The 144,179-nt window shown below is 45.3% G+C and overlaps 1 protein-coding gene and 3 long non-coding RNA genes across 6 annotated transcripts; 3 read left to right on the top strand and 1 right to left on the bottom strand.

Annotated features, from left to right (window-relative positions):
- Window positions 1-82,629: 82,629 nt before the first annotated feature.
- On the bottom strand, window positions 82,630-85,876 carry IRX5 (iroquois homeobox 5). Its single transcript, XM_082676703.1, has 3 exons — window positions 85,554-85,876; window positions 84,093-84,498; window positions 82,630-83,932 (listed from the first exon to the last, which is right to left on the bottom strand). Exons 1-3 carry the CDS (start codon window positions 85,800-85,802, stop codon window positions 83,136-83,138), a joined length of 1,452 nt encoding a protein of 483 aa, XP_082532829.1. The 5' UTR covers window positions 85,803-85,876; the 3' UTR covers window positions 82,630-83,135.
- Window positions 85,877-88,048: 2,172 nt separating this feature from the next.
- Window positions 88,049-102,574, top strand: LOC309837467. Of its 3 annotated transcripts, none has more exons than XR_014298252.1 (5): window positions 88,049-88,219; window positions 91,810-91,932; window positions 93,323-93,388; window positions 96,359-96,413; window positions 98,028-99,079. It is a non-coding gene; the product is annotated as an uncharacterized lncRNA (long non-coding RNA). The 3 variants fall into 3 exon arrangements; XR_014298253.1 differs by lacking the exon at window positions 88,049-88,219 and adding an exon at window positions 90,520-90,570; XR_014298251.1 differs by lacking the exons at window positions 96,359-96,413; window positions 98,028-99,079 and adding an exon at window positions 102,295-102,574.
- A 7,489-nt stretch (window positions 102,575-110,063) lies between these two features.
- On the top strand, window positions 110,064-123,335 carry LOC309837470. Its single transcript, XR_014298255.1, has 3 exons — window positions 110,064-110,430; window positions 119,056-119,356; window positions 123,222-123,335. It is a non-coding gene; the product is annotated as an uncharacterized lncRNA (long non-coding RNA).
- A 3,677-nt stretch (window positions 123,336-127,012) lies between these two features.
- LOC309837469 lies at window positions 127,013-131,523 on the top strand. Its single transcript, XR_014298254.1, has 3 exons — window positions 127,013-127,158; window positions 129,990-130,079; window positions 130,324-131,523. It is a non-coding gene; the product is annotated as an uncharacterized lncRNA (long non-coding RNA).
- Window positions 131,524-144,179: the final 12,656 nt, after the last annotated feature.

The raw sequence follows: 144,179 nt of genomic DNA, 5'->3' as shown, positions 1-144,179 counted from the left end.
GGTAGTTCAGAGAGATTTTATGACATACCGTACAGGCTCCTCTTCGAGAGACTTATTTAATTACTGCGGTCGGGAGGGCTGGGGGCAGCAGAAATGCTGACAGAGAGTGGCTGGGCCTCCGTGTCATCTGCTGCCCACCAGCGGCACTGCCCGGCTCCGCTCCCACGGTCCCTGCCATTGGAGGGACCGTCTGTGTTGGCCTCTTCACCAGGGGTGCCCAGGAAAGGCCTAGGCTGGGGAAGCAGGCAGGGCCCTGCTACCTGCTGTTTAATCCGGGGCATTGGAAGAGGAACCAGGTGGGAGATGCGGGATGCGGGGCAGTGCTGCCCGATGGTCATTGCTTGTCACAGTGAGACCTAGCTTCGAACGAATGCAAGCTCTGCCAGCGAGTCACCTGGGGCAAGGGCCACTCTCAGAGCCTCAGTTTTCTCATTTGTAAAGTGGGAACAAAAGCAGTGCCCACGTCCTAGGGTGGGTGTGAGGGGTTACAGTCATCATGGCAAGGGAGAGACTGACAGTGCTGAGCACACTGTAAGCAGAAAACCCAGCTCCACTGGGACCCAGACCGTGCCCTTTGATGGACCCCGGGCACAGCGTCACTCCTTCCAGGCTGTAGAAGGAGATGCTGTGCTGCTGAGGATCCTGTCCTGAGGGCTCTGATCCCTCCTCTGTCTGGGAGACTTCCCCACCCACACTGGTCCTGCAACACAGGACTACAGAACAAGCAGGACCTGTGTGGGGTAGTAAGTACCCATGGCTAGAGAAGTAAAAAGAGGCCGGGGAGGGAGTCCCGGGCTGCAAGGAGAATAGACTGGAACAGTGTGCTTCTCACGCTTAATTTCTCAAAATGCAGATTCTGATTCCGCCGATGGGGGGTGGCCAGATTCTGCATTTCTGCAGCATTTCCAAAGCTGCTGGTTGCCAGTCTACTCTGAGAATTGAGGGCCTGGGTGATCCCTGGGGCTTTCTCACCATGCCTTTGCCCCAAAGCACGTTCTTGTTTGGGTCACTCATGGGGTGCTCAATCCAGAATAATTCCCATTCTGTCAAGTGTTCCAGGATTTGCATCATCCAGAGAGGTGACACATGTAGAGAACTTAAAATAGTATTGAAATTTTAGTAAGCGCTCAGTGATGACAATTGAAACTGTTATTCTATTCTGAGGAGAGAGACTCAACATATTAGTATCTCAAAAGCTTCTATGTATTGACCATTTCTGTGTATTGGACCCTCTAGGAAAAATCATGAGGATAATAAGGTGTCGGTATAAAATCTCACAAGAAATGGCTATCATCAGCACCATTTTATGGATGGGAAAACTGAAACTCAGAGAGACGAGGGGATACATGCAAAGTCCCAGAGCTGATCAGTGACTAGGCAAGGATTGGAAATCAGTCAAGAATGTCAAACCCAAGTATCTTCTGCTACAGCCCCGCCTCAGTGATTTCTCCCATCTGCTATACACACATACACATACACACACACACACATACACACGCACACATGCACGCGCACACACTTTGGGCCTGCCACTGCACTAGGCACATAGAACTCACGCATCCTTCATTACCTCGTAGAGTTGTTATTTTGTTTTCATGCCAAATGTCCCATTAGCTATGCACTCTTGACAGGCAAGAGTCACGTCTTCCGCATGGTTGACTGTCCAGGGTCTAGCGCAGGTGCTGGTATACAGTGGGTGCTCCGCACGTGCCTGCTAAATGAAAGAATGCCCAAGACATGAAATGAGCAAATTTACTAACCGTCCTTTGAGAGGGCCAGTGAGTTTGTTGCTTTTCCTGGTAACCAGCTGAATAAGCTCTCCCATCCTTCTTCTTGTATCTGTAGAAACACTGCCAGGTGACAGACAATGAATCCATCACAGAAAAATGGTGGTTTCGATCTAGAAAATACCGCCTTTTGCTATCATGGCCTGCTAACTAATCCCCTGTTCTCTCCAAACTGCAATCAAAGAAGGATTAGATAAAAACAAGATGTCAAAGCAGAGTAGGCTCCAGGATGGAGGACGAGAGGCCTTCCTCATTCCAGGGGCCCTCAGTGCCCTGGCAAAGACCTTACACGTAGTAGGTGCTTAGATGCTCGTGGAATGAATGAGTCAGTGCTGGCTATTTCAAGCAAGAGAATGGAATAACTGTCCCCAGGTCTCTTCACCCCAGTCACACACGCATACACACACACTCACACACACATGTATACGCACACATTCACGAGCCCTTTCGGCATGGGGGAAGGAACCTGCTTGGAGGTTTAAGGGACCCTGGCATCCATCAGTCTGGGGACAGGAGCCCTTTGCTCTGTTTTTCTCTCCTTCTTCTTCACTCACTCCTCGCCTTGCCCTGGAGCTGAGGCAGTAACTAATATTGTTTCCTGGCCTAAATAGATAATTGCCCTTCTGGCTGGATGAAAGATGTCTCGCGGAGCAGAGTGAAATATCATTAATAAAAGAGACTGATTTACTCAGGAATTCCTCCAGAAGTGAGATTAATAAGCCATCCCCTGGTGTTAGATATAATCTTCAGTTCTCTCCTCACTGCATGACTTATTTTTGCAACAACTGCACTATTCTGTCATTAATCATTAGAGGAGGCCCACAGTTTATCTAGGCTAATGGGCCTGATACACAAACACAACAACTTTTTCCTCCCATTTGACAAGGGAGAAATTCAGGGGGAAAATTAATCAACTGTGTGTTTCTTGTTAAGGAAAGACTCTACCACCTGACCCAGGATTCAAAGCATATACACACCGTGGTGTGAATGAATATGCCGTATGACTACAGATGGGTGCATATATATGGAGTATGACTGTGAATAGATAGATATGGGGCCTGGCCATGTGATTCTGTGTGTGCTTAAAATTGTATAAGCTGTGTTTGTGTGTGAATGTATATAGGGCACAAATAAATATGTAAGATATCAGAACCTGTGAATATATTGTATGGGATTATGCGCTCAGCTTTACGTGTAAACAGGTGACATGAACCTATGTATGTGGAAAGGTGCATGGCATATGCTTGTCTGTGTAAATGTATATGCCCATCTATGATGTCGTGTATGTAACTAACTTATGATGGATAATTTTTAGCATGTGTATCCCAGCTAATGAATGTATGCTTAATAAATGTTTCCTATACTAAATTGAAAGACAAAAGTCTGTTCAGTGTGAAAAAAAAAATCAACAAACTTTTAACTTACCCATTCCTGCTCCTTGGGATTTTCTGTCTGGCTGGCTATCTATCTGTCTACCTATCTATCTATATCTATCTATCTATCTATCTATCTATTCATCCATCCATCCATCTATCTATTTGCTGTCTTAGGCTGGGCACCCTAGAAGCAGAATCAAGACAGGGGTTCCCATCAAGTGATTTATGGGGTGGAGGAGAGGCTGACTTCCTGGCATTGAGGCAGAGGGTAGTCTCTATAGAAAGTCGCAGCCGCGAGCCGTTAGCATCCAACACTCCCAGCAGCTGGGGATGGGCACAGCTGCCCAGAACAGGGGATCTGGGAGCGGCACCTTAGCATATAAGGTACCTACCTGGTCTAGATTGGAGCTGGACTGGAAGAGTTCTTGACAACCAGGCTCTGGAATTTCTTAGACTCGATTTTGTGGGGAAGGAGGTACTGGTAGGCTTCAGAAGCTCCAAGATCAGACTGGGCTTCAGGACAACAGCCCTGGGGACACTCAGAGGCAGGGCTGTGGTGCTCCACGAGAGACCTGGGGCATTAATGGAGGCACTGGACCCCCAGGCCTTGCTGCCTCCACCCTGGTCCTTCAGGGGCCTACAGGGCCACAGCGCCCAGTGGGGTCCCAAGCCCATAGGCACAGAGACCACGGCTGCCCTGCCATCCCCTCCCCGAGCACGCGGGCAGTTCTAGCCACTGTCAATGACAGCATTCAGCCAGATGGGTTCCTGTCCCTTGGCCAGAGAAATGTCTGATCCCGGTGGGAAGGTGAGAGGCCGCTGGGTGCTTGTTTATAAACCAAGCTCCCTGTCCTTGTGGCAGGCAGTGAGGCAGCGCCCACATGGGCAGCCAGCCCTGAGCCTGAGCTCTGACAGAGCCCACGCTTGTCTGGGCGGCGGAGAGCCGCCAGCCTGGCCCCCGTCTCGGGCGGAACCGGGCAGCAGCCCACAGCTTGGGTTCCATCCTTGCCCCCTCCCCGGGCCACGGAGGAGTCGGGTGGTTACACAGGCATTTCTGATGTTGTCTCATGAAACCCGAGTGCTGAATCCTGAATTATAGCCACGCTCCACTTGGTGACTCGAAGGAATGTGAAATGGGGCAATTCTGGCCGCCCTTGCCAATTGTAGTTCAGAGAATGTGGCATTTGTAGATGGAATTAGAGGCGGCTTTCATGTTAACAAACTGAAATGAGCAGGGTTTGGTTTTGCAAAATAAACTCCTCTCGGCCTGAGCTGCCTGGTGGTGGCCCAGGCTGTAGACACCCCATCTGACTCACGCGGGCCCTGACACCCAGGCACACACTCTCACAGCCACGCCATGTACGCCACGGCCACACAGGCGTGCATCGGGAGAGAGGCAGCTCTGTCCCAGCGGTTTAGAGCTCAGAGCCAGGCTGGGTTCAAAGCCCAGCTCCACCACTTAATGAATGAGCCGAATGACCTTGGCCAAGTCCATGGCACGAAAATGTCTTGACACTTCCCTAAAATTTGCTTACATTCCTTTTCAACAAAGGGCGAGTCCCGCCTTGAACTTGGACCTTGAACAGCCACGGTAGCTAGAATGGAAAACTGCCTTCTCTGTTCACTGTGCTCGTTTTCTTCATTATCTACTTTTTATGCCAAATGACCTTGATTTTTCCATTTCTGGTAGCAATCAAAGGTTTCTTTTAAAAGTAAACTTAAGTTCACAAATGAGTCAATTTAATGAAAAAAATATTATAACAAGGGATGGTCAAAGGAGTCTGTGGACTGGGGGAGCACGAGTGAAAGAGCTCTTCCAATGACTGCAGTGTGGAAAAGGCTTCATTTAGCTTTACTGCTTCTGCAGACCTGGGCGACCTGACCCCCTAGCCCTGTCTATGGGAGTCTGGGCGCTGGGGCAGGCTTAAAAGGATCCTGCCAGGAGAGTCAGTGAGGCCGGGACCTGCCCGTGGCCTTTGCAGGGTGGGGAGCCCCTTCCCTGCACACTCCGGATTGGAGTCGCTCTCTAAACGGCCATCATAGTCTCCAGCCCTCAGCTGGAGCTCTAGAAATTCAATAAGACAGCTAGCTGGACGGGAGCGCTGTTTCAAGGGTCCAAATGGATACAGGGTGCTATAGTACCTTCCTCAAGTGAGACTCCAAATGTGGAAGGAGAGAAAGGGAAACACAGAGGGAGGGACCCTGTACACACACACACACACGCATACATGCACACACATGCATGCACGAGCAACACACACACGTACATGCAAACACACACGACACATACATACAAGACATATTCATGCTAACACACATGCCTGCGAGCACAAATATACACATGAACATGCATGTGCAAACACACACAAACCACTCACACAACTGCTTCCTCCCGCTGAGGACAAGATCCTGGGGGAGGCCAGTGCAGTGAAGAGACCAGCTCTTCCGGAGGCCTGCTCGCCTCTGGCCCCAGGTGCTCTTCCCTCCTCTCAGAATGGAAGTCATGAGTAACTCCACACAGCGCCTGACAGAAAAGGTATTTGCTCCATCCTGACCTAATTACGAGGGCCATCCTGGGCCTGGCCTGGCCAGCTCAGCCTCTCCCTGCTCCCCTGCCCGTCTACTTTCCTGTGTGCTGGGGAATCTCTGGCCAGCCCGTTTCCCGGACATGGTGTCCATTAGGCCTCAATTACCTGGCAGGGCCATGGCCTTTGAAGTGGTTGCAGAGACCGCTGGGAGGCCATTTTTCTCTCACCTGTCACCACTTATTTTCCTGGGCTCCTGGCCTGTGGCCTGCCATTTTTAACTAATGGGGATTAAATAATCCAGCTGTAATACAAATGCCCACTCCTGGCCCCTGGGTCCACCTTGGAGTCATTAAGACCTCAGATGGAGCTGGCAGGCGCTCCCTCTGGAAGGGGTAAGGAGAGGCCGGGCAGCACATTCTGGATTTTTTTATTGCCTCCTCCTTATAGCTATTATCCACAAACACAACCGCTAATGAGAGGGCTGAGGAATTTGGGAGAGGAAAGGTTTCATTTGGGCTAGAGAAGGAAGCCATCGTCTGCCCTGAAATAGCAATGCCATGTCTGAGAGCGCCTCTCCCGCAGCACCCCACAACCCAGGGCATGAGCCGTGAAACTGTGGGCAGAAGGGGGCGGGAAAGAGACCTGCAAGCTGGGTTTCTAGTACCTGAAAAGAAAGGGATGCCCACGTCTCACTCGTGGGCTTGGCAATATTTACCGCACACAGCCAAGTGCCTGGGTCTGCATCAGGGCTGTGGAGGGACTGTGTAATTTATCACACAAACCAAGACAGCTCGGAGAGCGAAAGGGAGAAGCTGTAACAGTTTCTCCAGGACAACAGGCATAAACCAGGAATGTCCTAGGCCGGGACTAGGGTGAAACATGCGAGGCACTCATCTCGGCTGCAAAATTTAAGGCTATGCCCAAATACTCAGTCCTCAAGATAAATATTTTAACAAGCTGTTTTTAAAAAATCGAACTCAAGTCCAAAAAAAATTCTAGGCACATGAACAGTTGCTCAACATTGCTAATTATTAGAGAAATGCACATTAAAACCACAATGAGATTACACCTCACATCTGTCAGAACAACTATCATCAAAAAGAACACAAATAACAAATGTTGGTGAGGATGTGAAGAAAAGGGAACCCTCGTACAGCCTTGGTGGAAAGATAAATTGGTGAAGCCACTGTGCAAAACAGTATGGAGGTTTCTTAAAATCTAAAACTAGAACTACCATATGACCCAGCAATTCTACTCCTGGATATATATCAGGAAAAAAGGTGAAAACACTAATTTGAAAAGATACTCACACACCAATGTTCACAGCAGCATTATTTACAATAGCCAAGATATGGAAGCAACTTAAGTGTCCATCAACAGATGAATGGATAAAGAAGATGTGGTATACACACACAATGGAATATTACTCAGCCATGAAAAAGAATGAAATTTTGCCATTTGCAACAACATGGGTGGACTTGAAGGGCATTATGCTAAGTGAAATAAGTCAGACAGGGAAAGACAAATACTGTATGATATCACATGTGGAATCTAAAAAATAAAACAAACTAGTAAATATAACAAAAAAGAAACAGGCTCACATATATAGAGAACATTAACTAGTGGTTACCAGTGGGGAGGGCGGTGGGGAAAAGGGCAAGATAGGGGTAGGGGATAAAGAGGTACAAAGTACAATGTACAAAATAAATAAACTGCAAGGATATATTGTACAACACAGGGAATACAGCCAATATTTTGTAATAACTGTAAATGGAATATAACCTTTAAATCTGTGAATCACTATGTTGTACACCTGAAACTTATATAATAGTGTACATCAACTATACCTCAAATAATAAATAAATAGAAGAATTTAATTCCAAGCAACTTAAAAAAGAAAGAAAAGAAAAGAAAAGAAAAAAAGTTAATAGGCTAAACACTCTAATTAAAAGGCAGCGATTGTTAATGAGAATAAAGGTCATTGTAAGACCAGAGAAGCCATACGGTTGAATGTAGGCCCGATGTTTACCTCGTAGGGGCTGATGCAGCTTACTGGTGGTTAGAAATACTTCCATACCAGTTGCTAACTAGGCCTGAGTGCTCACTTCATCCTAAACCCTAGCACTTCCCTATGAAGCCCCACCTCTACCACCCAGCATCTCAATGCTACATGCCTAGCACAGGACAAGGATCCTGGGACCCTGCTCCAGCACGGAGGCCATGGTCCATTCTATTTTGACGTTTCCACTGCTGCACCAGTTGGCAATCTTTTGAATATCACCCCTGGCTGAATGTCAGAATTTGAAATCAGGGGTTACAAATGCCTCACCCCTGGTCTTGCCAGCCTCAGCATGTGATTCATTTCAGTATTTTGTTTCTTGCGCGCATTAAAAAGAGTATCCTGATTCGCACCGAAAAATAGTTTCAAACGATAAGAGTTTTATTTATTTTGTGTCCACAATCCAACTTGCAATCTCAGAATATACTTCACTTTAACAAAGGCATGCGGAGAGATTTTATTCCAAGGTGTTCCCCCCCACCAAATATTAAATTGGCCATATACAGTAATGTAGCAATGATCTCCAGCAGATTCAAATTGGGGAACAGACCTTGACATGTCTTTTGATGTTTTAAGTTTTCTGTAATATTGTTTTTATTATAGCTTTTTAGATACTTAAATCTATATAAAAATTTAAAACTGTCATTAAACGTTTGAAACGCTAAGGGCTGTATAGAATTTACTTTAAACTCCGCCTGCCTGTCCTCGCTCTATGTGTGGGTGCGTCTGTGTGTGTGTACACATGTGGGTGTACACGTGTGAGTGTGCTGTAGGTGTGTGTACGTGTGTGTGCTGTGTGTGAACCAGCACTCTTTCACAAGCATTATCTCCTGGGTGTTCACTAGTATCTGATGGAGGAAGGAGAGAGGACGGCTCTGTTTCCCGGCCTCTGCCTCTGCCTGGGGGCTTCATCTGCTCAGCCTGGAGGATGGCCTGTCCCCCGCCACGCCCACCAGTCGCACCCAATTCCCATCCCGCCTGGCGACGCTGGTGGCTCCCTGTGTCTGAGTGCAGAAAGGTCAGTGATGGGGTTTTAGAGACACTCATGATTACATCCTGGATGACCTCGGAGACGGGCCATTTGGGGGCTGACACCTTTCTAAACATAGCACGGGGGAAGGGCTGACATCCCGTTCGTCACCAAAGCCACTTACCCACCCAGACAGGCCCACACGCCAACAGGAGCCACTTATAGACACCTTCAAAAGGGCCCAGAGTGGGTGCAGTGCCCAGGGGAAGGGAGGGTGTGACGCTGTGGCCTGAGGCCTCTTGACCAGAGAGGAATCTCTGGAGCGTGACATTTAGAGAGGCCGAGGGACCTGCGTTCAAATTCTACCTCTGCCCCTGCCCGTGTGGGATCTCGTCACTGCTCTGAGCTTCCTTTGTCCCATTGGCAAGACGGGGATATCGTTGCCCTGACTGTTCCTAAGAAGCAGAGCTCGCTGCTGGGGCTGAGGCCTGGAACTGACCCCCGCCCCACCTTTGGCCTCTCCGGCTCAGAAGCTGGGGAGAGGGTCTTGGCTGGGGCAGGGGTAGATGTGTGCATAGATGTCCCGATTCAACGCCATACGCGCTGTGTGTCTTTGGGTGAACCGCTCTCCCTTTCTGAGCCTAATTTCTCTGAGCTGCCCCCTGTCCTTCCAGACCTATTGTCAGTCCTTCTTGAGCCACTGGTCTTTAACATCTGCATAAAACAGACTTCATCGCAAGTTGGGCTGGTCTTCATTGTGGTCTAATTGCCCCAGAGCCGGCCCAGCCCTGGGTCCCCACGAGGGCTTGGGAGCCTCCAGTAATGCAGAAAAGGCCCGGTTCCCTTCCTCTTGGCACACAATCTCATTTTTACCAGGGGCCCAGTAGCTTCCATGCTGCCCTCAGGCTTCTGTCAATGCAAATTAATTCACTCCAAGGTGGCAGAGACTAAATCTGTCTCCAGACTCATGGCTTTTTCAAAGAGGGGCTGAAAAGGGCCGTGCTTAACCCAGCAGCATGACTGGGTGTGAGTGGCACCTTAGAGGTCCACGGGGAGGATGTCTAAAAGCAGAAGCTCCTAAAGTCATAGGTCAGCGCTAACAGCCGTGTCCCCCACGGGCCCAGATCAATAGGATTCTTCAGGCCTTCCTGTCTTGTTTGTCCCGGAACCACTGGGTGGCAGGAGAGATGGGTTCCAGGGGATTGGATGCAGGCGGACCTCCATCCTCAGGCAAGTCCTTCTGGGGTGGGGGTGCTGCTCTGGGTGAGCGCTGGAACTTCATGGGAGATTTGGTCGTGAGCAGCCCCTCTACCCATGGGCTCAACTTCCCAGGACATTGTGCCCTGTGGCAAAGGGCACCCCAGGGGGTGATGCGCCCGGCTTTGAAGTCAGAGAGGCCTGCGCTTGCATTCTGTCTCTGCCCCGAGTGAGTGTGCAACCTTGGGTAAGCATTCCCCTTTCTGGGCCTCAGTTTCCTCATCTGGAAAATGAAGCCCATGTGTCCTCCTGCATGGGCTTGTGTGGAGGCTTCCAGGAGCTGAGCCACGGCAGGCTCCAAGCGCAGAGCCTGGGGCAGGATCCAGCTCTCCACAGACGGAGGCGTCGGAGGTGCTGGTGACCGTGGGGAAGAGGAGGAAAAGGAAAAGGACCACGTTAGAGATGGTGATGGCTCGGGAAGCAGGCCGTAGCTCTGACAGCGGGAGCTAGGGGTGCTGCAAGCTCCTCTCGCTGCCAGCGACGCTCTTTGCCATCAGCGACATCTGGCTCTCTGCCCTGGATGTGTATTAGGAGTGATTACGTGTCCCTTTAAATTCTGGGAGCTGTCGCTAACGGGTGCCGAGGTTTATCTGCACAGTTTATTTCAGCTCCCTTGCAGCCCCTGCCCTTCTCTCCTGAGAGGGGCAGGGGAGGAGAGACACCTGCTCAGTGTGTTTAATTTCCATGAAAAGCGTGCTTCCTGAGAAGGAAGCCCTTTGAAGTGCTCCGGGTTGCCTGGAAATGAGTCCCGAGTGACAGCCCCGACCCCAGACATGGGGCTCCCCCTTTCTGGAGATGGAGAGGAAGAGGAGTCCTTTCTAAAGGGGGATTCAAATTGGTTAGAAATTAAGGTGGAGGAGAAAAATGATGATGAGCCCGACCTGGGGGTGAGGACAGAGTGGGGCTTTGGGCGGGGTCTGGCCGGCCTGGGCTCCTGTCACATGATAGTCACATTCTGGTTGAGTTTCGGGAAACATTTCCTAACCTCTGGATAAAAAGGAAGAGCTGAGCCCCATCCCCGAAACACACACACACACACACACACACACACACACACACACACACACACACACAGCCAGGAGGATGAAATGTCCTAGAAAATGTTGGATTCGAATTGCAGAGGTTGATATAATCACAACCACCCAGAACATTTGTGGAGCCAGGGCCAAGAAGCCCCCCTTTTAATATTCCTCCCCCAACTGCATGGCTCACTGTGTGGGCCCCTCACAGAGGTGTGTGGACCCTCCAGCCCAGCCACCCAGCTCTGTCCACACACTGCCACCCCTCGGAATCAGGGACATACACATCGGCTGCGTAGCTCAGTTTTGGGGGATTGGACTCACTGAAAAGACCCACAGAGCCCCTGGAAGGACGATTTGGGCAAGAATTCACAAGTCCCAGGTACCCAGAGCATCACCTAGAAACAGGACTGCAGGCTCTGAGCGGGCAGCCCCCTTTAACCCTTGACCCTTGCCTCTGAAGACACCTCACCTTGTGGGGTGAGGCGTAGCTGCAGGAGGGACAGAGCTGGGCTTCTCCTGCCAGGTCTCCACGGAGTACTGACATCAGAAGCTGGGGAGGATGGGAATAAACAGCGGCCGTCAGCCACTACCCGTGGGGGCAGAAGTGGGCACAGCTATTTTGGAGGGCAATTTGGTGGTGGCTGCTGAAATTTCAAATGCACGTAGATCCTATGACCCAGAAATTACACCTCTTCATGGCGACCCCAGGAAAAAACACCACTGCGTCCAAAGAGGTGTGTGCAGAGGTCACAACATGACGTATAAAAGTCACACTAGGTGAAGTAAGTCAGAGAGAGAAAGACAACTAGCATATGATATCGCTTATATGCAGAATCTTACAAAATGATAGAAATGAACTTATTTACAAAACAGAAACAGACTCACAGACTTAGAGAACAAACTTATGGCTACCAGGGGGAAGGGGGGGGAGGGACAGATTGGGAGTTTGACATGTACACGCTGCTATATTTAAAATAAAATGCTTTTCCATGAAAAAAAAGAAAAGAAAAAAATAAAAATAGGTATAAGGATTCTTTTGGGGAGCATAAAAATGTTCTAAAGTTGGTTGTGGTGTTGGTTGCACAACTCAGTGAATATTCTAAAAGACATTCAACAGTACACTTTAAATGTATGAATTGTACAATATGTGTTGTACCTCAATGAAGTTTTTTAAAAGAACTATAAAAAAAAGTTGAAAAACTGGAAACAACCTAAATGTCCATCAGGAGGGGAATGTTTAATTAAACCACAGAGTGGCCACACAAGGAACACTGTGCAGCCATTAAAAAGAATAATGCTAAGTCTGTACGTTCTCACAAGGGACAGTCGTGAAGGTGTGTTCTTGGTCAGAAAGAAGCATGGTATTTTGAGCCGATTTATAGCAAATCAAAACATAACACCACCATATATGTCTACGAGTATATGCACATGTATGTAAACACACAGAAACACGTCTGGAAAAATTCACAACGTGATACCAGAGATTATCTCTGGGGAATGGATTAGGGGACTAGGACAGGATTAAGTTCAAAGGAAATTTAATCTGTAATGTGTGAATATCTGCATATAGTTATGTGTTCCTTGTGTCACTAAAATTTAATCTACATTTTAGCTGAGTGGACACTCGATTGAAATCCATCTATGTTTCCTTTCCTTTCATCTTTAGGGCACGTGACAGTCTCCAAAGCATTTCTCACCCAGAGTTTGTAAATCAGCAGAGCCAAGAGAACCCCGTTTTACAGATGGGAAAAACAAGGTTCGTTACAGGGACTAATCAAAAATCTCCAAACCCCTCCTAGTGAGGACTCTACCTAGGAGCATTAAGAGGGTGGCACATAAGGAAAATGTCTAATTTCTTTAATGAGATAGAAAAAAAAAAGAAACCCGTATTCCCCTTATCATTATTCCTTAGCTGATGAAATGTGGTCATCTGAGTGTCCTGCTTCTGCTATGGCCTCTGCCTGGAACCCCTGCCTCACTCTACTTGTGTTCATCCTTCCCAGCATAGCTGCATCTCACCTCTTCCAGGAAGCCATCCCTGACTGCCCCAGCCCTATCTACCTCTCCTTCCTCTGCTTCTGCGTCTGCGAGAATAGCTATGTATCCACAGGAATACTTATTGTGCACCTTCTATATGCTAGCGGCATAAAACATTTTTTAAATGCACACGAAATATTAAGGAAACAACTAAATGTTAAATCGTATGGCACCGGGAGTAAATTATTCAAAGTTTAATTATTTGGAAACCTCATTAGTCCAAAATACAACTCTAGAATATTGTTGCTTTATCCATACATTTTTACGTAAAGAAGAGTCCCACGAGGTCCTACTGAGGGCTTAATTACTCTTACGTGACAAATTATTCTAACAATCACAGTGATGTGGTTTCCAAATCTGAGGAAGGAACACAAATTAGAACGGGGAGAGAAATGGCGTTTCAGCGGTTGTACATCAGGAAACAGGAATGACATCCCCACATCCCGACAGGAAAATGAGAGAGAAACGCTAAAAAGCAGACAGGAGACTTGAAAAACCAGAGCCCCTTGGGACATTCAGTGCAAGGGCAAACAGTCCTCCACACTTGGGTGGGTCTCGAGCACATTCTCGATGTATTAAAACACAGAAAAATAATGACATAGTTTAAGTCATCCATAAAAGTTAAATAATGTTCAGAGCTCTCTAAGAAAATAGGGATATACATGATTTATTTTAGAAAATTTTCCCCTGGAAAAAATTTAAATAAGAAAAAGTTGTATCTAGAAAGGGCAGCCTTCAATTGTCTAAAAATTCAAATATGTGAAAAAGCTTTGTTGCCTCATGATTCTGGGTAGCTGAGGCGGGACAGGTTACAGCTGATTGTCCCGTGAGTGCTAGTCTCAGTTTCCTTGACCCACGGAAGATGCGTGTTCTGTGACCACACCAATGTGGCCCTGGCATGAGGCTTGGCTCGGCAGAGGAACATGCCCACCGGATCACAGGCTTACAACTCAGAACTGGCTTTGCACTCCAGACTCCTGCCCAGCTCTGTACCTGGCATGCAGCTCTGGCTCTAAGACTCTGGTGGCATAAGAGTGAGCTGGAAAAAAGCATCTGAAACAGATGACGATAAACCAGAGGGGTGGGCATCTGTGGTCTAAATTAAACAACGCCTGAGAGGAGGTGGGAGGCGGATACATAGACATGAAAGAGACGGAGTGGCTGATTTATGGATAAAGCAACAATGTTCTAGAGTTGTATTTTGGACTAATGAGGTTTCCAAATAATTAAACTTTGAATCACTTACTCTCAGTGCCTTACAATTTAACATTTAGTTGTTTCCAGGACTTTGTGTGTCAGAAAGCCTCAAGCTCACTGAGTAAATCAAGAGGTTCAACGTGGTGAAGAGGGTTCATTTGATTTGCAGACTGCAATCATCTGCTAATGTCTGTTGGGGTAAGAAGATTCAGAAGCCAGGTCCAGACTCAGTGAGAAAGACTGCTGTGAGTGATTGGCTTTCCATCATCGATGTCTGCCACAAGCAGAAGGAGAGAGGGGCAGCGAGCATGATAAAGATTTGCTATCCTTGATCTAGTCTAATGCCTTTATTAAACAAATGGGATGGTGGGTGGTCTAGAGAAAAGAGTGATTTGCCTGGAGTCACCCAGCAAGAAGCAAGGAGATGGTTTAGAACTGTGCTGTCCAATATAGTGGCCACTAGCCACATGTGGCTACTTAGAACTTGGGATGCAATTGGTCCGAGTTAAGCCGTATAATTACAAAATACACATCGCATTTTGAAGACTTAATAGGAAATATCTCATTAACATTTTTATATTGATTGCATGCTGAAATGATAACGTTTTGGACATACTGAGTTGAATAAACTCTATTAATAAATTAATGTCACCTGTTTCATTTTACTTTCTTAAAATGTGGCTACTAGAGAATTGTAAATTCGTGGCTCCCATTACATTTCTATTAAACAGCGCTGTTTTAGAACAAAGCGGAGGCTGTCTGCCAGGCAGAGGGGAGTCAGCTATGGGGGACTAATTATCCTAATCTAGGAGGTCGTCCTGGGGGCAGGTAAGATCCAGAAATGTTTTGGTAAGTCCTGGTATGCAGTCCAATTTTATCTTCTTAAGATTATTAAAATATTGGAACAAATTGATACACCACCTTAGAAGTTAGTCACTTCCGTGTCCCTACCCCATACTGTCCCACCTTTTATGGTACCTTCCATGTCCCGGACATATGTGCTTACCTACCTCCATATCATCTCATCTCACCCAAAGGAGGATGGCATCTCACTAGCTCCATCCTACAGCTGCAGCAGTTGGGGCTTCAAGATGCCAGGGACCTTGCCCAAGCTAACAAAAGCTAGGCAGTGACAGAGAGTCCGTGCTCTTTCCTCCATGGGGGTGCGAGGGAGAGGGAACTCCTCAGCTGGTGCCTATTTTTAGGGCCAGGCGAAGCCAAAGAATTGCATTCGTTCTCCTGAAAAGCTCTAAATGGAATGCAGCCTCGCAATAAACCATAATCAAAACCTGACTTTGCAAAGCAGGGAGGGAAAGAGCCCCCTCCTGTTAGTCCTTCATTCAAATTTCCCTCGGGAGGAAGCTGGGGCATGGCTGGGCTCACATCTGGTGGGTGACGCTGCAGGGCACAAGCCCTGGGTGGCCATCCATGGGCAGATCGTGACTCTCTCCAGGACTCAGTGTCCCTGTCTCCGCCATAAGGAGGGTTGGGGTGATTTCATTTAACCCCTCCAGCCTCTCCAATTCCAGAAAATCTGCTCTGCTTCAAGGCTGGTGACTCAGGGACACTTGATGGGCTCAGCTCTAAGGAGAGTGGAATGGAGACAGAAGAAATCTAAGGATAGGGTTAGTGACAAGGCTTAGCTTTCCCAGCTCTGGGGCAGCATGGTTCTCAGGACTGTTGTGCAGGTTGTTCACTGCACCAGAGCATCCCTAAACAAAGCAAACAGGAGAAGAACTCTACTCCATCCTCCGAGCCGAGTTCCTGGTGCGGGAACCACATCTGCCCTGACGAAGTTGCACCCATACTAATGAGCACAAAATCACTGTATGGGCAAGCGAGGGGTCCTGGTGTTGCCCTCCCACTGCGCACTCACTCCCAAAATGACTCCACCCACCTTTTCTTGTCAATACCTTAACGATCAACACGGAGGTAGTGCCCACTCATGAAATTGGTACATCTTATGGCCTGAGGCTGGAGAGAGTGTAAGCGCCAGCCATGATCTTGGAGTCAAACACAGACAAGGGTACAGGGGCTGGGTGCAAAGGGCGCATTCAGGTGGGTGCATGGAAGCCAAGAGACCAGGCCAGCGACCCAGGGACCATCTCTGGCCCTGGGCTTGGACAGCCTCACGGTCCAGGAGCCACTCCACCACCAGCTCCTCATATAGCTTTAGGCAAGTCACTTTCTCTTCCTGAGCCTCAGTTTTCTCATCTATCAAATGGGGGTGATTCTCCCAGGACCCCACTGAGGGTCGGTGGAAAGGTGGATATGGAAGCACCTGGTGGGCCACAGGATCCAGCCATGGCCGACTGACAGGTGCAGTTCAGTGCGTGCAGGACCTCAGCTTCCCCTGGGGCCTCCCTGGGTGACTCAGCCCACACTGTCCCTGGCCTTGCACACACAGGCTACCCTATTCTTCGTCCTCAGGACCTTCCCAGTCCACATAAGCCCGGCAGAGATGCCCACCTGCAAAGCTCATCTTGAGGATGATGGACGATGGGGCGCAGGGCTGGGGTAAGGAGACACACTCCTCAAATAGTCACAGAAATTGTCAGCCCCGTCTTCAGAGAACCTGAGGGCCTCTCTCCCCACCCGCTGAGGTCCAGCTGCAGGGGGGCAGTTTGAGAAGGCTGAGACTTGGTCCTTGCTGTGTGGGAGCTGTTCCAGCTGAGGGGACAGAGAACAGGCCCCCAAACCCTGATGCAAACTCACGGACACATCCACAGAACTGGGGCATGACTTTCACGGGTGCCGAGCCCTTGGTCCACTCCAGGGATGCCTCCGTCTGCACTGCTGGGGCTGACGAGAGGTAATATACCCACCCAACCCCAACTCTGAGGCCCAGGAGGGCCTCAGCTCCCAAATTCAAGGCCAAGACCGGGCAAGTGCTGTCCTGGGTATTAATCAGCTACCATCTGAGGCGTTCGGATCATTCAAGGTGACGGCTGACCCAGCCACTTTCTGTAATTGGGATCAAGTGCCCTCTTGGTGTCTGAAGAGGAGGCTCTGGGGCATAAAAGGCCCTCCAAGGTCTGGCCTCTCAACTCTCCAGGAGGATAGGGGGGCCTAGGCCATCCCCACTTACCAGCCCCCTTCCCCACTGCAGCCCACTGTGGTCTCCCTGCCCTTGCTGCCAGCCCACAGGCTGAGGAGGCGGGAGCTAGGAGCCCACTTCTCCCCGGCACAAGTACAAAGCAGTCCTTTCGCTTCCTCAGGCCTCCCCTTCTGCCTCTGGCACCCTTGGCCCAGATACCGGCTTGAGTCAGACAGATGCGGAGTCCTATCCTAGCTCTGCCACTTATTGGCTAGAAGCAAGTCCCAAGGCTTCCTGAGCCTCGGTTTTCATGTCTACAACACGGGCATCTTCTTATCACCCAGCCAGTGTAGCGAAGAGGGTTAAAAGAGATGATGCGTATCTGTTGTATGTCTGCCATTAATGCGCAATACTATTGCCCCACCCCACATCCCTTCCCTGCATAAAATGGGGGAGAAGAATGCCAACATGCCCAACTCACTAATTTAGCAATGAGTGTTCAAGTTCTTTGTTAGCTCTAAAGTGCTATGCAAATATTTATTGTTATTACATCGGTAATGAAAATTGACATTAATAACAATAGCCAACAACCTATGAGAGTTTAACTATGTGTGTCCAGCTAAACAGACACCTGTGCTAAATAGATTCCTTTCCTTTCATTGTCTACTTGAATCCTAACATCAACTCAACCCAGTGGGTACAACTGCCATCCCACTTTACAGATGGGAAAACTGAGCCACAGACAGGTTGAGGAGCCTGTTCAAGATCACGGAGGACGGATCAGCCCAGATTTGAAGTCGAGTCTGACTCCCTCCAGAGCCTGCATTCTTGAAGGCTGAACCCTGCTGCCCTCATTAGCAGTGCACTGTCTTTTACTGAGGCCCCCAGGACCCAGCCCCCTGCTAAGGGCTCCCACCTAGATAAAGACAGGCTCTGCCCCTAAGGCCCTGGTTTAGCCCAGCTGCCATCTACTGTCCGCCCCACGATGTCTATCTCGGAGCCTGTGCACGAAGGTGTTGGCAGAGGGCGAGAGGGCCAGTCCTGGGAGGGCTGCTGCGATCCTGGCTCCCTTCCTTCCCCCACCGCATCCATTGATCTCAGCAAGGACTCTGGCAGCCCATCCTTAGGCCGAGAAGCCAAGCATGGCCCCTGCCTCCCACCCTCCCACCATCCCATTAGGTTGTGTCGAGTCACACTGTATAGAGAGAAGTTTGGGGGAACCTGTCTTTTTCCCATGAGTACCACTCCACCTCTGCCTAGCATCTGCTGTGCCTGGAAGGACTCAGAGACTTTTAGCATTTTACAGAAGCGGAAAACTTTGTGGAAAAAAAAAAAAGTCATGTGGGTGAGAAAGCCCAGGGCATTTTTGGGAACTGGTGAAGACTGGAGGGGGATGTGAGAGGAGCTGAGGCTGGGACCTAACAGCTCAGAATGCTAAAAGCCTCGCAGGCTGTACGAAGCCATCTAGACCTCATTCCATACAGGAGGCACGGAAAGTTGGGGATCAGGAGACTGAGACACTCGGCGGTAACTTAGGAAAACAACTTGGACTGCGGGAATGAGGATTCACTCATTCGTTGCACAAACACTTACTGAGCACCTACTATGTTCCAGATACTGTTCCAGGCTCTGGGGACTGATTGGTGAATAGGATTGACAAGGTCCTTGCCCTGGGGGGCTTACACTCTAGGGGAAAACACAGCCAGCACTGGAAAAGCTGGGAGAGTGGGGAAGGGGGCTCTTGGAGGATTTCAATTCTCTTTCGGATCCCCTTGTTCCTCGTCTCCGGATCAAGCAAGGCCACCCTCCATCAGGTTCTATGGATCGCAGACATGGCCCCTGAAAGAGGTTCTTCTGCCTAAGCACCTCCCAGAGACTCTGAGCCGTAGTCAATGCCCAGCCCCTCTGTAGGAACTCTGATCCCTTTCCTATGCTCCCAGGCTCCCCTGCTAATCTGCTAGGCCCTTGCTTGTCTGTGCTTGGCTCCTACTTGCCAGCGTCTTTTTTTAATTGTGGTAAACACACAGAACGTAAAATTTACCGTTGTAACCATTCGTAAGTGTACAATTCAGTAGTGTTAAGTATATTCACATTGTCTCCAGAACATCTTCACACTCTTTCAAAAACCACTCTCCATTTCTCCCTCCCCCCACCCCCAGCTCCTGGAAACCACGATTCTACTGTCCCTAGGAATTTGACTACTCTCGATATCTCATATAAGTGAAATCATACGGCATTTGTCTTTTTGTGACGGGCTTATTTCGCTTAGCATAATGTCCTCAAGGTTCATCCATGTTGTAGCAGGTGTCAGAATTGCCTTCCTTTTTAAGGATGGATTTTGTCATCCATACATCAACAGTTGGGTTGTTTCCACATTTTGGCTATTGTGAATAATGCTGCTTTGAACACGGTGTACCTATATCTCTTTGGGCCCCTGTGATTCTTTTGGATATATATCCAGAAGTGGAATTACTGGACCATATGGTAATGCCATTTTTAATTTTTTGAGGAATCCTTGCCAGCATCCGAAGTTATTAATCAGTATAAAAGCGTAGGCACTTTACCATCTTCAAGCACAGGTAACAGGTTAAAAATCTGCCTTTCCTATGGACTATTCAGACGGGTCAGACACATCTCAGGAGACAGCTTTCTAGGCCAAAGCCCACAGGAATAGCTGGTGTACAAATGGTTATGATCTAGGCTTACTGACCAGTGACAAACTAATCACTTGTCTGTTGCTTTAGGCAGCATTGATTGGCGATGTCAGTATCTGAAGACTGCGAGGAAGCTTCCCATGGAATTCAAATACAGTAGGATGAGCTTACACACCTCTTCAGTGGCATTAAGAACCCACTAAAAGGAAAATGGTTTTAATGAGGAGCAAACAAATAACACACGATTAGCCTTGTCAATATCATGGTAGCCAATGTTTCTCCACCTTGGCACTACTGACATTTGGGGCCAGATAATTCTCTACTGGGGCTGCCCTCTGCTTTGGAGGATGGATAACAGCATCCCTGGCCTCTACCCACTAGATCCCTGCAGTACCTTCCTTTCATTGCGACAGCCAAAAATGTCTCCCATCATCTCAAATGTCCCCTGGGTGGTGGTGGGGGGGTGGGATGCAGAATCGCCCCTTGTTGAGAACCACTGGTGTAGCCAGAGCGCCACTCGTCGTGTGTCGCAGTGGCCACTGCTGTTATTTAGACTGTGATGGTCTGGTGACAGTAAAACCGTATACATTTGAACTAAAGCCAACTTGGGCTCACGGGGTCAAGAATGTTTACGGAAAGAAGGGCTCAGAGAGGACTGCTTGGTCCGGGGCGTCCTCTGCTGAAGTTTCCTCTTGTGCTGCATTTGGAAATGAACTTGTAGACCAGAGCCTGCACACAAGACTGCAGGGGGCAGATGTGGCCTTCTGAACAAAACCAGCTTTCCAGGGGCTCTGCACGCAGATTGCCGCTGCCGTGTGCTAATTATAAATAATTATGAATTATTCTTTGATGCTCATGAAAGCGGGTCTTAGGTACAGCCTGTGTTGCTCCCTATGGCATTTGAGAGGAGTGAGCCTGGATTTGGGGGCCATTTTAAAGAAGGAGGGCCATTTCCATACCCATGACAGAGTCGACTGCATCTCGGGGCGGGGGCTGTCTTGGAGGAGGGATGCAGAGAGGTGTGGCATTGCTCCATCCGTGCTGGACTGCCGACCCGGGGCAGGAAGCTCCAGGTGAGGTGGGCAAGGAGACCCTCTCGACTCCCCCATGGATCCATCCTCCACCTGCCAAGTCAGGCTTCAGCACTTGTGCTAGGTGGAGAGGGGCAGAGTTCTCAGAGGATCCGGGGTATCCCCATCGCTGGCCTCTGTTTTTCAGCATTAAGAAGTCCATACAGCTGTTCAAACGAATTCCCTGAGGTTTCCCTCCATCAGGTTCCAGGTTTGCCGTTAGGCCCAGACTGTCCGTACTGTGCAGCCCACTGCGGTGTCCACACCTTCGCCTGGGCCCTGTACCACAGAATCATCGCCAGAGTCAGGTGCTCAGGGCTGGACCACCACCCCCTGAGGGTAGCACTGCCTCGGGCATTTGTCACATAACAGACACGTTCCCAGCTGGGGGAGTGCATGCAGAGTCCTTTTCACATTCACTTCAGCAACCAGCTGGATGGGCCAGAAATAGGTTTCCAGTCAGATTAAGCCGCTATTTATGAAGTTATCGGGAGAGGCTGGGCACTCTCCCCCATGGACACGGAACAGAGGAGAAGGGGCATTGGAGCTGGGAAGGCCTGAGTTGAACTCCAAGAAGCCATTTGTTAAGGTTCTACATAGCATAAGTTTCTACATAGCATAGTCTGTGGAGAGCACAGGCTCTGTCCCCTTGGGGCCTGTGTTCGAAACTCAGCACAGACACTGTGTGATGTTGGGCAGGTCACTTCACCCTCTACAACTCAGAATCTTCACCTATCCAGGGGGCTGATAATAGACCCTATCCCAGAGCATCCTTGTGCCGAGTGAGTTTACGCATGGAAAGCACTAGAACACTCCCTGGCATTTGAGAAGCCCAGCGTGAGCCTTTCTCATTGCAGTGTAGTCTCCAGCAAGTCACTTGAAATCTTTCTGAGCCTCAGTTTCCCACTGCATAAGAGAGAAACCATAATGCCTCCTGAAGAGGGAAAACTAAACAAGAACGCACATCTGACATGCCGGGCACAGAGCAGGTGTACCATAATTGGTAGCAGTTATCTTTATGTGATGGACAAAACCATGTCCCTAGCCTCTAATTCCTCTGCCTTCTCGCTGTATTGTTTTCTCTCCCTCTTCTGTGTTGGAGGAGCTGAGGGATGTTCTCAGCTCATAATTACTCCTTTCAATAAAAGGGTCTGTGCGTAGAAAGGCTATTTGTCAGATCAGAACATTGAGTGAGCTCAGAGGTGGTGGCCACTTCCCATCCTCTCCTTGGCATTTACCTATCTGGCGACAATTTCCGCTGAAAGTAATTATGGCCACTGAGCGGATAATTAGAGAAGGGCTCCATCTTCCTCTCCCAGCTATGAAAATGTCACAGCTGGTTTCTCATCTCTGAGTGCAGTGAATTCTCAGGAGGCAATCAAGCCCACTGCTGGGGTAGAGATAATGCCTTCTCATCAATGCCCAGCTACTCCCCCTGGCGGCATGGCTCTGTCCCCAACTTGCTGGGTGACCCTGGGCCAGTGCTTAACCCCCCTGGGATTCAGCTTCCTTAGAGGAGGACTGAGATCCCCAACACCATGTTAGGACCTGTAGAAGCCAAAACAAAGCACAGGGCATGGCCCTTCCGGTATCATTCAGAAGAGGGTGAACTGGCCTGCAATTCAAGGGATGTGGGTTCTCATCCAGGCCGTGTGACCTCAGACAAGCCACCCCACCTGCCCAGCACTTGTATTGCACGTCTGTAAAATAGGCATTACACACATGAATCAGTTGTTTGTGTTCCTAGTTATTTATACTCTGCCTGCTTCCAAAAAGGATTTGAGACAGCTTGTAATCAGATGCTGTGAAAATAGACACGGAAAATCAAAGACCTTGAGGAAGGTGGGGGAAGAGGCAAATAGACCAGCCACATGGACCAACATAGCTTCTGTGGTTAATCTGACCCTTTTTGCCTTGGATCCCAGGAAGCTCAGGACTAAATTTGTTATTCCGGAGTTACACAATCCACTGTTCAAAGAAAATCCACTGTTACCAGTTGTTGAAGGGAGACAACCTTTTTCCAGAAGTAAATTCTGAAAATAATCAACAAAGATACCAAACCTCAGAAAACTCTCTATAAATATTAGTCTTTACATTGATTCACTCAGTAACTTTATTGAACAAGATGCCAGGTGTGGAGAATGTTGGGGATACGAGATGAACAAAGCTAACAAAGTCGCTGCCCTCGTGAAGTATATTTTAGTGAAGGAAAACACACAACATATAATAAACAACACCAAGTGCATAAACAAGAAGAGAGGAGATAATAAATGCAACTCCAAAAAATGATAGGGTGAGGGCTGGTGACCTTGGAAAGTCAAGAAAGCATCTTTGTGGAAATAACATTTGAGCTAAGAGCTCAATGGCAAGAAAACAGAAGCTTTGACAACATTTGAGGAGAGACAATATTCCAAGCAGAGGGAATAGCATGTGCAAATGTCCTGGGGGCAGGGGGGGAGAACTCAGCACTTGGAGGAAATGAAAGAAGAGGGGCAAAGCATAAGATGAGGAAGAGAGGGATAGGAGATGAGAGACGAAAAGTTAGATCATGGAAGTTGGAGGTTCTCACGCGGAGCTAAGCCTTAGAATCACCTGGGGAGCTCTTGCAAATACACTACACTCTGGTCCCATCCCTCAGGATTCTAATATAATTGGTCTAGGGTGGGCCCCACACCATAATTTGTTTCAAAGCTCCCCAAGTGATTCTACAGAACACCAGCGTGAGAACCAGTGGTGTGGGGCCTCGTGGACTGTCTTAAGAAGTCTACTCACTATGATGGGAATCCACAGGAGGATTTAAAAGTCTTCTCTGCTGTTGGGTGGAGTATGAATCTAAATAGAGTAAGAGTGGAAGGAGGGAGCCTAGGCTATGTTGGGCCCTGGGAAAATATTTTTTCAGGGCCTCTGTCTATATAAATAATTTGAGTCACCCTGAATCAGTGAGTCAGCACCATTCAGGTGACCAGAACTCATAGGATCCTGTGAAAGAAATAGTACACGGTCTAGTGTGAAGGACCTGCTTGCCAGACTGCCCTCCTGGAACTATGGTGAGGCCACAGGCCCTGGGATGACCCCACAGGTATGTGTTCTGGAGCTCCTTGGGGCATCTGGTCTACCCAACGTATGTGTTGGGTTGGGATAGGGGGTTAGAGAGCACAGAGAAGGAGAGGGTTGGGGACCATAGCCTAAACAAGTCCCCGTCTGGACTGGGGGTGCCCAGTGGCACTGCTGGCCCCAACTGGCTCCAGGCATTAGAAGGGGACTAAGACTTACAAACTTTCAAGAAAATGACTCCAAAGCCCAGGACCCACTGAGGTCCAGCCCCCAGACCAAATCTAAGGATGGCACTGGGAGAGAACACAGGTAGTGGAGGTGACAGGTGATGGCAGCCTGGGCAAAAGTAGTAGCAGAGTACAGGGAAAAGTGGACTGCTCCAGGAATCCAGTATACACTGACTGGGAGGCAGAGCTGTTCTTATGAACAGAATTTATGACAATGATACTCATCAAGGCAGCTGACAAATATTGGGTCTTCTTGTTTGAAGGCACATGTTAGAATCACACTTCTTTGCCCACCTGAACTTTTGTGTGGTCATGTGAGTCTCTCCGGCCAATGAAGTGTGAGAGGAAGTGACATGGCGCTTTGACAGAAGTTCTGAGATAGCTCACAGCCCACCACGCTTTCCTCTCTACCTCTGCAAGACGGAGTCTCCACAACCAAGTCCCCAGGGTGGCTGTGCTGAACAGACATCCCCCACCCCACAGTGGGCATGCCACACGAGTGAACATGTGGCTTTGCTGTTGGAAGCCTCTGAGATGAGGCGCTGGGGAGGTATTTGTTATGGCAGCAAAACCAAGCTTGTCCTGACTGATGCAGTGGCTCTTGATTGGCCAAGGCTGAGGTTTCACCCACACTTTCCTCTTGTCCTTGGCCCACTGGGAGGGGGGCCCTTCCCAGCCTTATCCACTTGGCAGGACCCTAGGCAGCCATTTTCTGGGCCTTTGGAAGCCTCTGGAATAAAAACAGGCTGAAAGAGAATGTATGCGTGGCCCCTACCCCGCAGGCTGTCCAGCCGGGGCTCTGGCGCCTCCACCCCGGCTGTGGGCTCATTAGATGAAAGTACTATCACCTGTCAGACAAACTGCTAGAACTGTGATAAATTAATGATCAAATGATACAGTCAGCGCAGCTACTATACGGCCTTGGCTAGTTACAAGCCGGCCGGGTGCTTAAAAAATGCAGCCGGCATTAAAAAAAAATCAGGCATTAAAGGAAAATGTCACCTGGCTTTTCAAAAAGGATCTGTTTTAAAATGACCACAGACGGCTTGGTTTCAGGGTCTTTATTTGATTCCTGTTCTTTGTATTTTGTTTTATTGCTCACAAGGAAGGAAGGGGGTGGTGGTGGAGTGGGGAGAGGGCAGAAGGAAGGTTGGAATTTCTGACAATTTTCACCAGCCTCCAGCCCTTTGGAGCATCTGACATGGGACTCGGCCCCTCTTGACAAACACAGGGAGGTTCTTCCCAGGGCCTGGCTGGATTGAGTATCTGAGCAGTAATTACTATACAAATACAATAGTTACACGTCTTTTGTTCTAGGAGCTTTGCTTTCTTATTTCATTTACTCATCCTGATAGCTCTACTAAGTCCCCATTTGTCAGATAAAAAAACTGATACTCAAGAAGTTACCGTGGTTAACAGTCTTCTGAGTGCTAACCATGTATCCTCAATGCACGTTCCACCTCTTGTTTTATGAGCTTAATTTATTCTTTTTAATATAAAATCTCATTGCCTGAACATGATACCACCACTTCCACTTTACACGCACCATCTCATTCAACTGCCATCGTGGACCTGGGTGGATACTAACATGACCTCCACTTTAAAGAAGGAAGAGAGGATCAGAGAGGTTAAGCCACTCGCTCATAGTCACACAGCCAATAAGTGGTAAAGGGAGGACCTCCACAGTTGCTTCTGGCTCCTGGGACACTGAAATCTCATCTCTGGGGGCTTATGGGAGCAATTTCCAAAAAGAAACAGGAAAAAGAGTTCTCTTGACTTAAAACCCAGGCCCAAACCTGGACTCCTAATCATGGCGGATACACATTCTGTAAATGTATAGGTTTCCTCTGTGTGTCAGCCCCGCCTGGTCCTTCCACCTCCCGTTTCATGAGCTTAATTTATTCTTTTTAATATAAAATCTCATTACCTGAACATGATACCACCACTTCCACTTTATCTTTGATATAAGAACAGAGAGAAACCTAAATCAAACCTTTAAATAAAGTCTATAATCATGCAGCACTTTCACTTGCTTTTCAAATTTCTAAACAAAATTAAGTCGAAATAGTTCAAGGAGAGGAGTGTGGAAAGGGAAGGGGAACTAGGGAGGGGAAGACCCCCACACATGGCTTTGCTGGGCAGCCACCAGGGACGTGATTACTCAGAGAAGGAGAACAGCTTCTGCTTGATGCTTGGTTCCTGCTGTTCTTTGGCTCCCCGGCCCAGGTTTGGAGAAGGAATCAAATGAAGTCTGCCCAAACCTGTGTTTGCCAGGGATTGATCTCAAAAAGCCATTTGCCTCACCTTGATATATATTTCAAGGCATTTGCTATCCGGCGTTAATTTTCATAAAGTGAAAATTGATGAGCAGTTTAAAGAAATATAGTCAAGGGCTTTTATTCCCCAGGAGCCAGGGGTGGGCAAGTTGAGGCCACGGGGGATCTTGGCAGCGGAGGGTGGCACCGGTTGCTGGGAGAAGAAGCTCTTTCTTGGCCTTCAGAAGCATGGGTTCAGACCAGGAGCTTGGCTGGATACCAGCAGAGAAAGAGAACCGTGGGCAAGGCATGTCATTACTCTAGGCTCCCCTCAGTTTCCCCATCTGTGAAATGGGGATGAACACTCCCCACTTCACAGAGCTGTGCACATAAAATTAAAATAAACTATGGGAAAGTGTCCAGCTTTGTGTCCACAGACAGGGTAAGTGATACCCATTGTCAAATCTGAGCATGAAGAGCTGGACCCCTTCTTTCCTTTCTTCAACACATCACTTATCTTGGGATCTGGCCAACGTCTCTCCTCTTCCAGGAAGACTTCCTTGATTTTTGATAATGGATCTGAAGTATCCATGGTTTCACTTTCTTTAGACCTCAGGTAAATAGCACACATCATTGCAGCGTGAAGGGAGCAAGCAGGCTCTGGTGTCAGCCTTGCCTGAGTCCAAACTCTGGATCGCACATCCTCACCTGTGACCTTGAGAAAGTCACTTGACCTCTGGGACCTCCGTTTGTTTTCTGTAAAGTGAAAAAATTCCCCAGAATCCTGCTTCATCGTTGTTGCTTACATTCAACGTATTAATTGCTGTTAAGGAGCTTAGAAAAATGCCTGATACATAACAAATCTCAATAAGGGGTAACTAATATTATCAATATTATTGCTGTCATCTCTCAAAGCAGCTTAGATGTCTATGGCTCTGTGTGTGTGTGTGTGTGTGTGTGTGTGTGAATCTTATGTAGGTGATGTTTTTATTGAAGTTTATTCTACAAACAGAAATACGAACATACCAGAAATCCAAAAATTTTCACAAAGCAAACACACTTGGTAACCAGCTTCTAGATCACGTTGCAGAATACCACCAGCCCCTTGGAAGAGCCCCTTGTGCCTCTCCTGGGAAGCAGCAGTCTCCTGGAGGAAGAGCTGGAATAGATAGAATCCCAGTAGATGCCAGTAGTATAGCCAATCTTAGAACAAATTCTTGAACCCGTGGGGTAGATGGACAAGGGAGAGAGTGGCTGCGATGAAAGCCCTCACCGCTATTCTATTTGGAACAGACCCCCACCCCTATCTCCAACTAGCTGTGAGACTAATCCTTTCCTCCCTCCAGGCCTCAATTTCCCCTTCTACACAAAGAGGCATTTGGTTGAGATAACCTCTTAGAGCTCTAAGGATGAATTCAGTCATCTATTGACTTAAATATTTGAGCACCTACTAGGTGCCAGGCTCTGTCCTAGGTACTTGAGATCCAGCAGTAAACAAAATAGATACCCATCCCTGTCCACAAGAATTCTACATTGTAGCAGGATGGAGTGAACCATAAATACCAGACATCATAAGTAATTACACGTGATTCTAGGAGAGTGCCCCAGCTAGAAGATAAAGGGTAGCCACCTGCCACAATTGTCTTGCCTCTCCAGTCCCCCTGGGTCTGTGTCAGAGCCAGGCCACAAGTGGCTACAAGATGGACTTTTCTGAACTGTGCTCCCTGAAGTGTGAGCCTATCCCTAAGGGGATGAAGGGACCGGGACATCATTTTTTCCAATTTGTCCAAATTAGGACAAAAGATTTCAGACACACAAAAGGATCGTAATAGAAATGAACAACCCCCAGCTTATGAGATGGAGTTGGAGCTCTTTGTACCCCTCTCTGATTGCATGGAGGTATGAATTCTCCTCATAAGGAGCTCTGCCCCACCACTTATGCTCTGTGGATTTGAAGGAACCAGTCCCCACACACCTGCCATTTTCCCGAAAATGAGCACATTGCCTTAGGGATCCCCTGCTTTCTGCCCAGAGAAAGATCTCATCAAATGCACTGAGACCTTGGAGAACATTCTCTCTGCAGAATGAACCTCCCGCTGCCTCTCTCTCCCTAGGTAGGAAGTGAAAACAGGCTGAGCTGGGCAGATGCAGGCCTTCGCTGGAACTCAGTCTGGGTGGAAGAGGCGATGAGAGGCTGGTGGGTGGTGGTGGAAGTGAGTCAGGAGGGACCAGGAAAAGGCTGATCTTAAATACCTGCAGGAGGGGGCAGCAGAGAGAAATGGTCCTTGAGGAATAGGATCAGGGGTGATATTTCAATTATTTAACTTGAGTGCGTTGCATGGGTCCCAACAGGCCTTCTGGAGCACATCCTGGGTGGCCCATACTGGGTCAGGTTTTTCCCTTTACCTGCTGGATTGTGGGAAATCCAGGCATTGTAAGGAGGGCCTGGAGCCGCAGGGTGGGAAGGCACTCAGGGACTTGCTATAGCAGTTATTTGACAACAGGTTGAATATATTTTAATATTTTTACAGCCAATGTGACTTGTCCTAGAACGGCAGAGATGTGGGCTTTGATTGTAAAGAGCCTTGGGAAAGAATGCTAATGTAGGGCTCATACTCAAGTGCAGAAATGTCTATTCCATCTTGAGTTTTGAGGGTCCAGCTTTATCCTGAGCACAGGAAAAAGACAGTTTTCTGACATCAGTAGCCATTTCAGGGGTCCAACGGGCATGGGTTATACCAGCTAGCTGCCTATAATCTACAAACTGATTTGCTGGAAACATAGAATGTTTTCTTTAAAAATTGTCCCTAGTTGTCCACATTTCCAAATGGGGAAATTTCACGTAAAAATCTGAACTTCCAGTTTCTCTTAACAGATCAGAAGAGGGGGCCATTGTCGGCCCAGCACCAGCTCTACATAGTGCCTGGAGCAGGGTGGGGCTGCTCTCCCAGATGGTATGTGCCCTCCAGGTTGCCCAAGTCCCTCTATAGCCCACTTCACTTGCTTATGTCTCCTTCCTGGCCCTGAGTTTGTCATCCCTGAGAAAATGGAAAAAGCAGAGGATTTGAAGCCAGAAGACCTGGGTTAATGTCTTACTCCTGTCTTCTCGAGCTCATCTAAACTCTTGGAACCTCAGTTACTCCATCTGTCAAATATGGGTCATAATAATTTCTTCTTCACAAGCTTTTGTGAGGATCAGATAAACTGTACAAATCACTGAGAGGCAGGACCACACAGAGATAAAGGGCAGAGGCATCTGAATCCAACTGTGTTTAAATGCTGGATTTGTCGCTGCCAGGCTGTATGACCCTGGACCTACCCTTTAACCTTCCTGTTCCTCATTTTTCTCATCTGTAAAATGGATACGATAAGAAGTCAGCCTGACAGGCTGTTGTGAGGATTCTGTGGATTGACACACGTGGAGGGCTTAGTCTGCTGCCACAACATACGTGTTCAATAAATGTACATTTATTACATTTATTTACATTTATTACAATTACTCGTACTATTATATGACTTGTTCTTTTTGTGCAGCTAAAACTTACACCCCTGGATCCGGGAAGGTGCTCTGTCTGCAGAATACCACAAGAGCAATCTCCTTTCACCCAGAATATTACCCCAAGGGAGGATAAATTGTAAGTTGGAAAATTATTACTTAAAATAATTTTGATATCAGTAAAATAAAAAACCAGTCAATGATAATTATTGTGTTCAATGGGACTCTTTGAGGGTACTTTTTATACACTTCCCGAAATGCTTCAGGAATCAGAAAACCCAATGGTATAATTGCTCTCCACTCATCCTTTAAGCATCTTCCTAGTATATCTTTCTGTTGTGAGCAGACCACAGAGCTATATATTGGCGACAAAAGAAAAAGCTTGAACCATCAACTTTGGTGGGTGCAGAGCTGTGCTGGAAAGCTCTTAGACTGTGCTCAGAACCACTCTTTTGTCCTGAGGCAGTAACACGACCATGTTCCTTGATTTTGCAACAAAAGCGGGCTCCCTCCCCTGTCCAGAAGCAATCTGGGAAGAAGTCATCTTTTTTTTTTTTTAAATAAATACATTTATTTATTTTTGGCTGCTCTGGGTCTTCGTTGCGGTGCACGGGTTTTTCTCTAGTTGCGGCGAGCAGGGGCTACTATTCGTTGTGGTGCGCGGGCTTCTCATTGCTGTGGCTTCTCTTGTTGTGGAGCATGGGCTCTAGGCGCGCAGGCTTCAGTAGCTGTGACACATGGACTTCAGTAGTTGTGGCTCACGGGCTCTAGAGCTCAGGCTCAGTAGTTGGGGCGCACGGGATTAGTTGCCCCGCGGCATGTGGGATCTTCCCCGCCCAGGGCTTGAACCCGTGACTCCTGCATTGTCAGGTGAGTTCTTAACCACTGTGCCACCAGGGAAGTCCTGGGGAGAAGTCATCTTAATGGCCCATCTCCGACGGGAATAAAACGAACAGGATGACAAATGCAGGTCAGGCAGCCTAGGAATTTGCCAAGGATGGAAACCAGTCAAATGCTTCCCTCCGTGATGAAAGTCTGTTCCCCCAATGTATCATGCCTCCTCCCTCGCCTGTGCCCCTTTTCCTAGCAGGCTGCGCCCACGGTGGGTGCTTTTGAAGTCCAGCCAGCGGCCTCCTGTCTCCGCGCTTACAGCTAAACACGCCAGCCCCGGAAGCATGAGCCATTATCATTTTTGCCCTGGGAGAGAAAAGCAAAGATCTAAAACGGCTCTAGGAGATCCAAACAGGGAATATTTAAAATACCAAAGGAACGGGAAATGGGGTCGGGGGTATTTCTTTACTTTTGCCTCCTTTGCGCCAGCAGCAAGAAGACTGTTCTGAGCGCTCCGGGGGGAAGGAAGGGTCGAGGAAGCAAGGACGGTGTTGGGAACCAAGGTGCTGCTGGCAGGAAGCAGGATTTAGAAGGTGAACCAAAATCACTGAGGTCACATGCACAGACTCATGTGTATGCACTGGGCATCTTGTTACAACTCAGATTCTGATTCAGTAGGTCAGGGGTAGGGCCCAAGTCTCTGCATCTCCAACAAACTCCCAGGTGCTGCTGGCCTGAGGACCACACTCTGAGTGACAAGGGTTAGAGGGCTGGTTTTGAAGCTGGAGTTGCACAATTTTTACTTCGACTGTGCCTGTATTTGGAGAGATCTTGGGGTATCTGATTATCAAGGGGCTACAATCCATCATGACTTCCCTTTGCTTTCAGAATCAAGTTCAAGCTTCTTCCCAAGACTTGCAGAGCCTGCAGCATCCATCCCAGACCCATCCATGACTTACTGCCCCCAGGCCCATGTCCTGTTCATCTCAACCCTACAGTCCAGAAACCAACCATCTGAACTGCTTGGAACGTCTGAACACCCCCATGCTCTGGCACTTCCGGGTCTTTGCACATGCTGTTCCCCCTGCATGGAACCTCAATGCCCATCTCTCTGTATGGTAAACCTCCCTGCATCCAGGTTTCAATTCAGATGACTCTTCCTCCAGGAAGCCTTCCCTGACTGTAGTGGTTAATTTTACATGTCAACTGGACTGGACCATGGAGGGTCCAGATATTTGGTCAAGTATTACAGTATTCTGGGTATGTCCATGAGGGTGTTTCTGGATGAGATTAACATTTGAATCGGTGGGATCAAGCAGATTGCCCTCCTCAATGTGTGTGGGCCTCACCCTATCTGTAGAAGGCCTGAATAGAACAAAAAGGCTGACACTGCTGAGAGTAAGGGACAACTACCCCTGCCTGACTGCATTCCAGCTAGAACAGCGATTTTGTTTCCTGCATCTGAACTTGAACTGAAACATTTTTCTTCCTGGGTCTGTAGCCTGTCAGCTTTCAGACTGGAGCTATACCATAGGCTCTCCTGGGTTTTTAGCTTGCTGACTGCAGATCTTGGAACTTGTTAGACCCCATAATCACATGAGCCAGTTTCATATTATAATAATAATAATAGTAATAATAATAATAAATTCCATTGGTTTCTATTGGTTCTGTTTCTCTGGAGAGACTTGACTAATGCACTGACCCACCCAGGATTCTCTCTCTCATTTCTGCTGTTCTTGTATTTCATCTTATACCAGTAAAAATACCATAGCTGTACTTTAGAGCTGTACCATCCAATAAGATAGTCACTAGCCCTATGAGGCTGTTGAGAACTTGCAATAAGGAAGTGTGAACTGAGATCTGCTGTAAGTGTAAAATACACACCGGAATTTGAAGACAGTATGAAAAAAGAATTTAAAATCTTATTAGTGATTTATTGTACCCATTATCTGTTGAAATCATAATTGTGATACATTAGATTAAATAAAATATATTATTAAAATTAATTTGCCCTGCTTTTTTCCTCTCTAATGTAAAAATAGAAAAAAATATTAATATTTTAATGTAAAAATACATAAAGTTGTGTCTACACCTTATGTTTATATTTCTATTAGATTGTGCTGCTCCAGAGCAAGGCCCAGTCAAAAGTCTAGATCCAACCAAGCTAGAAATGCTGAAAGTTACCAGAGCCTTCCAGGCTCCAGAATTCAAATTCCCACAAGATGGTTTCATAAGAAAATATATGTTAGGGCACTAGAGCAGAAATGAGTAAATTACAACCAAGGGGCCAAATCCAGCCTGCCACTGGCTTTTGTAAATAAAGTTTTATTGGAACAGAACCATGCTTCTTCATTCACATATCGTCTAAGGTTGCTTTCATGCTACAATGGTAGAGTCGAGTAGTTGCAACAGAGACTGTCTGGCCTGCACAGCTTAAAATATTTACCATCTGGCCCTTTATAAGAAAGTTTGCCAAGCCCTGGTCTAAGGCAAGAAGGTGGATACTGTAGCTCCGGCGGACAGAGAGGCCAGTGATTGGGTGCCGGCTCCACGGCTCATTAGCTGGACGTTCTGGGCATGTTACTGCGGACCTCTGAGCCTCAGTGTAGTCTGTAAAATGGGAGAGTTATAATAGTTACTTCATGGGTTGCTCTGAGAAGTGAGAGGATGCAGCTAAAGGGGCTGGTACCTAAATCATAATAGTAATTTATATGTCTATATGTCTCTGTTTGTTTGTTTTGCTGAGTTAGGGGCCCTGCTCTGTGCCTCCACAGGCCCCTGCAATGCTCTCTCTATATAAGACATTTTTCTGCTCCCCGGGTGTCTCCTTACCTGGACCATGACTTCTCTAAGGGAAGAGGAGTCTTTTTCTTGCTTTTGGTAGTTGCAAAACCAGTGCCAGGAAGTGCTGGCTGGCTCCCTCTGGTCTGGCCCTCACTCCTCTTGGCTCTATGGACAGCTGAGGGGACACTTCTCTGAGGAAACTGAGTGAGAATGTGGCCTTCCCACACTGAATTCTCCTCAGTGCTCTCCCCATTTGGGTCTGGGGGCTATGGAACCCTGAGGGGCTGGAGGCGGCAGCCTCTCCTTGCAGTGTTTCGCCCGACCCGTCTTGTCCAGTAGTTTCCACCCTGGTTCCTTATGGGGTGCCTCTGAATCATTGAGGGACCCAGAGAGGGCGTCCAGATGGGATGGAAGCCTATTTTTATCCCCTATTGATCTCTCTTGCTCAGAAACCATCATTATCCTGGTGTAAAGTGGCCGCTCCCAATGCAGGAGACTCTTGGTGTCTCTGGCCAATGGACACCCGGCAAATTGCTCCAAGCCACACCGGCCAGGGAAACCAAAATAACGTCATGAGACAGCCGTCCAGCCAGGCCCTGCTGGGGCTCTCGGAAAACGGCTAACTTTGACCCTTTCTAACATTATCCACAGCTTGTCTTGTCTTTTCGGAAACAAAGATGAAGCTAGTCTCTAATTGACCTGCTGTCTGCAGTTCTTGACTGTGCCTGCCAGCTGGGCAGAGGTGAGGGGCCTTTGCCAGGGTCCAGCCCGGCAGTGACCATCCTCATGGAGCCATTGGTGGCCCAGGGCTCCGGGCTCACAGAGGAGTCACAGGGACCTCGTACACCGAAGGGCAGCTGCGGCCGAGGAAGAGGGTGATGTCTGGTCCTCATCCAAGGTAAAGCCAAACTCCCATCCAATAGCCCAGAAATCAGTCCCTGCTCCTCTAAGGGCAAGACGAACAAGCTTACCCCTTACGCACCCAGAACTGCCCTGTGGTATAGGAGTCAGCAAGGGGGATACAGTGATGCAGGGGGCACGGTCTTGGTAGCTGGACCCAGTGAGTCCTTTCCCATGGTTTGCCGGGAAATGTTTGACAACCGACTTCCGGGGGAAGGGCAGTAACCTTTATCTATGGCCTTATTTGCTGATTCCCACAGTGTGAATATTACTCGCATGGCCGATTTCAAGGCACCAACGTGACTAAACGCAGAGTTGGGAAAAGACGCACACGATCGGCTCTCCCGAGCCATTCCACACCAGCTCCAGCTCACCAAGGGCTCCAGCTCTACCCCTGGTTGCTCTGTGGCCTCAGACAAGTTACTTAACCCCACAGTTTAACTGTGCCTCAGTTTCCTCAAGTGTAAAACAGGACTCATAATAGTGCCTACTTCTTAAGATGATCGTAAGATGCAAATGATAAATGACTGGAAAACATTCCACGCTGGGCCTGGTGCATCGTAAGCACTCAGTAAATGCTGGAAGTAATTACGACCCCTGGGATTATTGCTATTAAGTTCATAACTGAGTTGGCAGGGAAGCGCTCACGTACATACACGCCCTGTCACTTAGAGATGGGTGTAAGATAGTGCATCATGGAGTTTCCCTAATGGCGCAGTGGTTACGAATCTGCCTGCCAGTGCAGGGGACACGGGTTCAAGCCCTGGTCCAGGAAGATCCCACATGCCGCGGAGCAACTAAGCCCATGCACCACAACTACCACGCCTGCACCCTAGAGCCTGTGAGCCACAACTTCTGAAGCCCACGCACCTAGAGCCCGTGCTCCGCAACAAGAGAAGCCACCGCAATGAGAAACCCGCGCACCACAATGAAGAGTAGCCCCCGCTCACCACAACTAGAGAAAAACCTGTGCACAGCAACAAAGACCCAACGCAGCCAAAAAAAAAAAAAAAAAAAAAAGATAGTGCACCACTAACTTGTGAAGGGCCAGGCAAGGAGAGATGAGCCTCGCGCGGAGCAGTCCCAGCAGGCTTCCTGGGGAGGCAAGATCCGGATCCGCAGGAGGTGAGCGAAGAGGAGAGCAGTGAGTGGAAGATTGGGGGCCAGAGACAGGACACACAGAGAGAGGAACACGTGAGGGCTCAGTCAAGGGGACGACAGTTCACTTAGAGAGTGGGCCCAAACCCACTTAGTGTGGGCCGGCTGGCGCATGCGGGCTGAACCTCCCGGGGCTCCCAACAACCGGGGCCCAGAGCGGAAGTCCAGGCCACGGGGATTCTGGAGCAGGGCACCTGGACCCCGCTGGGTTCCCCTGGCAGGCCGTGACCTAGAGAATTGGCCTGAGCAGCGGGTCCCGTACCCCCGGACGCGCAGAGTTTGCAGCTGTGCCTCCCTCCACGCCCGCCGCCCGCTCCCAGCCCGGCGGCCCCGACGCCGGTAAGGGCGGGTAATAATCAGCCAGTGTGTACAAAGGCCGGGCTTGTTTTCTCGTTCGGGTGGGGTGGCTGGGTAGCTGTGTTTGCGCCGGGAACTGGCGTAGGGCCTCTGTCCAGCCAGCGCTGTCTCTGCTTTGTTAACATTCCTCACTAACTGCGGCTCCTCCGGGGCTGGAGCCCGGGGCAGAAGGCGGCACCTCGGCCCGCGGGCCTCCGCGGCCCCGCTCCCGGCGCCGCAGACCCCTGGGAAACCTTGGCCCGGCTTCCTTCTCGCCACGGCCCCCAGGGACAGGCCCAGAACTAGCCCAGCTCACCTGGCAGGTGCAAGACCCACATCTCAGGCAATTGCCTTACACACGGGGCCTCCCCCGCCACCCCAGGTGGGTTGAGAACACTCCTTAGGTGTTCCTTTCTATGGCGGCCTTCTCTCTCTTCAGGGCCCCAGGGGCTAATTACACAGCTGGGCCCTCCCCACCTTGCACAGCCCCCAGGACAAATGCTACCTGGGTCCTCCCTCGGTTCTTCAAGCCCACTCCCACCCAGCACTTACACGGCCGACAAATGAATGTTTTGGCCTGTCCTCGGTTCACATAAATAGCCACAAATTCCTATAATTAACTACAGTAAGCTAGGCTGGGATTAAAACAAAGATGGGCTTGTTTACTGGGATGTCCTGAAACAAGCAATTTTCAACATTACAGTGACAACTACTGTCTCTGTCTTTGTTAAGCAAGGCATGGGGTAAGGAGGCGGGGGCGGGCATGAATGGTGAGGGGCCCCAGATGGGAGCGGGAAGGCGTAGGGATGATCGCTTCTCATGTTTCAGCCAAAACTCCTTTGTCCATGGGTCATCGGACCCCCGAGGCCCCAAGACCCACTCAGCGTCTAGTGGAGACAGTGGAGTCAGGCATAGCCAAAGAGACACCCTCTCCTCTTCCCAGACGTTGGGGTTCGAGTGTTCCCCGAAGAGCTCCCTCCCTCACTCCTGGCAAAAGTGTCTCCCACTTACCCAGTAAAATTCCCGAAATTTCCACCGTTAGGTGTTAAAGTGGGATAGGACTCTGGAAACTGTCTGGCCCAAGCCCGCCTCTTCCAGGTAGGGAAAATGAGCCCCAGGAGGCTGTCGTAGCTAGCCGCTCATGGTAATGGTCTAGCAGGACTTGGCCCCAACTTTTCTTGTCGTAATCTACAAGGGTCAGCAAACTGGGGCCCACGGGCCAGTCCTACTCAATGTCTGTTTTGTTTTGTTTTGTTTTTTAACAGCCTGAGAGCTAAGAAGAGTTTTTACATTTTCCAATAGTTGAAAAAAATTAAAAGAAGAAAACGACAAAGCATGTGAATATTCCATGAAATCTAAGTGTCTATGAAAAAGAAGTTTTACTGGAACACAACCTCTCATCCATTTATAGGTTGTCTATGGCCTCTCTCAAGGTACATGAGGTGAGTAGTTGCCCTCGACTCTATGGCCTGCAAAGCTGAAAAGATTTCCTATCAGACCCCTCACAGGAGAAGTTTGCTGGTCCCTGTGCTAGTATATTACATGCTACTCTATTGCTTTAGTTAAAATAAAAAGGCAGAATTTTTTTTCCAAAAGTTTGTCTTCTACTCGGGACTCTTTTTTCAAACAAAATCTTGGGCACACCTTTGGTGTAGAATGCTTATCTCAAAAGGGGGTCTGTTCTGTTTAGTTGGGTGGGAGTGGGGTAAAAGCCCTGAGGAGAATTTGTGGGCTCCCCGAGCAGGTGGAAGAGTGTCTGAGCCCCCAAGTAAAAATAGCATCTCTTGCTAAGGCCTCCCTGTCACCCCGGAGCTGCAGGGGTGTCCACATGTTACAGTCATCAGCGGACAAGCCAGGTCTCTGGGCAGATCCACTCTAAGAGAGGAATTTTAAGGAGACTTTTCTGATGGGATTGCCTTACTCGGCATAGGTTGGGCAAATGAATTGAACATTCAGTGACTATTTCCTGAGCTCCTCCTCTGTACCAGGCACTGTGCTAAACTCTGAGAAGCCCGAGGTGAACATCAGGCAAAGTCCCTGCCCTCCCAGAGCTGACATTCTAGTAGGAAAGACAGAGCGTGAAGACATTAATTAATTAATGCCAAGTAGTTACTCACTATAAGGAAGAAAAATCGAGTAAGGGCTTAGAGAGAGATGAGATAGTAATACGAAATAAAGGAAAGAAGGAAGGACTCTGACAGGGTAAATTTGAGCAGGGAATGAATGACTGAATGATAAAAAAAAAAAAAAAGAAGAAGAAGAAGAAAGAAAGGGTAGAGAAAAATCCAGACTTTGGAGAAGGCTGGGGCAGGCTGGCCTGCATAGGTCACTAGAGCGAAACCTCAGGGACCCTTAGAGAGCGGCAGGTTGGACATTGAAAGATGACCTTGTAAACTTGGAGATTTGAGCTGGGAGAGGGGTTGCGGCAGGGGGTGGTCCCCCTGCAGACACAACCTTAAAACCCTGTGTCCCATCACTTGTGATCCTAGTTAGACCACTGCAAAAGAACCCAAACCACTGGCAAGACCAGGTATCAAAGGCACAAAGCAATCAATGGAGAATACCCTGGAATCCAGGTCCCTTGACCCCCAGAGAGGTCTTTCTGGGAAGGGTGGGCTGCTGGGGGTCACGGGCAGTGATTCCAGTTCACGCCCTGCTCACAATGTCACGTGTCTGCAGGCTGTGCTCTTGAACTCCCCAGTGTCCAACCATTTATACGTGAATTTGTTGATCCTGATGGGCTGCCATAAAGGCAGCTCGGTGCGTGGCACGGTGACAAAGCTCTTAAAAGAGTCAAGAGTGTGTTTACTGGCCACCCAGCGGTGATGAGGGCTCCTGCCAGCTCTGTCTCTGGGCCAAGGGGCCAAGTAGCTGCAAACACATTAGTCTGAGCCCGAGTCTGGGCTGAGAGGGCAGAGCACTGTGAAAGCAGAGGAAGCCAGGCGATTCTACCCACGGTGACCTTCTGCAAGTCACTCACCCTCTCAGGGGCTCTGCTGGCGCTTCTGAAAAGTGGAGGGAAATGAACAATGCAATCTCTTGGGTATGCTTTGGAGCGCCAATGAAGTGACACGTACGAAGCCCTTTAAAAAGCGCTAAAGGGAAGTGCAGGCACCGCCGATGATATTACTAACAGAGGCAGAGCAATGGGTGTCCGGTCTGGCCAAGGAAAGGTCATGACCTCTCTGAACATCAGGAGTCTCATTAGACAACAGGCTGTAGGTGCAGAAATTAAGACGGGGCCTCTGGGGTCAGGCTGCCTGGGTTCAGATCTCAACACTGATACTTGGGGGTCGTGCAGTTTGGGTCAAGTTGCTTTGTTTCTTGGGATTTCAGTTTCATCATCTATAACGTGGAGATAATAATGGGTCTGACTTGACTTAGGGTTACTGCCAGAACTGCCTGTGTTAGTAACATAAATAAAGCAGTTAGAAGGAGCTTAGGGAATTCCCTGGAGGTGTAATGGTTAGGACTTCGAGCTCTCACTGCTGAGGGCCCAGTTCAATCCCTGGTCGGGGAACTAAGGTCCCACCCACAAGCCACGCAGGGTGGCCCGCAAAAAAAAAAGAAAAGGAGCATAGTTCATTGTTATTAACCAGGACCTTCTCTGCCACCCAGGGCTGCAGGGCTGTTGCGAGGACAGAGAGTGAGCTCTGAGATCAGTAGATAGCTGGGTACACGGGGAGGATTGTCTTACTGGTGTCTGGGGGCTGGTTGGGGGAATTTGGTGCTGATGGGGCCTTGCTTCTTGCTTCTCCCTCTTCTTAGGGCTTGTCACTGCGTGGCAGAAGTCGGGAACTGGCCAGAGCTCTTGTTTTCTCTTCATCAAATTATTTGCTAATGTTGAATTTACTGAACGCCAGGCATTAGTCTAGGTGCTGAAGACACTATGGGGAACCAACAGAGCCCAGTACCCTGCCTTGGGGAGCTGGTATTCTAGTGGAAGAGGCAAGAGATGCGAACGCAAACAGATGCACCATATCGTGCCGGGGAGTGAGTGGTGCTGTAAAGGAAACTAAAGCAGGTAAGGGGCTAGTGCCTGGGCCCTGCTTCAGCAGGGAGGGGTGAAGATCTCTGTGAGGAGGTGACGGCCGAGCACACAGTCCTCTCTGACCCGCGGTCTCTTCATCTGGATGACTTGTGGGACAGGAAGAACTGAGCAAGATGTTCACTCTGGTCACCTTGCCCACCTTGCTGCTGCCTTCCTGGTGCCATTGTGCTGCAGACCCCGAGGCGTCCACCCTGAGCGAGCCCAGGGGCTGGCACGAGGCAGTACCTGGCTCCTCAGGCCCAGTGCTGCCATCAGCCCTGAGCAGAGCTATTTTTTTAATTCGGACCAAAGGTACAATTAACGGCCTCCGCTTGGGCCTCGCCCAGTCCCAGGGCCTCTGCTCAGCCTGACTGACCGGCAGGAGGGAGGAGACCCTCCCAGTGCCCCTCAGTCCAGTGCCAGGGCTATTTTGGTGACTGTTATTTGGGCAAGGAGTGGGCTAGTGGCTTGTGGGAAGGAGGGAAGATGCTAAAAATACGGAGGCCAGACTGAGGTGACCGGCCTCTACCCTCTCACGGGCCGGGCCTCCCTTCCTGGGTGAGGAGGGCCTGGTCCTTGGTCTCTCCTGGGGGATGGGCTGCTGAGGGCTCAAACCCACTCAGGAGCCCTTTGGTTTTGGATCATGTTAGTTGTGGTTTCCATTAGTAGGGAGGCTGGGGGGGAGGCGGTTAAGTGACCTGCAGAGGTCACGCAGCTGGTAGGTGGAGGACAGATGTCTGAAAAGTTGAGAAACAGCTGTAATTGGAGCAAAGGCCAGCCGGTCAGAGTGGCGTCCTGCAGAGGAGACGGTTTGGGAGAAATCTGCATGATGGCATCATCTCCCCAGGCCCTGCCAGTCCTTCCCTTGTTACAGGAAGACCCCAGCCGTCACCCCCCAACCACCAGTGCCCCTTCTCCACACATCAAATCCCACAGGCCAGGGCCACCTCCTCCAGGACGGCTGAAGCGAGGACCCAGTCAGCTGCGTTCTCACTCTGCTCTCTGCTTTCTCATCTGCTGAACTGGTGGGCCCAGGGGACCAGGAGGGAGAAAACTCTTCTGCATCCTGGTTTGGTCACACCTTGCTCTTGGGTGACCTTGGACACAACACCCAACTTCCCAGGCCTCAGATCTTGGCTCTGACCACCTTGTAAACAGATATTTGGGTGACTTGCCATGACTTCTACCAGATGGGGGCCCCAGCTGAACTGTGGGTTCTTCAGCTTGAAGGTCAAGGTCTAGTGCATGAGTGAGCCCACCTCTACCTGGGGAGATAGGATCCACTGGGGGAAGGAACCTAAGAGGCCCTTGATGTTGGGATCTAATCATTCATTCATTCACTCATATGTTCCTTTCTTCAGTTATTCCTTCAAGATTTTTTGAGTAAGCACCACCTACATTTAGGCATTCTTCTAGACGATAGGAATCCAGTGGGAAGCAAGTCCAAGCCCTACATCCTTGTGGAACTTGCTTTGTAGAAGGAATGAACAGCCAGTGCACCAAGGAATGAAGCAATGTGCTCGGAGGTGATGGGGCCATGAAGAAGAAAAAGCAGATTAAAGAAATAGGGAGTGTGTGTGTGTGCATATGTGTGTGTGTGTGTGTGAGTGTTTCTATGTGTCTATGTATGTGTGTGCATGCATGTATATATGTGTGTGCATGTGTGTATATGTGTGTATGCATGTGTATACGTTTGTATGTATATGTATGCATGAGGGTTTCTCTGTGCATGTGTGTACGTGTGTTATGTGTATGTATGCATGTATGTGAGTGTGCATGTGTGTGTGTGTGTGTGTGTGATGTGTAGGGGGCTGGGAATGGCGGTCAGGAAAGGTCATGTTTGAAGCAGGACTTGAAGAACGTGAGTGTATGAGCCATTCAGATACCTGGGGGAAGAGCATTCAGGGAGAGGCTGTGAAGCACAAGGGCGCTGAGGCACGGCACGCTCGGAGGAGACAGAAGGAAAGACCTCTGCGCCCTTGGTCCACCTTCTGCCACGGGTCCTGGGGGCAGAGGCAGTCCCTACACTCCCTCGCCCATCACAGCACCCTCTCCCCAGGGCGGGCCTCGCTCCCCTCTGCAGCCCCTGGTGAACCTTCACCCTACAATTACCATCCTCTGCCCAGGGCTATTTCCTGCAGACTTGTAAATAGAACCTCTTTCAGCTCCACACACATTATGGTTTGTCTAAAACGGTGTCAAAGGAGCCAATTTTCCTGAACGGGGACCATTGACTAGAGGTGAAGTTTACAGAGGGTCCCCGCAGGACCTGGGTCTGCGGAGTCGAAAACAAGGACCCAGGGGTGACGCAACCACCTGGCAAAGCCAGCTTGAATGCTTGAACAGAGGGGCAGACCTCAGGCATCTCTAGGGTGGATTTCCTTGGGGACGTGGAAATAAATAAGATGGCTAGGGCACAACCTGACTAGCTTTATCAGGGAGGGGCCCCAGCTCGGGCTCCGGGAGCAGGAGGGCCTGGGTGCTGGGCCTGGCCTCTCTGCTATCTTTCCCTCTCCATGAATCTGCTTACGTCTTGTGAGCAGACGCCAATGAACTTGACTAGCCAGCTGAGACGAGTTGCAGCCATCTTGCAGAAGGGAAGGAGGTTTATGATTGAGAGAGGGAAGAAGTATGAGTAACGGGGAGATGGTTCTAAGGACTCTCCCCCACTCTCACGTAGCCCTTAGTGACTTCCCAGGAGGCTGCAGGTCCACGTGATGGCTGCACGTTGAGAAACAGCACCCGCTCTGGGCACAAGCAGTCCACAGGCACGGGGCTTGGTTGAGTAGAAGGCAGCTGGACTGGGGTCCTCCTGTGAAGTGAGGGTGATGATCTCCATCCTATACGTGAAGAAACCGAAGCCCAGAGATGTCACACATTTAATGCTCAAAGTCACACATTTGATAAGTGGCAGAAGCAGGGTTTGAGCCCAAGCCCGTGTCATCCCAAAGCCTGTGAGTCTTCCACACTTCTGGACGTCTCCCCGTCCTGACCCTGCTCTGCCTTAGCAAGTCCTGGGCACAGCCCTCTGAGCAGGAACCTCTACCGACCGTGACCTTCCCGCGGCCCCAGAGGAGTGTCCCGTGCCAGCTCTGCAGCTGCCGGCCCTTTCCAGGGGCCAGGCCTGAACCCTACAAGGCTGGTGCTGCCCGTTTTGGCCCAGGTTCCTGTCTTACTTAGGCTTCTATGAATAAAGGTTCAGAGAGCATTTTAGGAACCAAAACCACCTAGTAATCTTCCCTGACTTTAAAACAAAACAAAACAAAAAGAACAGATGTGCAAGGAATATCCTAGCTAGAAAAGTACACTCACTTGAATTATATAAAGATGACCCAGGAAACAGAGGTCCGGGATAGGGTTCTGGACCCAGATTTACCTCTAAGTCATTCGACTTCGCTGAGCCTCAGTTTCCTCATTTACCAAATGAGAAAGGTGTTAATATCTACCCTGTTCACATCCCACTTGAGAAACAGGGTAAAGTGGTTAAGAACACAGGTTTTAGGATCAAACACACCTGGATCTGAACTCTCAGCCTCACCGTTTCTAGCTGTGTGATCTCTGACATCTGTTAGTCTCCTCTCTGAGTCTTAGTTTCCTTAGCTGCAAAACGGAATTAACAATCCTTGCCCTGCCTCTCTTTCAGAATGAGTGTGAGGATACTGAGAAAGCAGGGGGGTATAATGTATCAGAGGGTTTCTTTCTCTCCCTGGGGATTTTTAGTTGTTAAAAGATATATATATATATATTCACACACACATATATATGTATATATATGTTAAAATCATGATTTACATACAAAAAAAGGGAACACGTATCAAAGATTTTATTTAACTCATTAATTAATGAGGCAACAAGCAAGATGTTACAACTGTTCAAAGGAGAATCAAAAGAACCCACATATATAGGCAATCGAGAAAGCAGGAAATGAATTTACAAATAGATGCAAAAATAATCCATCCACATGGCATTAATCAATTGCATTCCAACCAAACAAAATTCATTTGCATTCCTACGAACGAGAAGCGTTTGAATTATTATTAGTTCTCTACAACTGCAGAGATGTAAAATACCTTAAAGACTAAGAAATGCGGAAATAATCCAGAAGGGTGGACTATACAGAAGACACAACAATTTTTTTTCTGCTCATTTCAAAGCATTTCACAAATTTTCCTGACACGGTTCTGGTGCCCTCCCCACCTCCCTCCAAAATAGAGAGCAAAAAAACATGTGTTGCTTGAGCCACTGGAATCATGGTGGCAGAAAAGTTTCATGTTAGGTATCAACTTCAATTAATCAGTAGCAACTGCCTAGAGAGCTCTTTGGAGGAGATTTGAAGGCTGCTCACCATGGGAGAGAATGGGTCTGGCCTGAGGGTGAGTGGTGCTCAGAACTCTCCCACAAACTCCCCTCTGTGGACCTGCTCTTCTCTTTCTCCTTCCAGCTGGCTGGACAAAAAAGGTCCCTGGCGTGACATTGAGAGTCAATTACTGCAAAGGACAGAGCCACGAGAAGGAAGGTGCCTGAGTCTCTGGACTGCAGGAGAACCTCCCAGTCAGGATACCGGACACAAGTGAGAAATAGAACTCTTTCTTCATTAAACCACTGAGATTCTGTGGTTTCTTTGCCTGTCTGGATTTGAAATCTTACTTACTTGCTGTGCGATCTTGGAAAAGTGACTTCATTTCTCTGAACCCTGGATTCCTCAAATGCACAAAATGGGGATTATGATATAACCATCACAAGTGAGGCGGGAGAAGCAAATAAGAAAATGTATATGGCAAGAGCCCATGCCCCCTTTCAGGCAGACACTTAAAATCAAAAGCATCTTTTCTCCTGGACTGCACGGACAGACCTCTTTACAGTCGATATGATATTCTCTATAAGAGAAGCCAGGGCCAAGCAGGAGCAGAAAGAGAGAAATGAAATGCTTCTTAGCACAATAAGGGTGGAGGGTAAGAATGGCAATAGTTCCCAGTGGGCAGCAGCAAAGCCACGCTAATGGGAGAAATGGCCCCTCCTCCGCTTAGGAGCAAACTGAACCAACTCCAAAGGAGATGAATGCCCGCTGTGATGGTTTGTATCATTCTCGCAGGTGATCTAGAAAGAGCATTGGTACATGTCTTTTGGATGCAGAGACTGAAGTGGAATCCACCCTCACTCATGGAACTTGACTGCATCCCTAGCTCCCTTTTGGGGTTTGCAATGGCTGAGCTGAGAGAGTCCTCAAAAGGGTTCTGTTAGGGACACAGAAAGCATGGAGCCTCTTTCCCTTTGTTTGTAGGAAGCAGAGTGTCTTGAGGACAGACAAGAAAATGCCCCCATATGGAGAGATGTGGAATGTTAGGAAATGTTTTTTAAAGAGAGAAAGTAATCAGGGGGAGAAAGATTATCCACGGTGTGGGGTGGGAGAAGAAGTAGGGGAGCATCCCAGTGAAGTCTGAGTTTGCAAGGATCTTCACAGGACAAGGGAATGACCCTGAGAGTTACCATTCCCACCCTTTATTTCTGCCACCTTGTCCTTTCTGAGAAGTAGCTGACCCTTCATTAAGAAACTCCACTGTTAATGACTAATAAGTGAATTTAATAAAGTTGCAGGGTACAGAATCAATATACAAAAATCAGTTGTATTTCTATACATTAATAACTAGCAGAAAAAGAAATTAACAAAATGATCCTGCTTACAATTGCATCAAAAAGAATAAAATACATAGGAATAAATCTAACCAAGAAGCTAAAAGATTTGTATACTGAACACTATAAGACATTGATGAAAGAAATTGAAGAAGACACAAATAAATGAATCCATGCTCGTGGATTGGAAGAATTAATATTGTTAAAATATCCATACTACTCAAAGCCATCTACAGAATCAGCACAACCCTCATTAAGATTCCAACAGCATTTTTCACAGAAATAGAACAAACAGTCCTAACATGTATATGGAACCACGGAAAACCCCAAATAGCCAAAGCAATCTGGAGAAAGAAGAACAGAGGCATCACACATCCTGATTTCCAACTATATTACAAAGCTATATTAATCAAAACCATATGGTATTGGCATAAAAACAAACACATAGATCAATGGAACAGAATGGAGAGCCCCAAATAAACCCATGCATGTATGGTCAACTAATTTATGACAAAGGAGCCAAGAAAAGAAAAAAAAAAAGAAACTCCAGGTGTTTGCACTGTAGTCTCAAGCCCTTGGTTTGGCAGAGACTGATGAGGCAGTGGTGGCCAGTGGAAGTGGCCGCCATCTCTGCTTCTCTTCTTTTGGGGGCGCTTGCAGAGATGATGCTGGGGAGGAATCCACCCCTCCTGGATGAAAATGTGTAGTCACCACTTGTTGTCAGCAGCCAAGTGAGACCCATGCCCCAACAGCAGGCACACAAGACCTTGAGGTGTGGGAGAGCAAGACCAAATTTCCTGATCTCCACCCTGACATTGCTCAGAACCCTGCCCCCCACCCCGGCCTCTTCTGAGTTACGACATGAATGGACCTGATACATGATGGTGGGTGATGGCACATGTATGCAGTTGTATATTCCCACGGGCTGGCACAGCCGTGCAATTAACAAGTGGTAGGACATCATTTCTCCCAAATGTGAGCACAGGGTGCTTGTATAGAAGCATAACATCTAGAGCCAGGGAGATGTAGGCTTTGCACTGATCAGACCCCATTGGGATGCTGGATTGTCATCAGCACCGTCACTAGCATGGTTACCTTCATCATGGTCATCATCATCACCATCATTACCGTCATTTGCAACATTATTATTCATTACTACACACTTAGCACCTAGAACAGAGTGAATATAAGTGTTGAAGAATGAGTAAGAGGATGCATAAGTGAGAAAAGGGAAGAGCTAATGGCTCTGGCAGATATAAACATGTAGGTGTCTTATTTCCAGATAAGAACTAAAATGAGCCTGGTGCCCGGGGCCCTGGGACCAGTTGCTTCTGGTGCCAAGTGACAGGAAGCGTGTACTGAGCATACTCAGCCCAAGAATTAAGCTCTGAACTCCCAATGAATGCTGCTTCTTTGGGAGAAAATATTGGTTAAAATATGCAACCCCTGCCTACTTCCAGGTGCATCCCCTTAATGTCCTGTGGGAGTAACCGTGAACTTCCAATACCCCTTGGTGTTTTCCTGAGTTACCTGTCTTACAGGCCTCCAGATGAGATGTTTGTTTCTCAAGTGAAGGTGAATGGAACCCTCAAGGCAGAAAATAGAGTCTCTCTCCTCCAAACTGCATGGCCACCCACAGACTCCAGGACAGTCATCACTCCTGTGAACAGGTTTACAGCCAGAGACTGCTTCTTGGCATGGAAGCTCAGCAGCTCCAAACACATCTATCATCTTGTCAACCGCCCTGGCTGCTGGGAAGAATTTGAGAACTATGACTTTTTAAATTTAAACATTCAGAATGCCTCACTATTAAACTTGGGACACTTTGAAGTGGAAATGTACTTGGCACTCAGAATGATCTTTTACATAGGTGGCTCTGAAAGCTTGCACTCCAGCCACCAAGACATGCCATGTTTTCTATCAGCCTTGCTTGCTGGTTGTAACCAGTCTCTGTAGAGACTCTGTCTTCTCCCTTGTATGAGTTGCTGGGAGAAGCATGGGATTTGGAATGACCTGGATTGGGATTTGAGTCCTACAGCTGAAATTTTTTAGCCGTTTGACTTTGAGCAAGTTTCTCAAACTTTCTGTGCCAGAGTTCTTTGTTGTGTTAAAAGGAGATCACAAAAGTTGTAACCCCTATCTAACTAAGTGTATCAGTCAGGACAGGCTAGGTCATGCTGCATAACAAACAACTTCAAAATTTCAGTGCTTTAACACAAGAAAGATGCATTTGCTCACTCATCTACATGTCTATCCCACTGGCATAGAGTTCTGGTATATGTCCTTTTCATTCACCTAGGCTGGTAAAGGTACCACTGCCTGGAATATCACTGGTCATCGTGACAGGGTGAAGGGAAAGTGGAGAATTGTGAATTACCTCTGAAATGCTTCTACCCAGAAGCAACACATTCACTGATCTGGGCAAGTCACAAAGCCACACCTGAATTTAAGGGGAGAAGAAAGTGCAATTCCTCTGTGTCTGGAAGGGGAGGGAAACTGGAAATTTTGTCCTGCAGGACTCATATCTACCATGCCAAAGTTGGAAGGGGAGCATGTGTGAGAATCCCTTAGATTGTGGAAGACTCAAGACTGTAAAGAGTTTTCACATTCATTACTATTTTCAGAATATTCTGGCCACTGGGATGACCACCTTATAACTAAGTGACACACTTTCCAATGCCAGGCCTACTTTTGTGGTTACACTCACACTGGTGTCAAGAAGTACAACTATAATCATTGAGGGCTAAGGAGAAAAGGAACAGAGATAAACTTAACATGAAAAGATACATTAGTGTCAAATGAGAACCGATTGGCAAATGTATTACGGAATGCTTCCGGAACGCAAAAGAGCATCGGTGTAGCAGTCAGCACGATATTCTTATTTCAGGTGATGATTTGGTTTTGGTAAGACAATGTTATTCTTCATCTTAAATATTTATATTTTAAAATTTGAATGTTAATATTTTAAAATGTGGATGTTACTACTTTTTAGCAAAGTTCATATTTAATTTGTCAATGTGTTTGCATTGTATAGCTGTACAAGGGCTCTAAGCTAGTTTTATATTTGTAGTTTGCAGAGGACACTTGATGATTGTTTTGTCACTCAGCATTTGAACACTCTTCTGATGATAGTCAAATCCCCATCTTATGAATCAAGTCCACCATAAAAATGGAGAAGCTGAAAATGCCAGCAACTTGCTTTCCCAGCCTCACTTGCAGCTAGGGAACAATCACATGACCTGGGTCCACCAAACAGATGTGCTCTCACCAGAGTCTGAGCAGGAGCTTGTGATGGGAAAAAGGAGACCACGTGGAACCCTTTCAGAGGAGGTTGGTGGCTGTGGTAGTGGCCACACCTGGGGTGCAGCACGGGTGGTGTCTGCAGAGGGCTCTTGACATCTATGCCAGCAGGGGCCCCACCCCAAGCTCTGTAGGACCAGTTCTGCCACTTGACTTGAAGTTATGGCACCTCCATCCTTGTTCCCTGGTCTTAAAGGAGAGTCTATTAGCCACTCTACAGTCTTTCATTAATATATTTTTTGCTCGTATTAGCCACCATAGTTTTCTGCTGTTTGCAACATACCTATAAAAATCAGAGTGATATTAAAATATTAAAATAAAAATAGTGTGTGTAGAACCTCAGCATCCACAAGAACCATGCCCCCCTCCTTGAAAGGACTGGGTATATAACTTAAATATAAGCATTAACCTAGTGGGTCTCTTTTTAAAATGGAAAGATGGAGGATGTGACGGGGAAGGAACCTGCAGGGTCCCACAGTGGATGAGTAACAGAGTCCAGACGGGGACACAGATTCTGCACCTTCAGTCCCCAAGTGTCTTCCAGTGAAGTAGCCCAGCTGGGGCAGGGCTGACCTTCTCTGGGCCTGTGGCAGGTGTGGAGGGCAGGAGGCGTGAATGGGAGCTGATAATGGAACCCAGTGAAACGTCTGCACCCCAGTAACTGCCCCTCTGAGCATCCTGGCAAGGGCCACCCCAGGACTGGTCACCAGGATTCCTGGCATGGGCCCAAGAGCAAGCAGGAACTGTGGAGCAGTGGCCATTGCCCCCGGAGCCACCAGACAATCGCCCCGCAGTCCGCAGCCCTCCTGTAAACAAGCGGCTGTGCCTGAGAGAACAGGATAATAGCAGCCCCTGCCACCCTGCCCTCTCTCTGTGTTGGGGAAGGTCTGTAATTACTGTCTTAACTGACTCAGATATGACTGGCAGAGGGTAGACATTTCCTGAAGCTGTATACAATTTTTGCAAGCTTTTTCCTCCTCCCTCTTCTAGGGCTGGGGGTTCAGGCTCCCTCCCTCCAGCCCCACCCCTCAAACTTCTCCTGCAAGGCCAATGGTGGGGCGTGCTCCAGAGAACCGAAACACAGAAACTTCCTCTCCCAGAACTCACATCCACAGCTGTGGACCAAGGCTTGGAGGTGGGGTTGGGGGAGGGACAGTGAAGAAAGGTCTCTGTCTAATGGTCCCTGCCCAGACCTTTACTGTGCATGGAATTTCTCCATCAAAGAGCCAATCCTTTGGCAAAGCATGGCTCTCATAAAGTACCTGCTAGACAATGTTTTTCTCTTCAGGACACCAAAAGGACTTCAGAGAAAATCAATGGTTCAGATGCCTAAAACAGAGCATATTCAGAAGTAGATAAATCCTGGAGAGGGTGTGGAGAAAAGGGAACATTTCTACCCTGTGGGAATGTAAATTGGTGCAGCCACTGTGGAGGACAGTGTGGAGGTTCCTTAAAAGACTAAAAATAGAGCTACCCTTTGATCCAGCAATCCCGCTCCTGGGCATATATTTGAAGGAAACTATAATTTGAAAAGATACATGCACCCCAATGTTCACAGCAGCACTATTTACAATAGCCAAGACATGGAAGCAACCTAAGTGTCCATCAACAGATGAATGGTTAAAGAAGATGTGGTACATATATACAATGGAATATTACTCAGCCATAAGAAAGAATGAAACAATGCCATTTGCAGCAACATGGATGGACCTAGAGATTATCATACTAAGTGAAGTAAGTCAGACAAAGACAAATATCATATGATATCACTTATATGTGGAATCTTAAAAAATGATACGAATGAATTTGTTTACAAAACAGAAATAGACTCAGACATAAAAAACAAACTGATGGTTACCAAAAGGGATGGGCGGGGATAAATTAGGAGTTTGGGATTAACATATACACACCACTATATATAAAATTTAGATAACCAACAAGGACCTACTATGTAGCACAGGGAACTATATTCAATATCTTGTAATAACTTATAAGGGAAAAGAATCTGAGAAAAAAATATAAATGTATGTATAACTGAATCACTTTGCTGTACATATAAACCTAAACCTAATACAACATTGTAAATCAACTACACTTCAATTAAAAAAAAAAAAAAACAAAGTAAATCTGCCCAGGCCTGAGCTGAGTGACAGTGGCTAAGTGGCCTGGATAGGTCAGACCCGAGTCTCTGAAATGAGATTTGGTGCCCACCACTCACTGTCAGTCCTGGAGGCTCAGAAATGGGTATTAGGGAGTCACCACAGAATGAGGAGAGAAACTGGGAAGTAGAAAAGGAGCCAAGGAGACTTCTGGGCTTTAGAGAAATTTACTGATAGAGCCTGAACCGGACCAAGTATTAGCCACCAAATCTTTTTGTGCCTTAGTTTTCTCATCTGTAAAATGGGGATGATAATTCCACCCATCAGGACAAGCTAGGTTATCTTGCAGTAACAAACAACCCTGAAGCTCGGTGGCTGTCAACAACACAGGTGTGTTTCTCACTCACACTACACGTCCACCGTGAGTCATCGAGGAGTTTCTGCTCATTGTTTTCAGAGCAGCTACCAACCCAAATGTTGCTGGTTGATAACAGGAGGGAAAAGGAATGATTGAGATCTTGAACCAGCAATTGTGCTCTGTCCTGTAAATAACACAGGTCTCTCCTGTTCACACTCATTGTCCAGAAACAGTCCCCTGATCCATCCAGTTATCAGAAGTGCAGTCCACGTGTTCTGGAGAGAGAGTGCCAGAAATACTTGGTGAACAGCATGAATGCCTACCACAATAATCATAGAACAAACTTCTAAGGTTGTTGAGAGAATGAAAGGGATTCAATGTGTGATAAGTTCTGTGTAAGTGTAGGCTGTTCGCATTATGATAATAATGATGATGGTGATGTTTATTAGTAGGAAGAATATTAAAATAGGACCCGAGGAAACCATCAATGAAAGAATAATCACTGTTCTAAACTCCTATTAAAATGATATTAGAAAGTTGGATGTCATATCAAGAAGAGCCACATCCTGGGTCTGCCACTAATTTGCTGTGTGATCTTAGGAAATAACGCTCTTTGTCTGAGCTTCCAATTCCTCTTTTGCGCAAAAGCGTTCTTGGGCTCATTATTCAGGAATGAGCTTGGGGGTAGGTAGGGGTAGAATGTAAGTAAAAGGAGTCCAGGGCCTGGCTTGGACTCACCCTCACTAGCTTGGGTGACATGTACCCCTTGATGCTGAGCTCAGGAAAATCCTTGACATTGGAGCCGTCTGTGTCAGGGTTATGAATCTCAATCCGTAAATTATGGGTGACAGTGGCTTCTTAAAGAGGAAATGAATTGTTGCAACACAATCCAGCCATGTTGTATCGATATGATTAGGTAGTTATCCACGGAGTGCAGTAATTTGCTTTGATTTTTAAGTATCCGTTAGCAGCCAAGTCCTAATGAGGCGGCTCTAAATTGATTAGATACTCTAAGATACAGCACGGTTCACAGATTGTTTCAGAAAACTGTCAAGATCCCAAGACTGGCGTTTCATTGGATTTAATGATTGCTGGAGAAGGTGTGCATCCCAGCCAGATACAATCACATTTGTCAGCGTGATCCTTTTAAGCACAATTCAATTAAAGTGTTATTCTCTAATTTTATTAGAACCTGAGCCCAGAGCTAATGCAAACTCCCGATATTGCGTCAGGAGGGGAGTGTGCACAATTCAATTTCCCTAATTGGAGTTTAGTGATCTAACATGCTTTTCATATCTTAATTCTTGGGATAATCTCCGGTTTTTGCACCTGCTACAATTCCTTTAATGGAAATGAGGAATCAGATGCAACGGTTACGCCTGGCATGGAATCACCAGGTCACATCTGCCTCATTGAAGCGAATTTGCACATCTGGATCCTTTGCTTTTACCTGATCCTTTCCCACTGACCTTGGCCTTGGCTTTGATAAGAAGCATCTCTAACCTGGATATGATCAGCTTTTCCAGCCAGGCTGACAATCTTAGAATGAAGATGGTGGAAAGAATGTGGGCTAGTTTTGGATCTCAGCTCCATCAGGCATCCGTCCATGCAGCTGATCAATATTTTGTGGGTTCCTACTATGTGCTGGGCACTGTGTTAGGTGGTGAGGGTACAAGCCTGAGCAAATCAGACATGGCCTCTGACATCATAGGACTTAGAGCCTGCTGGGGAGAGGGTCATAAATAGTAATCACACGAATATCAAAACAATCGTTATTGTAATAAAAGACGTGAAGGGAAGGAATGATGTAAGAAAGACCTCGTCCCACTCCAGGCTTAGTTGTAGCAAGGGCCTCTAAAAAGGTCCTGTGGCCTGAAGATCCTGGATGAGAACCAAGGGAAGTGCTATGTCGCCTTCGTGCCAGACCCTCTCACTGGCTGCAGTGCCCCTCTCCCTGCCCCAAACAAGTCCCAGCCTTCAGGTTTTGGGTGGAGCCCCAAGTGGGAAGAAGCTTGGAACATTTGTGAAGCTAAGAGTTGGCTGTTCAGTTTAAATGACGTAGAAAGGGTCAAGGAATTAGGTTAGAGAGGTAGCTGGGGGCCAGATCCCATAAGATCTTATGGGTCTCAGTTGACATCTGTTGTCCTAATGCCCCAGTATGGGCGATAAATTACAAGGCCACCCACTTACAAGTCAAAATGGGGAGGGGTGTCTTATTGCTAACATCGTCTAGAATTGCTGATGCATGGCGCTGATAAGAAAAGATTCATAATAGGAAAAATAGCTAAAATGTATTGAGTTCTATGTGCTCAGCTCTTCTATACATTATCATTTGATGCTTTCAATGGCCGTAGGAGGGCACTGTGACAGTGTCCCTTCTACAGATGGGAAAACTGGGGCTCAGAGAGGTAAGTACTTTGCAAGGTCATCAGCTAGTACGTAGCAGAGCAGGATTTAAACTTTGCCTAGCTGACCCAGAACCACCAGCGTGAATTGCTTGATGTCATAAGCCTTCTCCTCACCCCCAATCCTGAAGTGCAAGTCCTGTTAAAAAAAGGGGAGGTACCAGAGCCTCACCAGGCCACACTGGATGTCTAGAGCCCTGTGGACCCTGCATATCCTCTCCTCAGCTCTAGACTGGCATAGCAAGTCCAACTCCAGCCAGGATTCAAAGGCAGGACACCCAGGGCCTGCCTCATTCCTGCCACTGTCACTTCTGGGACCTGGCCTGGTTACATCAGCTTTTGTTGGACTCTGTGGGGAAATAACACCCCAGCAGTGATCACAGCTAGATGACAGGCAAGGATGCTCCTTGCTGGTTAGAAATGGCTTCCCATGGCACTCAGAACCAAACCTCAAATTGTTTCCATGTTTCCACAAAACTATGGAAAATCTGGCCTCTGATCTATCACCAACCCCTCTTCTAATACTTTCACCTTCATGCGCTCCCACCACGCTGACCTTCTATCTGCTCCGCTATTTCCTCTCAGTCCTTCAGAGACAGAAGGCAGGTGAGAAACATATTTCTGGGAGTAATCAGTAAAAACTAACACTTGCCTAGGTATTGCTCTGTGCCAGACAGTGTGCTAAGTACTTTACATGAATTAACTCATTCTCATTCTCCCAAAAACCCTAGGAGGTTGGGGATGCGGGAGTATTACAGGCAGATGAAGTATCCGGGGCACAGAGAGGTTAAGTAACCTGTGCAATGTCACACAGCTGATAAGTGGTAGAGATGGGATTTGAACTCATAACCCTGCCTAGCTTTAGAATTTTTGCTCTTAACATGCATTAACTCATTCCAGCTTCCAAACACTCCTGTAATGGGGTACTATCGGCACTTGCATTGTGGCGATAGTAAAACTGAGATTCAGGGAGGAAACGTGATTTACCCAGTGTTTAAGCCTTGTGAGTGGCAAGCTGACAGGCTAGTTCTATTTGGGTCCAGGCCAGACAGTGCCTCCCCAGGATGGAGGCAGGAGATGATAGATACTACTGGTAGCTAACATTGAATGTGTACTTACAATGTGTCAGCCACTGTTCTAAGTGCTTTCCAGGAATTAACACAAGTAATCCTTACATGAACCCTATGAAAGAGGTATAGCTTACCCCCATTGTACAGATCAGGCAACTGAGGCCCACAGAGGTTAGGCAGTTTGCCCAGGATCACACAGCTGGTAAGTAATGCAATCTGGCTCTAGAGTCCTTCTGCTTTTCTGCCTTATCTCCTAGACAAATGCCCTCTTTAGGCCTGAGGAGCACTAAACAGCACTCAAAATTTGCATCTAGGTATGGGGAAAGGTATCTGGGGAAACACTGGCCTCGCTGACTCTGAACAGCACCAGATGATAGCTGATGCAGCCCGGATCAGGGGTTGGGAGGCCACCCTCAGCTGGGACCGTGAAGACCCAAGAATAAGATGTTCAAGTTTGAGGCTCCCCCAGGGGCTGGGTTCACTAATGGAAACCCACAGGATGTGCCAATAAAAGATGTGATGGGGAAGGTGATCACCTTACTCTGCTCTGCCCAGGAGTGACCTTACTGTCAGAAATGATTAGGGGTCAAGTTCGTCTGTGAGCCAGCTTGGGGGCCAAGGCGGTGGGGGTGAGTGGGAAGATGAGAGGGCCTATTAAAACAGAAAGAGGGGCTTCCCTGGTGGCGCAGTGGTTAAAAATCCGCCTGCAAATGCAGGGGACACGGGTTCAAGCACTGGTCTGGGAAGAGCCAACATGCCATGGAGCAACTAAGCCCGAGCACCACAACTACTGAGCCTGTGCTCTAGAGCCCATGAGCCACAACTACTGAGCCCGTGTGCCACAACTACTGAAGCCCACATACCTACAGCCCATGCTCCGCAACAAGAGAAGCCACCGCAATGAGAAGCCCACGCACTGCCACACTAGAGAAAGCCCATGTGCAGCAACGAAGACCCAACACAGCCAAAATAAAAAAACAAAAACCAGAAAGAGAAGCAGACTTACAGAGGCCGGGAGAGGGGAGGAGGAGGGAGGGAGATGGAGAGAGAAGGGGAAGAGAGACGAGAGACATATTGAAGCAATTGGGAAAAAAAGTAAAAGGAGAGAGAATCATTTCGAGCAAGCTCTTTTTAATCTCCCCTCCCCCCATATCCGTCATTCCATCCCAGTTTCCCTCTCCGCTCAAAGTTGTGATTAAGTTATCCTATACATAACAAATAGAATGAGACTGGCCTCTTGGAAAGTGATTTGGGGAAATAATTAAATTACTGTCTTCGTGAGCACCGGCCAAATAAAATGATTCTGGCCCCTTTTCATTCCAAGATGGGGCCGGGGTGGTGGAGGAAGGGAAGGGGGACCAGGTTAGCAGCCTGCCGGTGGAATTAACTTCTCAGTCTTTCTCTCTCTCTGAGGAGTGGTAAAGATTCATTTCATCTTCATGTTTGACTGTCCTGGCCGAGGAAGTGCTCACGACAGTAAAAAATGGCATGTGGTTCCAGGAATGACATCAGAGAAATAAAGGTAGCTCTCCAGCCTCCATCCCCAAGTAGGAGCCCAGATGCCAGTGCCCAGGATGACAGAGAGCCCAGGACTCCCCTGAGATGCCAGGAAAATCCACAGCCCTTGGCTCCACGGTTTTAGGGCAGAAGGCTCTGCTCCCCTCTTGGACTCCAGGGAAAGAGATGATGATGCCCCGCCCCAAAGGAGCTAGGTAGGTGGACCAAGCTTATTTATGATGCTGCCCGAGTTTCATTTGACTCAGGCAGAAAGACGAGTTTGTCCCCCGCAAAAGAGCGGCCTTTCATAACACGCTTTCCTCGATGACTCTTACTCCTCAATTCAGAGCTTCCGGTTAGAACTCTTAGCGATGGATGACCAGTCCCTGTGAAAGACTGCGCAGGTCATAACTGGCGGTGGGATTTCTTCTTGTCTTTGTGTTTTATAGCAACGGTGCTGACGGTAGCTTCATAATGCATTGCTGTCTCCTCCTTGGGTGTGGCTCCTTCCTTCCTCCTTCCCCCCCTCCCTCCCCCCCTCCCTCCCTCCCTTCCTTCCTCTCTCACTCCCTTTCTCCGTTACTTCAACAAATATCGACTGAGCACCTACTCTGTGCCAAATCCTGTCCTAAGCTCTGAGAATCCAGCAGTGAACAAGACAGACAAGATCCCTGCTCTCATGTAACCCGCATTCTGTATAGAAATTATAGACAATAAACAACAGCAAAAAAAACAAAGCCACAAATGCTAATACTATAAATCATGTTAAGCACTATAAGAAAAAAAAATGGACAAGTGTCATGGGGTGGCAGTGGGGGATGCAGCGGGCAGGGGGCGCTGTGTATTTGGAAGGCATCTCAGAGCGGGGTCTGCAGCAGAAGGGAGGGTGGTAGGAGGTGAGCTTGGAGGAGACGTGTGGTCAGATGGTGCAGGACCCGATGTTACTCTGGGTGAGATGGGAGCTGTCTGGCTGCTGGGTGGGAAATGGACAGAGAGACAATAGTCCAGGTGAGAGATGGACGTGGCAGAAGGAACGGAGATGTAGTTTGCAGGTAGAGCTGATCGGATTTGCTTAGGAATTGGAGAAAGAGCAGGGTCATCCTGGGATGATGAGAGGGTGAGTGCTGGGCGAACGGAATGCAGCTCCCTGCCTGGCAGTGCAGATGAGAAGACCCTCACCCCCTCGTTAGGGTGGGTACCTCAACTGCGGGAGGGCAAGCTGAGGCAAACACCTTGACCTTCCTCCCAGAGCTCTCTGGTGACCAACAAAGGAGGAGAAGGCACTCCTCATAGAACAATTACTCTTGCCACCCGTGACGGGGGGCCTCTCTGCAAAGTGTTATTACCCCCTTTTTGCACAGGGAAAAAAAAAAAAGATAAGCCTCGATTTCCGTTGATCCATCATGAATCAATGCTTTTAAAAAATCTCACGCACATACGCACATTTGGCTTAAGAGCCAAAGCATGCATTTTAGGTTTTGACATGGTGTCATCGATCGGAGGCAGGCGCGCACGTGTGTGTGTGTGTGTGTGTGTGTGTGTGTGTGCGTGTGCGCGGGCGCACGTGCGCGCCCCACCTGCCGGAGCCCCCCAGTCCACCCCCGGGACGGCGGGCCTGGTCGCGGTGCGTCCTTAATGGCCTTGCCCCCGCCTGCACCTTCCATGCCTCCCCTGGCCCTCAGCACGGGGCCCTTTCTCAGGTTTTTTGAAAGGATCGATAAGGTGCTGAGGCCTCCCGCTGCTGCCTGTCACTCATACGCCGCCATACCATAAATTATGTATCTACCTCTCTCTCTCTCCCTGCTCTCATTCCTCTTGCATTCTTCGATGACTCGGCGATGGTTGTCTCTTTTCAGCCCTCTGAGGCAGGGGTGCAGTTCAACTTTAGTGAGGACACGGGTCGGGGCTGCAGGCTTAGGAAGAGGGGCTGGAATGCGGGGAGAGGGAGTCAGCAGCTGCTGGTGATGGATGGAGGATAGGGGGAGGGGTGCTGGGGCTCGGGACGGCTGAGCTGCTTCCGGTGGTCCTGGGACCTTCTCAGTGGGGTGGCGGTGGATCAGAACCCAGCCTCCCAGCCTAGGAAAAAGGAACATCTTTCTGGGGGAGAAGGGAGAGATTGAAGTCGGCATAAAATATCATCTCCTGCTGGGTCTTTTACCCTGCCTTTTAGACCAACAGGGAATTTTGCTAAGACTGGGGCAAGCAGAGGGTAGTGAAAACAGGGTACAGCGTCCGTTAGCTGGAGAGTGGGCTTTCCTCGCTCGGGAGCCTCCAGACCACCCACCCAGAATGCTGAGTGATGTGTTAGAAGAACAGTGGGCTGGAAGGTCCCTCATTTACTGTGTGACTAGAGACGAGCCTGTTCCCTTCCCTCAGAGGTACAGCCTGGAGATCAAAGGAGCTAATACATGTAACAGCTACCAATTATTGAGCATTTACTACAGTTCATCTTCCCAACAGCCTCGGCACAATCCCAATCCCTATTTACAGATGAGCTAACTGAGGCCAGAGAGGTTGTCAGTTACTCAAGATCACACAGTTAGAAGTGAGGGACATTTGAACCCAGGCCTCTCCACATCAGAGGCTATGCTCCTAATCACTCTGCCCTGCTTTGTTCCTCTTTGATTCTCTTAGAATCTGTCCATGTGATCTTTGCACTCTTATCTCAGGAGGTGTCTCAGAGACAGGCTTGGGAAGAGGGGCTGTAACTGGGAGAGAGGGAATCGAGCCTGTAGCCCGGCCACGCTCTAGCCAGGCCTCTCTTCCCCGCACCCTTTCTCTCCCACTCTCAATCTACACAACCACCATGCCTTCCTCTCTGTTGATGACAACGGTGGCTAGTGGATTGGTATGTTTTCTCCACCTGTGTAAATGTTTGCGATGAAAACTAGAAAAAGATTTGAGCCGGAAGTCCAAGTAATAACTTCTGCCTTCCGGTATGACCTAGAGCAAATCCTTTCCTCAATTTTCACCTCAGTTTCCTCCTCTGTAAAATGGGTACTATAAGGTAATGCATGTTTTATGTACCTCCTAATGGAGATGGGAAGGAGGGGAAGAAATGAGGTCATTTTTCAAAAACCGAGTAGATAATGAATGAGGAAATATTTTGAAGCCCTAAAACATCATACACATGAAACAGATTGGTGCAGATTTTGGTGCAAAGAGTGTTTTATTCTTACCCCAGGGAATAAAACTCTAACAGATTCTCTGGGTGACACTGGAAGGGAAACTAAGAAGATAGTCTAACTCTACAGCTATAGTGACCTCTGTCTACTGGTCTCGGGGTTTCACTGAGGCCCAGCACGGCTCTTTGGACAATGAAAGATGTTTTCCGGTTGGTAATGATCACAATATATGTGTCCCTATTCCACTGATGTGAGTGGATCTTGTTAAGGCCAAGACCTAGCAGTTGGATGGAGCCCCCAAATCTACCAGGTTCAGAGCTGGAATATCTGTTCATATCTCGCAGAGAGAAGGGGTCTGCAGCTCTGAGCTGGGAACCGAGCAGAGAGACCCATTCATTCGGTATTCATCCATGTGTATTCATCTAGCTGTAAAGTACTTGGTACAGTGCCTGGTATATAGTAGGTGCTATATAAGTGCATGCCTTCATCATTCACTTGTCCTTTCCCTCGCTCACTAGCTCACTCAGTCACAGGGCTGGTTTGCACAATTCCAGGGGGTGACATTCATATGGATGGGAGGGGGGCTGTTCATTCCATCTCTGAAGCTAGACACTGGGCCAGGGCCTTTGGGCTTACGTGAATAAATGGGAGTCCCACCCCACCCCCACCCCAAGCATCTCACAGTCTGTAGCAGAGGAGACCAAGATGCCTATAAACATCCGTAATTCCCACAGAAGGTAGAAAGCAAGAAATAGCCCCTAGAGGGCTTCCCTGGTGGCGCAGTGGTTGACAGTCCTCCTGCCGATGCAGGGGACACGGGTTCATGCCCCGGTCCGGGAGGATCCCACATGCCGTGGAGCGGCTGGGCCCGTGAGCCATGGCCGCTGAGCCTGCGCGTCCGGAGCCTGTGCTCCGCAGCGGGAGAGGCCACAGCAGTGAGAGGCCCGCGTACCGCAAAAAAAAAAAAAAAGAAAAAAAAAGAAATAGCCCCTAGAAGAAAAACACAGAGAGTGGAAGAGGAGAGGAAAGTTGGGGAGGATGGAGAGGAGGGGGAGGTGGGAGGGGAGGGGGAGGGGAGGGGGAGGGGAGGGGGAGGGGAGGGGGAGGGGAGGGGGAGGGGAGGGGAGGGGAGGGGGAGGGGAGGGGAGGGGAGGGGGAGGGGAGGGGAGGGGGAGGGGAGGGGAGGGGAGGGGGAGGGGAGGGGAGGGGAGGGGAGGGGAAGGGAGGGGAGGGGAGGGGGAGGGGAGGGGGAGCGGAGGGGGAGGGGAGGGGGAGGGGAGGGGAGGAGAGGGGAGGGGGAGGAAGGGGACAGGAGGGAGGATCTCAGTTGCCTTCAGGTCTCAGGCAGGCAAAGTCCACCCTGGAGTAAGTGGAGAAATCGTGAAATGACTGCCCAACCTGCAGGGGGCAGCAGTGACCCATCTCCAGACGATTTTTTTTTTCACGATTTTTTATTTTTCACGGTTTTTTTTTTTTCTTTTGGTCCAGGAGTGTAGAGCCAGGATTGCCAGGTCTTCCGACCCTTTTTAGAGAAGGTGGAAATCCAAAATTTTAGGTGACGTTTTCTGATTTTTAAAAATATAGTGCAGGTCAAACAAAAGAGCCGCTAGCTTGTAACTCTGGCTTGAGCTTTGCAAGAAGAAATTAATTCCTTCCCAGGGAAGGCTTCATGGTGGCATTTGAGCCTGACCTTGTAAGACTGACATGCAAGATGGGAAGAAAAGATTGGCAGTGACCTTAGAGAGAATCTAGTTTCTCTATCTCACTTCATAGATTAGGAAATTAAGGCCTAGGGGTCTGGTTCCTTTTGGTTGCCAGTTAAGAGAAGATGGGAAATGGGCAAGAGTTTGGAAGACTAGGTTGGAGAAAAATTACAGAGGAGCTTGAATGCCAGGCTGGGGAATCTGGGTTTGAATAAGCATGTATGCCTAAGGGCATACTTAACTATGTGCACTTAACTATGTGCCAGGCCCAAGCACCATCTCATTTAACCTTCACAGTACAATTACTATCATTCCCATTTTACAGATGAGAAAACTGAGGCTTAGTGAGTTTAAGAAACTTGCCAAGTTCACACGACTGGTAAATGGCAGAGCAGGTCCTCAGACCTAGGCCTTTCAGACCCCAAAGTTTGTGTTCTTGACCACCAGTTCCTACTGCAAGAGAAAAACGGAGCAATGGATTTTCAAAAGATGTTCCATTACCTAGACAAATTTTTAACTTCTCTAACTCATTTCCTCCCAGAGCCCTGTTTTGTTCTATTGACTTGAAGATTAGGTTTCCACATTTCTTGAGAAGTCTCTCTCCACCCCTTTTTAAACACAGCTGTCTTTGAGGGTGGAGAGGAGGAGTATTTTAAACAGGAGTTGTTTAACTAATTGCCAATTATCTCTGAATAGGGTATGGTTTCCAACAGCTGTAAGGGATTTTGGTCTCCATCCATTGCCTACTGTTGCTGGTACTTGGAGTGTGTTGAGATATTCTTGGCCTCTTGCTTCAAAGGGACAAAACCAGTGCCTCACCCCTCCTCCATTCATGCAAACAGTCTCAGCCCTGCTTTTCACTGACTGGCTGGCTCAGGAGGGCACTGGCTGTTTCTGACTGTAAGAAGATCAGTAAAGACTTTCTATCTGTCTGTCTCTGAGTGTAAGTGGCCTGGTACTTGTGAGGGCAGAATTCTCCCCCAGGACTTGGCACCTTTACTATCATTTCCCAGGGCTTTTTAACATCTCCCTTGTGTATGGAGGTTTCTTGTTGAAATAGGAGACCTGCTTTGCCTCCTCCATCCTGAACCCAGCTGAAAGCTCAAAAGAAATTAATATGAGACGTCAGAAGACCCCAGTGCAGATGGGTGATGTTAATTGTCCCTTCTGGCTCTGTCTGCTGGATTCTTGGGAACCGGCCGAGGGGCAAACTTTTGTAAATGTTAATCTCCTTATGCTTAAGATATCACACTGCCTTTGATGTTCCCAAACATGTTCACTCCTATCTTGGTTAAGGGTGTGTGGCTCAGACAGGCCAAATGCTTGTTTTGTCTTCTGTCTTCCTCCAGGAGGGCTCAATTGATAATATGCTCACCTCCAGTTGAAATATGAACAAGTCCCTCTTCAAAGCCAAGGTAGTATTGGGGGTGGGGGGTGGGGAGGAAAGATGCAGTGACACTCAGGGCCCCTCCACCTCTATACCCAGAAACCAAACTTAACTGGAGTCATTTTCTCACCCACGGCCCTTTGCATTCAAGTGGGTTGAATTCAAGTGGATGGCCCTGTCCGTTGCAAACCCCTCCGCTACTATAGAAAGGGGAAAAAAGGAAAGATTTTTAAAAATCTATTTAATATATATGTATGGTTAAGGTAACACTGATTGCTGTAACAAAAAAAACCAAAAACGTATGATGGCTCAAATACAATGGAAGTATATTTATCCCTAATGTCAAGTCCAAAATGGACGCTCCTAACGGGAGGTGGCTTTCCTCCAAATGATGATTCAGGTACCCAGATTCATTGTCTTGTGGTCCTTTCATCTTCAACAATTGTTTCCAAGTTTGCTGTGTTCACCTACAAGGAGCCGTGGAAGAAGGAAGAGAGGGTGGGGAAGGCACACCCATTTCTTAACTGCTGGTGTCTGAAAATGGTACACATCAGAATGAGTCACGTGACCTCACCTAGAAGGGAAGCTGGGAAATGTAGTTCTGGCTCGTGGCTGCTTCCCACTAACACCCTGTATTACAGAAGTGGGAGCATGACTCTTTGGTGGACAATTCATTTCTCTGCCATATACTTGAGCTGTGAGGAGACAACTGTGACACCAGAGGAAGAGAAGCAGTTAGAAGCTATGGTTTGAGTTTCAAAGTCTGGCCATGTCCTTTTGGGTAGGTCACTTTCCCTTTCTGAGTCTCAGTTTCCTAATCTGGAAAATGGAGATAGTGCAGAATGGGAAGAGATAATAAGGATGACCAAGTTATATTCTATCAAACATCCTACCCGTGGCTGCACACTAAGCTTGGATGTTAGAGTATTTTAGGGAAAATGTGATGCAGTTGACGATTTATATGGATTTCAACTTTCCCTGAAAAAGAAAATAAAAAAGCAAAGGACTAGCAACACTGGGTCTGCATTCCTGGATGGTGAATCAGCCAGTGCTGAATGTAGAAAAGGTAGCATTGTGAAGTCCCCTACAGTTGAAACCACTCCCATATAGACTTTTGCCCATTTATATGGCTTTTCTTGCCATGTCAGCAGGGAAATTTGAGGATCCTGAGCTATACAAGTGTCATACCTGCTCATAACGGTGATCACACTCAAGCCTCAGGAATGTTTTACTTCTTTTCTGATTTCAAAGAACTTAGTCAGGGCTTCCCTGGTGGCACAGTGGTTGAGAGTCCACCTGCCGACGCAGGGAACACGGGTTCGTGCCCCGGTCCGGGAAGATCCCTCATGCCGCGGAGTGGCTAGGCCCGTGAGCCATGGCTGCTGAGCCTGTGCATCCAGAGCCTGTGCTCCGCAACGGGAGAGGCCACAACAGTGAGAGGCCCGCGTACCGCAAAAAAAAAAAAAAAAAAAGATTTAGTCATTGCCAAACTTCCACCCCAGCGGCAGAATCTTGTACATTAGCTTTATTAACTGATAAACTCTAGAAATTCCATATTAACAATGAAGGCCAATGTATGTAATTTTTAATTGTCAATTTTTTTTTCAATCTTGGCAGAGTATTGTTACGGCTACCATAGCACAAACTTCAGGACCTTGTTAATTTTCCTGAGAAAATGGGCATTCTTGGAGAAGGTTCCATTCCAGAACTCAGAGCCCTGTGAGTCCAGTAATTTGCTTAGGAAGTTACCTCCTGCCGAGGCCAGTGCTAGGGAGGTCGACTGACTGACAGCTGTAATTGATGGACACTGGTGATGATGCCAGGGGCACAGCGTTGTGGGGCAGGCTGGTGATCTCCTGCCAATGTCCACTTGAATATCACTGGGAAGGCAGGAGATGACCAATCATCGATGCCTTTTAATAGTCTGTTGACAGAAGGTAAGATAAGAAATAGAGTTATGTAAGAAAGGCTGCCGGGCAGAGCAGAGCAGCAATGGAAGAGGGAGGGAAAAGGAGGGGAAGAAAGAGAAGGAGGACGAGTTCGAAGAGGATTCTACGTATATTATTTAGGACAGGCTAAGTTATGCTGTTATAACAAATGACCCCAAATCTCAACGGCTTAAAACAACAAAGGTTTATTTCTTGCTCACAGTGCGTATCCATCGAGGGTCAGCAGGGGTCTCTGTTCCATACTGTCCTCAGTCTGGGACCCAGGCTGATAGAGCCACCACCATCTGGAACAGCATTATGGGAAGGAAAGAGAGAGAGTGGTGAATCGTGCACGACTTGTAAAGAGCCCACCCGGAAGTGACGCCTATCACTTCTACTCCCATTTCATTGACAAAGGAAGACATATGCCCCGCCTCGCTCAGGATCAGTGGAGAAGTACAATTCTCCCACATGCCCAGAATGAGAAAAACTGGAAAGCTTGTGAATAGCCTTAATATCTACCTCTCAGAGGATCCAAGATTCTAGATCTGGAAAGAATCTGCACTAGTTGGAACCATTTGGGTTGCAAATATAGAAAGTGAAACTCAAACTACTTTAAACGAAGGACATTTATTGACTCACAAAACTAAAAATTCAGTGGTAGGTCTGTCTGTCTTCAGGCAAAACTTAATCCAAGGGATCAAATTCTCTAAGATCTGGTCTCTTTCCATCTCTCAGCTCTGTTCCCTTCCATGTAGGCTTTGTTCTCAGGTCTTCATAGTCCCAGAGTTCAAGTTCGATGAGAAAAGAGAGCCTGTACCTCTCTTCAATTTTAATAAAAATCTGAGGCCTCAATCTCTCTGGACCACATTGAGTCATGTGCATATTTCTGAACCAGTCACTGAACCCAAAAGGATGGAATGTCAGGCAGCCCTAAATCATACGTCTAGCCCTAGAATCAAAATTGAATTAACTTCATCAAAAGCATTTAGACCGGGCTTCCCTGGTGGCACAGTAGTTGGGAGTCCTCCTGCCAATGCAGGGAACACGGGTTTGAGCCCTGGTCTGCGAAGATCCCACATGCCGCAGAGCAACTCAGCCCGTGCGCCACAACTACTGAGCCTGCGCTCTAGAGCCTGTGCGCCACAACTACTGAAGCCCGCGCACCTAGAGCCCGTGCTCCGCAACAAGAGGAGCCACTGCAATGAGAAGCCCGCGCACCGCAACGAAGAGTAGCCCCCGCTCGACGCAACTAGAGCAAGCCCGCGCACAGCAACGAAGACCCAACACTGCCAAAAATAAATAAATAAAATAAAAATTTTAAAAAGCTTTTAGACACAGGGGAGGGGAGAGATGGTTCCCAAGGGAAATTCAGAATGCTGGACTAGAATAAGTATCCAAAAATATACACAAATAAAATAACACATATCCACTATAGGATGTAGAGATGCTCTGACCCAGTGGCTTTCCAAGTATTGTTTTGTGGATGGGAAGAGTAGGACGGAGTTCCTGCACTCTCCAATCTCCCTTTCAATTAGAGCAATTGTGCTTTGTTATACATTATACATTACATTATTACATTCCACGTAAGATTTTTTTGGAATTAAAAAAGGGGGATCCTCTGCTTTTTAAAAAAACAGGGGGATTAAGCAACCCTGCTGTTTGATCCCACCTGCTCGTTTTACAAAAGTAGAGATTGAGATTCAGAAAGATTAGTAGATTTCTCTTCACGTCTCATTGGCTAGAATTAGTCACATGGCCTCCTACCTGTAAGGGAGGCTGGGAAAGTGAGCATCTGGCAAGGAGAATGGAATGATCACAACTGGCCTAGAGATAAACGGTCCACCCCTAGGGCTGGGCACATTGCCACCCCACACAAAGGTGGGGTTCCTTTAGGAAAAGAGAAGGAAGGAAATGGTTCTCAAGGAGCTGTCAGCTGTGGTGGTATGAGTCTGATCTCATTGAAAATTCCTTAAGGCTAGGACTGGGCCTTGTGCCTCTGTTTATTCCTCCACTGGTCTATGAATTGTGCCTGCAATGATCTCCTTTAATCCTCACAGCAATCCTATGAGGCAGTGAATCACACACTGACTGTTAAAACTGTCCAGCTAGAATGGACTTTTATTATTATGATTGTGCCCAATTTTACAGAAAGAGAAACCGAACTTCAGAGATGAATTAATTACCCAAGGTCACACAACTAGTAAATGTTGCTTGTTCGTTACTTGACACCTTTAGCACTGAAGGAGGAGGGAACTTTACCCACAGATCTTTAACCATGTAGGGGTTGACTGTAGAAAGGTGGGGGGCAGACAGTGAGAACTGGGGCATGACAGAGGGAACAACAGCATGTGCAAAGGCCCAGAGGCAAAATAGTGTATATGAATGGCAAACAGGTTTGCCATTTGCAGGTTTAGAACCTAATGTTTAAAGGAACATTATACTCAGGAGTTCAAGTCTTGTATGAGGGCAATAGCGAGCCAATAGATATTTCAGGCAGAAGAATTATATCATCACATATGCAGTCTATCTTCAGTGGGGAAAATCAACTTCAGGAAACAGGACTAGAGCTGGAAGGCCATTGAGGAGGTGAGAGATGACAGTGGCCTGCATTACAAAGTTGGTGATGGTAACGAAGTGTAGATTCAGGGGAAAAAAATCAAGGACATTAAATCCACCAAGTCTGAATCCAGATTTCATAACCAGAGGTGACGACCTGGAGAAAATGGAAAAAGCCAAGACTGAGTCCCAGGTTTCTAGATGGTGGTGCCGTTGGCTAAGCTGGGGTAGGTGGGAGGTGAGTGTGGAGGGCAGGAACCCAGGCAGCCTGGCTCCCAAGGCTGCACCCCTCGTCACAATTCAGTCTGAATCCCCGACACTTAACACGCAGTAGGAAGATGTGAGGACTCAGGACCGGGCCAGGGGTATTAAGGGAAACCTGATGGAAGTGAGGAAACCTCCCTCATCCGGTGTGGGTACAAGTCCTCACACAGCCAGTTCCTCACCCTGCAAAGAACACCGGGCGCAAGTGAGTGCCCCTTGCCAGGAGCAGGTAGTGAGCCCCTCCCTCATCCTGCCTCAGAGCCACCATCTTTGCCCCTCCCCTGCACCCATCTGGGCCCTCAGATTCATCTTAGACTGACTGCGGTCTATTCTGGGCACCCCAGACTACGCCTTAGGGTGCCCAAGATAGATTCTATAGAATCTGGTATGCACTTGATTCGTTTCTCCACCTGTAGCCTCAGAGAATCATCTGGGTGCTCTCACACCTGTTACCCTGAAGCTCAGACTCTGTGCCTGGTACAGTACTGAGGGAAGGAGTACCAAAATTAATGATTTTGACACTTGTTAAATTCATCCTAAAACTTGTGTGGAAGAATAAATGCCCCCAAATAGCCAAGTCAAAGAGTTCTGAACAAGAAAAGCAAAAAGTAAGGACTGCTCTGTCGTATTGTAAGACACATTGCAAAGTCATAGTCAGATAAACAGTATGGGGTTCCAGACAAAGAGCCTGGGAGAGTGCAGAACCAGATCTGTGTGTTTCTGGAAATGTACATGCAAAGATGAAGGGCCAGGTCGAAGCTCACAGAAGCATGTACTTTTTGGAATCACCTTGTTTCCAATCCTGTACATGGATGCTAATATGTGAACAAAGAACATACTGGCTTTGCAGGTGGTCCTGGAACGAATGACTTCTAAAGCACTCCACAGACAGGCTCACCCTCTAACCAAAAACCGGGACACAGATAGCATCATCATTACTTCACTCTGGTGGAACTGAGGCTCTGAGAGGTTAAGCCACTTGCCCAAGGTCACACAGCTGGCATGTGACAGAGATGGGAGGCAAACCCAGCTTTCCCTGACCCTAGAGCCCGTGCGCTCTGCTGTCTCTCCCTCAGCAGCAGCCCCATGTGGAGAGGAAGCGGTGTGAGCTGGAGCCATTGTGAAAGCCCTAGAAGCTGCTAGAAGCACTTGAACTCAATCTCTGAAGGGCAAGTGGATTTAGACAGGTGACTGGGATGATGGCTCTGAGGCAGGGGACCCAGCTTGGGGAAGAGGGCTTGGAAAGTGACTGTCGAGCCAGTGTGACCAGAGCACAAGATACCCAGGAAGGGTCTAGGGAGACGGGGTCACCTGGGAGAATGGGGTCAGACTGATGAAGAGCTTCAGATGACTTAGAGAGGAATCCGTTGGAGTATAGTTTTGATTTTGTCACTCTCCCGCTCTACAACCTTCTGTAGCTCCTTTGGCTACTCTCTCCTGGCTAGTAAGGTAAGAGTATGTAGATGGAAAGATGGGGGAGAGCCTGGAGACAGAGAAACCAGTTAGGAGGCTGATGTCACAGTCCAAGAGGAAGGGGCCAAGGGCCTGGAGGGGATGGGAGAGAGGAAGAGCAGGCACTTTGGGACAGGGTTTTGTGAGATGCACGCCAACCCCTCCCCCTCCCCCCGCCCCTGGCCCTCATCACGTTGAGGATCACTGCTTCTCTGTAGCATCAGATAACATTCCAAGGTCAGCAAATGGCAGGTACCTTATTCTACTCACAGTAGAATTGAGCTGTGAATAGCCAGAGAAACAACTGCTGCCTAAAACTGCAAAGAACAGCCAGCAACTCCCTCCTGGCTCCATCTAGGCACAGAAGATGAGAGTCAGACATTCCTAGGTTCACATGTCACTTTGACGCTTACTCAGGCAAGTAAACCTTTCAGCACCTCAGTTTCTTCACCTGTAAAACAGAGATAGCGATAGTACGTACTCCATAGGTTTGATGAGGCATTACTGAGCTCATGTACGTACAATCTTCAGTAGAATAACTGGTATACACTAAGAGTTCAATAAGGTAGCTATTATTATCAATAACAAAATCATTGTTTAGGTAATATGTTAACTGTTAACTGTACTATGCGATTGTTATGCAGCTTTTAGCAAAGGAATTGGTGTTGGAGTTCTCAAACGTCACTTATTTTATCACCAAGGTGGCGACATGGGCCTTATGACTAAGAAATGTCAGAAGATGAAGCAAATTCCATTCAATTCAATTCAGGAAGTTGTGAATTGTCAGTCCTCATTATAAACTGTTAGAGAGATAGATGGACAGATAGTAAATCACGAAAGCTAACCATATTTCCCTATTTGAAGTACTGATTGCTATTTAAAAGAAAAGGAAAGAAAAGCCTATTATATCTCCCTCCAAAAGCCCCTGCTTCTGTGACAGAAGTCCATCGTTTCACCTCTAAGAGTTTTCATTATTCAGCAGTTTTGAGAATGAGTGATTGATGTAATTAAAGTTATTGGTAAAGAAAGACTCAGTTACCACGGAACAGATGAGTCAGCAGAAAGTTTAAGTAATGAAATAATGTTCCAAGGAGTGATTCTTAAAATAAGATTTTTTTTTCACTCTAGACATCTTAACCATTGCTGATCAGCAAAAAGATGTGAAGTAGTTAAGAAATGGAGAAAACACGCTACACAATTTTAGAAATTCTCAGATGAAATCATTTGCAATCATATGAAACCATATTTATTGAGTAATAATGGTAAGCACTCACATTTCTTGAGAGTCCACCATGTGCTTTGGTGCACTGTGCATCCATTATCTCATTTAATCCTCACCCTGTGAGGTAGGTACTGTATTATCCCTGTTTTATGGATGCTGAATTTCAGAGAGGTTAAGGAACTTTCCCAGGGTTGCACAGCTGGCAGAGGGCACAGATAGGAACAGAATCCAAGAAGTCTGGCACCCAATAGAGTCCACCTTTTCCAGCACCACAGGTGCTGGGTCTCTCTGTTTAGATTTCTTAGTCATCTAATCTGGTTCATTAATATACCCAAGATAGTAGAGGGCAGTCAGGATTTGAATTCACATCTGTCTGACCCCAGAGCTGTTTCAAAATTCATTTCTATGGGAAAAATCCAAGTACACTGGCTTGGAATCCATTTCTTTGTTTTCATTTCCATCAACATGTATTGAATACCCAGGACGCTCCAGGCTTTGGGCTCTACTTTGGTGCTACAAAGATGGCTGGGGCAGGGAGACCTTCAGGAGGTATGTGATGGTCAGTATGACAGACGATGAAGTTCAGACCAGTGCAGTAGGTGGGGGAGACGGTTGAACAAAATCCCTCGGAAGGATCTATGGGACTTGGGGAGTGGATGCATACGAAGCATTGGGGAAAGGAAACTGTTGGCATGTTTCTGAAGTCCTTCCACTGGGTCACTGGATGAAGGAAGGCAAGAGAAGCCAATCTGGGGTTGGGGTGAGGCTAGGAATGGGAAGGAGGTGACTATAGCTTGGAACATTTTTTTTCATCTGTCATTTTATCTGGCTTTATTCTTTTATATATATATATATTTCTTTTTATTATTTTTAGTTTTTATTGAAGTATAGTTGATATACAATATTATATAAGTTACAGGTGTACAATATAGTGATTCAAAAATTTTAAAGGTTATTCTCTACTTATAGTTATTATAAAATATTGGCTATATTCCCTGTGTTGTACAATATATCCTTGTAGTTTTGTTTTGTTTGTTTTTTTTTTTTTGCCGTACGCGGGCCTCTCACTGTTGTGGCCTCTCCCGTTGTGGAGCACAGGCTCCGGACACGCAGGCTCAGCAGCCATGGCTCAGGGGCCCAGCCGCTCCGCGGCATGTGGGATCTTCCCGGACCGGGGCATGAACCCGCGTCCCCTGCATGGGCAGGCGGACTCTCAACCACTGCACCACCAGGGAAGCTCCTTGTAGCTTATTTTATACCTAATAGTTTGTACCTCTTAATCCCCTACCCCTATTTTGCCCTTCCCCCATCTGCTCCCCACTGGTAACCACCAGTTTGTTCTCTATATCTGTGAGTCTGCGTCTTTTTTGTTATATTCACTACTTTGTTGTATTTTTTAGATTCCACATATAAGTGGTATCAGACAGTATTTGTCTTTCTCTGTCTGACTTATTTCACTTAGCATAATACCCCCCAAGTCCATTCATGTTGTCACAAATGGCAAAATTTCATTTTTTTAACAGCTGAGTAGTATTCCACTGTATATATATATATACCACATAGAAATTAAGGAAACAATCCCATTTACCATCATGTCAAAAAGAATAAAATACCTAGGAATAAACCTAGTTTGGGACATTTTGAATTTGAGTTGCTTGTGGTCCTTCCGGCTGGAGATAGACTTCAGGTAGTGGATAGGTGGCCTGGAGAAGAGGTGAGAGTTGGCTGGATGTAGGCCAGGTGTGCTGCAACACCACTGAGGGGCATGGCAGGCCTTCCAGGGCAGGTGAGGGAGGGCCTACCCAATAAACAAGCTATGCTAAAGGTCCCCACCCAGGGAGAAAAGAAAAGAGAGGAGAAAGGAGCAAGGTCCCCACCCAGGGAGAAAAGAAAAGAGAAGAGAAAGGAGCAAGCAAGCAAAGAGGAGAAAGTGTGTGTGTGTGTGTGTGTGTGTGTGTGTGTGTGTGTGTGTGTACAGGGGTGTTAACTTTGAGTGATATTACAGCCGGGAACCTAACAACACCCTACTTGTTAGCACTAAACAAAGTTCCCATGTGTCTCTGTGGCCAGCTTCAGAAAGGAGGGGAGAGGGATGGGAACCTCCCATTGTAAGTATCTGGAAAAAGGGGCACTGATAGGGCAGGAACCTCTCAAAGGGAAATGCATCCACCTCCTCAAGCCCACCCACCCCTTCTCCAAATTTTGCTCAGAGCTGGAGGCTCCAACCCTCTCTTCTTCCCCTGCAGAAGAAAATGGAGAAGGACCAGAGCCCTTTGTGGCGTCAAAGAGCATACTGGGTTGTGGGTCTTGGCCTCTTACCCCCAAAGAGTGACCCACAGATAGGAAAAAAGAGATTCAGGCCTTGCAGAACCAGTGGAATGGAAGGAACAAAAGTTTACAAGGTTTGTACGAATTCTCCCATCTCGGTCCTGCTTCCCCAGAAGCTCACCCAGAGATGAGGATTACAGTGCAAGGAATTCATTAAGAAAAAGGCGTAGGGGGAGCAGGGTGGGGATAGTGGGCAGCCACCCCTGGCTGCTCTGTCACCAACAAGCTGTGTGATCTGGAGCAAACTGCTTTACCTCTCAGGGCCTCAATTTCCATATCTGTAAAATAAGCAGTTACTATTTTTTAAAGTGTGGGAAGCACATCTCTGGGGGGACACAGGATGACTTTAGGTGTGGGTGAAAAGATGCTCACGTGACCTACATAATCATTGGCAAAGCAGAAGGGATGGGGTTGCAGTAACCTCTAGAACAACCAGAGACCCTGAGAGACACCAGTTGCCTTCAAAGCCCAGGAGGCAAAGAACTTCACTTAATTAACTGGCTTCTTAATAATTGTCTTCCACTGATGGCGAGTGATACTCGTTTTTAAGTGACTGTAGTGGTACAAACATTCCTTTCAATATAAGTAAATGGTAACAAAATTCAAAGGAAATTATTCTGTAAATAGTAGTTTCAATAATCGTAGGCTATGACAAGGACTGGGAGGGCAGGGCTCAAATGAGTAAGTTTTGGGGAACACGGAGCAAGGACCCTTTCCTTGCAATTTCGAGTCCCACAGAGCCTTCTCAGACATTCCTCAGACATTTTCTAGGACCTGTCAGGCACTTACCAGATTAAAAGAAAAAAATTAAAAAGAAAAAAGAAAGTAAGAAAGAAAAAAATGTCTGGAGAGAGGGGAAAAAAAAACTCCACCGACCAAAATAAACCAGGCCAAGGATTTTTCTACCACATTCTTCATGAGCACAAAGAGGTGGTGTTTATTCCAAAAACACCCTTTTCTCCAAGTTGCCACTCATCCACTCTTTTATGTGATCCAGGAAAATCAGTCCTCAACTACCCATGAACATCTCTGCATGTATGAGTATTTAGAAAAAGAGCCACCTATTACAAATAGTAGGCAAATGAAATCAACCAACCAACCAACCAACAAACAAACAAAAAACCTTGTGGCTTGGACCTTAAAAAAAAAAGTCTCAGCAATGACAACTGTGTGGTAAGTCTGATGTCAAACTCTGTTAGCTGGGAAGGTGTCTGGGATGTTCTGGAACTGTGAGGGTATTTGGAATCTAGGGCTAACAGATGTCTCACTCTGCTTGAAAGACATTGAGATGCTATTCCTAAGGGCCTGTGGGTTCCCTTGGGGACAAAGCCACTGATAGATTTTACAGAAAAAATCCCCAAGCAGACGACCATATATATGACACAAGGAGTCAAGAAAAGGATTGAGGTGGGGAAAAAAAAGCAAAAAACAGTCAAGGTGAGGCACTGAAAAAAGAAAAAAAGAAAGAAATACAAAATACATGCATGAAAGACCTATGATTGGAGTCCTTGTCCCCAATTCAAATCTGTTTGCTGGGAGCTGCTCTGTAAAATGATGGGCAAAGGAACATTCGTTTTTGCTGCATTATGCGAGATCGTTGTGGGCAGGCAGGCAGTCACTTCCAACAGGAGAAATGAGCAAATCTTTTCAGATGGTCATCTGTACTTCACACACACAGTCCTGAGGGGGCAGCCTGTCCTCCAGCAGCTTTGGAGGAGGGCTAAGATATTTCCCGGCCCTGCCTAAAAATATCTCCCTTGACAGCTTGTCACAGTGTCTGAGACTCCACCACTCTAAATTCATTCCTCTCTGTTAAGGTATTTTGTTTCCAGGAGTTCTCCGTTAAAACACAGATATCCGTGAGATCTTAGCTTCGCTGAGACAGAAGGAGAGCACAGCCTAGGAGTTAGGAGACCCGGGTTTCTGATTCGGTGCTGCCTATAAACTCACTGTGTGAGCTTGGGCAAGTCATTTCATTTCCTGAACCTCAGTTTCTCCACTGATAAAAAAAAAAAGAAAAAGAAAAAGGGAAAGGAATAAAAGGCAGAAATAAAAGGGGAAATGGGGTTAGAAAGGTCTGAGATCTCTGGTCTCAGGCGGCAGGATCTGTTCACTTCAGGGTTTGGCCTGGCCACTGGATGACAAGCATGTCCACGAGAGCAACTCCTTTGGGCCAAAGGGCTTGGGGATCAGGTCAATGAGTATCTTACTTCCCCCTTCTCCAGAAAAAAAAAAAAAAAAAAAAAATCCCTGCTCCTCCCTTACCACTGGACATCTCAGCAAATGGCAACCCCATGCCTCTGGGTTTTCAGGCTCAAATTCTTGGAGGCATCTAGAACTCCACTCCTCTTATTCCCAACATCTAATCCATCAACAAAGCCTGTTGACACTACCTTCAGCCCAGACCTGATTGCTTCTCCTCACTTCCCCGGCTACCGTGCTGGACCAAGACCGCATTCCATTACCCCCCCCAAATTCTCCATCACCCTCTTAACTGGTCCCTGCCTCTACTCTTGTCCTCCCAGAGTCTCAGCTCCTCATATAGGGGGATGCCTTTAAAACATAAATTTGATCCTGTCTCTCCCTTCAAAACCCTCCCTGCCTTCCTCTCCCTCTCTCTCTCCCTCTCTCTCTGTCACATCATAAAATCCACAGATCTCACCAGGACCCATGAGGCCCCATATAACCTGAACCTGGCTTTGCCTTGATCTAATCCCCTCCCATAAAAGTCTTCTTGGCTTTGCTCAAACCTGCTCCCACCTCAGGATCTTTGCACTTGCTATGTCTTCTTCCCAGAACTCTCTCCCCTGGGATACCTGCCTGGCTTATTCCCTAACTTCTTTCAGGTCTCTGCTCAAATGCCCCCTCCTAGGGGATGCTTCCCAGACCGTCCTCACTCCAAGAGCACACTCCCGTCCATGTCCTTACCCTACTTAATTTTTTTCCTAACACTCATCACCTGGAGATTGTGATAAGCCATTATCACACTTATTTGTTTGCTTTCTGCCCACCCCTCTAAAATGTAAGCTCCAGGAGGGCAGGGACTTTGCTCTGTTCTTTGCTCTATCATCAGCACCTAGAACAAGGAATCTGGCATATTATAGATGCTCAATTATGTATGTGGCAGGAAGGGAAAAAATAGTCTAAGTGGAGCTGCACTAACATGGAGGCCAACCAAGCCTCTTACTGGAGAGGTCAATGCCAAGGGCTTCCCTGTGCTCTGCTTCAGCAGGGCAGGATGTCCCAGGGAGGCAAAGGTAGAGCCAGGTGTTGGGAGATCTGGGTGGGGCAGTGTGCGGGGTACAAGGTAGGCAGGGGAGGTAAAGACTCCAAGCTGAGTTTATAAGTTTGTGGGCTGCAGGGTTTTGATTGAGGCTAGAGGAAGTGGCTAAAAGGACTTGGGGACACATTCCAAAAGACAGGAGCCTGCAGAAAAAGGGTGGGTTATACATAAATGAGAGGAGGTCTGAACTGTCCTGTGAACTAACTTGAACTTCAATTCTGCCCCCATGCAGGGGATCCCAAGGCAGGTCCGGTCAGCTCCCCAAAGCTCAGCTGTGATCAGAGCTGCCTTCCCAGGCTCCCCAGTGTCCCCCTCCAATCAAGCCCCAGAGAGTGATGTATAGCCAGAGGAGGCAGGGAAAGGGAAGAGTGCTAAAGAACAACAGCCATGCTGGCAGGATTCTCCCCAAGTCAGAACCCAAAGCCTCGGTCTCCCACCTTCTCCCCTTTCCCCCAGGCCTTGGCTAGCATCTCCAGCGAAGTGAAGTGCTAAGAGAGCATGACCCTAATAACTGTATTGAAGGATGACTATCTGCCACCCACTAGAATCCTCACAAAACAGGGGTGAAGGCTTCCCTGGTGGCGCAGTGGTTGAGAGTCCGCCTGCCGAAGCAGAGGACATGGGTTCATGCCCCGGTCTGGGAAGATCCCACATGCCGCGGAGCGGCTGGGCTCGTGAGCCGTGGTCGCTGAGCCTGTGTGTCCGGAGCCTGTGCTCCACAATGGGAGAGGCCACAACAGTGAGAGGCCCACGTACAGCAAAAAAAAAAAAAGAAAAGAAAAGAAAACAGGGGTGGTACAGGCCCATTCTACAGAGGAGGCCATTGAAGTTCAGAGAGCTTATTTGATCTGCCCAAGGACCCACAGCTTAGTAAATTGCAGAGGGAGGTAGGATTGAGCCACCAAGGCCCGAGGACCCAACCAGTACACTGTAACGCTTCTGGACAACAGCCTACATCTCCATCTTCACACTGCCTGGGGTGCCCTGGTCACACTCAAGGCCTGGCTTCTAGGACGCTGGAGAGGTGCTGTCCACCTCTGGGCCTGCAGCCACTGGAGTTCTGGCCTCCCCCCACCTCCACCCCCGCCTGAGCCGCTGGCCCGCAGGGGGCGATGGCGGCATGGCTGGAACCTGAGCCCCAAATCTGAGGCTGGTCAGCAGAAAGCGGCTAAGGTCAAGGAAAGCCCCCAGGGCCAGGGCTGGGTGCAAGAGAAAACCGTTGCAGGAGCTGAACCCCCGGAGGCCGAACCCCAGCTGTGCTGAGCGCCGCTGCCAGGCCGCCCCGTGTGGACCCGAGCTCTACAGCCGTTGTTTGATGAGCAGCGGCCAATAAATTCATTAATCATCATTTTATGCCTCATCAAACCCCCTCCAAGCCCCTCCATGGGAGTTACACAAATTAGCCCCTGAAAAGACAGTAATTTCAGTTTAGCGAGGTAAGTGCTTTCTGATGGGCTCCGCGCACAGAGCTCTCCTGACAAGCCAATTCATCAGCGAGTTGGGGATGGGACGCGGCCGGCCCGCCCTGACCAGCCGGGCCTCACCAGTCCCAGCCCTGCCCAGCCTAGCCTCTGGGGTCTACCTGGCAAGGGTCTCCGCCTAGGGCGCCCCCTTTCCCAGGCTCCTTTGCACCCATCCTCCGCAGTCTGTCTCAGCTGGCCTCTTGCCTTCACCCACCCAGACCTCCTCCACCCTCCTAAACGGAAGAAAAACTTTGCCGGAAAAACCAAGGCCCAAACTTGGGGAACGAATTTGTCGAGGATGGCGGAGACCAACGCACTGGTGCTGAAGTTCTGAACTCCCGCCCAGTGGAGCTGGGAGTCAGGTAGTCCTTTCTCCTCCTACAGTCTGGATGTCCGGGTTCTGCGACCCTTTGAAACTATTGAAGGATTGTGTGCATTGCGGGCATATGTTGGGGGAGGGGAGGTTATCCACGCCAGTCCTGAAAGAAATCCCAGAATCCAAAAGAGGGCCAACTGGGAACAGAGGAGGGTGGTCCTTCCATCTAAGGGGCGACTCCATGGGACCCTGGTGGCCGGGGGTCGGGGTGGAGGTGGGGGACGCCCCTGGCCTTTTCCACGTCCCTCCCGTCTTTCTTTCGGAAACCCCCGCCTGGGGTGAAAGACGACGCCTGGGGAGGGGAGCAAGAAAGGATTTTCTATCGAATCGGCCCTGCCAGTAGGACTCCTGTATGGAGAGTTGGGTAAAAACCGCAGAACACTGTGGCGAGAGGTTGAGTATTTGCAAGCGCGAAGCCGAAGCCGCGCCTTCTCACTTTCCGGTCCCTTTGCACAGAAAGTCCCAAGGGGATCCTACCCGGCGGGCAGGGCGCATACAGAGGGGGTGGACAAGGAGCCGCCGCCCAAGCCGAGCCGACCGACCAGCGCTCGAGCGCCCAGCGACGCGCCTCTCCTTCATTAGCTTCCCCTCCACGCGGCGCTGCATGCCTCGGAAAATAAGTTAGCAAACGGGGAGCCGTTTATCTCTTTTATCTTGGGGCCTGATCCAATTAAATAAGTGCACATTTACATTTGCATCCATCAGGCGAGAGCGCTGAGAGCCCGGGGTTTGCTCGGAGCAAATAAAAGCAGATTTCACTGAGAAAAGTGGCGTCTGGGAGCGCCAGGCTCGTCCGGGCGCCGGAAACGAGCGCGGCCGGGAGGGCGGCCTTGGGGACCCAGGGTTGGGGCCTGCGGCCGACGGGAGGCCGGAGATCCCCAACGGCCCGGAGGGGCCGGCCGGCGCTGGGTGTGCAGCCAGAGCTGCAGCCCGGTCCCCGAGGCGATCGTGTTAGGCCACAACCTGGGTCCCACCTCGTGCCTGGGACCCAAGTCGCATTTAGCGCGAAAACGAAAAGGAGATTAGCTCTGGCCTGGTTCAAAAGGGAGACCCGTGGGGTGGGTGTAGGACCAGTTCCACAGTTTTGGCCACTTTCGGGGGAGAGCAGGAGGCAAGATTCCGGTCGGGCCGATTTTCCTCCTATTCGGGGGCCGAGTGGCAAAGAAGGCGAAAGTCAGGTAGAGGGCGCGCCCCCCGCTGTCCCCAACATCCTTGCACCGGGGGAAACCAGCTGAGACTTCCCGTTAGCGCTTCTGGATGGGTAGAGGGGGACGTCCAGGTGAGCACCTCCTCCTTTGCCACGCCGAGCTCATTAAAGGTGCTTTCGAAATAGGGTTTGAAGAATTCGAGGGTAGTTTTGTTTTGTTTTTCCTTTTCCTAAAGATGTCCAACCTACAGGCCAAAAGATAGAAACGATCTTTGGGGGCGCGGCTGCGTCGTAGACCCCCGACATGCCAAACCGCAAATTAAAACTGTGCGGGGCCCAGAGGCCGGGAGTGGAAAGGCCAGCAGAAACGGAATACCTGCACCTGAAGCGGAGCGGGCGCACCGGCACTGCCTGGGCTGCGCACCGCCGCGCGCCCCCCCCCCCCCGCAGGCTGCTCCAGCAGCCCGCATATTTCTCAACTGCCTGCCGCCAGGTTTTAAAGGCTGTGCCCAAGCCGCGGCAGGAATCTGTAGGGTTAATACTCTTCCAGTCGAAGGCCGTGCTTTCCGAATCCCCAATGTTAACTGGGTCCTGGGTCCCAGGCCGAAGCGAGTGGGATGGCGGAGCAATTTACTTTTGACCCTGTTGGGGTCCAGAGCTAAGGCCCCGCTGAGGGTGGAGGGCATAGCTGGGTGTCGCCTAACTCCTCCTCTTTGCGAGCCGCGTGGCGCCCGGGGACCAGTAGGCGGCGCCCTTCCTAAACTGCATCCGCCTCCGGCTCCCTCTTGGGAGCGCAATCACATTCCTTTCACTTTGGGCGCTTTGCAGGGCGCTGTTCTGTGCCTCCGCCCCAGCTGGCAGCTTGTTAGGCGGGACAGGTGGGCTGGTAGGAACAGCCAGTTCTGAAACCGCTCGCACGACCACCGCAGCCCAGCCCCCAACCTTCCAGGCTCCAAGAGCTGTGCACATCTCAGGGAACGAGAGGCCCTGAGGGGTTTGCAAACCAGGAGGCCTCGATAAAGACCCCTCACCCAGGCCGGGGAACAGCAGTTCGGGCCCTGGCACCCCGGTCCGAAGAGCGGGAAGGAGAAAGGGCCCCTTCTGCAGCCTCACCTCAATGGCCGAGTATGCACCCTCGGGGATTGACTGGGCTGTTGGTTCCTCACCCCAAATCCCAGAAGCTGATTCGTCCCTGCACAGGGGGGCAAGGGAAGAAACCCAGCCGGGCCCTGGTTTGGCGCTGCCTCGTGGGGCTGACTGCAGGGACCCCACTCAGTGGTCCCGCGGCCTCTGTTGCCAGGGGTTCAGCGACTCCTAGTCCCCTTAGTGCCAAGCTAGGCTCTGCTTGGGGGCTGCAACCAGTGCAGCCAAGCGCAGGTGACAAACGCCCGCGATACCCCAGCACCGAGGTGTATTAGGCACTGCTTCGCATAACTTCCGCGCCCCCGTCCAAGTCTGCGAACAAACCCCTGGCACACGCCGAAAGGTTTCCCCCAGCCCCCCTTGCAAGGAGCATCGCCTTCGACACGGCCCAAGATGCGGCCAGGCTGAGGCTCGGAGGCTCGAGGAGGGACTTGGGACCTTACAGACACGCATCTACTTCTGGGATTAAACGCGGGAGACATTTCCTAGCTGCACATACGTCGACCCGCCCAGCAGGCCGCCCCCAAACTGAGAAGTCTCTAGACAACAGAAAAACCACTGGCCAACGAAACCCAGCTCTGCAAAGGAGAAAACCCTAAACTTAATTTGGGGCTTGTACTTAGGACGAAGTACGCAAAGAAAACCCTCGACCCTGCAGAGGCCAAGGGCAGGAGGGATGCGGACAGGGGGCAGCGATGTGGGCACCAGTCTTCCAGACTCTGGCGGTTTCGCTGCGCAGCCGGGAGGCGTCTCGCACAGCCCCTCGTTGGGGAGAAACGCCACGGGCTCCCCGGTACGCGGTTCCCGTTCCCAGGCAGCCCCCGCGGGCATTCGGCTCCCAGCCCGGAGCCTCGGCAATCAGACCCGGGAGGCCCGCGCCGCGCCATTTGCATATTCCCGGGAACACAAGGAAGCCTACAATTTTCTTTTTAAAATCGTTGGGCAGGGTTTAGGGCCAGTGCTTCCAAATCCCGCAGAGTTGATGTCGTCCTTAAACTCTCTCTTAAGAGAAGGCGACTGGCCTATTCTTCTGACTTTTTTAGAAGAGAAGGTGACTCCTGGGGCTGCATATTCAACAGGGGGGAAAAAGCTGATTGTGAACCGGGCTGTCGGGGGGTGGATGGAGGGGGCTGGGGCGCGGGGGGTAGGGCAAGTCATCTCTGGAATTCAATTGTTTAAAAAAATCATTTATAATTAAAGGGACAAAATAAAATACGATCGTCTCATGCATATTTAATCATTCACACTTCCAGCTTTGAAACCATTTTCCCTGCGTGAATTTTCTCACTAATTTAAACACTGAAGTCGACTGCTGTTCAAGAAAACATCTGGACAATGCTGCTTTCAAACTTGTTTAAATTCGAATAACTAAAGGAGCCCCGTTGCAGGTTAAAAAAAAAAAGTAGCAAAAGTGAAAACTCCAGTGAAAATTTGGGCTGTGTTTAAAAAAACAGGGTTAAAGTGGTCTTGAGTAGAAGTGCAAATATGTGAGTTTTGATTTAGCCTAATTAAACCGGTGTTATGTGCAAACACATTCTCTCTACGCTCAGGCTTGGGTTTAATAGAGCAAATTAATTCCCCTCGCTGGGGTATGTTTTTGCTGTAAAGCCTCCCGTCCCCCGACCAGTGAAAATTTCCCACGAAATTCCACAAGTCCGCGGTTCGCCATCTCCCGCGCAAAATGGAGAGGCGAACACCGACCGTGCTGGCGGGCCTCGGGCGCAGGGCGGTATCTCTTCCTCATGTGGGATTGAGACGTAACCTGCCTTTTCGTTTTGCGATGAAAGATGCGGGATTAAACGGAGAAAATAAAACCTCAAAAATACTTTTGTGGCTACTCGGACTCTTGAATCCGTGATGGGAAGAGTGCTAAAGTGACAAGCCTGATCAAGTCCACAACAGCCTCATTATCTAGGCAAACGTCCTCGAACTTTTGAATGCCGCTTGTCCAAAAAGGGGCCCTTGGGGGTGGGGCGGGGGGGGCTCTTCTGGTTCGTTCGGGGCTCCCCTTGCTTCCCCCAAGCGCTTATGGCACTCCCTCCCCCACTTCCGCCCACTCTCTCTCCAATCTCCGACTCTGCAAAGTGCAGGCTTGTAATTCAGGACAAGTGTGACACCTACCTGTGAAAGGGAGGAACCGTCCCCTCGCTGGTCCCGCGGCCCAGCCCCGCGGCTGCGCGGGGAATCTACCCGGCCGCCTACCACCCGCACGGTCGCGGATGGAACATTTACTAATCTAATCAAATCCAGCGAAGAGATCAATGCCCAATTTTGAAGGGGTAGAGAAGACAGTGACTTGGGAAAGCCTCCTCCTTGTCATCCCCTAACGCTTCCCGCCCGCATTAGCCCAGAGCACCTTTGAAAGAGTAATAAGGGCTAAATCCGGCATAAAATCGAACTCATTAGCAAAGTTCACCAGCTGATTGCTTTGCATAAAACACGACACTGATTGGAAGTAATTAGGTTAAGCAATGGAGCTCGGGTGGTGCGTGTCTCTAGCTGCCTTTGCCATCTCTTCTCCCTTCTGGGCACACACTTGGGTCTCTCTCCTCCCTCCTTCAGGGTCCAATCTCCCCACAGCAGCCCGCATCAGTGATCCAAATCTGCATTCCGGGCAGGGCCAGGTTCCCCGGGGCTCGAAGCCTAATTACAGTTTCCCGCTGGCACACTAGGTTCGGTGGAACCTTTCATTCCCCACTTCGAAAAAAAGTTGCAGTTTGCACCTTTTGTCCAGGGCGATGGACAGTTTACTGTGGCTTCTAAAAAGTAATGAGTGGCTCTGATTATGTTAAAATCTCTTTTAATTAAATATTTTGCATTTTACAAAGGCGGCTGCAGTTTCTTTTACTTTTTAAATCTAAGAGTATAACCTGTTCCCTTTCTGTAATAATACTTCAGCTCATACCCAGAAAAATCAATAGGTGTAAAAAATTAAATTAAACTTGTATTTTTAAACTATGAAACAGTTCTGGGGGAAACACAAATGTATATAGTTATATTACAAAAAAACATTAAATGCCTGTACAGGTGTCTTAATTTCATAATTTACTTCAAAGATATTGAGTTATCAATTTAAATACAAAAATGCTACATTAAATATACAGAATAAGATTTAATACAAATCCTTTTTTAAATTTTTCTTTTCAGTTGGTTAAGACATTTTTGTTTGTGTGTGGAGATGTTTACATTTTTATGTCATCCATCTCCAGGAACTATAAACTTTTTAGTAGGAGGGGTAGTTTTGTTTTTCTCTCATGTTGATGGAAAAATAACTGCCAAGGCCATTTTTTTTTAATAAATTAGGAAAGTCCAGGACCGACGCAGCCCGCGTTAAATGTCGGACATACCTTTCTTCAATTCATAGGGAGAGTCTTTGCACAGGTCTAGCTGGGACTGGCTCCGCAACATTTTCGGGTCTTTAGCCAAAGCGTCCGCTCGGTTCAACACGGTCTGGTTTAATCCATTGAAATGCGAGCTCGGACCCGTTGTAGGGCCTGGCCCGGGCCCCGGGTGGCCGTGAAGGTGTCCGAAGGAGCCATAGTTCGTGTAGCCAGGATAGAAGGGCGCCGTGTAGTAGAGAGGCCGGGACAGCACTGTCCCGCCTGGAAAGGGACACTGAGCCGAGGGCGAGCGCGATGGCGCCGGTGCTGGTGACGCGCGGTTGCCTCCTAGGGCTTGCCCGGCTACGGGCCCGGGGCACGGTGGGCACGGAGAGCCCTCGCTCCCGCCGCCCCCGTCCTTGACCTTGTCCGAGGATGTGGCGATCTCCGCCAGAGACCACAGTTTGGGCTTGGCGAGCACCGCCTGAGGCGGTGGCGGTGGCGGCGAGTGTATGACCGAGGGCCCTCCGGGACCGGGGGGCAGCTCTCCCGCGGCTGGGTGTGGGCCCGGAGCCGGCGCGCCCGAGGAGTAGTGAGGGGCCGGGTCTTCGGCCAGCCGAGCTGCCGCAGGCCCGGCCGGGGAGGGCCCGCCGGCGCGGGGGGGCCCGGGCAGCGCGTCGAGGCGGCCCTCGGATGGCGGCTCTTTAAAATCCGAGTCGCTGAGGCTACCCTCGGTCTCTTTGCCGGCGGGGGTGGGCGGCCCCTGCAGCCGTTCAAAGCCTGAAGCCGCCTTCTGCTCTGCTCCTCCTGCGGGCGAAACCCAGGCGGTCAGAGGCGCGGAGGCCGCGCGGCGGGGCCCAGGTCCCCGCCCGCAAAGGCAAAGACCCCTGCCCTCAACCTCCAGGCCCTGTGCGCCCCCTCTCCAGTCCCCCTTTTGCTTAACGCACCCTTTCCCGCGTCCACCAACCTGCATCGGGGCCCTCGGGGTCGCCCTTGTCCTCGGGCTTCTGGGGCTCATCCTCGTCGTTCTTCTCCAGATCAATGTTCTCCTCCTCCTCCTCGTCCTCGCTGCGGTTCCGCGGCGTCCACGTCATCTTGTTCTCCTTCTTGAGGCGCCGGCGCGCATTAGCGAACCAGGTGGACACCTGGGTGAGGGTCATCTTGGTGATGATGGCCAGCATGATCTTCTCGCCCTTGGTGGGGTAGGGGTTCTTGCGGTGCTCGTTGAGCCAGGCCTTCAGTGTAGCAGTGGCATCTCGCGTGGCGTTCTTCCGGTACGCGGGGTCCCCGTAGGGGTACGAGCCCAGGGGTGCTGCGTACGGGTGGTACCCCAAGGAGCCTGCCATGCCGGGTGTATGGTCGTAGGGAGAGCCCTGCAGGGAAGGGGCAGAGAGAAAGTGAGAGTGGGCCGTGGTCCCCAGTGCCACCTGGGCGACTGAAAGACACTTTCCCTGCGCCCAGGGGTCTTCGGGCTGCGAGGCCCGCACTCAGGCTTTCCCTGGGGTAGGGCTGGAGAGCTCAGACCCTGGGGCAACTCCTCTTCCTCCTCATAAGGAAGCGGGGGCGCCAACTCCTGAGTCCTTGGGGGCGCTTGGAGCCGTCCTGGCTTCCCTGGCCCCTGGGAGGCCCAGGAACGTCCTCCCTCCGTGCGCAGATCCGGCCACGGCGGCCGGGCCCTCTACCCAGAGAGAGGCCTGGGCAGCGGCGGCGACTCTGCGCTCCGCAACCGAGTGGTTGCGCGTTGGGAGCAAGGGTGGTGAGCAAAGGAAATCAAGGACATTTTTTCCCCACAGAGAAAGGCAAACGAAAAGCTAAGCCTTGCCTCGGCACTCCCACCCCTCCAAAAGTGTTACCCCAAACCGAAGCCAAGGCGCTTTTCCAGAAAGTGCACCCGGCCGAAAAATCCCGGATGCACCGCAGCTCGCCCGACTTTTCAGAAATTTAATACCTCCAAATCGGATTGCAAAGATAGGATTACGGATTTGCAACATTTTGGAGGACTAATTAAAGGCGAGGCCAAACACATTTACACAGACTTAGCACGCTTCTGTTCAGATTTCGGGTCTATTTCTTTTGAACTACTTTCTCCAAATGGCAAAACCAAAAAAAAAAAAAAAAAGAAAGAAAGAAAGTAAAATGTGCAGGGCGGCCTGGAGCTCACGTTTGCTGCTCTTTAATCGCAGCGACCTCTCCCCAAAAAACCCTTTCGCCAACTCAGCGATCCGAGCAAGACGCGGCTCTTCTCTCCGAGCAACTCCTGAACCCGAGGCCCGGGCGAAGCCGAGGGAGACAATCGCCCAAGGTTGCAGGGTCCGCGAGGCTTGGCAGGGTCGGCCCGCGGTGGAGCCGAGGCCCGTGTCCCCCGCAGCCCCCGATCGCCCCAAGCTGCCGCAGCTGCCCTCGCCCGCCCCGGCTCCAGCTCACTCACCACGTACGAAGAGAAGGCGGCGGCTGCCGCCGCCGCGGGGTCGGCGCCGTACTGGAGGTGCGAGTTGTAGCCCGGCGAGGGCGCCGTGAAGGCGGTGGAGCCGGCGTAGGGCGAGAACGCGGAGCCCGACGACGAGCGCCCGAGCTCATCCGTGCGGGGCCCCGAGATGACGCTGGTGCTGTACGCCGGGCACGAGTAGAGCGCCAGCGAGGCGGACGGCTGGTACAAGTAGCCCTGCGGGTAGGACATGGCCACGCACGGGCATGGGGCGCTCCGCGCCGCGGCCGCCAACGAGCCGGGCGGCGCCCTGCGAGGGCGTGCGGGCGGGCACCTGGTCTCCGGCTGCCCCGGGCCGCCGCTCCTCGGGCCCCGGCTCCCGGGCTCCGGCCCGCGGCTCCTCCTCGCTGACTTCCCGCGCGCCTCCGGCTGCGGCCGCCGAGCCCGCTCCTCTGCGCGCCTCGCTCGCCCCGGCAGGGTTTCCCCCCCCCCTCCCTTGCTGCTTTCTCTTTTTCCCCCTCGCTCTTTGCACTGGGGGGCTCTGCTTTTGGCTTCGCAAAGGTCCTGCCAAGATGCTAAGTTGGAAATTGAGGATTCTGACGCCTTGTGCGCGCCTGAAGCTCCTCCTTCGCGGGGTGTAGTCGGTGGGAGGACTGGCAGGAGCCTCTGGGCGGCCGCAGCCAACCCGGCCGCCAGGCGCGCCTCGCCCTCTCCCTCTTCCTCCCCGGCTCCCTCTCCCGCTCGCTGGCGCTCCCCTCGCCCCTCCCTAGCGCCCGCCTCTCCTCCGCGGCACTCCTCTCCCCCCTCCTCTTATTTCCCCCCTCCCCTCCTAGGTCTCTCCCTCTCTCTCTCTCTCAGACTCTTGAGCGCCGGCCCCAGGATGACAAACACATCCCAGGCGCGCCGATCTCTTCCAACTTTCCTCCCCTGCTAAGTCGGGGTGGAGCGGCGGTTCCGACACAAGGCGGGCCCTGATGGCCGGTCCCGCCGCTTCGACGCACAAAGGGAACGAGGCCTCGGACCGCGCGCCAGCGAAAGCTCTGCTTTCTGTACGCCGCAGTAAATCGCGGAGTTAGCGGATTTCTCGTTCGCCAGAAGGCTGAACTCCAAGGCAGATCGCCGCCCACCCGCCCCTGGCTTCTCCCCCAAGCTAGGGGACCCGAGAGCGAGATGGATACCCGGAATGAAGGCCCCCGAGAGAGCCGGATGGATGCCAGCGTCCAGGGCGCAGGGAGTCCGGGGTGACTGTCCCTCTCCGCCAGCAGCAGCAGGTGGGCGAGAGACAGGCCTTGGACATCTGCACGTCTCCGGCCCGGCCTCCCTTCCACCAACTCCCCGCCAGACGGCGAGGGAGGAGGCACTGGGGACCCAGTACTACGGGGGTAGCCTTTCTCTAGAGAGGTAGTGGGCAAGAGCTGCCAGACGGAGAAGCAGCTACACCGGAGTAGGTCGTCGGACTCCACTACACCTCCTCCCGCAATGCCTGGCTGCCTCTTTCTCGGGGCTCTGCATTATCCGCAGCCCGCCCCGCCAGGCCGGTGGTGGTGGAGAGTGCGGGTCCTCTTCCCCTTCGCACCCACTCTCGCATCCGCCCACGCTCCACTGCTAACATTGCGGAGCAGTAACCAACCCAACCATTTGTTCAGCGAGGCGCTGGCAAGGCAAACACACACAACCGAGTCACAGCCGAGCCCTTGCCCACGAAGGCCACACATTTAGAATACAAAACAGACCCTTTGCCTGTCTCTCCACACCGCGCCGCCACAAGCCACAGAAGCACTCGAACTGTGGGACAGACAGGGGCGCTGGTGAACCAGGACAGGGGCTGGCACAGTGTTGGGCACTCCGCTGGGGCCCAGTAGATCGGGGACTTTGTGGCCTTTTATAATGAGGTCACACGGAAGCCGAAGTATGCCTATACACAGAGTTTCCCTCAATGACTCTGACGGGAGAGATACACTTTTACTTCCTGAGCTCCAACCCCTGCACCCAAGCCCACTCTCCACAACGGCACACTCTCCGCAGCGCGACTTCACGCACGCGCGCTGACTCCTCCCCTCCGTCAGTTCCCTCCAGACTCCGCCCCTCAGGCGGAGGTCCTCCTACAACCGCTCTAGCCTCCCGGCCCCATCCCTCCCTGCTTTCACCTCTAATTGGACGCTGGCCTCTATTGGCTCCGCCCTTCGGCTACGTGAGCCCGCTTTCCTCAGAGTAACGGCGCCGAGAGGGCGGGGCTGGGCGGGGCGACGGCGCGCTATTGTCATGGAGACGGGAAGCCGGCGGCGGCGGTGGCGGGAACAGCCAGGCTGAGGTGGCAGCAAGCCGGCCGAGACTGAGGCGAGGCTGAGCGGCCTGGCGTGCGGAGCCGGCCAGTGGTGGCCTCGCAGGCAGCCAAGGGGCAATGTCTTCTGGGGCTCGGACAACGCCCAGGTGGTCGCGGGGAGTGCCCCGAAGCGTCCCCGCCCTGCTGGCATCGCTCCCGCCTCTCGCTGCCCCTCAGCTCCCCAGCGCCCGCCCCCCGGCTCCGCCCGCCACCGGCTCCGCCCGCCGCCGCCGCCGCAGCCCTTCGCGCTAAAGGTCTGTAGCGGCCCGCGCGCGCCGCCCGCCGGGGGCTCGCGCCAGCCACGAGGGAGCGTCCGCGGCTCGCGCGCCCGCGCCGTGGAGGAGAGGTGAGCCCCGGGTCCTCCATGCCACCGCGCACCCGCCCCGTTGCGGCCGGGCTTCCTGCCTCTCGAGCCGCGTCCGCGTCCCCTCGTGGACCGGACGGACGCGACGGTGCCCCGCGCGCCTCCGTGGGCATGGGCCGCGTGAAAGTTGGGCGGGCTTCTCCTGGTGTGACGGTCCCCGGGCGGGCGGGCGTGGGCGTGTCCCCTCCATCCACGCGCGGCGGCTTCACCCTCTGGGCTCTCGTCCGAGATTTCTGAAATGGAACCGTGGAGGTTTGTGCCACCGAAAATCTGAGTCTGTCCACACATTCTCGTTACATCATCATGTAACTCTGGGCAGCTAAGCAACCCCCCCCCACAGACACACTATACTTACCAAACCCCCCTCCCCCCCCACTTCGTTTCTTTCTACTGTCTTCTTTTTGGTGCACGGACTGTAGAGAATCCTGCAAGATATTGAGGCATTTAGAATTTATGGAGTTTATGGTTCTGTTGCTGTGGTTGTCACCTCCGCTCTACGTCAAATTTGAGACTCATTTCTTAAGGATGTCTCTATTTTCTGGTTTATTTGCACATTGATGGCTCTGATCCTCGGCTGGCCACGGCCGCCCGGCGTCTGAGATAGACTCGTGTTAATATGTGAAAGGGAAGAGCTGATCATTAGCGTGCAGACGGGATTCAGATAACATCTGGCGGGTTTTCTCCGTTTTCATGTGAAAGCTTTCACGTTTTTGCTGGTAAACCGGAGGTTTTAACTTTTAGTCTTGGTAGCAGTGACGATAAGGATACGTTCCCTTCTCTCCACCCCGCCCCCGCCCCTTTTCCTCCTTTATTCATCAGCTTTGCCGTTTGGGAGCCTGCGTGCTTTTAGCAGTAGTTTAACTCGTCTCTTGTCACTGAAGCTTTCTCCCCCAGCAGAGGTGGGAGCTAACTCCCTCTGGTTCCAGGTTACCAAGACGACTCCTTTTGTTTTTGGCTTACTGTTGCATTTGTATCTTTCCGAACATTTTAACTTACACTAGGGATAGGTATTCCCTGATTGTTCTTAATGAAGGACTTTAAAAAAAATTCTAATTTTAAAACTTCCTAAGAGTTTATTGGTTTGTCATGTCTGCACGGATCCTGTTAGGCATAACTCTTAAAATTTAGAGCTTTAAAATAAGATCCACAATTGTATTGTTAAGACATGGTCGTGGAGCTTGCTCTTCGAGTTTTGGCTGTACAGTTGTCATTGTTTAAATCAAGTGCAAAAGAGGTTATTCCTGTTTATTTAGTGTAATAACTGTTTACAGTTAAAACTTTAAAGACTCATAAAAGGAGATCTGCTGTATTTTAAAGATCTCATCATTCTTGTGGGAGAGACACAACACTGACGCTAGGAAAGGCAACAGATTGCTTCTGTCATATCGCTTTGCAGTTTTGGAGTGTACTTAAAGGATTATGATTGATAAGGCTGTCTTGCCAGAGAATGTTGACACAGGTGTGCATCGTTATCTTAATTAAGATCTGGAGAAAATGTTGTCTATAAAATGGTGACATAAGAAGGGCGGCATATTTCTGTACAGTTTTGCTTTTGGAGAATTTAATTGCATAGAAACCTGTCTTTGAGCTTCCAGCACTCTGGCAGCAGAAGTTTTAGACAGAAATGATAGTTCAATGTTAAGTGTTCTGGCATGTATTAATACTACTTGTGGCTTTTTGGCAATGCCTTTGTCGACTTCTTTTGTGCTTCCATCTTTGTGGAGTAATGGTTCCTGATTTAGAAAGAAAAGCATAAATAGCATAGTATATTATTAAGCAAACGTTTATTAGTGTTCAGTAAAAATATGTAGAGGAAGGCGTGCTTAATGTGCAGAAACAGGATTGTAATGAAAAGGTAAATATATAAGAAATTTGTGTCCCTTCACTTTTTTTAGAAGACAGTCTCCTAGAATGTTTTAATGATCTAAAACAATTTCTTTTTTCTTATTGTCAGGTACTTAACTACATTTTTTATGGAATGTCTTGTTTTTATTTCCAGACGTAGAAGAAAACTGTTTCATTTCTTCCAAAATGTGGTTCTGTAAACTTGAATTGATGAGCAAGTGAAGATAGTGCATTTAGACTCTTATTAGTTTAAGGATCTGAATCATAACCTGGATGACCACTAGAATAGTATTACTGTCCTTTACTTCAAATCTCTGAATACCAAATGCCACAACAATAGCAGGACGGATGCTGCTGATTATATTACCCCTCGGCTTACCCAGCACCTAATACCCTTCAACATAAGTATTGCATTAAGATTTCCCCCCTCTCTTTGTAGCCCATGATTTCCTGGAAGCTGGCTGTCCATCAGTGTATATGTAAGATGTGTGAGTGTTTTTCTTTAATATTAAAACTCATTGTAGAAAGAGGAAATGAAAGTGGAGGAGGCCATAGGCGTTATGATCGGAGAGGCCAGGTGTAGAATCACAGCTCATTCGTGACTCCAAGGATAATGAGCAGCCGAGCATTACATGGTAAACTAAAATCAGAGAATGACTTATGTAGATTTGTTTGCTGAAACTAAAACAAGAGCATTAATTTTGACATAATTGCTTTACTTATCCCCCAACTCCCCTTCAAAAATTTCTTTTCTGGCAGCTAAGATCAGCATCCCAATGCTATTATCCATACATTATTTTCAAATTTGATATGCTGTGTTAAAAGAAATGAAATAGGAATATGAGCTAATTACCTGTCATCTGTTTTAATAAGTAACACCAAGTAATTATTACTATATTAATATATAATAATATATTTTTACAGTATAGAAATCTTGTGGAAAATGTCAGTGTTCTTCAGTTGATAATGTGCAAGTAAATGAGATCGTGTAATCCTGAGTGAATTAAACATGTTCTTTAAAACAGATTATGAAAACAGGATCATATTTTGGAACAGTGTTTTACCTCTGAGATAGCACAGCCTATTTTGTGTGGTAATATCTCAATATCTTTGTGTATTTCCCTTCAGCGTCTACATTGTGTTGGCTCCTGTAGTTTAACATCTTTTCGGTATAAATGTTAGCTGTTTTATAGAGAATAATTGTCCTTAATAGAATAGCAGCTGATACCACTCTAAGAAGATGTAAAATCTTGGAATTATTTTTTTCTTGTTCAGTAATGACTCTGGTTTGCTTTCTGGTTTAGCACTACTCTGGAGTGTGATACCCATGACTTATTTCTGCATAAATCTGCAGTATTTTATAGCTAGAGTATACCTGAGCACCAATTTAGCTTGGCAAATTAACTTAGATGCTTCAAAATTGAAAACCAGTATATTCAAATGTAGTTAAAGTTTAAATCTTTATGAGTAAGGATGCACTTAACATTTGTTCAAGAGAATAGAATATAATTTTCTCCTGCAGTTGTCATTTATGTAATCCATTTTTCTAGCCTTTTCTCAGGCTAATGATATTCCACACCTTGATACAGTCTTTAGTTGTTTATTTGAGATAATATAGAGTGATACCTTGGAGAAAATTAGATTAGATATTCATATCTAATATCCCTAAAGTATTTAACCAGACTTCTGTGTTTCCTTAAACAGAATCGTTTCCATTTTCTGTGCAGGTTTTAAGTATGATGTTTCCGTAATACATTTGGATGTTTTCAGCTAAGCTCACTTCTGAACCATGGGGTTCCTCCAAATGTTGACTGAAATTTGTCCTTGTGCATCCCCAGGCTCATCTGCAAGTGAGTGTCTGCACAGTTGTGCTTGTGTGTGGAGTAAACCCAAAATAGCATTAGCGTTTGTTTTACCAAAGTATTTGTATTGGAAATGGGGATGGTCTAAGTACAGAATGTAGAGAATGTCACTTGAGGCCTTTGATTATTAAAATTTTACCAATGCATTGGTAAGTAGGAAAATTTTTGATTCATGGAAATGCACTTAAAATGCATTTATTTTTTAATGTTATCGTCGGATAGTGAAACTTTGGAGCTCAGTGCTTTTTGTAAAAATCAAGACTAAAGTTACGATATGTTATAGAAATAGGATTATTATTTAAAGGAAATAATGTTTATATCAAATTACAGTTTTTGATTATTTTCATTACCCCAGTTCTTTTAAGAATAAACTTAGAGGGAGTATCAGCCCTAGTCATGGGTACTAAACTCTTTTAAAAAGACAAAGGATATACAGGTGTGCACAAAACTTGTCACTTCTCATCAAAATAGGGGATGCTGAATACAAGCAGATGAGAAAAGCTATGAGAAAAAAAAAATACTGTGCAGAATATTTGCGTTGCCTAGTGGGGAGAGCAAGTACTGGATTTAGTGATAGAGAATATTTTCTTAAGTAAAAAAGATGGTTGAATGACCAAAAAAAAAAAGCTAATTCTACAGAAGGCAACTCTAGTACAGCCTGCAGTAGAATAAGTGCTTCTCTGTGGATACTTTCAAAGGTATTAAAGTGATTTTTAATGTTATATAATTGTTTTTAAATAACACACTTGTGTTCTTCTATCACTGATTGGGCGTTATGGGGCTTCATGTATGACCAAGAGCTGAAGCATTACAGTCACTTAGGAAACACACAAATATGAAGAAAATGTTAAACAGTGAGCAGTCTGATTCCTCTTTGTTTGCCTTTAAGCTTAGTTTTTGTTTTTTTAACCACAGGTAAACTTGTTGAATTTATAAGACAGGAGGATTAGATTTTTCTTCCCTCCTAAGGATGAATATAGGAAAAATCTAAACATATATGCAAATTGGTTGAGTTTTATATCTGTAATTAGCCAAAATTTATTATGAAGATTCATGTTTATTTCTTATATATTAATGGTATTCAAATGTATTAAAACCGATACTTCTTTTATATAAAATAGGTGGTGTGAGGGGGGGTTCCCCACTCTTGAAAATATGAAGAAAGCATGTCCTTTCAACAGTAATAGGTTATGGTTGATTAATTGAGAAGGTTATACTAAATGTTCTCTAGTGGAAATGGCTAGAGTATGCTTTTTGAGAACTATATCTGTCATTCAGGAATAAAATCAATTGAAGTATTGGTAATTAAATTGTAATTCAATGAAGGAACGAACTGGTAGGAAAGATGAAGCTAACTCTTGCTGTTTTTCTCTTTAAGAATCTACAGTCCATAATGGAGCTACTGTACTGGCTATTGGAAGAAGGAGATTCTGAAGATAGGGAGGTAATATTATCTCTTTTAAAAGAATACTTTCCTCTGTAATCCTGTGCCTTTATTACATATAAGAACTTTATCTAGTAGAGAGCAATTTCTTTAAATTTGGGGTATGGAAACAATCTGATTTTCCTGTGCTGAGTTTTCGAGCTCCTCCTCCTGGGGTAATAGGCTATGTTGGGAGAGCTGAGAAATCTCATCTAGGCATACTCAGCACCCTTAAAATAGCTTCTTTCTGAGAATTAGATCTGTGATGGTGGCCTACCCCGTTCTAGTAGATGTCATTTTAGCATGTGGTTGATGTGCAGGCATTGAGCGCGTTGCTTAGCTGTCCTCATTTACCTCTCTGGCTTTGTTGCCTTCTCTGGGGGAACGTGCTCTCGGCAGGGTGGTTTGCTGCCAGCCACCACCCAGCTCTGAGTGGGAGACTTGCTGGTTGACAACTGGTTCCAGGGCTCTGCCAAAGAGCTCACCAGGCCCAGCCTGGGCTGCTCTAGCGCACTGGAGGCCAGGAGCTCCCACACACGGGTTCCTTCCCTAGTTGCCAGCTTTAGGTCCCTTTCCATTTTTTGTGTAATCCTAGGCTATGGGTAATACTTTCCGTTTCCTCTCACTAGGTTGGCTTGTTGCTTTCTTTGCAGCTGTTGCAGGGATTCACATGGAATGGAGGACTCTGTTTTATTCTGGACGAGATCTTTGATCATTTCCCCACATGCTTTTCCAGTTTCAGAAACCTAATGCTGGTGTTACAGAATGAATCTAAGATTCTTGAACAACAAAAATGAAAAATCTGTGTCAATAAGAAAATCTTCCATCTTTTCATGCTATGTTGCTACATTGCCCATGCAAGTTAAATTAAAAACAGAGTCAAACCCCTTTATAAATTATCAATCGCTATGTCTAAGAATGTTTATAAAGGCTTAAATTGTGTAATGGTATTTATATCATTTTTTTTCCTTTTTAAGAAAAATGATATACTTTTCTAGTCATCAAAAATACTCCCTGAACTATATCTATGGAGGGATATTAATGTAATAATAAAGGGCTTTATGATGTCTAATTATATAATTGGGAAATTGGTAAGCAACAGTAGTAGATAAAATCAATTTCTTCTATTAAAGAGCTAGTATACATTTAAAAACAAAAACCTTCAAGAAGGGGACTCTTTAATCTTTAAATCATATGATGTTTTTGGTTAATACAACGGGAAGAGGAAATATACTAATCTCAGATTCTTTTATTCTTGCCTAGGTAGAGGTTGGAAGCAGCTGAGGAGCTATTAGCATGTAGCCTAGAAAAAAAATGATATAAAAGTGATTACTTGGAAGGCAGTTTACATTTGCAGAACAATTCAATATTATGTCCTTGACCAACTTTTACACTTCATATACTTGGGTTATTACTCTAGCGTTTAAAATATCAATCTATGGTGTAGCTTGTGTATGGAATGCAAGGGTATTTTTGAATTGACTAGGTCTTGCTGGTCATTCTAAAATGTGCTACAGTATTACAAAGTTGAAATGTAATATTTATTAATAGAAGGAAAATATAAAATTTAATATCTGGGCAACTGTGACCTTTAAACCTACTTTAAAAGTATAATCTTGACATCTGTGACACTATTTTTTGTCTTTGTTTATAGATAGAATTATGGATATTCTACAATCCAAATGATTTATTTATTAATTCCAAATTTTGTTCTCTATAATGGACTTTTAAAATAAAAAGAATACGTACTTTAGACATGGACTAATTTATTAAGCATTAGTACACAGAAAAGCAGCCTTGATTAATTTAAAACTGTGAAAGGGGGCAGGTAAAACTGTTTTCGGCTGAAATTTACTAATGCAGTAACCATTTAAATTAAATGTTTGTTAACGTAATAGTGATGGCATTTTCTCCTCCTCCTCCTTGTGGTTTTGTCCAACTAGATGTTACAGTGGCAGTTGCGCTGACTGTTAAGTGTTTAAATGATGACACCATTATGTGAAGTGATTTTGAAATGAGAGATTCCAGCCAAGAATTACATCTGCTCCCATCTCCTTCAAATCATACTCTCTGGCAGTACAGATTATGATTGATTTGTTTGTGACAGATTGCAGGAAACAGTCATTGATTTTTCAATATTTTACCTTAAAATTATTTACAGTTGTAACCATGGGGAGGTATTTCCACGGGCTGTCAGCCCCTGAAAGACTAGGATAATATTCCCTGCTCTCTGACAAGACAAATTACCTGTAATGAGTGCAGTAGCTGAAGGGTATACTTTTATTTTAAAATATGTCAATAACCCCAGTGACTAAACGAATATTGATTTAGCATAATGAAGCCTGAGTAATGTGAAAATGAGCTTTTTCAAGGAGCATGGTAAAGACTTTCTTTTTAGCTGGTTGTAAGAAGCTTTTCATTCTTTTCAACTAGCTAGTGGAGATAAGGAGTTTTATATGCAAACCATCAGGAATGATAGTGTTGTTTGTGATAACCAGGGTCCAAATATTTTGCCCTTGCTTTTATCGATTCTTTTTCAGATCTTATTTGGAGTCTTACTTTCAGTCATAGAATAGCTACTGATTTACTTGCCCTTATCTTGAACCAAATAAATGTATTTACCATTTCAGCATATTTTGCGTTAGAACCTCTGGTATTGAATATTAAAATATAAGTCTATATACAATCATTTGTAGATGACATAATAATTATCTTAAGACATTTCAAATGGGTCTATTGTAGTATTTAATGTGCTGTGTGTTATGGTAGAATAATTCCTTGTCCCTGGACATCAGACTGCTTTCAGTGGGAATGAAGATTAATTTACTTAAGCCCTGATATTTTAGGCATCATTGCATGTTTTCATTTTTGTCAGACTTCCGCCCACCCTTTTCAAATGTAATTCTCAACTTTTTAATGGATTAAGATCCCAATACATAAGGTCCTTCAAACAAGAATGATAATAAAGTAGTATATTGCTTTATTTTATAGTTCATCAAGAAGCCAAAGATCTTATGCCTGACTAAGAATCTCCATATCTAACTTGGTAAGGAGAAAATAGGGTAGACAATGCCCATAATATATAGTAGAAAAGTCAGTATTTGAAGATGTCTAACTTGTATTCCATGGGAACCTAACGTATTTTATGATAACTAATAGTAATAAAATTTTATTGAAAGCAATAGGTAAAGTCCCTTTAGAAATTAAAAATGAGTTATGATTTAAAGAAAATTCAGATGGCTCTTTGTCAGTGCTAGTTCTTTTGTAGCATTGCATTGGAAATGTTGCAATAAAATGAAAAATATAAACATATCTTTTCATGGAAAATAGGAGAGACTCTAGAACAGAAAATTATCGTTTTATTTTTTCCCAGGAATTTGCCTGAGGGTGTGACACAGATGATCTCTGTTACTCTTCTTAGTTGTGTCCTGCAATAAGCTGGATGCTTTATAAAATACTGGTCCCTTGGTTTCAAATGTAAGATTTTAGTTCTCCATCACCCCCTCCCCCCAATTTTTCCCTTTTTTCTATAAAGGACCTTTGAAAATAGAAATATAAAGTTGCACTATCATCACATATGAAACTGGTAGCCCGAATTCTTCAACCATTAATTTGGTTTATAGTTTTCTAAGTTGATACTTTATCCTTAGAACTTATCTGTGGTTAAGGCCTATCTATAGATGTGCCCTCCAGAAAAAAATGAATATAGATTTTCTTCCTCAATAGTTTTTTTAAATGAAGCGTATTTTCTTCATACAAATCTACGTTAAGGAAAACATCTATATTGTTGTGTAGTTTATTTTGGAGTAAAATAATAAATGTATATGGTAAGTACCTCCTGACCCCATCATTTAGTTTAAACCTATCTGTTCATTTTATAGTACATGTGCAGAACTATTTACGTGAATAAAATTCAATAAATGCGTAGATAAAGTAAAGCTTTTTCTGAGGAAATTATTCTCTTTTGGATACTCTGCCCTTTTCCATTTCTTTTCTCCCCTTGGGAAAAAAAAATCTTGCCCTTGTTCTCCTTTAAGGAAAAACTATTTAGATAAAGTGTTTTTAAATCATGCAAGTCATTGCCTGGGGTTGGTTAAAACATTTACTTTTTTGAAAAGAAGAAAAATGCCCCTGTTTTAAAAATCTTTCTTGTATTTGTATCTATTAAGATAAACAGTTTACTTTGATACGGTACATACCAATCTACTTAGTTAATTTTTTTTCCAGAATTCATTTTACTGTGCTTGGTATGACCTTCTATGATAACTTAATATAGGAACAAATTAGCATATAATTCTATTTTCCATGTGACCTCAACCAGTTGCAGAATTGTACCGCCACTTTTGGGGCGCAGTTTGATAGTCTATGTAGACTGTAGCATTTTTAAGTGTTTGCAAATGTTCAGTGCATCCTGCCTAAGGTGTTATCGAAAATGTTTAAAAGTAAGCAGTTAGAGGAAATACCCCTATTCCTAAGGTATCAAAATGCCTCCTAAAGGTAGCATTTTAAATTAGTGTGCATAATTGATTAGTGATTTGTCTTTCTCCCAAGCATAAAGCAACAGGGCAAAGTTAAGTGAGGTTGGTGAAGTATAAGAAGATATTAGGGACTGGTGGTGACAATGATCATGGCAACTAAATGAATTTCTTTTTTCTTTTAGATTCAGCTGTCAGTCTGAAATTTCCTGTGGTCTGTTCAGTCTAGATGCAAAGGCCATGGAAAAATCAAGTGCTCAAGTGGTTTAAATATGTTTTGGATGTTCTTATTTATAGATTACAGTATTTTTCCACTTAAAATCCACAGTTGTCATGCAGAAGAAGGTTATGCCCTTCTAGATCACCAATTTTATTTGACATGCTTAGCGTTGTAATGTATTACCAAGTGCTATCTGTTTTAATCAAAGTATAGAAAAAATAAAATCAATTTTATATGTTGACTTTTTTCCTAAAACGACTTTATTGGATTGAATGAATGTTTATACCTGAAAAAGAGCGTTCCAAAAAAAAAAAAAATCACATTCTCCAACCTAGCAATTCTTCTGGCAATCTGATATCATTAGAATAGGTTTAAAATCACTTTCTAATGTGACTGTATTATATTTATGGGAGAAAAAAGACTTGAAAGGTATCCTTATATATATTTTAATTCTCTATATTAGTCCCTCTGGAATAGAACATTTTCTTCTCAAAAAATCTATTAGCTCAACTCAGATACAAGATAAAAATCATAACTGGCAGAGCATTTGTTACGTGTTTGAGCATTTGTTATGTAAAGAATGTTGACATCCAGTCTTTCACAGAGTTCTTACATTTGGGGAGACTGAATAATGACCGTTTGCCTTGCCATTGGGAAATTCCTTGTTGTGGCCTTTGTGGTGGCTGTAGGAAAATGGAAGGATTCCTCTGTGGTAGGCAGGCCTCTGACTTCTGTGGTGTGAACACTGTCAAGGGGTATGTGTCACTAGAGGTGGCCCTTAGCGAGGGAACTGGGGAGATTCACAGATGCTCATGACACTCGAAGAAGCAGTTGTGAGTAACTGTTTTGTAAATGACCCAGTTCGTACTTCATCCACTTCTGTAGTTTTTACAAAGAAAGTGCTATGATAAATTCTTAAGCTCAGGTCTCCATATGGCAAAGTAAATTTATTAGGCTAGAGTGTTTCTTTTTTATTTTTAATTAAACTTAGTATTTTGAGATCATTATAGATTTCACATGCAGTTGTACTAAATAATGGAGAGGTCCTTTGTACCCTTTACCTAGTTTCCCCAAATAGTATGGTATATAGTGCCATATCACAACCTGGACATTGGCATCAGTACAGCCAAAATACAGAACAGTTCCTTCAGCACAAGGATTCCTCATGTTGCCCTTGTGTATCCATAGCTGCTTCTGTCCTGCTCCCCTTCCTTAACCATAGCAACCACTAGGCTGTTCTCCATTTCTATAATTTTTTCTTTTCAAGGATGTTATATAAATGGAATCATATAGTATATAACCTTTTGGAATTGACTTTTCTCACTCAGCACAATTTTCTGGAGATTGAACTTGAATATTTCAAGTCTGTTCTTTTTATGTTTGGGTAATATCCCACGGTATGGTTGTCCCACAGTTTGTTTAACCATTTACCAGTTGAGACTTCAGGGTTGTTTCTGGTTTTTCGCTATTACGAATAAAACTGCTGTAAACATTCGTGTATAGATTTTTGTGTGAACGTAAGTTTTCATTTTCCTGGGATAAATGCCCAGGAGTGTGATTGTGGGTCATATGATAATTACAGAGAGCATTTCTTTTTAAGACTAGAATTGATTTTGTGTGTATGGAAGGGGAGACAAAGAGAACATCTACATTTTTGTGGTATTTTTGCTTTAACAGGATTTGTTTATGATTTCAAGACATGCAGACTATCTTAAATAACTTGTAGCTAGATATCAAAAAACATTTTTTCCACAACGTAGATTTTGTTCTTATTTTTAGAGAAATATTTTTGAGAAAAAATTACTTTTTGGGGGGGTAAACAATTTCTATGTAAAGGAATAAAGGTAGACATACACTATAGAAAAGATGCTGCAAAGCTGACAGGTTACTTGGGGGTATTTTCCAAGTGTTGATAGAGAGACTTGACGTTCAAGGATATATTATAATAGTTTTTCAATTGGTAGACTCTAGCTTTTGTCACCACCATGTTGCCTGTAGTTTTTATTTGTAGAATGAATTCATTATCTGTACAATTTGTGTTCAGCGGTATTGCATTTAATGTCCATTTAATTCAACTATATGCACTTAGGAAGAAAAGAAGGAAATAAAAAACAATAAGTATCTTTTCTAGTACATGGCCCCTAAAAGGCAACTATTGACACTTTACATGATGCTTAATGGAAGAAACAGCTCTGTTCCCAACCCTGGTGAAAATTATACTGTTATACTTCCTGAGAGGCATGTATGAAACCGTCTATGCTATATTTTGGGAGAGACTTACTGAAAGTACTTTCAAGGATAATTTTTATTCTAATTTTCCACCGTATATATTGACTTTGGAACTCTTACTGAAGACGTAGCTCCATTTCGTTTTTAGAAACATTGGATGCCTTTAACTGGTTACAATAATCCTTCTAACAAAAGTCAATATTTTAAATCTTTAACCTTTTTGAGTGAGGCCCTAGGCCCAGGGGAACCCCAATCATGCAATTCTTCTAAATATAGTTCATCTTTAGCCCATATGGTCATGACCACAGTGATATAAATGACATAAGATAATAAAATAGTCCTTGCCCTTAAAAATGACCTAGACAAAAGATAGTATGGACATATAGAATCTTTGAATACCAGTAGTCACTCATCAAGAAGCAGCTAGGGAAGCATCTCCTGTCTAGCACTTCTAGGAACTGGGACCCTAACAGTAAAGAAGAGCAATACAGGCCCTGATCCCTTTGCGGGGTTCTTGCGGCTCTTAGATTGGGGGGTGGGGACAGGGGAGAAGTAAAAAGAAACTGAGATAGAGTCCAACATGATTATGTGTTACTAGAAATCCAGAACCTTCGGAATTTAGGAGAGAGACTAGGAAAGCTGAAACTGCTGGAGCAGGCCTCACAGAAAATGGTGGGCTTGAATTGGGAAGGAGCATGTATGTGACACAGAGAAGGAGGACATCAGCAGCGGAGGGAAATGAGCTGCAGTGTGGTTGTTGGAAGTGAGGTGCAATCTGGTCTGGTCATCAGAATAGTAGGTGACTGCCCCAAAGTATACTTAACAGCGTCCTGTGTTTCAGGAACTCACCAGAAATGTGGCATGCTTTAAGAGTAATATTTGAGTTTAAATATGTATATTTGAGTGGAAAAACAAATGGATACTCTTCTTCTTAAAACTAGGACTTGGAAGTAGCTTTTGGACTATGAGGCTCAGTATGTGTGTGTGAATGTGAAAAACCACCTTACTTTCCTCCATTTGTGTTTGATAAGGAATAAGATATTTTGTACCTTTCTGATGTCTTAAATGCATAATCTGTTAAGACTATAATACTTTAAAATGTTTTATTTTAGGCTTAAAATAAAAGAACTTAAAGTTCTTTTAGAAGAGCTCCAAAATTAAAACTGCAAGATCACATATAGATACAAGTTACATAAAGAATACATTTGTAAGGTGGTACATAGAGCTGATGGCTTTACTAAGAAACTATTTTGGGCACCCTAAGAAAATACAGGCATTTCTGTGCATTCTTTTCAAGTGTTCAAGGTAGTAAGAGAGCTGAGAGCCTTTTCTAAGTATGCATCCAATTTTAGAAGGCTAAACTAGGAAGCGCTAATACGCCTGAGGCCCTTTAAGTCAGGAACCTGGAAAAAGGAAGACACCTAAGGGACTATCAGAGTTTCTTTAAATTTATATAAATCATAGATTTGATCAATGTGGTTATAAAAGACATCAAAATTAAGATACTCAGGATTTTATGTGTAATAATACAGATTCCAGTGCCCCCAACTATATGCCATTGCCAATGAGGCCAAAATGAATTGTGTTTTAGGAAAGTGCTACATTAGGTGGACGACTTAAAAGTTCTGAGTATGTATAATGAGCCAGCACTGTGGAATCATCTTGTAATACTGTTTATCTAGCAGTTTTAAAAAAAAAAAAAATGGTGCTATTTTAGACAGTTAAAAAAATTTTTTTTACAAATATTGCAAATCATAGGTTGGTTACCACTAGACTTCCTGACTCTGCTGTGATTGCTGTATTCTCTCTATATTCTTTTAAAATATGAGGCACTTTATAATTTTGTCTCTAATCGTTTATATATATTTTCTCCACAAAATGTTTTTAGAACAACTTATTGCTAAGTTACCTTAACCTACCTGCCATTTTTAAACTGTGAGTATGAATGTACTGAAGTGGCAGTTGCAAGGCACATTAGCAGACTATTTAATTTTCTTTTCCAGGAGTCTTTTTATTCAAAACACCTTGCAAACTCCATGCGCAAAAATAGCAGGCAGCTTCCACTTGCAGGCTTGTGAAGCTGGAGAAGATGTGTTCTTCACGTGAAGCAATTGAGTCCCAGGAAGATGAAATGCCTTGCTTCTAAGTGGTAACAAGGATCTTTTGACTCCACAGCAAATGCTGCCATCTTGAAGATGCTTGTCCCCAGTTCTGGAAATTCAATCTGCAGATGGTTGTATCACATCCCTATTCTTCATAATATTTTATTCTATACACATCAGAAATAAATGTCTACTTGCCATCTGTAGATGTCATACAAACATTTTGTCATCCAGTATGGGTACAAGTAACAAGTTAAAGTATGTTAATCTCAGAACTGAATTTTAACCAATAGAATGTTCCATGTATTCATTACTATTTATACATACCTGCTGGCTTTTAACATTGTGATAAATCCAGGGAATCAAATATGAATACAATATGTTCCCTGAATTCAACAACGTGGGCATTGGGCTCAGGCATGGAGGTGAAATGGTGAACAGCATGCAGTGTTTGCCTCTGTGGAGCTTGGAGCTTAGCATCTATCTTGGCTACAGAGGCATAATCAGACCATTTCAGCACAGCACGGTGAGAGGGAAAGGCTAGGTGCCATGGGACCCCAGGGGCAGAGTCCTCACAAGCCTGACGGAGGGTGGGCAAAGTCAAGGAAGGCTTCCCAGAGGAGAGGGGCATTGGGGTTGAGCCTTGAAGGAAGGGGGAGCAAAGAAAGACAAGGGAGAGCACGTGCCTTCAAGAGTCAGCAAGGAGTTTGAAAGAAGCAGGAGAGGTGTGTGCGGAGGTTAGAAGGAGAGATGAGAGTAATCAGGGGCCAGGCTACAAAGGGTGGTTTATACGCTCGAGAGAGCAGCTTGGACCTCATCTTACTTTCACCTGACCAGCTCTGCGTTGTGGAGGTATCATGTTTGGTGGCAGCATGGGGAGTACATTGGAGACCAGCAAGACTGGTGGTGAGAGACTAGTTCAGTGGTTTTTGCAAGTAATTGTCCAGGGGTGAGAATAGTTGCGGGAGCCAGGGGAAGGAGAGCTGTCGGTGGATTGATGGGAGATACTAAGATGCTAGAAAATAAAGGACCTGTGGCTGACTGGTTACGTATGGGGGTAAAGGAAAAGCCTGTCAACAAGGGCGTCCAGAAGGCTGCAGCAGTTAGTTCGTGGTGGTAGTGTTTTGAGACAGGGAACCTAGGACAAGGAAGTCTAATGGGAGAAAAGAGTGTGGGCCGAGTAGACGGTGAGATGCTAGTAGAATATCCAGGGGATTTGGAAGTCACAATCTAGTAGCAGGCAGGGAACACAATCTATTCTTTCATATCCGTTTGTTTTCATTTCTCTGAAAGGCACATTTCTCCAAAAATGTGTTTTCTTTCATTATTAAATGTTGTTTTCCTTTTTTTCTTATGTGATACAGCTGTAATGGTCCTATGAAAAGCAAGTCTGAGATGAACCGTTCAATATTATTGGGCAGCGTTTGTTTTTAAAAAAAGATGGGCTTCAGGATACGAAGGAAGGAAAGTGAAAGAATATTCCTGGCTATAGCTGTCCCCTAAACCGTTCAATGGATTAAGTATACTCAATTTCATTTGTGCAGAGGGATTTAAAGATAGAGAGGGAGGGGCAAAACATTTCCAAGAAAAAAGCACTGGAGAATATTTTTGTTTTTAGACACTTGGTGAGTTTGGATTACAACATATGCTTAAGTGATTAGTAAGTAACATTATCTGGATCATGTTCTTCCAACATTCACCCACAAGTCCTTACTCAGCATGTACTGGGTACTGGACAGTGTTGGCCATCGAGTAGAGACCACAGTGGGCATGGTCCTTCCCTCACAGAGTTTATAGTCTAGCTGGAGGGTTATAAATCCTGAAGGTAGCTTTTTATGTTATTTCTGTCCATGTTTGTTTAATATAGTTGACATACATTGCGAGGACAACTTACGACTCTCAAATCCTATAAAAATGAACGTTTATGCCTCCAGAGGGCACTGCCATGTTCACAGGAGGAAGAAAAAGAAAGGCTTCAGGCTGGCTTGACTTTCTGTCTGTTGAGGTGGGGCTAGTTGGAATTGTTCCTCAAATCAGGGGACTGGAGCACATGTGGACAGTAGCTCCTGGCTATTCCTGAGTAGCTAAGAAGTGGAGTTGTGACTTACTTGCTCAAAAGGGTCAACATTCCCCACCAGCGTGGTGCATTTGTTATAGTTGATGAACCTGTATTGACACCATCACCCAAAGTCCGTAGTTTACATTAAGATTTACTGTTGGTGTTTTATATTCTGTGGATTTGGACAAATGTGTAATGACATGTATCCCCCATTAGAGTATCATACAGAATAGTTTCACTGCCCTAAAAATCCTCTGTGCTTTGCTTATTCATCCTTTCGTCTCCACTAACCCCTGACAGCCATTGATCTTCTTACTGTCTCCATAGTTTTGCCTTTTCCATCATGTCATACTGTTAGAATCATCAAGTATTTAGCCTTTTCGGATTGGCTTCTTTTAGTTAGTGATATGCCTTTAAGGTTTCTCTCTGTCTTTTCATGGCTTGATAACTCATTTCTTTTTAGTGCTGAATAATATTTCATTGAATATACCAGTGTTTTTCCATTTACCTAATGAAGCGTATTTTGGTTGCTTCCAAGTTTTGGCAGTTACGAATAAAGTGGCTGTAAACATCTGTACGCAGGTTTTTGTGTGGATATAAATTTTCATCTCCTTTGGGTAAATACCATGGAGTGCTATTGTTGGATCATATGTAAGAGTATTAAGTTTTATAAGAAGCCGCCAAACTGTCTTGCAGAAGTGGCTGTATTGTTTTGCGTTCCCACCAGCAAGGAATGAGAGAGACCCATGATTAGGTCTCTGTCTTTTAATAAGCCTGCTGCACCTCTTGTCAGAACTTCGCACTCCTCAGTCTCCCGCCCCCTTAGGTAGGACAGGGTGGCTAGAGCGGGCTGCAGTTACATATTTCCCTTCCTCCCTGTGGAAGGCTATGGCCAGCTGGAAGTGAGTATTTCTTTTCCTTCAGGTCAGTTAGGTTAGGCTCTATGAAAATAGTTTCTCCTGAGAGCAGACCTTGTTACTAATAAAGCTCTGGCACGTTTCAAAAATGCTTCCTTTTCCCCTCCCCCTGCCAGAAGCATGAGGGGATTTTTCCTGGACGTTCACTGTGAGGACCTGGTTGAGCTCCTGGAGGTGAAACTCACAAAAGGGTGGGAACTCCCTGTGACTGGGCCCCCCTGGAACTTTTGCCTTCAGAGTTGTCCACACTGAGCCTCCAGCAACTGGGCAATTACAGTTCAGGTTCTCCCACCTGCCATTGGCTCCCACGGAGGTTTCTGCTCTAGTGAGTTGTGATTTTCTGTACTCATCTGTCTCTCACTCCAGCTTTAGGGGCAGAAGTTTGTCCTGTAACTGCACTTCCCTTATGCATCTCACAAGATTGGCTGATTTTTCAGTTTGTTCATTTTTTTACTTGTTTTATATTGGAGTTGGTGACATCTAAGCTCCTTACGTGTTGGACCAGAAACCAGAAATCCACAAACATTTATCAGCCTGTGACAAGATAAATACCAAATAATAAGAGAAGGCATTTAGAAACTTACATGGCGATTTGACTTTGCCGTAATATCTACGTGCACGATTTTATATTTTACAAAAATATTGGTCTGCAGAAGATTGGAAATTAGAAGCAAAACAAAAAGACAATGAACGATTGGCCCTTCACTACAGATAGGTGGAGGAGCTTGGAACTGGGAGGCAGTCAAGAAAACGATGATTGGGGATGGGAATTATACCACTTTATCAATTGTCCAGAAGGTGCTCTGAGATGCCAGGGGAAGAAAGTCAAACTGCTTGGAGTGCAAAGAAAAGGGTGATTAGGGCCTTTCAGAGTGGCTGTGCTGTGCAGGATACAGTGGCTTATGGGAGAGCATAGACATCCTCCACCCCCCACCTACCTCGCCCCTGCTGTCAGTGATCTTCCTAACATGGAGATCAGATCCTGTCACCCCCCTTGCTTAAATCCTTTAGAGACACCTTCTGCCTAATGCTCCTCAGCTTCTCAGCACCATTCCTAAGGCTGCTCTCCACCTGACCAGAGGACCCCTCTCACATCGTTTTCTACTGCTCCAGCCTGTGACCCTTCTCTCCAGCAGCTGGTTTTCCTGGAGTAGATCGTGGCATGCACTGCCACCTCAGTCATGCATGTGCAGCAACTACGCATCTGTGACCTCTTCTGTTGGGAAGGCCTTCCCTCCTCTCACTGTTCTCTGGTGAAATCCCACATATCCTTTAACATCATCCCCTTGGGGGTTTTCCTGCATTTGATGTCAAATGCACAGGTGAGGCGGGCCCAGGTGCTCAGTCAATGTGGGGTGAGTGTGGAGCTGGAAGGGAAACTTACAGATTCTGCTACATTTCGGATGATTTCATGTTCTTGTGTCTTCTTTCGGCATCTCATGACTGGAAAGGGGGATGTGTTTCAGGCCATTAGGTAGGAGCAATTACCAGATAACACTGATACTAGCATCTGGATGCCTCAGGGCTGCGGGGAGACCAGAGAAGAGGCCATTGAAGGTCGGGCTCTCCTGGGGCAGCTTTCCTGGGGTTCCCATCCTTCTCAGAGAGAAAGAGCCTCTAAAGCAGGCTTGGCACACTTTTTCCCGAAGGAGCCAGATAATGAGTATTTTTGGCTTTGTGGGCCAGACAATGCCTGTTGCGACTATTTTGTCATTGCATCGCAAAAGCAGGCGTAGACAAGTGGGTGTGGCTGAGTTCCAGTGACACTTCTACAAAAGTGTTCCAATAACATTTATGAAAACAGACTGCAGGCTGAATTTAGCCCATGGGCTGTCGTTGCCAACCCCTGCTCAAAGGAAAGAAAACGTCCCCTTTCTTCTGCCCTGTCTCTAAATAGCCTTCGGAGGCCTCACTAAGTTTACCTTTATAGTTTCTAAATTCCTGGATTTTATTTTCCTTCAAAATGGCATGAGTAATCTGCCACAAAACAATGAGTAATCTGCCCCTACTTGCCAGTCAGTTGCAGCCTAAAATGTTGTTTATTGGTGGAGTGAAAGATGCAGTGGCATACACTGAACATGTACAAGTGTTTGTAAAATTCATCCTTAACCCAGGTCTTTATGAGATAGACACATGAGATTCTGACTATGAACTATATGAGAGCTAAAACCTTGCCATGAAGTGATTTGGTAATATCCTTGGTGCTCTACCTTTTGGTGGGCTATGTGAATTTTGGACCTGGAAAGTAGAGTTAAGCTTTTCACAAACTGGGGTAAGGATGGGGACCTAGAGGATGCCCACGTCCATGGCCCAGTATACTGTCTAGAATTCACACCCGATGGGAAAAACTGCACAGCTTACTGATATCTTATCTTTGAGATAACAGAGTGGTAGATAGCGTAGCAATGCATAAACTAGGCCAGTAGACATTAAAGACAAGTATACCTGCCTCAGCTGGGTCAGATGGTCATATACTCTATAAAATGCTCAAGCCAAATAGCCATGTAAATTAAAGTCGAAAACAGCGGGGTTACTAAAACCCTGACATCATCAGCACCAGGGAAGCAGGTAGAGGAGGCCTGCTAATGCTATGATAGCCTTTGTCACCTCCCTCTGCCCCCAAGGGGCCCCATGGAGGTCACCCTGCTACCCTATTTCCCCAAAGCCACAAATCAGGACATCTTTTGTGGCCCGACCGAACAGGACGACCTAGTAGCAAGACTCATGCGAGCTGTGACGGGGGGACTCTGACTTGGTCCTCATCATCTTCTGGTGCTATTTGGAGTATCTTTAGATTAGCCACAGTCTCCTACTCTGAAAAATAACCAGGATGGGACTTTCTTCACCCGACAGTTTTTGCCCCCAGATGCAGTCAAAATCAATGTGTACTTTATAGCCAGCAGTGGAGTGGTTTCCTTTACAATCTTGAATTCTTTCCCTTTCCTTATGTCTTAGACGTCTAACTAAACACCCCCAAGAAAAGTTGGTGATATTCCCAGTATCTCTCTTCTTTTATTTATATGACAACCAGACCAGTTGCAAATTGTATTTCAGATAAACAACAATATATTTAGCACCTACTAGGCCATTATGATGTGAAATCAAATTAGAATGGTGTGAAATATTACTAGATCCTCACCAAGATGCATAGGCTAGGTTTGTTCTCCTACAGCCTCTTCTCATGAGTGTAGTGTGTGATTATTTAGATTTTATCAAAAGGGTATAAATTAGTAATTTTATGTCTCTTTTCTCCCCATTTACCTTTGGAGATTTTCACTTTTCATTTTGAAAAGTCCATATTGAATATATTTATCATCAGTGTTGAAGAGGGCTAGTTTTAGTTTATTCTAATGTTATGTACTTTAGGGCTTGAATTATTTACTGTGGGTTTGGTTATTGACCTATTTTATTTGTCATTTTATGACATACATATTTTCAGTGGAGACGCTTAGGCTAAGCTATATTTATTTTTACCACAGTACATTAACCATAAAACTATCTAACTACAGTAAAAAACCACGATAATCTGGAACCCTCGGGGAATAGGTTATTCAAGATAGCCAAGTTTTAAGAATGAACAGTAACTATTTGTGATGGAAACCTTTGTAAAATGGACCATACCTGTCCCTCTTATCTTGAAAAAAAGGTAGAGTCTCACTGCACTTTGATAATAACTCATGGTCTTCAGTAAGAATTGCACTGCGTGACTCAGCTCTCATTAAAGGACATAGGTGTTCTTTTTTGTTTTTAGTTTCTTGTTGTTGTTGTTGGTTTTTAATTCTCATGGGCATTTCTTAAACCAATCTTCTTTCTTCAGTGGCTGTCAGCTGTGTTTCTCATGTGCCCTCCTGGTAGCCTTCCCTCTGCCCTTCAATTTACTGCTTTTATACTTCTGTGGACTTGGAAACAGGTGACGGAACTCATGAGAATATAGGCAGGCATGAGAAAGGACTTCCGGGGACCCACTAACGGGTCAGATGCCTCAGTTGTGTATTAATAACTTGCAAGCAACCCTTGGCTCCCTGAAAACTCTCACTCCTTAGCCTGTCGGTTCTCTGCGTTCTAGCCAGGGGGTGGTACAATGGGGCAGATCTGCTGTAATTCCTCCCCTCAACATGCTTCTCTACTCAGCAAAGCTCTGCAGAAGCTGATTCTAGCCAGGATAGGGGAGCTCTGAGCCTTGTGTCTGGGAACTAAGGCAGCTAGTTGAATACACCTTAGAAAAGAAAATCAGGTTTAAAACAGGCCTCATTTTAAGTTCACAGTTTATTAAATGATGCCTATATCATGATAATATCCTGCAAATTCTCCTTCTCTTTATCCTATTGCATCTTTTTCCTTTTTTAAAAAAAGTAAAATGCTAAACATATGCTCTTTGGGCTTGTAATTTATTGGGACTAAAGCTAAAGGCTTAATTCTAAGAAAGCATCTCTAGTCAAAACTGCCTAGCCCTTAACGATTCTAGTTTTTTTAATGCACGTTATTATGGATGCGTTACATATACTCTTTACTTTAGTTTCTTTGCACAAAAACAATGAAAAATTCTTTATTAAAGATGCTGGCAGGTGACCATTAGACTAGAAACTTGGTTGTCTGACACTTCCGTGGTGCTTTGCAGGGTTTCATCATGTTTTCTCATTGGATCCTCAGAGCAATGCAGTGGTTATATTGTCAGAGCCCCATGCCAGAGCCAGGAGACCAGAGGTACAGAGGTGTCCAGTGACGCGTCCAAGGTCACACTGCTGTTAGCGCTCTCAGGATTGAGCTCAGCAGCTCTGCTTCCCAGACCTGTGGGCTTTCCCCCATTAGCTCCTAAGTTATCGTACTGGTGAGTAAGAGGTGAGACTTATTAGTTTACAGTGTGCAGGCACATTAGTTCTCAGTGTGCAGTTGGGGCTGCCAACCCCTCCGAGTATGTGAAGTGTCAGATCTTCCAAAGCGAGAGGAGGAGAACTTGATCAGCATGTGATCCTAAGGGAGAAGTCTGTCATCTTCAACCAGCCGTCACCCTGCTGCTGCTGGAGGGCTGGAGACTGCCCGTTTGGGATCCAAGGACTGATGGTCAGTTGTGTACAATAACCTAGGGACTCTGGTACTAAATATAGTGGCATTAGTTATTACTATAGATAATTGTCCAGTGTTTTTAGAGAACCAAATATTGTTTTGTTTAGTGGTTTTGGCCACATATGAGTAGTCAGTTAATGAAATTATTAGTTTTCAAAACCAGGTGCTAAAGAGTTTGGGAGTGTATTCTGATCCATTTCTTAATACAAACAATATATCTGTACCACTTGTATCCAAATCACAAGTTTCCTTTATTTTTACTTTCAGATTTCAAAATATAGCTGTTTTTGAGCTGGAAAAAATTAGTCTTTGGCAAAAACAATTTGCGTAACTGGATTTAATTTGTCATTTACAAACTCTATTGCTTTTTGTTTTAAGAATTGTAAATGATAGGTTATATTAAACCAATGTTTTTGAAGGTCTATTAAGATGTTACATTCCAAATAGAATAATATTTAAATAAACCTTTAACAAATTTATATTTTTCTTTTCATTTATATATGTGTGGGTGTGTATTTGCTGATGGAGTAGAGATTGCTTCCTGAGAAGTCAACCCAACCCCCAAATTCTAAAATGTTCGAATTCATTATCCAGTTTAGCTTTTTAAAAATCGGGAATTTAGTCCGATCTATTTATATTAACAGACTGGTGCTATCAAGTTAATCCTGTAATTAAAGTTCATTTCTCAAAGATGTTACTAACATCTTAGAAATATTAAAGATTTAAACCCTAAAAATTGGTATGGAAATTATTAAATTTTCCCTATTTTTTTCCCTTCTCTCCCAGAGTGATTCATTTCACTTTCTGTGTCTTCTTCCATGAACCATAATGCTTTTGTGGAGATCCCTAATTCAGTGAAACCTGTTTAGGGGATCATCTCTGTTAGAAAGACAGCTGCCAAAAAGGCATTCACTCTCCAAGTATGGACTTTAGATTATGGCCAATCAAGACTTGGAGCTGGAGGAACACCTGTCAGAGACGTTTTTCTGCAAGGAGATGGTGTCTTTAATCAGGTTTCATTGCACTTCAGAAAAATATTCATTTTAGAATGTGGGTAAAACAGCATCTGCTTTTATGATTCATCCTCACCATCCTTTTAAAGCTGAGAAGCCAATTTAGAGTTTATTTATGACATTGTTCTATGGCAGAAGGAGAAACTTCAACAAAGTGTTTAGCAAAGAAGGACTTTCCCAGATGTTTGATTTGTAACTTTCTTTCGTGAAAGAAATCTAAACATTTATTTTTGAACTTTTTTCCTGTGAGTATAATTGACAATAGGAATTCTTATGGATAAACTTTTAAAACTGTTTAAGCTAAGTTGTGAATATGCATCCTGAAAGCTGGGAAACTCTCCTATGTTGCATTTATATGTGAACAATGCAAAGTATTATTGATACGGACTGGTGTTTAGAGGAACGACACTCAGCTTTCAACTCTGCTCTAATTAGAGGCACGGTTAAGTACATAAAACACAGGTACCTTCTCATATCTGCAGACTATACTGAGCATAACTATTAGAAGACAAACTTCATTTTGCAAACTGTAATTTAATGGTATAACAGTGTGCAGACCGGAATATTGGTTAATTTTCAAAACATTTTATTCTACACCAATTAGCTCAGGTCCTGGAGGGCAAAATGACAAGAGGTTACTCGTTTACTATGTATTTAATTAATTGAAAAATGCTCAAATTGCTTTTACAGTTGTTATTAAAAAGTAGAATCAGTGTTGCCAGTGCTCAACCATAATTGGAACCCCAGGGAATTAAATATTTAGCATTAGTAATGTAACAGCACTTAGGACACAAATTTCTATTTTCGTAATGAAAGCTATACACTGTGAGTGCAAGCGGCTGAAACGACAGCTGTGACAAGTGAAACGGCCTGGGATATTTCAATAAGACACCTCATTGGACAGCAAGTCTTACCACATTACTCGTTTGTAAGAGATCTGCAAGTTTAATTCCCAAAAGAAACCCGTTACCCAAGTATTTAGATTTCTAATTGCACGCAGGATGAACAGTTGGGCAAATGTCTTGCCATAAGTGGCTGAAATGTATAGTGCTTTCTAAATAATCCTATATAAGTTCATGCCTTTGTTAATTTAAAAATAGCAGGACTGTCAGGGAATAAAGATCTTGTTTGTTTTAAGTTTAATTACATTTTAAGCATAAATGCTCTCAGTGTTACAATGAGAAAAGTTGGATATTAGACTCTAATGAGCTACAGTGGTAGACGGCTGGAGACCCTAAGGGATTCCCTCCGTAAATTAACTGGATAAAAGTACTTGGTTAGGATATAGTTGATGGCTGAGCTGTTCTTAAAACCCAGTTATAGAGCTGTCTCTCACTTCTGTTTTCATTCCAAACAGGCCCTGTAGAGACTTTAATGGCCGCCTGTTACAACTGTTCAACTTGTCAAAATGTATTATATTACTCCACTAATAAATAGTATTAAAGGGTATTTGACTTCATTTCTCCTTTTCAGAGGAGATCAGGTTGATAAACACAACTGGCTTAGGTCAGTCTCATTTTAATTTATGTCATCTAAGTAATATTGAAGGTCCCTGGTTTGAATTTGGCAAACGTTATTTTCCCGGGGATGTAAAACTTACAAAATATTATGGACAATGGAAACAATTAATGGAGACTATTTATTATAGACTCTTTGTCTGTGAGAGATGTATGACTTTGACATGTTTAGCCCATGTTCAAAGTATTTGAAAAACCGTAGCTAAACTGACATTCTTTGAAGCATAACTCGACTAATTCCTTTGCCAATCATTCTGTCTTCTTGAAAAGAGAAAAAGTTGCAGGACTTTTTGATTTCATAATTTATTTTGCTTACCATTGTCTGAGTCAGTTTTTTTGAGAATTTATTCTAACTGATCATGATTTCTATTTTATTTTTTGTAATGTTTAGAACATACATGCTTATTTTTAAAAAAAAGAGAGAGAAGAAGAACGTAGAAATTTATTTGATAGTCTCCCTTTCCCCCTTTCCCCCAATCCTCCCTCCCTCTCTGGTGATCACCTTTGCTAACAGTTTGATAACATATCAAGCATTCATAACCTTTTCTGTGCATATTATACACGTGCACATACAGATGTTATTTATTTATACATAGTACACAAAGCGTATTTAAAGAACATAATTTGGATCACCCCATAGAAGTCAGTGATTTGCTTTTTCCCCACACTTACTCATCATAGATATTTTCCTATACTGGTGTCCAAATATTCCTCATTCTTTTTCATAGCCAGTTGTCATTTCGTATTTTAGAGGTATAAAATTTATCTATTGCCTATTGATGTCATTTGAAGTCACCTCCGGTTTTTCCGCTATGGCAGATAGCATTGCAGTGAACTTCTGATTGTGCTTGAATGTGTGTGTGTGTTTGCAGCAGGTGTGTGTGCATCTTTGTGCACATGTCATAAAAAGATTGAGCTAACATTTATTGAGTGATTACTCTGTGCCAGGTGCTATTCAAAGCACTTTACACATACAGTATTAACTCATTGCATCATTACAATAAAGAGCTAAAATGTGTTATCTATATTTTACATATAGGGAAGCTGAGGCACAGCGAGGTTGAGTTGCTTGCCAAAGGCCACAGGCAGGTAATAGCAGAGCCTGGGCTCAAACGCAGGAGGTCTGGCACACCAGTCTGAGTGTTTAACCAAACCAGTGTGCCTGCAGAAATACTTTGTTTTTTCTTCTGATTTATCTTTCCTAAGTAGTGAGTTCAAATGTGGTTTCATATGTTTATTGCCATTACATTTCTTGTTCTGAGAATTGGTCCGTTTCTGTCTTTTGCTTGTTTTTCAGTAGTGTTGTCTTCTTAGCAAATTACAATAGATCTCTATTGATAATGGCTATTGACTCTTTGTTATAGTTTATCAAATTTTTTTCTAAGCTTGTTGCTTATATTTTTACTTTGTTTTATTTTAATATTACCAAGTTTTGCTTTATGGATTGAGGTATAATGAAGCCTTTATCACCTGCAAGATTACAAGTATGTTTTCCTACATTTTCTTCTACTACTTTTAATTTTTTTTAAGTTTGATCTTTCACTCAAGTGGGTTTTATTTGGGTGTGCAGTGTGAGATAAAGATCAAACCTTTCATTTCTAGTAACACCCACAGGTTACTTTTGTAATTTGTCCATTTTTTTCTCTATGGTTTGAAAGATAATCTCTGTCTAATGCTATATTCCACCTATATATGTCCCTGGATTGCCAATTCTCTGGAATATTCCACTGGTCTAATCCTGCAGCGTCACACTTTTTACCATTATAACATAAAAGTAAGTTTAAAATCTTATAATTAAAAAGATAATCTCTATCAAATACTCAATCTTAAATTATAAAAGTTATAGATATTATAAATATTATATAATAAAATTGTATATAATATAAAATTTCAAAAGATATTTTAACATCTCATACATTTGCTTTTTCAGATAAACATTTGTATCAGCTTTCAAATTTCATTTTAAAATTCCTTTGGGATTTCTATTGGGAATAGATTGAATTTATAGATTAATTTAGGGGAAGGGATGAATCTTTCTAATCCTTACTCCTTATGATATCTCAGAATAACAGCTAATATATATTTGTTGAATGAATGAATATATGCTTTGTTTTGTTTTTGGAGATGAGGAGAGGGAGTAAATATTTGATCATTTTCTAGATGTTTTAAAAATTCTTAAAAATGATCATTTCACTTAGATTTTCAATTTATCATTGTAACATTCTACATAACATTTTCACTTAACAATTTTCCCCATATTTCTAAGTATGTCTGCTTTCTTAATCCAAATGTAGTTTACTTTGGTTTCTCCACTTTTTGTCTTTGTCAGACTTGACAGAGTTTTACTTTATTGGTCTTTAAGTATATTTAACAAATTGCTTTTATTGATATGCTCTCTTTTTTACTTGTTTGACTGCCCTTTCATCTTAATTCTTCATTTTACTTGTTTTAGTTTATATGATTGACTCTTTCCTGGGTATTTTAGCTGAATGTATAGTGTGTTTATTTTTTCTCTCTCTTAGTTTTTAATACATATTTTTAGGCTATAAATCATCCTCTAATTTCTGTTTTGGCCATGTCCAGTAGTTTTTATATATATTCCTTTCATTGTCTTTCATAAGTGAATAGTCCGTAATTTTACACTTTTATTGTTTTTTAACCAAAGAGTTATTTTGAAAATAGCATTAAAAAATAAGTGGTTAGAGCAATATTTTTTGGGGGGGGTGGGTGGCAACAGGTAAGGAGGAGAGAGCTATCCATATATTGTTTATTTCTTGGGTCTTTTTTTTTTTTTTCATTATAGGTAGAGAATAGAGCCTATATGATTTCCCCTTTGGGTAGTATATTGAGATTTCCTTTGTAGTCAAACAGTTAATTTTTGTAAACATTCTACAGGTTTAAAGAAATGTGCATTCTCTCTTTAGGAAAAGTATCTTAAGTCTGCTTATTAAATCAACCTTGTTAATTATGTTTTTCAAATACTCTACAGTCTTATTTTCCATATATCTTACCTGTCAGTCTTTAGGAGCTTGTGGTTTTCAGACATTCTCCTGTATTTCCAATAATGTGTTTATATATTTTGAGGCTTTGTTGTTTCATGGAGTAAAGGTTTGTTTCCACTGTATCTTCTTGGTAGATTGTACATTTAATTGATACAAAATTTCTCTCTTTGTTCCCTTTGATTACTAAAGGAAGCCTTTTCCCTAGTGTGGTGCTCCTTGTGATTTTTTTTTTTTTTTTTGAAGAGCCTGGAGTTATTTCACATTTTTCTTGCTTCTCCCTCTGCTCCAGCCCTCAAGCAGTGAGCCTTCCCCAGGCACATTTCTCCTTCTCTTTGGTGAGCAATTCTCAGCAGCAAACACTGCTGCTACAACCCACTGTACCTATGGGTGAGGGTGGGTGAGTGTGGAGAAAGGCTGGCACTAGGGTGGGCCAAGGGAGGCCCAGAGGGTGCAAAATTGATGACTGTCAGTGTCTGCAAAGTCAGGCAGACCTTGCATGCTGCTGAGAGTGAGTGCCCTCCTGAATTTGGCACTCTAGGGGCCTCACCTGCCTCCCCAGAGTCCCAGTCCTGCTAACAGAATCCATTGTCCTCCATGTGGGCCTTTCAGGGATCTTGAGAGATTGCCCATCACTCACTCTGGGTCTCTCATATCTGTCATCTCTGAGTTTGCTCTTTCATCACTCCACTGAGAAGGACGACCTTCATTTCCATAGTAGCTATTCCTATACCTGTTTGGACTGTGGTTTACTCTGGTATTTCTGTTAATCTATTCCTGTCTTTTTAATTTTTATTTTCATCAGGGTAACAATGATAAATTAGTTAACAATGAAATAACCCTAAAAGAAAAACAGAAGGTCTTTACCTTGCCCTTCTTCACTCCCATTCTACTCGTCAGAGATAACCCTTGAAAAATTTCTAGCTGTTTCTTCTATTATTTGCCTTCACATTTCTAAATAATATGACTTCTGCTTTGCTTACCACTTGTAGGAATGCTTTATTGACTTCCACTCGTGACATACGAGTATATAGCTTTGTTACTTTACCATCCCCATTGCTCCAAAATTTCATTCTCCCAATATAATTTTTGGCTAAATTTGGTTTTTACTGCTGGGAAAAATAGTATACTTATACTTCCTTAATCATTTAAACTTTTTTTTCTTCAAGCTAATAATGGACTTGTTTCTATATTTGATTAGTTTCCATGTGTTCCATCAAATCCATTACTCACTATCAACAGTTTCTAAGCAGTTATATCTATCAGATAATAATTTATCAATTCTCTTTTATTTAGTTTTTCTTTTCTAGGGAACTCTCTCTGGAAACGTTTTTCTCTCCTTCTCCAGTTTGGATCGATTGCTTTCTTGCTTTGCCACCTGGTTGTCATCCTGAAACTTATCTTGATGTTCTCCTGTGTTGGAGTCTGTGTTTTCTCTTGTTTTATGTCTTCCTCTTTCTTGCTTCTCATTTTCATGGAGCACATCCGTCCACAGCTTTCTACAGAAATATGGATGGAAGTAAAATATTTTCATGTGAAAATGTCTTTATTGGAGGTGCCACACTTTTCCCAGAGCTCTATCTTATGCCCTGATTGCTCCTATTCTTTAACTGCCTCTTCTTGTTTCATCAATATAGCATCTTTTATTTCTCTGAGGTTGTTAATAACTTGATTTTAAGTACTATTTCCTTTTGTGCTCTGCATGGTCTCACGTTTCCTCCAGATCCCATTTTTATGTAAATTTAGGTCTTTCTCTTTCATGTTGGAGAATCTGCTCAAATGTCTTGTAGTCATTAGCTATAATATTTAAGAGAAAGGTGCTCAAAAGCTGATGGAAGCTCTGTGCTCATCTGTGGAGCTTGTTGGTGGATGAATTTCACTGTTGGATGATCAAGTGGCAAGGCATCCTTGGCTCTGGGGGACCCTTGAACTTCTGGATCTGGAAGTGTCCCTTTCCTTAGGCTTGGGTCTCAAGAGATGAACCTTCCAATCTCCTCTTTGGGAGGTATGATTTAGTGACTGACTTTCTGGAAGCAGCGAGGAGGAAGGGCCCAGGGAGCTCCCCGTTCAGTACATTTTTAAACCCTGTGCCTTATTGCAGCCCTTCTCTCTGCCTGGTATCTTTGAGTCTGGAGCCTCTAATTTAACGTCTCCTGCCCCCGACAGTTGCCTGAATACATACGAGAGGGGAGGAGATCTGGGAGTCTGCTGTGTACACAGACTTTGAGCCTATGTCCACCTTAACGCTCAGCCCTCATGCTCCACCATACCTGCTTCCTCCCATTCCTGAGCCTTTAGGTGTCCTGGGCTACATTCTCATTTTTGCTCCCCTTTGCAGAATTTAGCTTCTAGCTTCCTTTGCTCTTTAAAGCCAACTTATCACTCTCCACCCACTCTCCACTTTTGAAAATTGTTTTGATGTCTTTGAAGATGACTTTGATATCTTTCATGCAGTGATGTCTTCATCCTCTCTTTTTCCTTACGTACTGGTGTCCTCTTTGCCTGGAACCCTTGTCTCTTCCTTCACTGTACTGTCACCTCCTCAGAAAGCGGCTCCTGGGTCTCCATTTTCTCCCTCTTGTATTGTCCCTTGGCCTCTCTAGGCTGCAGGCTCTATCTTTCATCACTCTTTACTCAAATCCTGGCACCTGCTTGATACTTACTTGTTGAGTGAATAAACAAAGCAGAGCTAGGTTGTTCTAGACTGGAAGAAGTGTGACGTTTTCCTTCTGCCTGGCCTGGAGGAAGCTGCCGTCAGAAGCACCCAACGTTGCCTTTAAAGAGCCAGATCTGGGACCACATACTGCTTTACGGGCGAGTGAAGTTGGGATCCATGCGGAGAGGAGGATGATGTCTGCTCCTCACTCCCCCACATCTGTGTTCCAGCTGTGATGACTTAAGCCCTGTCCCTTTTGGAGAAAAGTGTGTAGATCAGTGCTCTGGGGTTGGGACTTGATTCGTAATGTTAATAATGACAACGCACATATATTGAGCATCTCCTATGTGCCGGGCACCATACTGCGTATGCAACATGCATAATCTCATTTAATTCCCATCTGGGGTAGGTTATCCCTATTATTTCTGTTTTTATAGGTGAGGAGACTGAGACTTAGAGAAGATGAGTAACTCACTCAAGTCCATGGGATTCGTGAATGAAAGAACTAAACTTGGACCCAGGTCTGTCTGATGCGAAAGCTTCTGCTGGTACAGTCATGTTCTACTGGTTTCTGTGATGTTTTCCTCCCCCTACATTTAAGCATCACAGAATCACTGGCTGGAGTCATGACATCTCAAAGGAAGAAAAGATCACAGAGGTCATCTATTTGTTCCAACTCCTGTTGGCATTGAGGAGAAAATGTAAGCCTGACATTTCCAGCCACGTATCATTTGCACGGTGAGCACTGCATTTAGCATTGATGCCTCACAGGAAACAGTAGGATCAGAATCTGTAGCTAACCAGGGCAAAGAAGGGCACAAAAGCTGGCCCCAGATCATTTTTGGCAAGTGCACACAGCCCTCTGTCCACAGTGTGAATGAAGCTATACACCAGAGTAACTTAAGAAAGTACAGTGCTTGTCCTGAGAAAGGCACCTTGGGAATCTACTCTGACATAGATTTCCTTCTGACTTATAGTTGATATAAAACACCTAATATTCCATTGGTCAGCTTTCCGAATCCCCTGTGCCACTGGGCTTTGTGTTAAATACAACACACATGGCCCGAGACTGCAGACTCAAAGGACAATGTGGAATAAAAACAGTAGGACATGATTCCAGGATTCACTATACGATACAAATTTTGGACTAAAATCACAGGATATTTCTCCCCACCCTTCCCTCCAAGTTCACCTACTCCCATAGTTCCTTAGGTTTGCAAAGATTTGAAGGCAAGGGGATTACCACTGAAGTAAGTAGATTTCAAGTCCTGGTGATGTTTTTGTAGCTGCCACATGTGGCCCAGTGTTAAGTAGCTGAACATTTCTGCTTGCTGGCAGCCAAAGTCAGCCCTCACCTCCTATGGAGCTCTTTCTGACTTCAAAAAGCATTCCACAGGGTTGCAGAGAAGAGGAAATGTGGGAGAGGGTTACCACTTATGCTGCCTGAATTCATTTTCCATCTTTGTGCTTTCTGGTTATTAAAGCCATGCAGGAGACAACAGAAGGGCAGAGGAATTTGAGGGCTTCTTCAGATAAGGTGCTAGAAACCCCGATATTTGAATGAGAGATTGCATTCTCCTAGAAGCAACTTTTTTTAAAAGCGTAACTAAATGTAATTTCAATTGGGAAAGTTTCCTGTAACAGATGTGCAAAGTATGCTGAATCAGTTAAGGGATCCCTTGCTATATATGAAAGCTCATCTCTCTGCATCTTTCTGGGGAAAAACCCAGTCATTTGGAATGTTTTCCACAGTATAGCAATTCTGCTGGTGGCAAGCAAAGCCAGCCCAAGAAGGCACTGCTTACAGAATGGTGTAAGAAGCATGTCATTTACAAACCCTCGCTGTGCATAGCTGGAAAGCAGGAATGAGGCTGGAATAAATATAAGCTGGACACTCCCTGATGGGGGACATCTTAACAGCAGCTACCCTGTTGAATTTTTGAAAAAAAATTTGTTTTGCCTGTTAGAATTTCTGAAAGCTTGAAGAGGACTTTCAAGTCTTCTAGATCATTTCGACATTGAAAATAAACCAACATAATTCTTATTTTGTTCTACTTTATATTTTGAATGAAATTTTAAAATAATAATTGATTTTTTTTAATTTTCAAACTTTTGGCAGAGCTCATAACACAGTACCATAAATTGCTGCATGAGCCAACCTCCTCCAACCAATTTAATGAGATGTGAGCAAAATTTGTTAGATCAAATCAAATAGGCTGATTTTTATTTTCAAATGTAGTCAGTCAACAGATACTTACTGGACATACCTGCATGTAAGGAACTGTGTGAGACCCTATAGGCATCACATGTTTAGGACACAATGACTAACTTAGAACGTTAGACATCTTCTGTTTTCCTTCTGCAGTGATACGTATTTTTATTGGAGTATGGTTGATTTACAATGTTGTGTTACTTTCTGCTGTACAGCAAAGTGAGTCAGTTATACATATACATATATCCACTCTTTTTAAAAATTCTTTTCCCATATAGGCCATTACAGAGTATTGAGTAGAGTTCCCTGTGCCATACAGTAGGTCCTTATTAGTTATCTATTTTATATATAGTAGTGTGTATATGTCAATCCTAATCTCCCAATTTATCCCTCCCTGGCTTTCCCCCCTGGTAACCATAAGTTTGTTTTCTACATCTGTGACTGTTTCTGTTTTGTAAATAAGTTCATTTGAACCATTTTTTTTTAGATTCCACATATAAGCGAGATGTCATATATTTGTCTTTCTCTGTCTGACTTCACTCAGTATGACAATCTCTAGGTCCACCCATGTTGCTGCAAATGGCATTATTTTGTTCTTTTTTATGGCCGAGTAATATTCCATTGTATATATGTACTACATCTTCTTTATCCATTCCTCTGTCGATGGACATTTAGGTTGCTTCCATGTCCTGGCTATTGTGAATAGTGCTGCAATGAACATTGGGGTGCATGTATCTTTTCGAATTATGGTTTTCTTTGGATAGATGCCTAGGAGTGGGATTGCTTTATCATTTGGTAGCTCTGTTTTTAGTTTTTTAAGGAACCTCATATTGAGTGTGGACTATGAATTGGTTGTGATGATCTTGGGGAGGAAGGAGGCAGGGCCCTCTCAGCGGCACCTGCCCTTTGGTGCTGAACCTGACTTGAGTCAGTCTCTCTGTCACTCTGGGTTTCTGTCTCTCTCTCCTCGGTCTAACCCACAGGGTGGACTATGGTTGGAGTGGAGCTGGAGGTTTCGCTGTGTGAAGCTAATTGGCCCATTTGGGGCTTAAACCCAGATTCTCAGACCTCTTAGTATCTTACTGTAGACAAGTGGGCTTGGAACTTTGGATGCAAATGCTAATTGTTGATCACTAGGAATGACTTTCTCCATTGGGGTCCCAGAGGAGACAGGGGGGCTGGCTGGCTGCTGCATCAGCCCTGACTCACAGTTACAGTGAGAGCTTTGGTCCTCTGTGTAGAAACAAATGAAGTACAGGCATTGCAGGGCCAGTATGTCCCTCTAACATTCCAGGGGACGACTCAGTGGGCGACACATCGCACAACCTGGCCTCCTCCACGAGAACATGCATTCATCAGGAGTTAAGTTAAACAGCACCTAGAGATTGATGCAGATGTGTGAGCCACACGCGTATTTTTGGGTGTTAACCTAAAGGCTACCCTGGTGACTTTTTGAGGAAAAACTGTCTTCCTCTTCTCTGAGTCGATGGATTTGTTGGCTTGAGTTTTAGAGCAACCCGAACAGTGATTAGGCTAATGGCCTTTGTTGGCTCAAGGCAGTGTTCTCCTTATGTTCTTAAATAATAAAGCTTAAACATCCCAAGAAATAGATGTATAAAGAAAAACATTTACTTTTTAGTGAATTCAAAATTGCTGCCTTCCGGTATTGAAATACATCCAATATGCACAATAGCCTGAATCTCTGATAGGCCTTAAATTTAAAAGATGGATGTCAGAAGGACCCATCAGTCAATGTCCAGATCCAGGATGTAACTATCTGTCTCCCCATGTTCAAACAGCCATTCCTCATCTACCCTGGCACTCTTTCGCAAGCCCAGATGTGTCATTGGAACCTTTCCTCAGCACAAGTTTAAGTCAAGGGATTGGAATTGGCCCTTGAGATGACATTTATAGACCAGCTCTGATCTAGGTAGCTTCATTCAAGGAAATTTCAGAGTTCTACTTTTTTTTGCTCTACACTGGTTTATGTTTGGATATTCTCACTCTCCTTTTGTCATGACTTTTGTGTATTTCTGTCCAAATGGCATCAGTTTCCAACCTGGACTTAACTACATGTGCGGCCTTGTAGTTGCATGGGTACCAGGAAGCAAAGGAACTTTCCAAAGTCACATGCAGTTTTACATCATAATATGATGTCATATAATAGTAAATGACTTTTAGCCAGTGTTAAGTAGACTGTATTACTTTGCCCACTTTCCCACTGGGTGTGTCTTTTTCCAAGTGAATTATATAGACCCTTTATCAATTAAGGAAACGAGCCCTTAAGGCAGATATTTTCCCCACTTTACCCTTTGTCTTTTGTCTTTGTTTACAGTATTTTGGCCCATCCTAAGTTTTTAAATTTACGTTTTTAAATTTCTCAACACCCAGGAAATTTGTGGAGAGTTGGACTAAATCGCAAGATCCCTTCAAGTCTAAAGAAGATTCTACAAATACTAACAACCACAAAATGAAAGGAGCGCAAGTCCAGTGGTGGATTTTTTGCAGACTTTAGCAGGTGGGTGAAAGCCGCTTCTGTTGTCTAGGCCTTTCCAAGGATTCTGTCATCTCTCCTGTAAAATACTCTACTCTGCGTTGTAGCAGCTGAACAGTTGACATTACAGTCAAGATATGATTTTTAAAATGTTTTTAAAATGTTTTTATTAGTGTTATAAAAGTCGTATGTTTCACTACAGTGATTGAATTTTTAAAATCCAGGCTCTGGCACCATGCCTACCCCTCAGGAATGTGCTGGATGAGTCTACCAATGTTTGTGGTAAAGGAATGTGATTCATGAAAGGATGAACCTCCCTAGAAGGCTTGGTGAGCTCAAGGATGCCCTCACACTTCTTCAAGGGGAGGAAAAGAAAGTAAGAACTTTGAATGCAGACACTAAATGACCTGGAGATAGCTTTCAGTGATTTATGATATAGTTTTGAACTTTTTGGAAAATATGGATCCTCCCTAAACTATTAAGGTAAACTCAGTTATCTAAATTAGAGAGCTTCTCAAAACCTTGATGTGCATATGAATCATTTGGGGATCTTGTTTGAACGCGAATTCTGTGATTGGGTGGGGGGCTCAGGTAGGACTGAGATTCTGCATTTCTAGCAAGCTGCTTGTCCCAGACCTCTCAGTAGCCAGGCTCTAAAATATAACTCTCCTGAACACAGTCCCCTACTCCATAGTACTGTATGTGCATATACACATGCTTTGTATATATCTTTATATTCCTGCTTTCTCAAACATTAATTGGGAAATAGGCCATTGTTACAGAAACCGCAATGTGCTTCATGGAAAAAACATTGGATACAAAGGCAAAACATTGACAAATTGATACTTTCTTGCTTGGTCATGCCTGATTTAAGGAAATGAAGCCAAAATAGGCTATGTGAATTGGAAATTGACTTCAACCACATTTAAATTATTCTCTTTTAAAATATTAGCAGTTGAGTGTGTAAACCAATATTTATTTTCTAATCAAAGGTTTGTGGCAAATGGTCTATAAATGAAAGAAATGAGGGAAGAATGCTTTGAAATGCTTCTAGTAATAGAAATGGAAATAGGATATTTTATTTCTTTAAATGGCAGACACAGGCCTCAACTAAAATTCATCCTGCTCTAGGAAAAGGAAATTATATGAAAAGTTGATCATAGTATAAAAGCACAGGCCAGCACCTCTCTGCCAGCGATCATAATAAGTATTTTTTGGTGGAAAAAAAAGTTGAAGATCCAGCTACATTAAGGGAGAATCTATTAACAGAGTAATTGTATAGAGAGGATCCCTTAAGAAAAGCTTCCAAAATTCCATTATCTTAACTGTCACTCGCCACTTTGAGTTGTCTTGGAGCTGTGTGTTTTCATGAATTACCAGAGCTGTTTGTTTTTTCCTTTATCAGTCATCACCCTGTCAGCCGGGCCATTCATAACAACTTTTGGCAGCTCATCAGGAGAGTTCAGAGCTTGAATAGGACCCTATCAGCTCTCACACCTCATTGTGTGAAACTGTTTACCACCATTGCCTTTTTCTGTAAATATTACAAGCAGAGCCCTGAAAGTGGAGATGTGTGAAAACAAAATGGACAAATCTTGTAGCAGTTGGCTGAGATGGCAGATGGGGGGTGACTGAGAATTTACAAGTCCTTGTGGTTCCTTTATTCGGCTGAATACCGCCCAGTCACTGGGCTTGCCTTCTCGTGTATGCTTGTTAATTAGACAATATTTAATTTGACTTAACATTTGTGTCAGTTTGGTGAAAGTGAGACTTTGTAATTAGGGAGTACAGACCAGGTTTCTGTCACAATTCTACTCACTTACCCTAATTTAATGCCCCCTTTTCCAGTGTATTGTCACACTTGGTGTGCTGAGTTCCCCCGCTGTCTTTTATGCTTGCCTAGTAACAAGGTGGCCCACATTATACAACCACCAGCAAATGGACTCTGTCTCCTGGACTTAACAGCCTGAAGTTTCTGCCAGATTCACCCATCAGAAATAATTTCTTATTTAAAGCAAATGTCAACAATTCTCTATTGAAGCTAATATCATGAACTTGCAAATGGGTATGATTTTTTTGTTCTCTATTTTTATTGAAGTTATATATGCACAGATTTTGAAGTGTCAAGTAGTTCCAGGTTTTGTGACAAAAAATAGCCATGTCCCCAATCTCCCACCCCTACCGCCACAGACAACCACTTTCATTTCCTGCAGCAGATTATTTAGAAAAATAACTTCACAGTGAGAAATAGGTTGTTTCACTGTACCTGTTTTTGGATGTTACATACATGGAATCATTGCTGTGATTCACTTCTTCCACTTACCATGAAGGTGGGTTTTCTTTTTTTTTACAAATTTATTTATTTATTTTTGGCTGCGTTGGGTCTTCGTTGCTACGCGTGGACTTCTCATTGCGGTGGCTTCTCTTGTTGCGGAGCACGGGCTCTAGGCTCACGGGCTTCAGTAATTGTGGCTCGCAGGCTCAGTAGTTGTGGCTCACGGGCTTAGTTGCTCCGCGGCATGTGGGATCTTCCCGGACCAGGGCTCGATCCCGCATCTCCTGCATTGGCAGGCGGATTCTTAACCACTGAGCCACCAGGGAAGTCCCAGTGGGTTTTCTTTTAATTACTCTTTTTTAAAACCAAAGTATAATTTATATGCAATGAATGCACAGATTTTCAATGTACAGTTCAATACATTTTAACAGATGAATGTACCCACGTAACTGTATACCAAACTACGGAACATTTGCAATACCCCAGAAAGTTCCCTTATACACCTTTGCAATCAGCCCCCATCCATGAAGCAATCACTTTTGTTATTTCTTTCATCGTAGATTAGATCTCCCTGCTCTAGAACTTTCTGTACGGCATTATACATTAGGCACTCTTTTGTGCCTGACTTCTTTTGCTCAAAGTGACATCTTTGAGATTCATGCAGAAATTTATTCCTTTTAACTACCAAGTAATGTTTCATTGTGTGAAAATACTACTGTTCGTTTATCAGTTTACTTGTTGATGCTCAGTTGTTTCCATTTTGGGGCTATTGGGTTATCTTTTTATTATTGATTCATGGGAGTTTTATATATTCTAGATAAGAAGTTCTTTGTCAGAAATCAGCTTTGCAAATATCTCTCCCAGTCTGTGTTTCATCTTTTCATCTTCTTAATGGTATCATTTGATGAGCAGAAATTTTAAATATTGGTTTTGTCCATCTTATGATTTTTTTTTATGGCTTGTGCTTTTTGTATCCTGTCAAAGAACTCTTTGCCAACCACAAGTTCGTGCAAATATTCTTCTATGTTTTCTTTTAGAAAACATTGACGCTTTCTAGTTTCAGATTTTACATGAAAGATTCCTATCTAAATACAATTTTTGTGTTATGGTGTGAAGTAGAGGTCAAGGTTCTTTCTTTTTTAAAATATGGATATACAATTGTTCTAGCATCATTTGTTGTAAAAACTTTCCTTTCCCCGTTGGATGTGTGTATGTGTGTGTGTGTGTGTGTATACTTCAGAACTTTATTCTGCTTCACTGACTTGCATATCTATCTTTATACAAGTAACAGTGTCTTAATTATTGTGGGGTTTTTTTGTTTGTTTGTTTTTTGCAGTACGCGGGCCTCTCACTGTTGTGGCTTCTCCCGTTGCGGAGCACAGGCTGCAGAAGCGCAGGCTCAGCGGCCATGGCTCACGGGCCCAGCCGCTCCACGGCATGTGGGATCTTCCCAGACCGGGGCACGAACCCGTGTCCCCTGCATCAGCAGGCGGACTCTCAACCACTGCGCCACCAGGGAAGCCCAATCATTGTGGTTTTTAAGCACAATTTAAAAGCAGGTAGTGTAAGTCTTCCAAATTTTTTCTTCTTTTTCAGGTTATTTTTACTATTCTTAATCTTTCGTGTTTTCATATACATATAAAATCAGCTTGTTAATTTCTACTACAAGCCTCATGGAATTTTGATTGGGATTGCACTGAATTTGTAGATCAATTAGGGAAGAACGGATACTTTAGCAATATTAATTTTTCCCATCCCTAAATGTGTTATATGGTTTAAGTTTTTTATTTAATAACTTTTTGCAGTACGTAGTAGTTTTCAGAATACAAGTCCTACCTATCTTTTCTTATATTTATTTTTGAATATTTTATGTTATTCCTTCAATAGTAAATGAATTGCTTTTAAATTTCATTTTTTAATAATTTGCTGGTATAATTTTGAAATATAATTAAACTTTGTGTATTGACCTTAATTCCTGTGACTTTGCTAAATTCACTTTTCAGTTCTAGTAGTTTTCGGGGTAGATTCCTTAGAATATTTTATATATACAGTCATGTCAACTGCAAAAAAGACTGTTTTGCTTCTTTCTTTTAAATTTTTATACCTTTATTTCTTGCTTACATTGTTGTGCTAGAAAGGGCTTCCACTATTCTGCTGAATAGACATGGAGACAGTGGGTACCTTGTTCCTGAACTAAGAAGCATTCAATATTTCACCAATAAGTATGCCATTAACTCTTCTTTCTTCATATATTCCCATTATCAGGTTGATGAAATTCCTTTCTTTTCCTAGTGTTTTGAGAGGTTTTTTTTATGAATGGTGTGACATTTTTTGACATTTTCAAAAATGTTTTTGCATCAATTGAGATTTTATTTTCTCTTTGATTCTGTTAATGTAATGAATTAGAACTATTGATTTCATAACGTAAAACCAACCTTTAATCCTGGCATAAGCTCCATTTATTAATAACATTTATCCTTTTCATATAATGCTGAATTTGATTTGTTAATATTTTCTTGAGGACTTTGTATATTTATTCATGTAGGATATTAGTCTATAATTTTCTTTTCTTGTAATGTCTTTGTCAGGTTGTAATAACAGGGTTATGCTGGCCTCATTAAACTACTTGAAAAGCATTTCCTTCTATTTTCTCAAAGAGTTTGTATAACACTGGTATTAGTTTTGTGCTTAAACCTTTCATAGAATTTGTGAGTAAAGCCGTCTGGGCCGGGGTTTTCTTTGTTGAAAGGTTTTTAATTATGAATTTAATTTTGAAAATGGATATAAAGCTCTTTGAATTTTTCTATTTCTTCCTGTGCTAATTTTGGGAAGATGTGCTTTTCAGGGAATTTGTCCACTTGCTCTAAGTTGTTGAAATTATAGGCATAAAGTCATTAATGTTTTTGTCTTCTTGGAGAATTGAATCCCTTTTCATCTTGTAATAAGCCTATCACTGGTAATATTTTTTGTCTGAAGCCTACCTTGATATTAATAAAGCCACTTCAGCTTTCTTTTGAGTAGTGTCTGCATGGAATATCTTCTTTCATTCTTTTAGTTTTAATCTAGTTATCTCTTTATATCTAAAGTGGTATTCTTGTAGGCAGCATATAGTTGGGCCTTGCTTTTTATCTAATCTAACAATCTATCTTTGAATTAGTGTGGCTTACATTTAATGTGATTATTGATATGGTTGAATTAAAATCTACCATCTAACCAGCTCTTTGCTGTTTCTTCCCTTTGTCCTTTGTTTCTTTTTTCCTTTCTTTTTGCTTCCTTTTCGATTAATTGAGCATTTTCATGATTCAATGTGATTTCCACTATTGAATTATCATGCACACCTCTTTTGAAAAAGATTTAGTACTTTTAGGGTTTACCATGTACCTGGTATTTAATTGAAGTCCACTTTCACATAATATCCTGTCATGTCTAGTACAAAGACAATATATCCCCAATTTCTCCCTCTCATTCTTCTTCTATTCTTGCCACATACTGACTCCTACATATGCTGTAAATACACAATACTACTATTTTTGCTTTAGGTAGTTATCTTTCAGAGCAATTAAAAATAATAAAAAGTAAATTTTGAACTTTGCTTACCTTTAGTTATTCCATTTACAGTGCTCTTAATTTTTTTGTGTAGATTCAAGCTTCTGTCTGCTATTATATTCCTTCTGTCTGAGGAACTTTCTTCAATATTACTTATAGCATGGGTCTACTGGCAATGAATTCGCTCAGGTTTGGTTTTTGGTTTTGGTTCAGGAAAGTCTTTATTTCTCGTTCCTTTTTGAAAGACATTTTTGCTGGGTATAGGATTCTGACTTGACAGGTTTTTGTTGTTGTTCAGCTACAGAGACCTCATTCCTTATCTTCTGTCTTGTGTAGTTTCTGGAGAAGTCTACTGTAACTCTTATCTTTAATTTTTATTCCTCTGTATGGTATGTGTCTTTTTTCACTGGCTGCCTTCATAATTTCCTTTGCCTTTGGTTTTCAGCAGCTTGTATATAATATGCCTATGGTGTGGGAGTACTTTTGGTAGGGTAGCACTTATCCTGCTTGGTGTTCTTTGAATGTCTTGGAACTGTTGTTTCATATCTGTCATTCATTTTGGAATATTCTCGTGTATTATTTCTCCTTATTTTTTCTTCCTGGGATGCCAATTACACACAGGTTAGACCTTTTGTTATTATTTCGTATCTCTTGGATGCTCTGTTGTGTTTCTCCACCCACTCTCTATCCTTCCCCACTGTTCTGCAATCCATGCCAGAATTGTTATAAATCCAGTTTCCACAGATGTGAGGGTCTGACTGAAGAAACTTCATTGCTGTTCTCCTCTTATTCTCCAAATCCTTGTGGGTTTATCCCTTTAAAAGATTGTTTTCTGCCATTTTAGTGGTCTTGGGAAGGAGTGAAAGGAGATGCACATAGTCAATCTACCATCTTTACCTGGAAGTCAAGTGTGAGTTTCGTTATTTAAATTAAGGTTAGTGGTGGTAAGGAACTAAATTTCCTATTATCTTTGAAATAAATCAATCTATTATATCATATTTTCTAATTTTAAAGAACTTTTACATTCTGCAAAATAAAAGAATCACAAATAATAATAGCTAACATTTATTATACACTTATCATGTGTTAAGTGTTGTAAATGCTGCTACTGTATTAACTAATTTCATTCTCACAACAGCTTTATAATATAGACATCCTTATTCTTTTCATTTTTACAGATGAAGATAAACTGAGGCACAGAAGATTAAGTAATTTTTCCAAAGATTCAGAAATAGAAAATGACAGAACTTGGCTCCTTAACCACTATATGTATTCTGACTACCTCCAACAAATTGGAAGATGGTGGCTTTTAGGTAATACCTTTGTTTTTGGTCTCTGCAATCCTTCGTGCACTACTGTTACCTCTCCAAGAGTCTTAATCTATGAATCAGTAAGAACATATTCAGTGCCTGTTATGCGACCAGAATTGTTTTGTTCACTGCGGAGGTATAAAGAAATACAGCAAAAAAAAAAAAAAACAAAAAAAAAATACAGCAGGGCTGCTTCCTTCAGGGAGTTTACATCTCTCTAAGAGAAGGCCCCCACTAGTCTGAAAATAAGCTTAATGGTACAAAGTAGTACCATCATTCAGGAAGGTGAAAGCTTGATTTGATCTGGGTGCTCAGAAACCATGAAAAACTCATTAAAAACACTGATGGTTATTCAAGAGTATACTTAGCTTCTGGCTTACCCATGCTGCCTTTCACTTCTCCCTTTACCTCTTGTTTTTGCAGCCTAATTTTAGCTACTGTACTGTTATAAATATTTTTTCCGCAGAGCAAATTAAGAGGATTGTTTATAAGCTCAAAAGATCTTTGTAAAAGTGTAAAGTGGGAAGAGTCTCAAATTCTTGGTCACAGTGATATATAGATATAGATATACCTTTTATTCCAACTATCTTCTTTCTCTGTCAAGATGGATAACTGAGAGTGAACATGTATTAACGTTAGGTGTTCTCTAGTATTTCTGGAATGGCTGTGAGTAAACAAAGGGTTGATAGATGCAATATTATCTTTAGATTGGCTAGCACAGGGACTGACTCCTAATAGATACCTAACAAATGTTTATTGTTTCATGGATTGAATGAATGAAATTAAATCCTAAGGTGAATCTTTTTTAGACAATGAGGAAAATCCTCATGAGTTTGTATTTTAATTTGAAGGAATTTTCCTAATTCAATGCACATCAACATGTCTTAGGGAGAAAGTTGTTGTAGTTGATTCATTATCCTTACCTGGAAGCTCTTCAGGATTAAGGGACGGGATTCACTCATAGCTTATGACCACTCCCTCCCTGGGGCAGTGCCTAGAATTTGTTGGATGGAAAGTTGAATCATTTGACAGTATCTGGTTTGAGGCTGAAGGAAGTCTAAGGGCTCTGTAACCACCTATCCCAACAGTAGGTTCTACACAAAACAGTAACAATAGAAAAAATTTTCAGGAAAAACTTGGTCATGTAGTAGTCAGACCATGTACTTTTTTTTTTGGTGTTTTTATTTTTTTAATTTTTTTCAATTATTGGAGATTATATATATATTTTACATCTTTATTGGAGTATAATTGCTTTACAATGTTGTGTTAGTTTCTGCTGTACAACAAATTGAATCAGCTATATGTATACGTATATCCCCATATCCCCTCCCTCTTGAACCTCCCTCCCACCCTCCCTATCCCACCCCTCTAGGTCGTCACAAAGCACCAAGCTGATCTCCCTGTGCTATGCAGCAGCTTGCCACTAGCCATCCATTTTACATTTGGTAGTGTATATATGTCAATGCTACTCTCTCACTTCGTCCCAGCTTCCCCTTCCCCACTGTGTCCTCAAGTCCCTTCTCTATGTCTGCATCTTTACTCCTGCCCTGCCACTAGGTTAATCAGTACCATTTTTTTAGATTCCATATATATGTGTTAGCATACGGTATTTGTTTTTCTCTTTCTGACTTAATTCACTCTGTATGACAGGTCCATCCACCTCACTACAAATAACTCAATTTCGTTCCTTATGGCTGAGTAATATTCCATTGAATGTATGTGCCACATCTTCTTTATCCATTTGTCTGTCGATGGGCATTTAGGTTGCTTCCATGACCTGGCTATTGTAAATAGTGCTGCAATGAACATTGGGGTGCATGTGTCTTTTTGAATTATAGTTTTCTCTGGGTATATGCCCAGTAGTGGGATTGCTGGATCATATGGTAATTCTATTTTTAGTTTTTTAAGGAACCTCCATACTGTTCTCCATAGTGGCTGTATCAATTTACATTCTCACCGACAGTGCAGGAGGGTTCCCTTTTCTCCACACCCTCTCCAGCATTTATTGTTTGTAGATTTTTTGATGATGGCCATTCTGACTTGTGTGGGGTGAAACCTCATTGTAGTTTTGATTTACATTTCTCTAATGATTAGTGATGTTGAGCATCCTTTCATGTGTTTGTTGGCAATCTGTATATCTTCTTTGGAGAAATGTCTATTTAGGTCTTCTGCCCATTTTTGGATTGGGTTGTTTGTTTTTTGATATTGAGCTGCATGAGCTGCTTGTAAATTTTGGAGATTAATCCTTTATCCATTGCTTCATTTGCAAATATTTTCTCCCATTCTGAGGGTTGTCTTTTCGTCTTGTTTATGGTTTCCTTTGCTGTGCAAAAGCTTTGAAGTTTCATTAGGTCCCATTTGGTTTTTTTTTGTTTTTATTTCCGTTTCTCTAGGAGGTGGGTCAAAAAGCATCTTGCTGTGATTTATGTCATAGAATGTTCTGCCTACGTTTTCCTCTAAGAGTTTTATAGTCAGACCATGTACTTTGAAACCAAGCAGACCTAGAGTCTAGTCCCATCTCTACCACTTAGGAGCTAGCCGTGTGACCTCAGGAAGTTGTTTAACCTCTCCAAGTCTCAATTTCCCAATCTTTCAGTTTGGAGCAGTAACAGTATTTCATATGTTTGTTGTGAGGATTGAATAAGATACTCCACACTGTGAACAACTACAGGAAGTGCTCAACAAATGGTAGATAAATAGTTATTATTCTACAGAGATTTCAGGAGTTGAGGCTGTGGCCATTTTGATCTGTAAAGAATCTTGACAAAAGTGGGGAAATCTAAAACAGAGATATCTATATGCTTCCTGTGTTTGTCTCTTCTTGCTTCAGGAATTTTGAGTGGTGTTTGTTTGACTATATGAGTGTGTGGAAAGAGGTGCGATAGGACAGGAGCTAGAAATTCTTTCTACTTTTAGAGAAATGCCCTCTACCAAGGATTTATGCTAACAAGACCCCATAGGCCCACCCTGTCAGCTGAGGATGAAAACAGCCAGAGACAATGGAATATGACACAGTAATGCGTTCTCATTTGTCAGGTGTCAGCTTGCCGATATGGTCTAAGGATATGGTGTTCAGTAATTCCTAGAAATTGGTAATAATGATACCATTTACACAGCAGCTCCTCTGGCAGTTTTCAAAGCACTTCCACATACACCATCTGATTTAATTTCCACCACAATGCTATGAGGAACCTGAAATAAATATTATCATTCCCATTTTATAGATGAGTAAATACATTCTGAGAAGCAAAATGACCATGCCCAAGGTCACATAGTTGCTCAGTAATCAACCTCAGACTTGAACCTGAGTTCTCACTCTGGGATCATTTTTTTTTTTCCATCAAACAAACAGCTTGTTTGTTCTACATAATCCATCTCATATTTTGAATATTAAGTGTGCTTGCACCCATGCTAGACCCTTAAGAATTTGTGTTTATAAGATCATTTAGTAATCAGTAGCAGCAGCTAACCTTGTGTGTCTTTTTCGTCCAACAAAGAACAAAGTTGGTCATCCTGATACACAGGTCTTTAATGATGTCAATAAAAGAAACAGCCCACCCTTTGGTTAAAAGACTCTGAGCCTAGGGCTTCCCTGGTGGCGCAGTGGTTGAGAGTCCGCCTGCCGATGCAGGGGACACGGGTTCGTGCCCTGGTCCGGGAAGATCCCACGTGCCGCGGAGCGGCTGGGCCCGTGAGCCATGGCCGCTGAGCCTGCGCGTCCGGAACCTGTGCTCCGCAAAGGGAGAGGCCACAACAGTGAGAGGCCCGCGTACCGCAAAAAAAAAAAAAAAAAAAGACTCTGAGCCCTCAAGGACCACTGGTTGTCCAGAGGAAGCCATGGTTATTCTGGTGAAGCACAAGGCCACGGTCGTTTTGATCAGTCGCTCAATGGAGGGTCCAAAGCTTAAGCAGAATAAACTCAGGACAGACAGCACTGGAAATCTAGGAGTGTAACCTCACCAGCAGATGAGGTAGTGATGGATGACTCTGGATTATGGAGTCCTTTTCATCTCTCAATTTATATTCTGAGTTGTTACCTAGAATAAATCCTACTGTTTCTAATTAATGCACTCGTTGTCTTTATTTTGAATGGAAAAGGGAAAAAATGTGTTTATACTCCTGCTAGCAGCATACGAAGTATGCCTAAAGTGGAATATCTTTCTCCATCATGAATAACATTAATCTTTGCAGTTCTCCAAAGTAACTAATTGCTGTATAGTTGAATTCCTGTTTGTATGGATGGGTGAGTTTCCAGGTGACAATTTGTTGCAGGAAGAATTCTCTCCAGAACCATTCTTAAGATTATTGTCAAATTTCTTAATCAAGAATGAGAATCCAGGGAATTCCGTGGCAGTCCTGTGGTTAGGAATCCGCACTCTCACTGCCAAGGGCCTGGGTTCAATCCCTGGTCGGGGAACTAAGATCCCACAAGCTGTGCAGCGTGGCCAAAAAAAAGAAAAAAGAAGAAGCCAGACTGGTTAGGCTAAATACACAGACAACTAGTTGGCAACAGGCTGAGCTCATCCTTCCTGGATTCTTAATTGTCAGAGAGAATTGATGGATAAAGCTACAGAGGACTTGTCATCCATTACAAATCTTCGAACGGGAGGGGAGCCGCCACGCCACAGTTTTCTTCTATCCTGAGCCTGTCTTGTGTTTTTCCAAGTTCGTGAGTATGAGATGCCTGCACACACCCATGCCCTCTGATGAGATGATGACGGTAATAGTGAACCTGAGGATGCCACACAACTGTGCCATATTCTCAAAAGAACCCAGTTTTGTTCCAACAACAATTTTCAGTGAAAAGAATCATCACATTTTGCATATTCCCTTACAAGGACTTGGAGAGATTACATCCCTTGTTCAAGGTCACACAATTATTAAACGGCAAAGTAGGAATTTGAGCCTGGGTCTGTCTGCCCCCAACCCCAGGCTTTCCAGCATCAGCCTCATTGTCTCTACTGTGATAATGGCTTCCCTGTGGTAACTGTTAGAGGCTGGAAAATGTGGGCCTGAGAGAACTTTTAAATATGAAATAACTCTTTGCCTACTGAGATTCTTATTTTTAAAAACCCAGAGGAAATTATATTAATATATTTATTTAACATTTATGTACAATATTTACATTTACAAAATGCTTTATAGTATAACAGAATGGGCAGAAGTATTTATTGGGGCATATAATTTGCCTTTCTTTCATATTCATTTATTCCTTTGATTTATATCAAATGTTCTCCACTTGGTCTTCTGAGATCATGTACAATGGTAACAAATTTAAAATAAGATTAATAAAAGATTATTTTATATCACTCCTAGGGAAAACCGAGCAGGGCCATGCCATTCTCTGTTCTTGATAAATGTTATGCAAAAGCGCATAATATCGTCCCCAGCATACTGTCTGTAGCACCAGCTATGCTTGTTCATGGTACTTTGAAACTCTTATTCCTCATTGATTTTGTGGTATTCATTTCTGCCCTTCAGCTGGTCGGGGTGCTCCACATTTTGGATAATAAACTGCTGTGCGCAGCATCTGAAGAGGCTGCACTCTGGCCTTTCTTCATTGATCACCAAGCCAGAAGCCTCTGCAGAGTTTTCTCGCTGATGATTCCCTCTGCCTGGACATCTTTCTTCCACTGATGGTCCCATAACTGCTACCTTCCTTCCCTCGGGCCTGAAATCAAACAGCACCTTCCCCAAGAGGCCTGCGTTGATCTCAGATCCCAAAGAATCACACCCCCATCAGTGTATCCTGGCATGCTCTTTTATTTTCTCTTTAGCACATAAGACTATTAAGAGCCCTAGAATTCCAGCGTTTGGGAAGAATAGATAAAAATATATATATTGATAAGCTAATATTTTGTCACTTTAAGTTGCTATGATCTGCTTTAAAATTAATCTTTTAAGGAATCTTTTTAATGCAAAGTACTCTCAAGGTTTGGAATACACTCCTTGTCTTTTTAGACTCAGATCGTTATTCTGGAGGGCATGCCAATATATGGCTAGGGGCAAATGCCCATGTTTGGTTACCTTACAGGTTCTAAATCTAAATAACTTGTGTGTATAATCAGTAGATTAAAACTCTACTCTCAGAAAAAATGTTTTTCTCATCCTTGTATATGTGTGTGTGAAAATTTACTTTTTTCTTTAAAGAATTGAAGGTAGAGTGCCTAACTAAACTGTGGTTTAGAAGGACAAGTATAGAGGTCTGCCCTGGGAGGGAGGGTTGGGGGACGGGCAGATTAGGTATGCGGTTCTCCACCCCGGCTGCACGTTATTAATAATGATCTATCCTACCAACCGGGACCAATCAAATCAGGATCTTGGAGGGTGCGCCCAGGCACTAGTGTTTTGTGTACTGTGCCAGGCGAGCTGGCCAGGGGTGAGAGCCACTGGATCAGCAGGCTGCTGTAGTCCAGTCTTGAGAAAAGGGAGTTACCAGGGCAGTCGTTGTCAGCCCTGCCTTCCCCACGCCTGCCAGTTAGAGGCGCCTGATTCTCATCCAGCTCTGACCGAACCTGGAAAGAACCTAGGATCCCCCTCTCTGCCGGTGGTTTCCGGAACTGGTCTGGCTATCTTCAACAGTGTTCAAAGAGCCTAGCGCTGCCACCACGGCACCCTCTCCTCCGTTCTGGTCCCCTGTTTCGATTTCCCTTTTTTTTCTTCCCCGCCGCACTACGTGGCTTGCGGGGTCTTAGGCCCTAGCTCCCTAGCCAGAGATTATACCCCGGGCCTCGGCAGTGAAAGCTCGCAGTCCTAACCACTGGACCGCCAGGGAATTGCCCTGTTTCAGTTTCCTGATTGGTTTCCAGCTGCCTTCCTGAACCCTCAGCCCAGACCTTTTCCGGCTCCTCTGTGCCTGGCTACTCTTTGCTTAGCTCCTGCTGGCTTCCTTTTCATGGACTCAGGGCCTTATTCCCTCTGTCCAAGCCGCCAGCTGGAGTCTGGCTTCCAACAGATTGAACCACCCAGAATCACAGTGGAGGCTCCCTCCTGACTCATCCCAGCCTGGCAAACTCAGAAGCTGCCAAAGCCCCAGTGGGACAATCTCCTTGAACATGGCCCCTCAACATGGCCTTTGAATTCCTGGAGAAATAAACTCCACGCCCTTAGCAGGGGGCTGTGCAAAGCTATGTGCAAGGGGGCCTGAACACAGGGAGGGGTGAAAAATGGGGGCCCATTAATGCAGTCAGCCAGCCACAGATGGGAAGCAAATAAGGGAGATATGGACTGAGCATTTCTGGGGAAGAAGCAAAAATTGTGTGAACATCAGCTCTACAGGGAGTGTAATTTGATCTGAGGTGAAAATAGGTGACAAAATGACAATTGTGATCACGTTGCCATGAAGCATCCGAAAGTTCGGCAACTTGGATGCGAGTCGAGAAAGGTATATGAATTATTTAGACAAGCTAATAATGGCAACTTGAGTGCTGCTCACAAGCGTGAACCAGGGGAGAGAACGGGCTTGGATGGGATCCTGGCAAACACTGGGGGGTCCGCCATGCAAAGCTGCTTCCTCCCAGGAAAGGAATGGGGGAGTCAGGGCTAGAGCGACCGCAGTGTGGTTCTTGGGAGCCTCTGTGGACTCGATTGTACGACGTACACCCAGTTCATCCCTTTGCTTCTGGCACAGCAGCCTCCACTCTCTGAATTTCCTCTCCTCCAGGCACCTGGATGGATTATACCTCCCTGCCCCTTTGAAATACGAGAGGAGGTGTCATACGTCACTTCCTTGTAGAAGCCATGAAGAGCCACCACTGTATTTTTTTGGTGTTCTCTTCTCCTGTGACAATGAATTGTCAACTTTGCATTGAGATGGTGGCATCAAAAAACAGTAGTCTTGGGTCCCTGGGTGACTAAATTAAGCACAGCCACCTGCTGACTCACAGTGGACAAATAGCATGAAAGAGACATAAACCTTTACTGTGTTAAGCCACGGAGCATCAGAGGTGGTTGTTACTGCAGCAGAGCCTAGCCTATCCTGACTACTGCAAGGACTTTCCCCATGAACGTGCCCCTGTTAACTCTCTAGAACTTTTGCTTACCCTCCAGCCTGGTAGAGTAGAAGGAACCAGTTTTTATCACTGAGAGGGGGAAAAACTTTCTGGCATTACCCTTCTGTGCTCCTCTAAGGTGGATGGACTAATGGAGAATGGAGGAGAACTAATGTTTGTTGATTTCCTGCTCTGCACCAGGCACCATGCTGGTGCTGTGCATGCAGCCAGTCTTTAGAACAGTATGGTTAAAGGATTTTGATTTTTATGTTATTGATAAGGAAGAAGAGCTCAAAAGAGGTTAACTTGCTCGTCTGTAAATCTAGCTAGGAGATGACAGAGCCAGGAGAAGAACTGAAGTCCATCTGACTACAAAACCTATGTTCTTTTCTTGTAAAATAAATATACAAGTAATGAGCTTTTAACCCCTGATAGCCTGTTAGTGTTTTTCTCCAGACCATAATCTCTTTGGAATAATCTTTAGTTAGATCAAGCTATTATTCCAAGCTATTATTCTTAGAATTATTTTCTTCTTTTATTTCACTCAGGTTTGTTTTTACTGATCTTTGACACCTGAGGTGCTACAAATCTGCATGTTTGTTTAAACTCCAACCAAACGCACTCATGTTTAATTTGGAATATCATCACCAGGATGTCTGGAAATTCTTTTACCGCGGCTACGGGTTTTTTAAAAATGTGAGGTTTGCCCTTTCTGGCAAGGATCTTGGAGGAGGGAAATAGAATGAGATGAGATGTGGAGGGAGAAGGTTTATTTGTAAAGAGGAGAGCATGAAGGCTGTACGCAGTTACCAGAGGCCCTTTAGTACATGGGCTCTTTTCAGCTATCTCTCCGTGACGCTTAGAAATGTGGGATCCATCTACTCCAGGAGATCCCTGGTGACTCCCGCTGGGCCTCACCAAAATAAGATGAAATCTCGATGCAAACCCACGACTCACCCTCTGATTCCCTTGGCTTTCAGAGCGCAGCCAAGCCGCCCCATTCAGAGTTCGGCAGAGGGCATGCCTTGGCCTGTGTTCTCCAACTCATGACATGACTTCAGGATGGAGGGCCAGGATTTTTCTCAAGTGTAACAATATTAATTATCAAGTCACTTTAACACACGTGTGATGTATGTGTGCATTTATTTCACAGGAATAGTATAAAGATTAAATACTTAATGAATCCATTTTTCATATCAAGGATATATTTGCCCCGTGCCTAACTATATCTCTCCCTTCTGTTTCTCATGAGAAATATAGCTATCTTTATTATGTAATCAGTAATATATCATTCCTTCTAAGCAGGATCTAATTTTAGCAACAAGATGAATGGCCCGGGAATGTATTCCACTGCCCTCTGCAGAAAGGAATATATATCAGACCTGCTCAGGTGTGTGTCACTTCTTTATATTGGGAGCTTTCAAGCTCCCCAAGTGGCAGCCTGGGTTTTTCTGGCTGACAGCCCCAAGTTCTCTGTTATGGCTGCACAGACAGCATTAGGAAACGGCCATGTGTGAACAATAACCAGGCTTGCTCGCTCCAGCCAATGAGGGATGTGGCTCTCCTGGGCCTAGGATTATTGCACCAGCTAGAAAATGAACAGTTGGGGCTTTAATTTATTTATGTGCAGGATCTGTTTGTATAGGACCATCCTCAACTTCCTACCCACCACCTCCCATTTTTTCCCCTGATGCCTTTAAGCAGTGAAATTTCTTTAAAATGCAGGAATAATTCCAGTTTGACTAGCAGCATGAGGAATTAGTTTTTCTTGAGCTTTCAAGGAGAAAATGATCATTTTCTTTCATGCTGCCTGTGAGTTTTATAGCTTCTTCTGCCCATTCATAGCACCTTGTATCTTGATAACATTTTAATTTTGAAGCTATTTTGAATTCATTTTTGAATTGATCCGTAGGAGAATCAAAGCAATACCTTATCTACATTTCAGATGTGAAAACTGAGGCTCAGAGAGGGTTAGTGATTTGTTCAGGTTTGGGGACATGGCCAACTAAAAAGGAAAACTCCATATCACACGGTTGCCTATGCTTAATTTTTAATGATCTCTATATAAGATGGAAGATAAAAGTTAGAGGTGTTTGCTTTTGCAACAGTTGTATATGTGAAAATCTGAAATTCTTTGTGCAACTTCTGTATTTGCTGATTCTAAGATGTACTTTTCTCTCATACTTGTGTCCCCAAAACTGGGATACAGCTGATAATCAATGGAGAATCTTAATCTAATTGGTACTGTTTTTCCTTTCTTAGTGGTTGCAGCAGATTGACACTTAAAGTACCCCAAATCTTCACCCATCTCTGTCTCCACGTCCTTCGCAAAGATGTCACTTTGCAACTCTCCCATCAATCAAATCTATTTCCCTAAGCCTGGAAAATGGGTGGGTCTTATCTTTATTTGTTCTTGTAGAGGGCACGTTGGTGCCCACCCATTCCCCTTGGCCCTTACTGCCTCCGCCTGCCTGACTTCCACAGGCACCTGCATTCTTTGCTTGAGGCTGTCTTTGCCTACTGTGATGGCTTAAAATATGTTCACAGTCTTTGACATGCCTCCCTCCTCTCCTCTTGAACGTGGGCCATGTTTCATGACTTGTCTCGCTCCTCTCAAATGGAAGCTTGGAGAGATAGTGTGACTTTCAAGAGGAGGTTATAAAAGCACTGTGGCTTCACCCTCTCGGATCACTCACTTTGCGGTAAGCCCTATACCTTGTCCTGAGGACATTCAAGGGGTCAAAGGAATTGAGACCTCCGGCTAAAAGCCAGCCCTGACTGGCCAGCCATGTGAGTGGATCATGTTAGAAACAGATCCTCCAGCCACAGTCCAGCCTTTAGATAATGAAAGTCTTTCCTGCAGCCTCATGAGGAAACAGAAGCCAGAACCCACCAGCTAAGCTATTCCAAAATCTCTGACCCTCACAAATAATATGAGGTAATAAATATTTATGGTTGTATTAAGCCACTAAGTGTTGGGATAATTCATTGCACATCAGTATATAACTAAATATATAAACTTATCCATGTGGCAAGCTGGAAAGTTTGGTGGATTACATTTTGGAAGCATCCCTCAACCAATGACATGCAGTAGTTTGTATAAATACCACAGCTTCCTCACGCCTTGTAGATCATTGAACTCTCAGAGTTTCCCCAGGGGAAACTCCATTTGCCTGGGATAGTAACTGGATTGATAACACCCTTTATTGACTACTTTCCCTCCCCTAACTTCTTTATGTCCCTACTGGTGTTTCCTTCACCTCCCATATTAATTACTTGTTCTTAAATCCTTGTCTCAATACCTCCTTTTTTGGGGGAGGAAGGATGCAAACTAGGTCAATTCCACGTAACCAGTTGCCAGATCCTGTGTATTTTTAATTTGAAATTATATTTCCATGGTTGCAGCTCAATAGCGCCAACCTGACCTAATGCAAAAAAAAAAAAAAAAAAAGCTAAAAGGAACCCTCCCACTTCACACATATATGAATGTTGGTGAAAATATATCCTCTCCTCAATTTTTAATACAATTTAAAACTCAAAACTAGGGGAAAAAAATCCTCAAGTGCCAAGCACAAAGAGAATACTCAAAGTTACAGTGATAAGAGGGAGGTGAAATAAAAATGCTCACATGTGAATCAGGAGGAGAGAGACACCTTAGCAGCTGAAGCTTTGAAGCTCTGTGAGCAGGATTATGTAGGTCTGAGCTCCGTGAGACCATAATCAGGAACCAGGCTACCTGCATAAAGCCAGGGGTCCTGAAGAGATTATCTAGTATCCTCTGAATCTGGAACTAGAGAAAACTTCTGCTAGCCTAGGGGAATTGCAGGAAAGCGTCTAATTTTCTTGGGGCTGTGAAAGTAATAGGAATCACCAAAAAAAAAAAAAAAAAGGGAAATTTGTTCCACAAGTTGTATGAGGCCTGAATTCTGATTACTCATGTACTATGGGAACCCCAAACTAAGAAATTATCCTAAAATCTTGTCCAGAATTGGTAAGTGTAAAAATGCTCCAAAAGGATGTTTTAGGGCACATGAAAATTCTGTGGCCTCCCCTTTCAATCTCATCTCTTTAAGCAAGAGTTTATGGAAAGAAAAAAAGAGAAATGAAAAAAAAGAAATCATAGAAGAAAGCCAACCACAATGCAGTGGAGCCAGCAGATGAACAAATGGGAGAACTTGTACTTCAAGAACTGGAAATAATAGAACAACAATCTAAAAAAGACTTTAAAATAAGTAAAAACAAAAAACATTTCAAGACATGGAGAAAGGAATAGTAGTCACAAACCAAGAATAAAACTATTTGAAAAAGGGCAGATTTGGGGAAAAAATTCTAAAAATGAAAAATATAGTAATTGAAATAAAAAACTTAATAGACCAGTTGGACTGTAAGGTAGAGATGGCTGATGAGAGGTTAAGTGAATTGGAAGACACATTGCAAGAAATCACCCAGAATATAACACACAAAGAGATGAAAAATATGAAAGTTGATCAAATGAGCAGGTCCTACCTATGTCTATTAAGGGTTCCAAACAGAAAAACAAGGGAGTTAGAAGCAAATAGATAGTAGTCAATAATTTCCATTATCTAAGACATGAGTCTTTAAAGAAGACACCTGGCCTCATGCAGTATAATTAAAAACAAACCTACTTTTAAACACTAGTTCAACTGCAAAGTATCAACCTTAAAAACTACCAGAGAGAAACACAAATTTACCTACAAATGAATGACATTTAGACTGAGGGCATACTTCTCAAAGCAAAAATAGCTGGCAGAACATGGCTGTTGTGTTATAAATGTAGTTACAAATGCACAGGAATAATGCATTTAAATTGCTGAGAGAAAAACTGTCTTTCCAGAATGAAAGTAAAATAAAGTCAATTTCAGACACAAATGACTATTTTGACCAGTAGTACTTTGGCACGTTGTACATGAAGATTTACTTCGGCAAGAAAGAATATTACCTTGAAAAGAAAAAGTGGGATGCAAGAAGTATTTTTAAAATGGATAAATATGTTGGTAAATATAAACAAACACTTGATAATACAAATTAAAATGCCTATGTGTTTAAAAATAAGGGAAAAATAAATTTGTAAGTATAAAACCATGGAACATGGGAGAGCAGATCAGAGTTAAAACATGTTATTTAGAAGGAGGTAAGTGATATCGATTAATTCTAGACTTCAGTTTAGATGTGAACATGAATATAAGGGTAGCCATAACAGAACAGAAATGGAATGCATAATTTGCATACAAGTAGAAGAAAAATATGAGCTGGAATACTGTCCACCAAATCATGATAGTAGTTTTCTCTTGGGAGAGAGAAGAGGCGATGGCCACCAGGAGGGGCTGGGGCAGGGGGTAAAGGAAACGTCAACTTTATCTGAAATGGTCTACATTTTTAAAACATTTAGAAACAAGCCTTTTTGTCCCCTTTGCCTCTGGGATATGTTCAGGATTTTCCCTGATATTCAAGGTCCCTCATAACCTGCCTCTATTTTTCAGCCAGCTTAGCTCCCTCTCCACCTCTCAACACATATTTTCTATTTCCATCAGGCCAGTCTCCCCATTTTTTTATAATCCTTGGCTTATTTTAGGATTCATATCTCTGTTGTCCAAATCCTGCCTGTCCTTAAACACCCTTCTTCCTATCACCCAATATTGACAACAGCAAATAGGACTGTCTGTAGCACATAATACATAATTACATTCTGTTTAGCTCTCTCTTATTTGTACA

The sequence above is a fragment of the Grampus griseus genome (assembly GCF_964374135.1).
Source record: "Grampus griseus genome assembly, chromosome: 19".
Taxonomy (NCBI): domain Eukaryota; kingdom Metazoa; phylum Chordata; class Mammalia; order Artiodactyla; family Delphinidae; genus Grampus; species Grampus griseus.
Note: the sequence above shows the minus strand (reverse complement) of the source record. Positions and strands in the feature narration are given on the sequence as shown.

Coding starts and splice junctions, on each gene's coding strand:
- IRX5 (XM_082676703.1), bottom strand. CDS start 85,802: ATGTCCTACCCGCAGGGCTACTTGTACCAGCCGTCCGCCTCGCTGGCG. Junction 84,499..85,553: donor CCGCCTTCTCTTCGTACGTG/GTGAGTGAGCTG, acceptor CCTTCCCTGCAG/GGCTCTCCCTACGACCATAC. Junction 83,933..84,092: donor CCCCGAGGGCCCCGATGCAG/GTTGGTGGACGC, acceptor TTTCGCCCGCAG/GAGGAGCAGAGCAGAAGGCG.